Here is a 144,179-nt window from a genome sequence, read left to right on the forward strand (position 1 = left end):
GCATGTCCGAAGAGGCGGCACGCGTCTCCGGGGCGTGGCCCCCCCTAACGGACGGCGATGACACGGTAGTAGCCATTCTGCGGTAACGATGCGGCATGAATATTATTAAATACTCGGAGCGCGATAAAATCATGAGTTTTTTGCATGACGTGGGCACATGTGCTATAGGAACGATAATATTTTTTTCATAATTTTTGGTGATGGAGAAGTATCCGAAAAATCCCCTCTACGCGGATTGCCCTTCGCGCGTCTACGGCTGTGGCCGGCGGCCTCCGGGGGCTAGCATGCCGCCAAATCTTGCGTAGGCGGCCTCACACAAGTTTGGAAGTGTTGTGGTGGTTGCAAACGCCCGGCACGTGTGTCCGGGGTGTGCCCCCCTCACGGACGGCGCCGCCGCTGGCACCTGGAGGGAGGAAACGGATGCGTCGGGTCTACACGGAGGGGATCTTGTTGTGGGTCTGGCCGGGATGTTGCTCCAAAGTGTTTCTATGGGATGACCTAACACAACCGGGTGGGGAGGTCCGCTGGTCAAATCCCGTCCGTGCAAAGTCAAAGGGCTAGATCCCGTGGTCAAACGCTACAGGGCTAGGCGGGACGGGGGCCCTGGGGGTAGCAATGCCACCGGAGCGTCACACCGGGCCCTCATACATGCGGGGTGGTGTGGTGGCATGTCCGAAGAGGCGGCACGCGTCTCCGGGGTTTGGCCCCCCTCACGGACGGCGCCACCGCCGGCACCTGGAGGGGGGAAACGGACGCGTCGGGTCTACCCGCGCCGCCTGCCGCCGCTCCTCCCTCGCTCCAGCCGGCGCCGGCCTCGCTCCAGCCGCCCCCGCTCCAGCCGCCCCCGCCCCTCCCTCGCTCCAACCGCCCCTCCTTCCTCGACCCCGGCCCTCCCTGCGTGGACGCCGCCCCGGCCGGCCCACGGCCTAGCCTGGCCGGCCCCCTGCTGGTCCGACCGGCCGGCCCCTCCGGCGACCGCCCCCTGCCGCTCCGGTGGTCGTCCCCTGCCCTGACCGGCCGCCCCCCTGCTCCGGTGGTCGCCCCCTCATCCGTAGGTAAGAACTTTTTTAACTTTTTTTTGTGTAGTAATGTTGTAGATGAATGCATATATATATATATAGTAATAGATGATTAGATAGATGGATGTTAGATAGATGAATGAAATGAAAGAGAGTATAAATGTGAAAAAAATTAAGTGCACAATGTGAGATAGATAGATGGTAGATGAATGGATATTTGTGTAGTTTTACTATGTTTTTAGATACATACTCAATATTATAGATATATGTATTTGAAGATGAGATGAGAGGGAAGAGTAAATTTTTTGACACTTGACGAAACATGATTTTTTTCATAGTTAAAAGTATCAATGCTTAATGTGAGGTGATGACCTAAATATTTTTCACTCGGTGTAATTAACAGGATTTGTGGTGTTCCATCTTCGTGGAGTGATTGTCAACGTTGGAGGTGTTGGTCCACGATCGTCCGTCTCCTTTGATCGACTACATCGGAGGGTGAGCAACAATTCCATGACCTCGTCCACTTTTTTTTCCATGTCACTAGATTAAATTTTCACATCAAGTCGCGTAACCTAGGTCTCCCGTCCGAAAGGGTTGCATTGATAAATATGCATTCAATTGCATATTTATCACCGCAGCTCTTTCGGATTGTCCAGCGCTTTCCACGGACAGCCCGAGGATGTGTAGATTGGGTACGTTGTTCATGCTCTACCCCGTTCCGAGACAGGATTTCGGCGGCGCCTCCCTGTTGTTCTCCGGATGCACATTCTCTCGGCATTTTGCCGAGACGTGTATTTGGAGAACAGCGGGGAGGTGCTGCCGAAATTTTGTCTCGGAATGGGGTAGAGCATGGACAACGTACTCAATCTACACATTCTCGGGTGGGATTAGGACCCATCTTTACCTATTAGAGATGTAGGTGGATTAAATGTCGTTTCTCGTGAACCTTGTAAAAAATAAAATATTGATGTGAGTAATTTAAATGAATCCTTAATTTTGTTGTGTGGCTTCCAATAAAGCAGAGATGGCAGATAATCAGTGGATGTATAGTGGGTTTTTCCGTCGGAATCAAGTAACAACAGAGTGGGTCGAGAAAACTGATGTGTTTTTGAAAGAGATATTCCGTAGTCCAATGAGGATGGTGCCAGAATGCCCGTGTGCTAGATGTAAGAGGCGTATCCGCAGAGATAAGAGTGAGATGACTAAGCACCTTCGCACGCATGGATTTATGCCCAACTTTAATATGCCGATAAACTTTGCCCAGCGGGACCGTGGTAGAGAGGATGTGATACGATAACGCGTCGCTGGTTATGAGGACGATGGGGTTAGAGACATGCTAGATGATGTCTTTGCTGCACAGCCGACACCTCCGTCACATTCAGCGAATGAACCGAAGGAGCCGGAGGAAACCGCAAAGGCCTTCCTGGAAATCTTGGCCTCGTCAAAGAAACCTCTCTATGAGGGTGCCAAGCTGTCTGTGCTGGATGCCATCTCGCAACTAATGGCAGTCAAGGCTGAGTACGGCTGTAGCCGAGGTTGCTTCGAAGCATTTCTGGGAGTATGGGCTAACAGCCTGCCTGAGGGCCATGAACTGCCGAAAACCATGTACGGTACGAAGAAAATCATGAAGGCGCTCTCGATGGACTATGAGAAAATACATGTTTGTCCAAAGAATTGCCTTTTGTTTAGGCATGAGTATGCGGATGACAAGTACTGTAGGAAGTGTGGTTCCTCTCGGTATATTGAGGTGGTCGATAAGCATGGTCAGAAGCAGCAGCTAAAAATCCCTGTGAAGGTTCTTCAGTATCTTGATTTTATAAAAAGACTGCAGCGCCTTTTCATCACTGAGGAGTCTGCCAAAATGATGAAGTGGCACAAGGAAGGGAAAAGGTACAATCCAAAAAAAATTGTACATCCATCAGGAGGTGAAGCATGGAAGTCATTCGATATAGAGTACCCGGAGGAAGCAGCCGAGGCTGGGAATGTCAGAATTGCTATAACAGGTGATGGGTTCAATCCATATGGTATGTCGTCTAATCCATACAGCTGTTGGCCCGTATTTGTTATTCCGCTGAATCTCCCTCCCGGCGCCATAATGCAACGCAAGACCATGTTCCTGTCGCTTATAATTCCGGGGCCTGAATATCCGGGGAAGAATTTGAGTGTGTTTATGCAGCCGTTGGTGGATGATTTGCACCATTCTTGGTACTTCCCGAGGTTGACATACGACCGACATCTGCAGAAAAATTTCTTGATGAAAGTTTGGCTACAATATTGCATGCATGACTTTCCCGGTTATGCCTTGTTCCGCGGATGGTGTACAAGTGGAAAGATGCCTTGCCCAGTGTGCATGCAGGCCTTGATTTTCATTTGGCTGAAGAAGGGTGGCAAGTATGTTGCATTTGACCTGCATCGACAGTTCCTCCCTCCAGACCATCCTGATAGGGAAGACAAGAAGAACTTCACAAAAGGCAAAGTTGTCCATGAAGTAAACGAGATTCCAACGTTTTCTGGTGCGGATGTGCTTGCTCAGCTGAAAGCTCTTAAGCCTGCCGGTGAGGGGAAAGGCAAAGGCAAAGGCAAAGGCAAAGGGAAAGGGAAAGCCACAGGCAAAGACGAGGGCGAGGGCAAAGGAAAAAGTAAAGGGAAATTTTTGAAGGATATGGTGAGACGCACAACTGGACTCACATTACCCCCTTCACGCAGCTTCCCTATTTTAAGGACCTCAAACTTCCATACAACATAGACGTGATGCACACCGAAAAGAATGTCGCAGAGTCCCTTTTTCACACGATCCTCAACATTCCTGATAAGACAAAGGATAATGTTAATGCTAGAGTTGATCAACAGAATATTTGTGATAGACCACGTCTACACATGCAGCCTCCCACAGGCAGTCAAAAATCTTGGTTCAAGCCAGATGCTGACTTCGTACTTAAAAAGGATCATAAGATGGAGACATTCAAGTGGCTGAAACACGCCGTGAAGTTCACTGATGGTTATGCGTCGAATATAAGTAAGGGGGTCAATCTTTCAACGGGCAGAGTGACCGGGCTCAAGAGTCATGACTATCATGTATGGATTGAGCGGATTATGCCGGTGATGGTTCGGGGCTATGTTCCCGAGCGTGTCTGGCGTGTGCTTGCGGAGTTAAGCCATTTCTTCCGCACGCTTTGTGCTAAAGAAGTATGTCCCGAGAAGATAAAAGAAATGCATAAGAAGGCGCCGGAGTTGATATGCAAGCTAGAGAAGATCTTCCCGCCAGGCTTCTTTACTCCGATGACACATCTCCTTTTGCACCTCCCGAACGAGGTATTGTTGGGGGACCCTGTGCAGAATCGTTGGCAGTACGGCCCTGAGAGACAGAACAAGCATCTGAGACAGAAATGTGGAAACAAAGCTAAGATTGAAGCTTCCATAGCTGAGGCAGTTATCCTAGAGGAGGTGGCAGACCTCAGGACAGCCTACTATCCGGACCATGTTCCCACGTTGCACAATAAGGTGTCTCGATACAATACAGAAGAACCCAAGTATAAACCCAAGTTGCCTCTATTCATCGGGAAAGGTAGTAGGGCTGGATGCTCGAAATCTTATCTCATGCCACGAGATGAGTGGGAGGATGTCATGTTCTATATCTTGCACAACATCAAGGAAGTTGAGGATGAGTGGATGAGGTAATACCTTTGCACCATTCTTTTAGTCAATTCGTTATGTTCACTTTGCCTAGTTCTTATACCGCTTTTCTTATTGTAGTCGATTCGTTGAAGAAGAATGGACGGGAATGCTGCCTCCTTCTGAAGCGGAGGCACTTGCTCTTCTCCGAAAGGGTGCTGATGGAAGGAAAAATTTCGTTGCGTGGTTCATCGAGAAAGTAATTTTTCACACTTTCAATTAAACTCATGCACCCTATAATTTCAATTAAACTCATGCACCCTATAATTTCAATTAAACTTGTAGGGAAATGATCCGACCGAATCAATGGATGAAGAATTGAGATGGGTTTCCATGGGTTTTGATCCTGTCGTCATGACATGCGAAAAGTATGATGTGAATGGGTATCGCTTCCATACAGAGGAGCACCAGAACAGTCGGCCTGATCCCAAAACCATAAATACCGGAGTCTTCACTGAAGGAGATAATGAAGTAGATTACTACGGAAGGGTAGGAAAAATATACGAGCTTACATTCAAACGTGGCCGCGAACACCTAAGTCTCACTGTGTTCAAATGCCGATGGTTCGACCCCAATAAGGGTCTGAGACATACGCCTTCTGTTGGTTTAGTTGAAGTTAAACCATCAACCGTCTATGCCGGAGCTGATCTCTTTATCGCCGCTACCCAGGCCACAAAAGTATATTATCTGCCTTACCCATGCCAGAAAGAGTACCTAAAGGGTTGGGAAGTTGTGTTCAAGGTGTCGCCGCATGGTAAGCTACCGGACCCGAACGATGATGATTACTACAACATAAACCCCATGACATACGAGGGAGTGTTCTATCAAGAGGAACATGATGACGTGGTCCAAAACAACGAGGATGATGACTTGGGTTATGTTGACCTAGACCCAAACGACGACGACGCACGGATTGATGGTGAGGCAGTTGTGAATCAAAGAGACATAATTATGCTTGAAAAGTTAAATGAAGACGCTGACGATGAGGAAGAGCCTCCACCTCCGTCAGACAACGAAGAAGATATGCGTGATAGTGATGATGAGACCGGTCCAGAAATAGATTACAATAGTGATGATTCATATGGGTTCTAGAAAATGTAAGTTCTTTTAATGATCATTACAATAGTATGCTTAATGTGCTCTTCTGGTATTAATGTTTTTCCTGTATGCTTGTTTAATTGATATCCTTACTAATTGTTTATTCTATTCTCAATGCAGGTTTGCTAATCATGGGCAAGTCCAGCGGCGCTAGTTTCCTCAGTAAATTTAAAGGACTTACTTGGAGTGGACGAGCCCACAAGGTTCCCTGCCGACTACGCGAGGATGACACCTCACAGGGAGGTGGAGGGGTCGGGGGAGGAGACCCTAGAGGAGGAGGCGGTGGGGGGAGAGCCCCTAGAGGAGGAGGAGATGGGGGGAGAGGCAATCGGGGCAAAAAACTCCGGGCCGTGTCTGAAATAGGAGGGTCTTCTTCGATGCCCTCCTTTACAGAGGCACCTTCTGAGTCTGAGGAGGAGGAGTATGTTCCTGATGGCAAGGAGGAGGAGGCCGAGGAGGAGGGTGAGGAGGAGGAGGCCGAGGAGGAGGGTGAGGAGGAGGCCGAGGAGGGTGGAGGGGAGGTTGATCCCACGTTGTGGGGTGACTTGCCACCGGGTTCTTCGCAGGGGTGGCTGCGTGGTAATGCCGGACTACCTACACCACCTTCTATCGAGGAGCACAAGTGGCTCATTGAACCTGTGGGGACAGAGTAAGTGCCTCTCAATAATATTTTCAACACATGACAACATTTTCTTATTGTACACATGGCAATCATTTGATTCTTTTGCAGAAACTGGATCCTTCGCGGAAAGGGCCGTAAACCAAACGACCTTATCACTGTCCTGTTGAAGGAGTTTTGGCCTGGCCTATTCTGCCCGCGGCCAGACAGGGACCCGCAGCAGCGGGTTTTGGCCACGAGCTGGGCCCACTACGAGGCTTGCAGCAACGCGGAGTATGGGACGACCGCTAAGGCCGTGATCACCAAATTTTGGGTAAGTTCTCTTCTGAATCACTTGTCTTCAGTTTCGTTCATAGTTTATCATTGAATCACTCAACTCATGCCTTGTTTGCTTCTGGTTTATGCATGATTGCAGCAACTCTATAGAGTTCTTGACGAGCACAAGGCCAGAGCCGACGTGGTCTTGCTTGCGGCTGCGAAGAAGAAAGCTCGTCAGTTGCAGTACGAGGTGCGCTGGGTTGCCGTCTCGCAGTACTACCACTACTACCTGCACCAAAAGATGACCAAAACTCAAGCGCAGAAGCTACGACTTACCTTGGGCAAGGAGCAGTTCATGATGGTAACTATTACTAACTTTTCATTGTTTCAAGCAGTCAACTATATGTTTCGTGCTCACATGTCATGCTTCCAAAATTTGCATAGGTTGTTCCTCGTTGGTGCTATGGAAGGCATGACGGATGGGCGAGTTTGGTGGATAGGTGGCTCGGCGCCGATGCAGAGTTTGCTGCCAAGAGCATCAAGGCCCGGGCTAACCGTGGAGACGACGGGACACACGGCCAAGGAAACAGGAACCACTGGGGCTTCAAGGCCATGAAGGTATATCTATGTGCATGATGCATTTTTGTTCTTCTTTACGTCATGTTCTTATGTATGGCTGACTTCTATTTGACGTTGTAGGAGGACAAGTTGAAGAGGCCGCTCTCAGACATGGAGTCGTGGAAGCTGGCCCGCGAGCGGAGTCATCGCAAGGAGGGCGAGAGCCAGTACTACGACAAGACCGAGGAGCACCTGGGGTCTTACATTCATCACTATCAGGAGTTGCACCCGGATGTTCCTGTTGCTGAGGTCGCCCAGTCTTAGATTGACGACACGGCGGTGGTGGCCATCCAGGGGAAGAAGAATGGCCGGTATCCGTGTTTCGATGGCTTGATCACTCCTTCGATCTCGTACACACAGCTTCGGGCTAGCAACCCGAGCCAGTTAGAGAGTACGGGGCGTTCACAGACTCCCTTAGCCCGCCAGCATGCTGTAAGTACTTCCTCTTTATCTTTTTCTATCTTGCATTCTCAGTTTATTTTCAGCATTGCTCACTTAGAAACAACCTAAATTATGTAGGCATATAAGGAGTTTGTCGAGCATAGGAATCTCGAGGTGCGGGAGTACTTGAAACGAGTGAAGGCAAACGATGATTACAACCGTCAGATGATGACGGTTAGTTTTGCCCTCTTAAAACCAACCTAAATTTTTGCACTTTCATTCCTTCTGATCATCTAGTTTGCTTGTTTAACTAACATTCAGGCTATGTTGGCGTCTTGGACTAACCGCACGGATCCACCACAAATGGGACCCTCACCACCACCTGCGGGAGAACCCCCACACGTGCCCACGTTCGATGAATGGGTGGCACTAGGCAGTGATGGTCCGGTTAGTACATTTGCCTAACTACTAGCAAACTAGTTCTCGTTCATGAAACACTATCATATCATATTTACCGTTAGAATCTTTTCTGAAACATGTAGGGAACCGGTGGCTCGACTCCTGCTCCATCGACCCCAGTCACTCCGATCTGGCAGAGTGGTGGTGGTCGCGATGGCGGTTTTGGCGGAGGTGGTGGTGGTGGTTTTGGCGGAGGTGGTGCTTTTGGCGGAGGTGGTGGTGGTTATGGCGGAGGTGGTGGTTTTGGCGGAGGTGCTCTTGCTTGATGATTCCGTGCATGTGGCCATCGTGCCATGCCTTTCATATTCCTACTTTTATCATGTTTCATGTCTTGCACTACTTTTATGTTCATGAACTTCCGTCGGTGATGATCTTTAGATGATGTGATGAACTTGAGTATGTTTAGATGATGATGGTGAACTTGAGTATGTTTAGATGAACTTGAGTATGTTCACATGATGAATTGTCATATTTCTGCATAATTTCATATTGTTCTATTTTGAAATGCTGTCAAATGATTTGGAAAAGAGAAAACAGGGGAAATATAAAAAAACTATGCCTACGGCAAAGCCGTCGGCATATATACACCCAGGAGGTACCAGGGCTTGCCACGTGGCACATCTATGCCTACAGCAAAGCTGTAGGCATATATGAAAAACTATGCCGACGGCTTTGCCGTAGGCATAGCCCTGCTGCCAGGAGAAACCAGGAGCTGCCACATGGCAGAGATATGCCTACGGCAAAGCTGTCGGCATAGATTTCCATCTATGCCGACGGCTTTGCCGTAGGCATAGCCCTGCCGCCAGGAGAAGCCGGGGGACGACACGTGGCGCAGGTATGCCGACGGCTAGGTCGTCGGCACAGATTTCCATCTGTTGCCGTCCCCTGAATCGCCAGCGCTGTTGACGGCGCCGTCCGTTGCTGTCAGACGGAAAACAACACCGACGGCTATCCCACGGCCGTCGGCATATGCACCTATGCCGACGGCTATACTACGCCGACGGTCTGACACATCTACGCTGACGTGATCTACGCCGACGGGGCTATGCCGACGGCAGCCGTAGGCATAGATCTATGCCGACGGCAAAGGACCTATGCCGACGGCCCTGGGCCGTAGGCATAGCCCGCGAGTCCGGTAGTGTGGCTCCCCTCCACTAACGGCCTCTTGATCGTCAGTAGTGAGGGGGGTCGCCAGATGTCACGCCTGCGGACCAGGTAGCTTTAGGTTTTAGGGCACTAGCACTTTAGGTTTTGAGTCATTCGACGTCTTGGCTTCGGCGGCGGCAGCGGCGACGCTGAATAAAAAAATCTCAAATTCCTCCCTCGACAAGGCGATCAGCTCTATGGTCAGTGATGGATTTGGAACGGGGATGTCGTGGTGGCGGCAGCATCCTTGTGGCGGACTTGTGTCCTCGGGCTCCGATGTTGCGACGACGTTCATGCAGATTGCGGTATGCAAGAACGACATCTGAAAGACGAATCGTGTGTTGGGTTTGTGGTTGGTGATTTGCAGGTATGGTTTCCTGCTCCGACGTCTTAGTCGTGCTGGGGTGTTAGATCTAGAGTTTGATGGCGTGTTCGTGGTGTAATCTCGGTCTGATTCGTTCAACGACAATAGTTTCACCTTTGGTGAGCCACTTTAGAAGTCCACAAAGCTGCATATCAACGATGAAGCCGCGTCGAACTCGGGCGAGGAGGTGATCCGTCAATTTTTCCTTTGGTGGTACTAGAGGCAGGTGGAAGGCGTTAGTGTCAAGCTCGGGGATTCTTCGGTCTTGATTGTAATTTTCTTTCTTGGTTGGCGTTCCTTTGTCATATTATCTTGAGATTTATGAAGTCACCATAGACATCTCGTAGTCGACGAAAACGTCTACTCCAACTGAACGCATATCGCCGGAAAGCCAATAATAAATCCAAAAAAATGCAAGTACCATGACTTGAAACCTGTGGTTGAGTGTTTAGGAAAACAGTGGTATCCCCCAACTTTCAATTGGTGGTCTAGCCGACCCCGTGTCTAAATCCCTCTAAAATGCCCGTTGATTTTTTTAACCACCCCTCAGGCGTTATTAATCAAACTTGAATAGTTACAGGGATTATAACTTGAATAGTTAAAAGAAACTTGTATTCAAAATAAGTCTAATAATTGCTTGCATTATAGAGATTTCAACTACAAAATTGCTTAGAACGTATCTCTAATCCTAATGGAGCAGTTGGTAGTCTCCGCCGGTCAATTTTCGTCTCACCAGAGACGGTTAATTTTCGTCCTCGATCCCACCTCCAACAACCCAGCGATTCCCCCCTTCCGCCCTCGAGACCGACAAAAAAAGTCGGTATGATACGACAATGCCCGTTGTGAAACACTACGGTTCATCGACAGAAAATCGTCCTAAAAAAATCTACGACAGTTAACCTACGAAAATTAGCCAGACGTTGCCCGTGCGTTGCGAACGAGCGAGCGAAGTTTTTCCCTCGAGCGACGCCACACCAGATCCTTCGCCCTCGCAGCCGCCGCCGATCCCCTCCCTCAAACGCCGCCGCCCGTCGCTACCGCCCCCGCCACCTCCCATCGCGGGCAGGCGGGAGGAGCCCTGCCCGGCCTCCTCCTCCCCCCTCACCTTCTCTCCCTCTCCCAAGGGAGGGAAGGGAATGGAAGGGATCCGGCGGCAAGGGGAGGCAGCGCTCAGATCCGCAGCCACACCGACGGGCCGCCGTCCCTCGAGATCGTCGATGGAGGTCCGACCCGGCTGCAGCCAAGGACTGAGACGCCTGAAACCCTAGCTACCCGTGGAGGTCCGACGGCTCAATCTCCGGCAACCTCCGACCATGGTGTGCGCGCCTCCTTCCCTTGTCTTCGTCGGTTTCCTCACGCCACTCCTTGTGATTCCTTTCCTTTCCTTTCCTTTGCTTTCTGTGCAGGTTGCTCGGATCTGGACCAGCTACTGCTCCTACTGCTTCAGGTGGACGAGGACGAGCCCTCCCTCATGGCTGCTGCGGCTGCCTACTCCCTCCTCCTACCCCCTGGCCTGGTGTGGTGAGCTCCACCCCCTTCCCTGCACATCTCATCTTTTGATTGCAAATGGTCTGGACACAACTTGGTGGTGTTCGCTAATGTGCACGTATCCGTCCAGTTTGAACGTGTTTGCAATCAAATTGTTGTATATTGTGTTGTTTGATTCTTGCTTGCTTGAGCAGAGGAAAATCGTGTATAGATAGACACAATCATTGTTCTTTATTTTTAACAGAGTCATTCTTCTGCACCACATAATTCTAATTGCTCGCTTGTATGGATTTCAAGTAATCTCTCTAGCATCCTTATTCTAACAAGTGGTTTGGTGGCTTGTATGGATTTCAAGTAATCTCTCTAGCATCCTTATTCTAACAAGTGGTTTGGTGCATGTTATTTATCAGGGTTAATTATCCTTTTGCCCTCAGTGGTGTCCATGTGCTCAGTTTTACCCTCAGATGCGAATTGTCCTCAGTTTTGCCCCTAGTCCATGCGCAACAACTATGATGAGGCCAAATGGCCATATTTGAGTCCATTCCGTCCGCCGGCGTTAGTGGTTGTGGGTCCGGAGCTTACATGTGGGACCGTGTGGATGTGGGTCCGGAGCTGATATGTAGGCCCATGCAACTAAATCCCCAAATCATTCTAGCTCACTCTGCCCATCCGCCGGCCGGCTGTCCTGTGCCGCCGCCGCCTGCACCTGCCCCGCCACCAGCTGCACGGCCTGCTCCGCCGCTACCGTCCTGCGCATACGCTCCACGGATACCTACGACGCCCGCCACCTTCCTGCGACGCCACGGGTGGGGCGCCCGCCACCTGCTGGACCCGCGGCACGGCCTCCTTCCGTGCGCCCGGCCAGAGCGCTCAAAGGTGGGGGCTGCTGGAGCTATTTGAACTAGGAGGAAGAACCCTAGGGTGAAATGGCGAGCAGCGGCGACCCCAGAATATTCGGAGAGGCAGGCATCGGGCCGGAGATCCGCCACGTCCACAACTGGGTTCCCGAGGGGTAAGTCTCGCCTCTTGTTTAGATTGAGCTTAGTTGTGCATTTGAACACTCGATTCGAGTAGGTTTTCCCAATTAGTGTGCTGATTGTGTCTCTGTTTTTCGCCGGTTAGGATGGAGTTGCGGTTTGCTTTCATGGTGCACATTAGAAGGGACCGGTACATGTTCGATGCAAAGGATAATAAGAAATACCTAGGAGGTTTTGATTATTGATACGTCTCCAACGTATCTATAATTTTTGATTGCTCCATGCTATATTATCTACTGTTTTGGACATTATTGGGCTTTATTATCCACTTTTATATTATTTTTGGGACTAACCTATTAACCAGAGGCCCAGCCCAGAATTGCTTTTTTTGCCTGTTTTAGGGTTTCTAAGAAAAGGAATATCAAACGGAGTCCAAACGGAATGAAACCTTCGGGAACGTGATTTTCTCAACGAACAAGACCCGGGAGACTTGGACCCTACGTCAAGAAAGAAAAGAGGAGGCCACGAGGTAGGGGGCGCGCCTACCCCCCCCCAGGCGCGCCCTCCACCCTCGTGGGCCCCCTGTTGCTCCCCCGACGTACTCCTTCCTCCTATATATACCTACGTACCCCCAAACGATCAGATACGGAGCCAAAACCCTAATTCCACCGCCACAACTTTCTGTATCCACGAGATCCCATCTTGGGGCCTGTTCCAGAGCTCCGCCGGAGGGGGCATCGATCACGGAGGGCTTCTACATCAACACCATAGCCCCTCCGATGAAGTGTGAGTAGTTTACCTCAGACCTACGGGTCCATAGTTAGTATCTAGATGGCTTCTTCTCTCTTTTTGGATCTCAATACAATGTTCTCCCCCTCTCTTGTGGAGATCTATTCTATGTAATCTTCTTTTTGCGGTGTGTTTGTTGAGACCAATGAATTGTGGGTTTATGATCAAGTCTATCTATGAATGATATTTGAATCTTCTTTGAATTCTTTTATGTATGATTGGTTATCTTTGCAAGTCTCTTCGAATTATCAGTTTGATTTGGCCTACTAGATTGATCTTTCTTGCTATGGGAGAAGTGCTTAGCTTTGGGTTCAATCTTGCGGTGTCCTTTCCGAGTGACAGTAGGGGCAGCAAGGCACGTATTGTATTGTTGCCATCGAGGATAACAAGATGGGGTTTTCTTCATATTGCATGAGTCTATCCCTCTACATCATGTCATCTTGCTTAAGGCGTTACTCTGTTTTTAACTTAATACTCTAGATGCATGCTGGATAGCGGTCGATGAGTGGAGTAATAGTAGTAGATGCAGGCAGGAGTCGGTCTACTTGTCTCGGACGTGATGCCTATATACATGATCATAGCTAGATATTCTCATAACTATGCTCAATTATGTCAATTGCTCAACAGTAATTTGTTCACCCACCGTAGAATACTTATGCTCTCGAGAGAAGCCACTAGTGAAACCTATGGCCCCCGGGTCTATCTTCATCATATTAATCTCCTACTACTTAGTTATTTCCTTTGCTATTTACTTTGCCTTTATTTTACTTTGCATCTTTATCACAAAAATACCAAAAATATTATCTTATCATATCTATCAGATCTCACTCTCGCAAGTGGCCTTATAGGGATTGACAACCCCTATTTGCGTTGGTTGCGAGGATTTATTTGTTTTGTGCAGGTACGAGGGACTCGCGCGTAGCCTCCTACTGGATTGATACCTTGGTTCTCAAAAACTGAGGGGAAATACTTACGCTACTTTGCTGCATCATCCCTTCCTCTTTGGGGAAAACCAACGCAGTGCTCAAGAGGTAGCAAGAAGGATTTCTGGCACCGTTGCCGGGGAGGTCTACGCAAAAATCAACATACCAAGTACCCATCACATACCCTTATCTCCCGCATTACATTATTTGCCATTTGCCTCTCGTTTTCCTCTCCCCACTTCACCCTTGCCGTTTTATTCGCCCTCTCTCTCTATCCTCCCTCTCTCCCTTTATTTGCCTCTTTTTGCCCGCTTGCTTTTTGTTTGCTTGTGTGTTAGTTTGCTTGCTTGTCATGATGGCTCAAGATAATACTAAATTGTGTGACTTCACCAACACCAACAACAATGATTTTATTAGCACTTCGATTGCTCCTCTTACCGATGCTGAATCATGTGAAATTAATGCTGCTTTGCTGAATCTTGTCATGAAAGATCCGTTTTCCGGCCTTCCTAGTGAAGATGCCGCTACCCATCTAAATAGCTTCGTTGATTTGTGTGACATGCAAAATAAGAAAGATGTGGATAATGATATTGTTAAATTGAAGCTATTTCCTTTTTCGCTTAGACATCGTGCTAAAGCTTGGTTTTCGTCTTTGCCTAAAAATAGTATTAATTCATGGAGTAAGTGCAAAGATGCTTTTATCTGTAAGTATTTTCCTCCCGCTAAGATCATTTCACACAGGAAACAGCTATGACCATGATTACGCCAAGCTATTTAGGTGAGACTATAGAATACTCAAGCTTGGGAGAGAATGAAATTAATGATACATAATTGCCCTACTCATGATTTAAATTTGTGGATGATTATACAAAAATTTTATGCCGGATTGAATTTTGCTTCTAGGAATCTTTGAGATTCGGCCGCGGGAGGCACTTTTATGGAAATCACTTTAGGAGAAGCTAATAAACTCCTAGATAATATTATGGTTAATTATTCTCAATGGCATACTGAAAGATCTACTAATAAAAAGGTGCATGTGGTAGAATAAATTAATGTTTTGAGTGGAAAGATGGATGAACTTATGAAATTATTTGCTAATAAGAGTGTTTCTTCTAGTTCCCATGAAAATAAAGATGAAGATCTGAAATTTATTGATGTGTCCCCTATTAAATCTTTGTTTTTCAATATGAATCTTGATAATGATGGGACTGAATATGATCCATCTTTACCTAGAAGGCGTTCCAAGAATTCGGAATTTGTTGATCTTGATGCTAAATTTGATAAAAGTGGGATTGAAGAAATTAAAACCCTAGATGTTGCTAAACCCACTATTATGGATTTCAAGGAATTTAACTATGAAAATTGCTCTTTGATTAATTGTATTTGCTTGTTGCAATCCGTGCTAAATTCTCCTCACGCTTATAGTCAAAATAAAGCGTTTACTAAACATATCGTTGATGCCTTGATGCAATCTTATGAAGAAAAACTTGAATTGGAAGTTTCTATCCCTAGAAAACTTTATGATGAGTGGGAACCAACTATTAAAATTAAAATTAAATATCATGAATGCTATGCTTTATTTGATTTGGGTGCTAGTGTTTCCACGATTCCAAAGACTTTGTGTGATTTGTTAGGTTTCCGTGATTTCGATGATTGCTCTCTAAACTTGCACCTTGCAGATTTCACTATTAAGAAACCTATGGGAAGAATTAATGATGTTCTTATTGTTGCAAATAGGAATTATGTGCCCGTAGATTTTATTGTTCTTGACATAGATTTCAATCCTTCATGTCCTATTATTCTTGGTAGACCTTTCCTTAGAACGATTGGTGCAATTATTGATATGAAGGAAGGAAATATTAGATTCCAATTTCCATTAAGGAAAGGCATGGAGCACTTTCCTAGAAAGAAAATTAAATTACCTTATGAATCTATTATGAGAGCCACTTATGGATTGCCTACCAAAGATGGCAATACCTAGATCTATTCTTGCTTGTTATGCCTAGCTAGGGGCGTTAAACGATAGCGCTTGTTGGGAGGCAACCCAATTTTATTTTTATTCCTTGCTTTTTTCTCCTGTTTAGTAATAAATAATTTATCTAGCCTCTCTTTTGGTTGTGTTTTTTGTGTTTAATTAGTGTTTGTGCCAAGTAGAACCGTTGGGAAGACTTGGGGAAAGTCTTGTTCAACTTGCTGTAAAAAACAGAAACTTTAGCGCTCACGAGAACTGCTGTCATTTTTATTTGGAAAGTGATATTTAGTTAATTCTTTTTGAAGGTGATTAATATATAAATTCCTCACGTCCAGAAATTTATTTTATAATTTTGGGGGTTCCAGAGCTTGAGCTAGCTACAGATTACTACAGAATGTTCTGTTTTTGACAGATTCTGTTTTTCGTGTGTTGTTTGCTTATTTTGATGAATCTATGGCTAGTAAAATAGTTTATAAACCTTAGAGAAGTTGGAATACAGTAGGTATAACACCAATATAAATTAAGAATGATTTCATTACAGTACCTTGAAGTTGTCTTTTATTTTCTTTCGCTAACGGGGCTCACGAGATTTTCTACGTTAAGTTTTGTGTTGTGAAGTTTTCAAGTTTTGGTTAAAGATTTGATGGATTATGGAACAAGGAGTGGCAAGAGCCTAAGCTTGGGGGTGCCCATGGCACCCCCAAGATAATCTAAGGACACCTAAAATCCAAAGCTTGGGGATGCCCCGGAAGGCATCCCCTCTTTCGTCTACTTCTATTGGTAACTTTACTTGGAGCTATATTTTTATTCGCCACATGATATGTGTTTTAATTGGAGCGTCTTGTATGATTTGAGTATTTGCTTGTTAGTTTACCACAATCATCCTTGCTGTACACACCTTTTGAGAGAGCCATACGTGATTTGGAATTTGTTAGAATACTCTATGTGCTTCGCTTATATCTTTTGAGTTATATAGTTTTGCTCTAGTACTTCACTTATATCTTTTAGAGCACGGTGGTGGATTTGTTTTATAGAAACTATTGATCTCTCATGCTTCACTTAGATTATTTTGAGAGTCTTAATAGCATGGTAATTTGCTTAAAATCCTAATATGCTAGGTATTCAAAGTTAGTAAAATTTTCTTAAGAGTGTTTTGAATACTAAGAGAAGTTTGATGCTTGATGATTGTTTTGAGATATGGAGGTAATAATATCAAAGTCGTGCTAGTTGAGTAGTTGTGAAATTGAGAAATACTTGTGTTAAAGTTTACAAGTCCCATAGGATACACGTATGGTAAACGTTATGCAACAAATTTGAAACATGAGGTGTTATTTGATTGTCTTCCTTATGAGTGGCGGTCGGGGACGAGCGATGGTCTTTTCCTACCAATCTATCCCCCTAGGAGCATGCTCGTAGTACTGAGGTTTTTTGATGACTTGTAGATTTTTGCAATAAGTATGTGAGTTCTTTGTGACTAATGTTGAGTCCATGGATTATACGCACTCTCACCCTTCCATCCTTGCTAGCCTCTTTGGTACCGTGCATTGCCCTTTCTCACATTGAGAGTTGGCGCAAACTTCGCCGGTGCATCCAAACCCCGTGATATGATACACTCTTTCACACATAAACCTCCTTATATCTTCCTCAAAACAGCCACCATACCTACCTATTATGGCATTTCCATAGCCATTCCGAGATATATTGCCATGCAACTTCCCATCATTCCGTTCATCATGACACATTCATCATTGTCATATTGCTTAGCATGATCATGTAGTTGACATAGTATTTGTGGCAAAGCCACCATTCATAATTCTTTCATACATGTCACTCTTGGTCCATTGCATATCTCGGTACACTGCTGGAGGCATTCATATAGAGTCATCTTTTGTTCTAGTATCGAGTTGTAATCATTGAGTTGTAAATAAATAGAAGTGTGATGATCATCATTTTCTAGAGCATTGTCCCAAGTGAGGAATAAATAAAAAAAGGCCATAAAAAAGAGAAGGCCCAAAAAAGAGAAAGGCCATAAAAAAAGAGAAGGCCCAAAAAAAATGAGAGAAAAAGAGAGAAGGGACAATGTTACTATCCTTTGCCACACTTGTGCTTCAAAGTAGCACCTTAATCTTCATGTTAGAGAGTCTCTTGTTTTGTCACTTTCATATACTAGTGGTAATTTTTCATTATAGAACATGGCTTGTATATTCCAACGATGGGCCTCCTCAAGTGCCCTAGGTCTTCGTGAGCAAGCAAGTTGGATGCACACCCACTAGTTTCTTTTGTTGAGATTTCATACATTTATAGCTCTAGTGGATCCGTTGCATGGCAATCCCTACTCCTTGTATTAACATCAATCGGTGGGTGTCGGTGTCAAAACCGGTGGATCTCGGGTAGGGGGTCCCGAACTGTGCGTCTAAGGCGGATGGTAACAGGAGGAAGGGGACACGATGTTTTACCCAGGTTCGGACCCTCTTGATGGAGGTAAAACCCTACGTCCTGCTTGATTTATTCTTGATGATATGAGTATTACAAGAGTTGATCTACCACGAGATCGGAGAGGCTAAACCCTAAAAGCTAGCCTATGGTATGATTGTATGTTGTCCTATGGACTAAAACCCTCCGGTTTATATAGACACCGGAGGGGGCTAGGGTTACATACACTAGTGCAGAACCGGGCAATAGCACCGGTTCGTAAGGCCCTTTAGTGCCGGTTCGGTAACCGGCACTAAAGTGTGGGCACTAAAGGCCCCCCCCCTTTAGTACCGGTTCAGCACGAACCGGTGCTAAAGGGCAACCACGTGGCACGAGCCAGCTTCGGGGGCAGGGAGCCCTTTAGTACCGGTTGGTGACACCAACCGGTATTAAAAGGTTGGGGGGGTTGGGTTTATGATTTCTTTTTCATTTAATTTTGTGTTTTCCATTTAATTCTTTTTCGTTTGTTGGTATTTTATGATACTACATATTGTACACGTTATGCATATATATAAATAGAATTTCTAGTAGAACCAATCATAATATATATATATATATATATATATATATATATGCCAGTGGCATTAGCCTAATTGGTGCCTTCGGAGCACGATAACAATTGGAAGTGGTTCATGGGGGCAGTAGCGGGTAATAGTATTCCCCTTTGGGATCTATGACCTGGTCGAGCAAAAATCCCGCTATTTCCTCTTGAATTGCTTCTATGAGGTCCTCTGGTAGGAGCTTCTCCCGCACCTCTTTGAACTGTTAAGAAGGAGATCAATATGCATGTGTATTAGTTGTGTGACTAGATATCGATAATGGTGTAAAAAAAGTGAATAGTGTTCTAACAAACGTACCCACTCCTGTCTTTGAGATCTGCTCCTTTCGGACGCCATCATGCGAATATTCTCGCAAACGTAGTATGCACACAGATTATTCCCCGGTGCCTGCTTCAGGGCCTTTACGAGAATGGAATTTGATCAGATAATAATTAATCAAGCATGATAATTAAAGAGATGGCAGCTAGCTAGTACTACTTAATTACTTACCTAGGGTCGATACCATTTCAGATTTTGTTTCCATGGGCCAGGAGTGGCCCTGATGAACTTTGCCCAAGCCCTGCCCGTCGACAAAGAAAATGAATAAATGGGTTATTAAATAGTTGTTATCAGGAAATGACGAACTAATTAAATAGGCCGAGATATAGTTAATAATGATTGAAATTACCTCTTGGCTATCCCCTTCACGATGGTGTAGTCAGTTGGTTTCTTAAGTAGTGAGTCTAGTACTTCAACTGTTCCTTCATCAACTTTAATGATTAACAAGATCCAGTGAAATCTGCATGCACACACGTTTGCATGTCTTAATTAAGCGGGCATATGTAAGCAAAAACATGTAGCTAGCTAGTAGGCAAAAATAGAATTTGTAGTACAAGACGGTGTGACTCACTCGAAGTTGTAAGGAAGTAGTATATCTTCATTGTATTTGAGGCACTTGAAGAACTCTAGCATGCTTTCCTCTACACTTTTTTCGTAATATGGATCTAATTTCCATGTGTATTCATTAATGGTATTTGGGTCAACGAACCCAATGCCATAGCGTCCACCTTTTTTCATTTCATAAATCTTCATCCTGCATAATACCACAGAAAAGAATATAGTGAGGATAATTACAGGTAATGATTGATCAAAACGATCACTACAGCTAGCTTGAGACTTAAATTACAGAAAGAAATCACTTACAGACAATGGCAACTGACGATAGATTTGTCGAGTGCGTCTTGATTGTATAGCTGAAATAGTTCTGAATACTCAACGGACACAGCTTTCTCATGGTAGTAATGATCCTTCTTGACATTCACCATGAGGGACTCTCGATTGGAAATCTTGGTAATGTCCATGTACCATTGATGCAATTCATACATTCTCGTTGGGAGCTTCTTGACCTCGTCTGGCTCGACCAAAGGTTGGCCCCAGACATATTTCCATTTTATTTCCTCCTCTCTAGTCGGAGACATGGGCTCAATATCGACGAGTTGTCCAACAGTGATCATGAGCAGGCCAGGTGCTATGGTTGCTGCTCTGCTCCCCAAAAGGATTAATGCCATCTACGCTTAGACCAAACCATACGTTCCTTGCGTCATCTGCAAACTCCTTCCCGTACTTTCTTTCGATTTTTCTCCACTGCGACCCGTCAGCGGGTACTCTCAACTTTCCGTCTTTCTTACGGTCTTCTCTGTGCCATCGCATCGCCTTGGCATGCTCTTTGTTTTGGAACAAACGTTTCAACCATGGTATTATAGGAGCATACCACATCACCTTGGCAGGAATCTTCTTCCTGGGGCGCTCGCCCTCGACATCACCAGGGTCATCGCGGCTGATCTTATAGCGCAATGCACCGCATACTGGGCAAGCGTTCAAATCCTCGTACTCACCGCGGTAGAGGATGCAATCATTAGGGAATGCATGTATCTTCTGCACCTCTAACCCTAGAGGGCAGACAACCTTCTTTGCTTTGTGCGTACTCTCGTGTAATTCGTTGTCCTTTGGAAGCATATTCTTTATCATTACCAACAACTTTCCAAATCCCTTGTCAGATACACCATTCTCTGCCTTCCATTGTAGCAATTCCAGTGTGGTGCCCAGCTTTTTCTTGTCACCTACGCAATTAGGGTACAACAATTTTTTGTGATCCTCTAACATGCGCTGCAACTTCTTCTTCTCAAAATCACTTGCGTAGTTTCTCTTTGCATCGGCAATGGCCCGACCTAGATCATCAACGGGCTCATCCGATGCCTCTTCTTCAGCTTCTTCCCGCATTGCCGGCTCAGCTTCTTCCCGCATTACCGGCTTAGCTTCTTCCCTCATTGTTGTATCATCATATTCAGGGAACCCATGGCCAGGATAGCTGTCGTCGTCCTCTTCTTCTTCATTGTCTTCCATCATAACCCCTCTTTCTCCATGCTTGGTCCAAACATTATAGTGGGGCATGAAACCGGACTCAAACAGGTGGACGTGAATGGTTCTTGACGTAGAGTAATTGTGACCATTCTTACAGCCAGCACATGGACAAGGCATAAAACCATCCGCCCGCTTGTTTGCCTCAGTCGCAAGTAGAAAAGTACGCACGCCATTAATGAACTCGGGAGAGCATCGGTCATCGTACATCCATTGCCGGCTCATCTTCAATACACAGCACCGAAAACACCAAATTAATACAATACATAAATTTCATACATAAAGATCATACAACACTTAAATGCAACAAACAAATAACTCTCTAGCTAAAGAATTTAAATGCAACAACAAATGCGATCAAGATCGCAACTAAGGTAACAATTGATCCAACAGCATAATGATACCAAGCCTCACTATGAATGGCATATTTTCTAATATTTCTAATCTTCAAGCGCATTTTCTCCATCTTAATCTTGTGATCATCGATGACATCGGCAACATGCAACTCCAATTCCATCTTCTCCCCCTCAATTCTTTTCAATTTTTCCTTCAAATCCTCGTTTTCTCTTTCAACTAAATTTAACCTCTCGACAATAGGGTCGGTTGGAATTTCCGGTTCAACTACCTCCTACATACAAATATCTATGTCAACTTGATGGGCATAATTTGTCATAAACACGAAATGCAATGAATAGTTTTAAAAGAGAATATACCACATCCGAATCATAACCCGGACGAGGGCCGACGGGGACGGATATCAAAACCATGGCACTATGTATAACAAACAACGTATGGGTAAGATAATTATATGAGTAACTATATATCCAAATCACACAAACATCAATTTTTTATATAAAACTTCATGAACAAGAGGCTCACCACAAGGTGGTGCCGGCGACGGGACGTTGCGAGCGATCGATGGTGGTTACGACGGAGATTTAGAAGGTACTAAGTAAACCACACCTACATATGCAAACTAAGTCTTATTTTTGACCTCAAATTGCATATAAATCAAATACTAGCACATATATATAATTCCTCCCAAATTACTAAACTCAAAAATCAATCACTATATAAAGCATTGCACGAGCTAATCTAGCAATGAGAGACGAAAGGACAAAGTTGCTAACCTTTGTGATCATTTGAATGGATGGGGGCCTTCAAATCTTGACAAATTTTGGGCAAAATGTGTGACGAGCTTGAGAGGAAGAGGGAAAAGAATAGAGAGGAGAGGGGAAATGGGAAGAACAGAGCGAGCTCGGGTGGACGAAGGGTCTATGTAGGACGACGTTTAGTACCGGTTCGTGATACGACCCGGTACTAAAGGTGCTGGAGGGGCCCCGGACTGACAACATCCTGCCACCACTCACTTTAGTACCAGTTCGTGGCACGAACCGGTGCTAAAGGTTCGCCACGAACCGGTACTAATGAGAGTGGCCGGCTAGCCGTTGGAACCGGCACTAATGCACACATTAGTACCGGCTCAAATTCAAACTGGCACTAATGTGCTTCACATTTGACCCTTTTTCTACTAGTGATAAGGTCGGTTACAAAGGAGGAGATATACATATCCGTATCGCCTAGCTTGCCTTCCACGCCAAGTAGAGTCCCATCCAGACACGAGACGAAGTCTTCAATCTTGTATCTATTGGGGAATGTTGCAGAAAACAAAAAAAATTCTACGTTTCACCAAGATCAATCTATGGAATCAACTAGCAACGAGAGGAGAGTGCACCTACATACCCTTGTAGATCGCGAGCGGAAGCGTTCAAGAGAACGGGGATGATGGAGTCGTACTCGCCGTGATCCAAATCACCGATGACCAAGTGCCGAACGGACGGCACCTCCGCGTTCAACACACGTACGGAGCGGATGACGTCTCCTCCTTCTTGATCCATCAAGGGGTAAGGAGAGGTTGATGAAGATCCAGCAGCACGACGGCGTGGTGGTGGATGCAGCAGTGATCGCAGTAGGGCTTCGCCGAGCTTCTGCGAGAGGGAGAGGTGTAGCAAGGGAGAGGGAGGCGCCAAGACTTGAGGTGTTGCTGCCCTCCCTCCCCCCTTTATATAGGCCCCCTAGGGGGGTGCGCCGGCCCTAGGAGATGGGATCTCCTAGGGGGGGGGGGCGGCGGCCAAGGGGGTGGAGTACCCCCCAAGGCAAGTGGAGGCGCCCCCTCCCTTAGGGTTCCCAACCCTAGGCGCATGGGGGGGCCCAAGGGGGGGCGCACCAGCCCACCAGGGGCTGGTTCCCCTCCCCACTTCAGCCCATGGGGCCCTCCGGGATGGGTGGCCCCACCCGGTGGACCCCCGGGACCCTTCCGGTGGTCCCGGTACAATACCAGTAACCCCCGAAACTCTCCCGATGGCCGAAACTGCACTTCCTATATATAATTCTTCACCTCCGAACCATTCCGGAACTCCTCGTGACGTCCGGGATCTCATCCGGGACTCCAAACAACTTTCGGGTTACTGCATACTCATATCTCTACAACCCTAGCGTCACCGAACCTTAAGTGTGTAGACCCTACGGGTTCGGGAGACATGCAGACATGACCAAGAAGCCTCTCCGGTCAATAACCAACAGTGGGATCTGGATACCCATGTTGGCTCCCACATGCTCCACGATGATCTGATCATATGAACCACGATGTCGAGGATTCAATCAATCCGTATACAATTCCCTTTGTCAATCGGTACGTTACTTGCCCGAGACTCGATCGTCGGTATCCCAATACCTCGTTCAGTCTCGTTACCGGCAAGTTACTTTACTCGTACCGTAATGCATGATCCCGTGATCAACCACTTGATCACTTTGAGCTCATTGTGATGATGCATTACCGAGTGGGCCCAGAGATACCTCTCCGTCATACGGAGTGAAAAATCCCAGTCTTGATTCGTGCCAACCCAACAGACACTTTCGGATATACCTGTAATGTACCTTTATAGTCACCCAGTTACGTTGTGACGTTTGGCACACCCAAGGCACTCCTACGGTATCCGGGAGTTGCACAATCTCATGGTCTAAGGAAATGATACTTGACACTCAGAAAAGCTACAGCAAACGAACTACACGATCTTTGAGCTAAGCTTAGGATTGGGTCTTGTCCATCACATCATTCTCCTAATGATGTGATCCCGTTATCAGTGACATCCCCATGTCTATAGCCAGGAAACCATGACTATCTGTTGATCAACGAGCTGGTCAACTAGAGGCTCACTAGGGACACATTGTGGTCTATGTGTTCACACATGTATTACGATTTCCGGATAATACAATTATAGCATGAATAATAGACAATTATCATGAACAAGGAAATATAATAATCATTTTATTATTGCCTCTAGGGCATATTTCCAATAGTCTCCCACTTGCACTAGAGTCAATCATCTAGTTACATTGTGATGAATCGAACACCCATGGAATTCTGGTGTTGATCATGTTTTGCTCTAGGGAGAGGTTTAGTCAACGGATCTGCTACATTCAGGTCCGTATGTACTTTACAAATTTCTATGTCTCCATTTTGAACACTTTCACAAATGGAGTTGAAGCGACGCTTGATATGCCTGGTCTTCCTGTGAAACCTGGGCTCCTTGGCAAGGGCAATAGCTCCAGTGTTGTCACAGAAGAGAGTCATCGGGCCCGACGCATTGGGTATGACTCCTAGGTCGGTAATGAACTCCTTCACCCAGAGTCCCAGACTGCTTCTTGTGCTGCCTCCGAGGCTGCCATGTACTCCGCTTCACATGTAGATCCCGCCACAACGCTTTGCTTGCAACTGCACCAGCTTACTGCCCCACCATTCAAAATATACACGTATCCGGTTTGTGACTTAGAGTCATCCAGATCTGTGTCGAAGCTAGCATCGACGTAACCCTTTACGACGAGCTCTTCGTCACCTCCATAAACGAGGAACATGTCCTTAGTCCTTTTCAGGTACTTCAGGATATTCTTGACCGCTGTCCAGTGTTCCATGCCGGGATTACTTTGGTACCTTCCTACCAAACTTACGGCAAGGTTTACATCAGGTCTGGTACACAGCATAGCATACATGATAGACACTATGGCTGAGGCATAGGGGACGACACTCATCTTTTCTCTATCTTCTGCCGTGGTCGGGCTTTGAGCCGTGCTCAATCTCGTACCTTGCAATACAGGCAAGAACCCCTTCTTTGACTGATCCATTTTGAACTTCTTCAATATCCTGTCAAGGTATGTGCTCTGTGAAAGACCAATGAGGCGTCTTGATCTATCTCTATAGATCTTGATGCCTAATATATAAGCAGCTTCTCCAAGGTCCTTCATTGAAAAACACTTGTTCAAGTAGGCCTTTATGCTTTCCAAGAATTCTATATCATTTCCCATCAACAGTATGTCATCCATATACAATATGAGAAATGCTACAGAGCTCCCACTCACTTTCTTGTAAATGCAGGCTTCTCCATAAGTCTGCATAAACCCAAACGCTTTGATTATCTCATCAAAGCGAATGTTCCAACTCCGAGATGCTTGCACCAGCCCATAAATCGAGCGTTGGAGCTTGCACACCTTGTCAGCATTCTTAGGATCGACAAAACCTTCTGGCTGCATCATATACAATTCTTCCTTAAGGAAACCATTAAGGAATGCCGTTTTGACATCCATTTGCCATATCTCATAATCATAGAATGCGGCAATTGCTAACATGATTCGGACAGACTTCAGCTTCGCTACAGGTGAGAAAGTCTCATCGTAGTCAACCCCTTGAACTTGTCGATAACCCTTAGCGACAAGACGAGCTTTATAGATGGTCACATTACCATCCGCGTCTATCTTCTTTTTAAAGATCCATTTATTTTCTATGGCTCGCCGATCAACGGGCAAGTCAGTCAAAGTCCATACTTCGTTTTCATACATGGATCCTATCTCGGATTTCATGGCTTCCAGCCATTTGTCAGAATCCGGGCCCGCCATTGCTTCTTCATAGTTCGAAGGTTCACCGTTGTCTAACAACATGATTTCCAAGACAGGGTTGCCTTACCACTCCGGTGCGGAACGTGTCCTTGTGGACCTACGAAGTTCAGTAGCAACTTGATCTGAAGTTTCATGATCATCATCTTTAACTTCCTCTCTAGTCGGTGTAGGCACCTCAGGAACATTTTCCTGTGTTGCGCCTATTTCCGGTTCAAGAGGTAATACTTCATCGAGTTCTACTTTCCTCCCACTTACTTCCTTCGAGAGAAACTCTTTCTCTAGAAAGGATCCATTCTTGGCAACAAAGATCTTGCCTTCGGATCTGAGGTAGAAGGTATACCCAATAGTTTCTTTAGGGTATCCTATGAAGACGCATTTTTCCGACTTGGGTTCGAGCTTTTCAGGTTGAAGTTTCTTGTCATAAGCATCGCATCCCCAAACTTTTAGAAACGACAGCTTAGGTTTCTTTCCAAACCATAATTCATACGGTGTCGTCTCAACGGATTTTGACGGAGCCCTATTTAAAGTGAATGCGGCAGTCTCTAAAGCATAGCCCCAAAATGATAGCGGTAAATCGGTAAGAGACATCATAGATCGCACCATATCTAATAGAGTGCGATTACAACGTTCAGACACACCATTACGCTGAGGTGTTCCAGGCGGCGTGAGTTGTGAAACTATTCCACATTTTCTTAAGTGTGTGCCAAATTCGTGACTCAAGTATTCTCCCCCACGATCTGATCGCAAGAACTTGATTTTCCTGTCACGTTGATTCTCAACCTCACTCTGAAATTCCTTGAACTTTTCAAAGGTCTCAGACTTGTGTTTCATTAAATAGACATACCCATATCTACTCAAGTCATCAGTGAGGGTGAGAACATAACGATAGCCACTGCGAGCCTCGACACTCATTGGACCGCACACATCAGTATGTATGATTTCCAATAAGTTGGTTGCTCGCTCCATTGTTCCTGAGAACGGAGTCTTGGTCATTTTACCCATGAGGCATAGTTCGCACGTGTCAAATGATTCGTAATCAAGAGACTCTAAAAGTCCATCTGCATGGAGCTTCTTCATGCGTTTGACACCTATGTGACCAAGGCGGCAGTGCCACAAGTATGTGGGACTATCATTATCAACCTTACATCTTTTGGTATTCACACTATGAATATGTGTAGCATTACGCTCGAGATTCATTAAGAATAAACCATTCACCATCGGAGCATGACCATAAAACATATCTCTTATATAAATAGAACAACCATTATTCTCAGATTTAAATGAGTAGCCATCTCGAATTAAACGAGATCCTGATACAATGTTCATGCTCAAAGCTGGCACTAAATAACAATTATTGAGGTTTAAAACTAATCCCGTAGGTAAATGTAGAGGTAGCGTGCCGACGGCAATCACATCGACCTTGGAACCATTCCCGACGCGCATCGTCACCTCGTCCTTCGCCAGTCTCCGCTTATTCTGCAGCTCTTGCTTTGAGTTACAAATGTGAGCAACTGCACTGGTATCAAATACCCAGGAGCTACTAGGAGTACTGGTAAGGTACAGATCAATTACATGTATATCACATATACCTTTTGTGATGCCAGCCTTCTTGTCCGCTAAGTATTTGGGGCAGTTCCGCTTCCAGCGACCACTTCCCTTGCAATAAAAGCACTCAGTCTCGGGCTTGGGTCCATTCTTTGGCTTCTTCCCGGCATCTTGCTTACCGGGCGCGGCAACTCCCTTGCCGTCCTTCTTGAAGTCCTTCTTACCCTTGCCTTTCTTGAACTTAGTGGTTTTATTCACCATCAACACTTGATGTTCCTTTTTGACTTCTACTCTGCTGATTTCAGCATTGCAAATACTTCAGGAATGGCCTTTTCCATCCCCTGCATATTGAAGTTCATCACAAAGCTCTTGTAGCTCGGTGGAAGCGACTGAAGGATTCTGTCAATGACCGCGTCATCCGGGAGATTAACTCCCAGCTGAGTCAAGCGGTTATGCAACCCAGACATTTTGAGTATGTGCTCGCTGACAGAACTATTTTCCTCCATCTTACAGCTGAAGAACTTATCGGAGACTTCATATCTCTCGACCCGGGCATGAGCTTGAAAAACCATTTTTCAGCTCTTCGAACATCTCATATGCTCTGTGTCTCTCAAAACGCTTTTGGAGTCCCGGTTCTAAGCTGTAAAGCATGCCGCACTGAACGAGGGAGTAATCATCAGCACGTGTCTGCCAAGCGTTCATAACGTCTTGTTCTGCAGGGAAAGCAGGTGCTTCACCTAGCGGTGCTCGTAGGACATAATCTTTCTTGGCAGCTATGAGGATGATCCTCAGGTTCCGGACCCAGTCCGTATAGTTGCTGCCATCGTCTTTCAGCTTGGTTTTCTCTAGGAACGCGTTGAAGTTGAGGACAACGTTGGCCATTTGATCTACAAGACATATTGTAAAGATTTTAGACTAAGTTCATGATAATTAAGTTCATCTAATCAAATTATTCAATGAACTCCCACTCAGATAGACATCCCTCCAGTCATCTAAGTATAACATGATCCGAGTCAACTAGGCCGTGTCCGATCATCATGTGAGACGGACTAGTCAACATCGGTGAACATCTTCATGTTGATCGTATCTTCTATACGACTCATGCTCGACCTTTCGGTCTTCTGTGTTCCGAGGCCATGTCTGTACATGCTAGGCTCGTCAAGTCAACCTAAGTGTTTGCATGTGTAAATCTGTCTTACACCCGTTGTATGTGAACGTTGGAATCTATCACACCCGATCATCACGTGGTGCTTCGAAACAATGAACTGTCGCAACGGCGCACAGTTAGGGGGAACACTTTCTTGAAATTATTATGAGGGATCATCTTATTTACTACCGTCGTTCTAAGTAAACAAGATGCAAAAACATGATAAACATCACATGCAATCAAATAATAGTGACATGATATGGCCAGTATCATATAGCTCCTTTGATCTCCATCTTGGGGCTCCATGATCATCTTGTCACCGACATGACACCATGATCTCCATCATCACGATCTCCATCATCGTGTCTCCATGAAGTTGCTCGCCAACTATTACTTGTACTACTATGGCTAACACGTTTAGCAATAAAGTAAAGTAATTTACATGGCGTTTCTCAATGACACGCAGGTCATACAAAAAATAAAGACAACTCCTATGGCTCCTGCCGGTTGTCACACTCATCGACATGCAAGTCGTGATTCCTATTACAAGAACATGATCTCATACATCACATATATATCATTCATCATTCATCACAACTTTGGCCATATCACATCACATGACACTTGCTACAAAAAACAAGTTAGACGTCCTCTAATTGTTGTTGCAAGTTTTACGTGGCTGCAATAGGGCTCTAGCAAGAACGTTTTCTTACCTACGCCAAAACCACAACGTGAATTGCCAATTTCTATTTACCCTTCATAAGGACCCTGTTCATCGAATCCGATCCGACTAAAGTGGGAGAGACAGAGACCCGCCAGCCACCTTATGCAACTAGTGCATGTCAGTCGGTGGAACCGGTCTCACGTAAGCGTACGTGTAAGGTTGGTCCGGGCCGCTTCATCCCACGATGCCACCGAATCAAGATAAGACTAGTAACGGCAAGCAAATTGACAATATCGACGCCCACAACTACTTTGTGTTCTACTCGTGCATAGTAACTACGCATAAACCTGGCTCTGATACCACTGTTGGGGAACGTTGCAGAAAAAAATTCTACGTTTCACCAAGATCAATCTATGGAGTCAACTAGCAACGAGAGGAGAGTGCATCTACATACCCTTGTAGATCGCGAGCGGAAGCGTTCAAGAGAACGGGGATGATGGAGTCGTACTCGCCATGATCCAAATCACCGATGACCAAGTGCCGAACGGACGGCACCTCCGCGTTCAACACACGTACGGAGCGGATGACGTCTCCTCCTTCTTGATCCAGCATGGGGGAAGGAGAGGTTGATGAAGATCCAGCAGCACGACGGCGTGGTGTTGGATGCAGCAGTGATCGCAGCAGGGCTTCGCCGAGCTTCTGCGAGAGGGAGAGGTGTAGCAGGGGAGAGGGAGGCGCCAAGACTTGAGGTGTTGCTGCCCTCCCTCCCCCCTTTATATAGGCCCCCTAGGGGGGTGCGCCGGCCCTAGGAGATGGGATCTCCTAGGGGGCGGCGGCCAAGGGGGTGGAGTACCCCCCAAGGAAAGTGGAGGCGCCCCCTCCCCTAGGGTTCCCAACCCTAGGCGCATGGGGGGGCCAAGGGGGGGGGGCGCACCAGCCCACCAGGGGCTGGTTCCCCTCCCCACTTCAGCCCATGGGGCCCTCCGGGATGGGTGGCCCCACCCGGTGGACCCCCGGGACCCTTCCGGTGGTCCCGGTACAATACCGGTGACCCCCGAAACTCTCCCGATGGCCGAAACTGCACTTCCTATATATATAATTCTTCACCTCCGGACCATTCTGGAACTCCTTGTGACGTCCGGGATCTCATCCGGGACTCCGAACAACTTTTGGGTTACTGCATACTCATATCTCTACAACCCTAGCGTCACCGAACCTTAAGTGTGTAGACCCTACGGGTTCGGGAGACATGCAGACATGACCGAGAAGCCTCTCCGGTCAATAACCAACAACGGGATCTGGATACCCATGTTGGCTCCCACATGCTCCACGATGATCTCATCGGACGAACCACGATGTGGAGGATTCAATCAATCCGTATACAATTCCCTTTGTCAATCGGTACGTTACTTGCCCGAGACTCGATCGTCGGTATCCCAATACCTCGTTCAATCTCGTTACCGGCAAGTCACTTTACTCGTACCGTAATGCATGATCCCGTGATCAACCACTTGATCACTTTGAGCTCATTGTGATGATGCATTACCGAGTGGGCCCAGAGATACCTCTCCGTCATACGGAGTGACAAATCCCAGTCTCGATTCGTGCCAACCCAACAGACACTTTCGGAGATACCTGTAATGTACCTTTATAGTCACCCAGTTATGTTGTGACGTTTGGCACACCCAAGGCACTCCTACGGTATCCGGGAGTTGCACAATCTCATTGTCTAAGGAAATGATACTTGACACTCAGAAAAGCTACAGCAAACGAACTACACGATCTTTGAGCTAAGCTTAGGATTGGGTCTTGTCCATCACATCAGTCTCCTAATGATGTGATCCCGTTATCAATGACATCCCCATGTCTATAGCCAGGAAACCATGACTATCTATTGATCAACGAGCTAGTCAACTAGAGGCTCACTAGGGACACATTGTGGTCTATGTGTTCACACATGTATTACCATTTCCGGATAATACAATTATAGCATGAATAATAGACAATTATCATGAATAAGGAAATATAATGATCATTTTATTATTGCCTCTAGGGCATATTTCCAACCGTATCTTCATAGTCCAACAGTCCGGCCAAAGGATATAATCCGGCTGTCCGGATACCCCCGAACCAGGCTTCAATGTCGATGGGTCCGGCGTGCAGTGTTGTCTTTGGCATTGCAAGGCGGGTTCTTCTCCATATTTCGAACGTTTGTAAAGCAATGCCCGGTCCCATAAATGTTTGGACGTCTTGGCGTGTGTGCCCATTAAGGGCTATCTCCCACGCGTCGAATGAATACGAGGCGCCAGGGCGTTTTTACATTCGCCCCCCTAGCCAGATAAATAAATTGTCTATTAAAAGGATGGGGATTCTCAGATCCGATCCATACCATCCTCCCCTAGCGAGAACCCATCAGATCGCGCTTCGAAAAGATCCATTCCAGCATGGCCGACCGCCGCAGCTCCTCCTCCCGCCCCCGTAGCCCTAAGCCCGGTGATTGGGAGAGGTGTTCAGTCCCACACAGTCGATTAATCGAACTGCAGACTAAGGGATTTCTCCCTCCAGCATACATGGTGCCCATTCGAGCCGGGCTTGCCACCTACAATGGCAGGGAGCAAGCGGAGAGCTTTCCCAGTCCCTCTATGGGGGAGCGGGTCTGCCTTGTTCCTTATTTATTAAGGGGACTCGGATTTCCAATTCATCCATTCCTCCGCGGGCTCCTGGAGTTCTACGGCCTCCAATTACACAATTTCACCCCTGCCTCCATTCTACACATCACCGACTATGTTGCTCTCTACGAGTTGTTCCTGGGCTGCGAGGCTCACTTTGAGCTATGGAAAAGGCTATTTTGCCTCGTCCCTCGCACACAGAGGGGGTCACTTTATCAAGTGGGTGGAGCCGAAATATGGCGCATCGCCGGAACCGGATACCTGTCCGGTACCCCGAAGAAGTCGTCCGAAGACTGGCCTTCGGAATGGTTTTATATGGAGGACGTTCCCCTTCCGGGCCCTGTTTGGCGGGGTCTTCCTGAATTCAGCAATGCTCCTCTGAAGAAACGCCGAAGTTGGCGCCCACGGAGCCCCCAGGAGGAACACAATGGAGAAGTCCTTTACCTGATGAACTGGATTAAAGCACTGGCTCAATCAGGATTGACAGTAATCGAAGTTATGTCGATTTGCATAATGCGGGGAGTGCAGCCACTTCAATATCGTGGGCACCCCTTGTGGTGTTTTAACGGGGAGGATGATGCCACCCGCTGCGGGTGTAAGGGTCCGGACAATGCTGCCGCTTTAGAAAAAATTCTGTCCGAATTGTTCAAGGGAGAGGAAGAGGAGTTCATCCGCATGAAGCCACGGGATGGATTCTCCATGTACAATCCTCCAAGATGGGTAAGTTATATCTCCTTACTCCCATTCTTCCCGCATTCTTTGTCGTAAGTATTCACCTTGCCACTTTGCGGCAAGAACTACGAAAAGCCATAAAGGAGGTCAGCAGCCCCTCTCCACAACCATAGGACCCTGACCGGGCCCTCGACTCCGGACTCAAAGAAGATCCGGTTATATTCATGGAGCTGATAGACCAGCAGTTCTATCAGTTAAGCTGTGATGATGCCATGGTGGCTATTACATCTGACTATCCCGGAGTGCTTCCTGCATCGCACATAATAAAAACCAAAAATCCCAACTCCAAAAACTAGGATCCCCTTTTAGATACTTCACCTACCATATACATATGGTGTTTTACAGGGAAGGCATTCGGGACGCCCTGCCGAACCCGCAGCAACTCGCCAACAAGAGGCACCGAGGCCGGGCAGGCCAAAAAGGAAGGCGGTCAGGACGGAGACGCCGGCGCAAAGGTATAATAGAAACCCCGCTCTGTGGTTGTCGTCTTTCTCGAAATGTAACGACGCCCGTGTTTCTTTAACAGAAAAAACGCTCACAGGAATCTGTCCGACGATGTTGCTGATCACGCTTCCACCAGTCGGGCGCCAGGACCGGACATAGAGGCGGAAGCCGATATGGGGTGGGCGCCGGATAATCCCCCTACAGAGGATGCGGATAGATTATCCGCTACAAATTTAGAAGTGGAAAGCGCCATGAATCACAGGCGCCGCCGGGCCGTACTCCGCGACGCTTGTTTCTCACCAGAGGCATTTGATGCCTTTAATTCTAGAGAGGCGTACCTCCGTGCTGCTCAAGATGGTCTAGCCAGAGCCACGGATCAGTATGTAAAGGATGTACGGGTAAGTAAATCTGACGATTTATATGTATCAGTAGCCCCTGAGACTTGAAACAGTTAGCATAACTGATTTAAGGATCATCTTTATTGTGCAGGTTCTTACAGAGAAGAATACGAGGCTGTCATAGGAGCTGGAGGAATGCAAATCCCAACTGTGGGCTTCTGTTGCCGCATTGAAGGAACCGAAAAAGTCCCCCGCTGGTAACATTTACTTTAAAGAATGATGGTTACCATATAGTGTGCGGCGTGGCTACAGATCTAACAATAGATGTTGCAGATGAATCCGGAGAAAATCCGGAGGACCAGCATGTCGTGCGACAGCTAGAGGCTGGCGAACGCGTGCTGACTGAGGTCAGGCGGGAGAAAAACAATCTCCAAGACGCCAATACCAAGCTGAGTGTTGAACTGAAAGACGTTCGAGCCCAGCTTGCAGACTCCGAGAAGGAGAATAAGCGGCTTCGACGAGGCATTTTCAGTAAGTGCTTGAACGAATCCTTTTGAAGGAGTTCGGCGAAGAAGCTGACTAACAGCGTTATGTCTGTAGGTATGCTGACGGGTCATCCCGCGGAGGAAATGCCCGGGTCTGCGGGTGATCTTCTATCCGAGCTCTCACAACTGCACGAACAAGTTCGACAGGTGATGCAAGGTGTTGCCCAGGCCTTGTGGCCATCCGTCTCCCTGCCAGAAGGCGTTGCAGAGCTTACGGAGAAACTCAAGGGAGCGCGGCGGCGCTTCCGATTATGGAAGATATCGGCCTGCCGTCAAGGTGCCAGGGAATCCTGGGCCATGGTGAAGACGCGGTATACCAAGGCTGACCCAAATCACATGGCCGAGGTCGGACCTGTGGGGCCTGACGGAAAAGAGATCCCCGTTAGCTTAGTTTATGGGCAAGTAGAATTAGCCGCAAAGTATTCCCAACAGGATTGTAGGCTAGACCGCCTATTGGATGGTATAGAAGAGGAATTTTGTCAGTCCGCATGACTATGTAATTAAAGTGACATGTATAATGCCTTCTAGCCGGATTGTAGATCATTTGTCATGGCGGACCTTTTCGCTTCAACCTCGGGACCCGATAGTTCGGAGTGTATCCGAATACCCGCTCAGTTATATAAGAACCGGGGTATGCGTGGAGACCAGGCGTAGGGGTCATTAGTGCTTGAACAGACAAGTGCCCAACTAGTTATGTTATATTACATGGGTAGTAAGAAACATCTTCCAGGGATAATAGTTCCGTTAAGGGTTCCTTTCCCTAGTACGCATGCCCTAAAGTGCATGTCCGGACTGCGATAGGAAACGCAGGAAAAAACATCTGGGGGCACATAAGGAAAATAAATAAAAATCATCTTTTGTTCACTGACCGAATATTCCCTTAAGAACGCTAGCTTTCGGCTTCACCCAGTCTGAGGTACACATCCGGCTGACCCGGCAGTAACAATCGCAGAGGTGCTCCCCTTATGCCCTAGCCGAATTAACGGGAACATAGGGCATAAATACAAGAGCCAGGCAACCCATCTTGGCCAAAACTTAAGTCATATCGATGCATATAATGGCGAAAAAAGGTACATGGGGAAGCATAACACATGTGCGGGGCACGAGGCCCAGATAAATAATTAAGCTTCTGTGAAAGAAGCCGCCAGGTATGATGAGCGCGGCTAGCTCATCTATAATGTGCAAGCAAGGCACAAGTTGGCCCTTGAAGGCCTAGAGAAGGAATAAAAGAAAGAGAGAAAGAAAAACAAGGCAGATAATGTATATGCAAAAAATGGACAGAGGAAGGAGACGAACATAGAGTCCGGCGCTAGGCGTAGAATCTTCGGAGCCTGGCCGCGTTCCATGGGTTCGGCTCGAGTCGATTATTCGATGCATCTCGCAGACGGTACGCTCCACCAATCAGAACTTGGTCAATAATGAAGGGACCTTCCCATTTGGGCTCGAGCTTGTTCTTTTTCTTATCCGGCAGGCGTAGAACTAATTCGCCAACGTTATAAGTTTTGGCCCGTACTTCTCTGCTTTGGTATCTACGAGCCTGTTGCTGATAAAATACGGAAGGGGCTTTTGCCACGTCGCGCTCCTCCTCCAGGGTGTCTAGACTGTGGTTTAGTATTTTATTAAATCCAGACTGTGATAAAGTGGTTTAGTATTTTACTAAATCCAAAAAACACAAAGACAGAAAATAGAAAATGGAAATAAAAGGAGGGAGAGAGGTTACCTGTGCAACTTACCTAGCAGCCCACTAGCGGCCCATTAGACAGCCGGCATGCTAGGCCCAGCCCAGCCCCTCGCGTGTCGTCTTCCTCGCGCCTACTGGCGTTGCGCGTGGCGCGCGCACAGCTGAGCCACGGCCACCTCCTGCTAACCACGCAGCTGCTCCCCCTCGCCCTGGACGTTGCCACGCGACCCCCTCGATCCCATCTGCACCTCTCCCCTCTCTCGCTGGACCTCCCCCTCCTCTTCACCTTCCCGCGACGCCACCGAATGCTGCCGTCGCCGCCGCTTGCTGCTGCCGCGGCCACCGCCTCCCCCTAGACCCCTCGCCGTGCCTGCGAGCTCCGTCTCAACGTCCCCGACCTCCTCGACGACCCACGAGGCCCCGGACGCGCCGCAACGCCGCCACCGTCGCCATTTCCCTCGTCGGCCACCGAAGATCGTCGTCGTCGATTCGCCGCCTCCCGAGCGTCCCCGAGCCCACTAACGATCCCTACGGATCCGCTGTGAGCTCCTGCTGCTTCTCCTTTGCTCTCCCCCCTCTGTTTCCGTCCCCTAGCTCCATCTTCCACCACGGCCGGAGCTCACCGCCGCCGTGCCTCATCGCCATCGTGGCCTGAGGCACAGTGGCTCAAAGCCGAGCACACTGCCGTGCTCAGCGCATCTCCAGGAGCCCGAAGCGCCCGCCAGTTCCTCCTCCCATGCACCATAGTGCCAAACCCGTCGTTGCCCGAACTCTGGCCGTCGCAAAAGTTGCCGCCGCCGTTGATTTAGTCCACTCTGGCGCGAGCTGTTGCCTCCGTTGGATGCGCGAGACTCTCAGCTTTCCGTAGCCACAAACCGCGTCCAAAACCGAGCCCTGTGGGCGTTTTCTGAAGCCCTCCGCCGCGTCTGGACTTGCCGGCAGCTAAACGCCGGCGACCGCTGACCCGTTGACCGGCGTGGGTTGACCCCACTGCCCGGTTTGACCTCCCCCTCTCTCTCACTGACTTACGGGCCCCGCCCGACTAATTACTCTAGTTAGCACTAATTAACTAGTTAGGTTAGTTACTATAGTCGCTGACCAGTGGGCCCAGGCTAGTTAGTTAGGGCTAACTAACTTAGTTAGTTGATCGGGTCACTGGCCAGTGGGTCCCACTAGTCAGGTTTGACCTGGTCGACGCCTTTAACCTGCTGACATCACCCTGATGTCAGGCTGATGCAATAATTACTTTCTGGAATTTTGATATAAATCAGAAATGATTTATTATTTTTAGAAAATATCCAAAATTTCTAAAAATCATAGAAAATTAACCATAACTCCAAATGAAACAAATTATATATGAAAAATGATCAGAAAAATCCAAAGAATATGTTTATGGCATTTTCATGCATGTTAGAGCAACTTGTATCCTCTGTTTAGGACAATTCAATTAAATAACATTTAAGAAAGCACATATGGAGTTTGAATTTGAACCTAGTGTTCAAACCAACTCCATTTAACTTGTTGCTAGTTGCATTAGGCTAATCAACAGCATATTGCCATGTCTCATTCATGCATCATATTGTTGCATTGCATTGATTGTGTCCTTCTCTGTTTGCCGGTAACCGAACCCTCTCGGTCGACGATGTTTCCGACGACGTGATCGATGACACCGATGAAGAACTATATTATCTTCAGAAGTGCCAGGCAAGCAAAACCCCCTGGTTCATTCCGATACAATCCCACTCTCTCGCTCCTGCTCTCTTTTACCGCATTAGGACAACAACGATTCATCTGTTACTTGTTGCGGTAGTTGAACCCCTTATCCTCTGCATGACCTGTCATTGCCACAGTAAATAGATGAAACCCACTAGCATGAGTAGGAGTTGTTTGAGCCCTGATGTGCCTACTCATTCATGCTTGTTTGTCATGCCTGCTAATGCTTAGAGTTGTGCCAGGTCTGATTCATCGGGGATGAATTGGAAAGTTGTGAACATGTCCTACTGTGTGCGAGCTAAGTGTTTTGAACACGATTTGGTAAAGGTATCGATGAGAGGCCATGTAGGAGTACATGGTGGGTTGTTTCATTGGAACTGTCCTTAAGCACCGAGATCTGTATATGTGATTTAAGAACCAGCTACTACCATGCATTGGGCCCGAAACCAATGGACCCTCTCGGCTTCTTAATCACCCTAGTACTCTGTCCAGGAGTTGCAACTAGTTTCTGGTGTTTATAGGATATGTGTTTGCGGCCGTGCGTAGCGCCGACCCTAGGGGTGGGCTATGATGCGGTAGATACACCGTGGTCGGGCATGCCGGGCGCCCGCTTGGTGTCTTGGAACCCTGTACACATCGTTCGGGGCCGTATGTGGAAACCTCGGCCGGACTCCCTGCGGATGGAACCTGGATAGGCGATAAACCTGGACTAGAGACTTGCGTGTTTAGGTAGGCCGTGGCCGACACCCTCGTTGGGCTTCCGCTTGAAGGTTGCCAAGTACATGTCGTGTAAACGACGGTAAGTGCTGAGAGCGTGTATGACGAAGTACACCCCTGCAGGGTTAACATCATCTATTCGAATAGCCGCGTCCGCGGTAAAGGACTGCTTGGTTGCCTATACAGTTCATAGATAACTTGAAGTGGATACTCTAAAACTCGCAAGATAAGCATGAGGGCTATGGATGGCCTTCTCGTAGGGAGACGGGAGCGTATCCATAGTGGTGTATTGATATGGTGAATATGTGGACTCATGTGCGCCACCTCAAAAGAGTTGCTTGTAGTCGTAGTTCAGGTTAGCCACTGAGTCAAAGCTGGCTTGCTGTAGTTAAACTCCACTACCCCTTTGTTGATACCGATGCATATGTAGTTAGTTCTGATGTAAGTCTTGCTGGGTACATTTGTACTCATGTTTGCTTAATTTATGTTTTGCAGAGAGACTTCAGTCTCGCTAGTAGTTCCGCGTGGACTTCGACGTTTAGCTTGATACCTCAGCTACGATCTTGTGCCCTCGGCAGGATCTGGTAGATAGTCAGGCTTCTTAGCCTTTTTCATTTGTAGATGTCTGTACTCAGACATGTTGAGCTTCCGCATGTGCTTTGATTTGTATGCTATGATTGTTGGGTCATGAGACCCATGTTTGTAATTTCTCGCTCCTCGGAGCCTAATGAATAAATACTTGAGTCATAGAGTTATGTTGTGATGCCATATTGTATTTACACATATCGAGCATATTGCGTGTATGATTGAAATGCTTGGTATGTGTGGGATCCGACAATCTAGTTGTTTATCCTTGGCAGCCTCTCTTATGGGGAAATGTAGTCTAGTGCTTCCATGAGCCATAGTAGTCCGCTAGAGCCCGGTTCACCGGAGTCCTGCTAGCCCAGCACTACTGCTCAGGACACTTGACTGGCCGGCATGTGTTTCACTTTGTTCCTATGTCTGTCCCTTCGGGGAAATGTCACGCGGTGACATCCAGAGTCCTGCCTAGCCTGCTACAGCCCGGGTTCCCCGGAGTCCTGTTAGCCTAGTGCTACAGCCCGGATTCACACGCTGTTGACCGACATGCTCGATGTGATTCATGTATGCCTGTCCCCATAGGTCTGTGCCGCTTTGGGTCCATGACTAGCCATGTCGGCCCGGGTTCTCTGTCATATGGATGCTAGCGACACTATCATATACGTGAGCCAAAAGGCGCAAATGGTCCCGGGCCATGGTAAGGCGACACGCGTGGGAATACCGTGCGTGAGGCCGCAAAGTGATATGAGGTCTTACCGGCTACATCGATGTGACATGGAATCGGGGTCCCGACAGTCGGCCAATACAATCCTGTACGGAAGGCCTTGCTTACAAGAGCCCGGGCTGCGGCGTGGTGACCGCCGAGTCTGGCGTGAATTTCTGCCAAAAGGTTGCGCCCTTCCTCTTCAGAGATGCACCTTTTAAGGACTCCGGTAGTGCTTTTTTTATACAGTTCTCCCTCATGGACCCTGTAGGCCTTAGATCGCCACACTATGCAGCGTGTCTCATTTTGGTCCTCCGGAAGTTCCTGCCTAGTTAGGTAGGCCAAGAATGGTTCTGTCCACGGGGCTATGATGGCCATTATTACGTGGGCTGAAGGTGTTGTTTCGGTGGCAGAGCCTCCGATTATGTCAGAGTGTTCGGTATCGAGTGTTGTGGCCTGGTCCGGACTAATATTGCCGGTGTCCCCCTCCCATACCATGGATGGCTTAAACAACCTCTCTAAAAAGATGTTGGGGGGACCGCATCGCGTTTTGCACCGATGCGGGCGAGGATATCCGCCACCTGATTGTTTTCCCGAGCCACATGGTGAAATTCGAGCCCCTCGAACCGAGCTGGGCGTTACGATAGGCTGCCATCTTCGGATCCTTGGCATCAAAGTCTCCATTTATTTGGGATATTGCAAGGTTCGAATCCCCACGCACCTCCAGGCGCTAGATGCCCATGGAAACTGTCATCCGAAGACCATGTAACAGGGCTTCATATTCGGCTGCATTGTTGGAGTCTATATACAGTATCTGTAGTACGTATTGAACTGTATCTCCGGTTGGGGACGTCAGGACGATGCCAACCCCCAGTCCAGCCAGCATTTTGGAGCCGTCGAAGTGCATAATCCAATTGGAGTATGCGCCGTACTCTTTAAGGAGTTCGGCTTCCGTCCATTCAGCGACAAAGTCGGCCAATACTTGCGATTTAATGGCTCACCGAGGTTTGTATGTTATGTCGAACGGGAGGAGCTCAATGGCCCATTTGGCAATCCGGCCCGTGGCATCGCGGTTGTTTATAATATCATTGAGTGGCACCTCCGAGGCTACTGTAATCAAACACTCTTGAAAGTAGTGTCACAGTTTCCGGGATGCCATGAATACCGCATAGGCTATCTTTTGATAATGTGGGTACCGTGATTTGCATGGAGTGAGGACAGTGGATACATAATATACTGGCTTTTGAAGAGGGAATTTATGTCCGTCCGCTTCTCGTTCGACGACGAGCACAGCGCTTACAACTTGATGAGTTGCCACAATGTATAATAGCATTGGTTCGCCGATGTTTGGCGCGGCCAGGATTGGGTTGGTTGCCAGTATGGCTTTTATTTCTTCCAATCCGGCTGTGGCAGCGTCCGTCCACTCGAAGTGTTCGGTGCGCCGAAGGAGGCGATAAAGGGGTAATGCCTTTTCTCCTAAGAGGGAGATAAAGCGGCATAGAGCCACCACACATCCAGTTAACTTCTGGATTTGTTTGAGGTCTGTTGGGGTAGCCAACTGTGGCAAAGCTCGGATTTTGGCCGGATTAGCTTCAATACCTCTACTGGAGACAATGAAACCCATGAGCTTTCTGGCTGGTACGCCGGAAACGCATTTTTCTGGATTGAGCTTGATGCCGTATGTTTGGAGGTTGTCGAATGTGAGCCTCAAGTCGTCTATCAGAGAGTCAACGTGTTTGGTTTTGACGACCACATCGTCTACGTATGCCTCTATGGTTTTGCCGATTTGTTTCTCCAGACATGTCTGAATCATGCACTGATATGTTACGCCGGCGTTTTTGAGCCCAAAAGGCATTGTGTTGAAACAGAAGGGACCGTATGGTGTGATGAATGCCGTTGCGGCTTGGTCAGACTCCGCCATCTTGATTTGGTGGTAACCGGAGTATGCGTCGAGGAAACACAATGACTCGTGTCCTGCGGTAGCATCAATAATTTGATTGATGCGGGGGAGGGGGAAGGGATCCTTTGGGCAAGCTTTATTGAGGTCCTTGAAATCGACACAAAGACGCTTGGATTTATCCTTCTTTGGTACCATCACCAGGTTTGCTAGCCAGTCCGGGTGTTTTATTTCTCTGATGAATCCGGCCTCCAATAACTTGGCTAGTTCCTCTCCCATGGCATGTCTCTTAGGTTCGGAGAAATGTCGAAGAGCTTGCTTGACCGGCTTGAATCCCTTTAGGATATTGAGGCTATGCTCGGCCAGCCTACGTGGGATTCCTGGCATGTCTGAGGGATGCCAGGCGGATATGTCCCAATTCTCGCGCAGGAACTCTCATAGTGCGGCTTCCACGGCGGGGTTTAACTGTGCCCCGATGGAGGCTGTTTTTGTAGGGTCCGTTGGGTGGACTTGGAATTTGACTATTTCATCCACTGGTTTAAAAGAGGTGGACTTGGATCTCTTGTCGAGTATCACGTCGTCCCTGTCCACTCTGGAGCGTAGCGTGGTTAATTCCTTGACTGAGAGGGCTTCAGATAATGCCTCAAGGGCCAGTGCGGCTGTTTTATTTTCGGCGCAGAGTGCTGTGTCCGGATCACTGGCGAGAGTGATGATTCCGTTGGGCCCGGGCATTTTGAGCTTCATGTACCCATAATGGGGTACGTCTTGGAAGATCGTGAACGCCTCACGTCCTAAAAGGGCGTGGTATCCACTGCTGAACGGGGCCACTTGAAATGTAATTTCTTCGGACCTATAGTTCTTTGGCGTATCGAATACCACATCTAGTGTGATTTTCCCAGCGCATAGTGCTTCCCGACTGGGTATGATTCCTCTGAAGGTTGTGCTACTTTGCTCAATGCGGTTCCAGTCTATTTCCATTTTTTGAAGAGTTTCCTCATAGATGAGGTTTAATCCGCTGCCGCTGTCCATGAGTACTTTGGCGAGTCGAAAGCCGTCCACGATTGGACTGAGGACCAGTGTGGCTGGTGCTCGGGTTGTTCAGGATTTAGGTTCATCACTGGCATTGAAGGTAATAGCCGTGTCACTCCATGGATTTATTGCTGCTACGTGGTAGATTTCGGCCATGCTGCGGAGTGTTCGCTTGCGCCTATTATTTGACGCGAAGGTCTCAAAGACTGTTAACACCGTATTATTATCCACGGGATGGTGCTCTATGGCATTTGGGATAAGAAGATCCTCACCACTTTTGGCCACCTGCCGGAGTATCCAACATGCTCTAAGGCTGTGCGTTGGTATTGTATCCGCTGTTCTATGAATTTTGCAGGGTCCGTTAAGCCATCCCTCCAATACGGTTCCATGCCCTGTAGAGGGTTTTTGCTTCTTTGTAATGAACTCGGGTGTCTTATGATAGTGCACCCTTTTACCTCGGACTGGGTGCATATACGGAGCCGGATTATCCCAAAATTTCGTTTCGGTTTTCCATGCACTTTCCATCGCATAGTACTTTTGTACTATGGACGCCAAGTCGGCGAAGCGTGATATGTCACAGCGACTTATGGCGTTAAGGATTCCCTTGTCCGTGCAGTTATTGCAGAAAAGTGAGACTGCGTCTTCCTCGCGACAGTCCTTAACCTTGTTCATCACAAGGAGGAATCTGGCCCAATAATGATGTACTGTTTCATGGGGCTCTTGCCTGATGCGGGAAAGATCATTTATGTCTGGGTGGGTGGGTGTATTTGAGTCCGGACCCCTACCCGATCTGAGACCCAGGGGCCGAGGGGTTTCCGATCTTGGAAGTTCGGATTCCGGTATGTTGCCCGATGAGTCCGGCCCGCTGCCTGACTCTAGGTTTAGGGTTTGGGTGATGTCCTCCCGTAAACGTGAATCCGGCTCAGAGGGCTCAGGAATTCGGACATAGTTAGTCTTCAAGATAGAGGGAGAATCACCACATTGTTCCTCCACCACCGCAACATGATGGGTGACCGGTGGAGAGTTAATCTCCCTTCGATCGGGTTTAAGCCAAATCCGATCATAGTCCTAGCGACTCCCAAGGCGGCGATGCGATCCAAGAGTTCGTTTAGGGAGGAGAGCTTCATTGGATCCATCTGCTCGGCGAATTCCGAGCCAACATGGAGGCTATTTTTGATGACCCGAGAAGTCATCGTCGGTGCAGCGGCCGAACAGGCGGTCATGACGAAACTGCCTAGCCAGAGAGTTTGGCCGACAGCCAGAGCTCCCCCGGCGGTAATGTTGTTTCTAACAACGAGATGAGGCATCCTTCCTTACAGCGACGTCACAGAGGAACTCTCAATGAAAGCACCAATGTCGGTGTCAAAACCGGCGGATCTCGGGTAGGGGGTCCCGAACTGTGCGTCTAAGGCGGATGGTAACAGGAGGCAGGGGACATGATGTTTTACCCAGGTTCGTGCCCTCTTGATGGAGGTAAAAGCCTACGTCCTGCTTGATTTATTCTTGATGATATGAGTATTACAAGAGTTGATCTACCACGAGATCGGAGAGGCTAAACCCTAAAAGCTAGCCTATGGTATGATTGTATGTTGTCCTATGGACTAAAACCCTCTGGTTTATATAGACACCGGAGGGGGCTAGGGTTACATAAGGTCGGTTACAAGGGAGGAGATATACATATCTGTATCACCTAGCTTGCCTTCCACGCCAAGTAGAGTCCCATCCGGACACGAGATGAAGTCTTCAATCTTGTATCTTCATAGTCCAACAGTCCGGCCAGAGGATATAATCCGGCTATCCAGATACCCCCTAATCCAGGACTCCCTCAGTGGGCATCTCCATAGCCCATTGATTAGCCTCATTGATGTGAGACTTTCTCCTTTTTTGTCTTCTCCACATAACCCCCCTCATTATATTCTATTCCACCCATAGTGCTATGTCCATGGCTCGTGCTCATATATTGCGTGAAAGTTTATAGGTTTGAGATTACTAAAGTATGAAACAATTGCTTGGCTTGTCATCGGGGTTGTGCATGATGAGAGCATTCTTGTGTGACGAAAATGAAACATGACTAAACCATATGATTTTGTAGGGATGAACTTTCTTTGGCCATGTTATTTTGAGAAGGCATAATTGCTTAGTTAGTATGCTTGAAGTATTATTATTTTTATGTCAATATGAACTTTTGTCTTGAATCTTTCGGATCTGAATATTCATACCACAATTAATAAGAATTACATTCAAATTATGCCAAGTAGCACTCCGCATCAAAAATTCTGTTTTTATCATTTACCTACTCGAGGACGAGCAGGAATTAAGCTTGGGGATGCTTGATACGTCTCCAACGTATCTATAATTTTTTATTGCTCCATGCTGTATTATCTACTGTTTTGGACATTCTTGGGCTTTATTATCCACTTTTATATTATTTTTGGGACTAACCTATTAACCGGAGGCCCACCCCAGAATTGTTGTTTTTTGCCTGTTTTAGGGTTTCGAAGAAAAGGAATATCAAACGAAGGTCAAACGGAATGAAACCTTCGGGAACGTGATTTTCTCAACGAACAAGACCCGGGAGACTTGGACCCTACATCAAGAAAGAAAAGAGGAGGCCACGAGGTAGGGGGGCGCGCCTACCCCCCCCCCAGGCACGCCCTCCACCCTCGTGGGCCCCCTGTTGCTCCACCGACGTACTCCTTCCTCCTATATATACCTACGTACCCCCAAACGATCATATACGGAGCCAAAACCCTAATTCCACCACCGCAACTTTCTGTATCCACAAGATCCCATCTTGGGGCCTGTTCCGGAGCTCCGCCGGAGGGGGCATCGATCACGGAGGGCTTCTACATCAACACCATAGCCCCTCCGATGAAGTGTGAGTAGTTTACCTCAGACCTATGGGTCCATAGTTACTAGCTAGATGGCTTCTTCTCTCTTTTTGGATCTCAATACAATGTTCTCCCCCTCTCTTGTGGAGATCTATTCGATGTAATCTTCTTTTTGCGGTGTGTTTGTTGAGACCGATGAATTGTGGGTTTATGATCAAGTCTATCTATGAATGATATTTGAATCTTCTCTGAATTATTTTATGTATGATTGGTTATCTTTGCAAGTCTCTTCGAATTATCAGTTTGGTTTGGCCTACTAGATTGATCTTTCTTGCAATGGGAGAAGTGCTTAGCTTTGGGTTCAATCTTGCGGTGTCCTTTCCCAATGACAGTAGGGGCAGCAAGGCACGTATTGTATTGTTGCCATCGAGGATAACAAGATGGGTTTTTCTTCATATTGCATGAGTCTATCCCTCTATATCATGTCATCTTCCTTAAGGCGTTACTCTGTTTTTAACTTAATACTCTAGATGCATGCTGGACAGCGGTCATGAGTGGAGTAATAGTAGTAGATGCAGGTAGGAGTCGGTCTACTTGTCTCGGACGTGATGCCTATATACATGATCATACCTAGATATTCTCATAACTATGCTCAATTCTGTCAATTGCTCAACAGTAATTTGTTCACCCACCGTAGAATACTTATGCTCTCGAGAGAAGACACTAGTGAAACATATGGCCCCCGGGTCTATCTTCATCATATTAATCTCCTACTACTTAGTTATTTCCTTTGCTATTTACTTTGCCTTTATTTTACTTTGCATCTTTATCACAAAAATACCAAAAATATTATCTTATCATATCTATCAGATCTCACTCTCGTAAGTGGCCTTATAGGGATTGACAACCCCTATTTGCGTTGGTTGCGAGGATTTATTTGTTTTGTGCAGGTACGAGGGACTCGCGCGTAGCCTCCTACTGGATTGATACCTTGGTTCTCAAAAACTGAGGGAAATACTTATGCTACTTTGCTGCATCATCCCTTCCTCTTCGGGGAAAACCAACGCAGTGCTCAAGAGGTAGCAATTATCGGTTGCCAATTGGCTAGTAATTGGAGTTTCAGACAATTTGGGGAGGTAATTTGTAACCAATATCCTTGGGGTTTACTTGATGAAGTGGTATACAAATACTATGATGGGGAAAAGAAATGGGTGACAGTTAGTAATGATGAAGAGCTAGCTACCATGTTTGTTAGGCATAAAGAGAAAGATAATTTTCATGTGAGGCTGCAAGTTGATGTGCTTGAGCAGGCATTTGGACCTAGGATGACAGGTGCAACATCTCGGGGAGAACCAAGTCATCGTAGTGGCATCTCTAGCCAGAACAGTTCTGTTGGTGCACGGCGACATGTTGGCTCGACAAGTGTGGGCAACAGCAGTAGGGTCCCCCTTGAAGTGGAGCCTGATGATTACAATTCTGGGGTTGATGAAGAGAAGCTATATTCTGATGTTATTCGGAATTTATGACGGGCACCTCGGACTGAAAACCAAGATGAGGCTCACAATGCAGTCCGTGTGGATGATGACGTGGTGGGTGAGGACGAAGACCTTGCAGCTGTTGAATTGGACCCTTTGAACCCTCATATGGAAGAAGGTACAGTTTTTGCATCCATGAATGAGTGTAGAAATGCACTTGTGACATACCACATCAAGGTAGAACGTACTTTCAAAGTTGACAAGAGCGATCAAGTACGTTACAGAGTGCACTGTCCGACTGAGGGTTGTCCATGGAGGCTGCTCGCATCTAAAATGCGAAATAGCACTAATGTTCAGGTCAAAGTGAACCCTTTTAAGCACACATGCCAGGAATCAACCCTTAGGAAGGATACAATCAGTAGAGCCAAGTCAAGATGGGTGGCAGAAGAAGTAAAGAAGTGGGTGAAAGAAAACCAGCAAGTGGGTCCAAAGGAATTGCAGAAGAACATCAAAGATAAGTTCAAGGTAGATTTACCATACATGAGGTTGTTCAATGGTAAATAACATGCTATGGATTCTATTTATGGTAACTGGCAGGAAAGTTTTCAATTGTTGTATTCATTCAAAGGTGCAGCGGAGAGGACAAGCCCAGGTAGTATTGTAGATATTGATCACCACACCGTGGAGTACACATTCAGGGGAGTGACAAAGACCAAGGAATGCTTTAGGAGGGTTTTTGTCTGCTTTGAGGCTTGTCACCGGGGTTTTTTGGTAGGCTGCAGGCCTTATTTGGCTATTGATGCCACTTTTCTCACAGGGAGGTTTAAAGGACAGTTAGTAGCAGCTTGTGTAGTTGATGCACACAGTTTTGTATTTCCAGTTGCCTACGGTGTGCTGGAGACAGAGTCTGAGGAGAGCTGGACTTGGTTTTTGCATAATCTGCGCCGGGCTATTGCACATCCCAATGGGTTGGTCATTCATACAGATGCCTGCAAAGGTTTAGAAGTGGTCGTGGACAATGTGTTCCCTGGAGTAGAGCATAGGGAATGCATGCGTCACCTTGCTGCAAATTTCATGAAGAAATTGAAAGGAAAGGTGTATACCGACAATTTATGGCCAGCATCTTTGACTTGCAGTGTGAAGAAGCACAACTACTACTTGAGGCAGTTATACATCAATCCCAAAGTGAAAGAATACTTGGAAACACACCACTCCAAGTTATGGGCCAGAAGCCAATTCAGTGAAGTGAGCAAAGTTGACTATGTGCACAATAATCTAGCAGAGTCTTTCAACTCAACGATCCGGAAACTAAAGGGTCATTATGTGGTGGATTTGCTTGACAGGATAAGGATAGAATACATGCAGAAATTTCATTATCATGCAGGAATAGCCGAGGCAAAATTCATGGGCCACATTATCATCCCTACCATGATGAATGAACTGAAGCAGAAGACAACAGGCATGGAAATGAACATGACTCTTTGCTCGGGTACCATAGCAAAGATATCATATTTGGATAAAGAGAAGAGGGAATGGAGATATCCATTGGATTTAGAAGCTAGAACTTGCAGTTGTAGGCAATGGCAGATAACTGGGCTGCCATGCATTCATGCCTTGTTTTTCATCACTTCTCTCCCAGGTCCGGCAGGGAACATACAACAGTATGTGCATGATTACTACTCTGTTGCAAGGTTCAAAGCCACATATGCTTATGCCTTGCCTGCTATGGAGGGAAAACAACAATGGGACATGGTGGACCCTGGATTCAAGCTTTGCGCTCCAGTTATGAAGAGAGCAACAGGTAAACCAAGGAAGAGTCGAATCAGACCTCACAGCGAAGGAGCTGGACTTGGAGCGAGGAAGCGTAAGTGCACAAGGTGTGGTGGGTCTGGTCATTTCGGTAAGTATTGTGATAACACAGTAGATCCAGCGTTCGGAGAGAGTTTCGATGAAGGCTTCGATGAAAATGTTGGCCAGCAGCCGGTTGCCTCAACGGATGATGAAAACGATGGTCAACGGCCGGTTGCATCACATGATGATTTTGACGAGGTTCCAAATGATGATGGTCAATAGCCGCATGATTTTGATGATGATCCAAAATATCCTCCAAATAATGATTCAAGTGAGACTCCAAATGGTGATCCAAGTAAGGCTCCAAATAGTGATCATGGTGATCCAAGTGAGGCTCTAAATGATGATCCAAGTGAGGCTCCAAATGGTGACCAACCTTATGTTGTTGTGAGTTCTGCTAGGTATGTAAATCTTGCAAGGGTCAAATACTACTGTACATTTATCACTTGACATGATCTCATTACCCTTTATGTTTTGCACAGCTCTATGATAGGTTTGACAAAGACGCGCAAGGTATCGACAACCAAGAGGAGAAGAGAAGAAGCAATGAGCACAAGGTGCACGAGGAGCAAAGTGATGTCAAGAAGCTCAAGGAATAGAAAGAAGCCCCAACGCTATATATGAATAATTATGAAACATTATGAATAAGGGATGATGTTGTATTATGAAACATTATGAAACATTTATCACTTGACATGTTGTATTTGTTGGGGAACGTAGTAATTTCAAAAAATTTACTACGCACACGCAAGATCATGGTGATGCATAGCAACGAGAGGGGAGAGTGTTGTCTACATACCCTCGTAGACCGTTCGCGGAAGCGTTATATCAACGTGGTTGATGTAGTCGTACGTCTTCACGATCCGACCGATCCAAGTACCGAAAGCACGGCACCTCTGAGTTTTGCACACGTTCGGCTCGGTGACGTCCTCGCCTTCTCGATCCAGCAAGAGGGGCAAAGTATTAGATGAGTTCCGGTAGCACGACGGCGTGGTGATGGTGTTGGTGAAGAACAATCTCCGCAGGGCTTCGCCTAAGCACTACGAAAATTAGGACGGAGGATAAACTAGAGGGGACAGGGTTGCCGGCACACGGCTTGGTGTTTCTTGATGTGTCTTTGGTGCTAGCCCTGTCCCTCTATTTATATGTTGAGCCCTGGGGTCGAAACTTGGAGCAAAAGCCTCCTCAAAGTCGGTTTTGCCCGAAAGGCAAGAGTCCCACTCAGACTCCAGGACCAAACACCACAATCCTTGGCATCTGGCCTAGACGCCATGGGCCTTGGCTTCTGGCCCACGGCCAGACGCCATGGGCCTTGGCTTCTGGCCCACGGCCAGACGCCAGGGTCTCCGGCGTTTGGTCCCCTGGCCTCCACAAAACTCCTTTTGCACGGACTTATAGCCCCATGGGCCTGACCCCTTGGCCAAACCATATCATCCAATATATGAATCTTTTCCTCCGGACCATTCCGGAGCTCCTCGTCATGTCCGTGATCTCATATGGGACTCCGAACAACATTCGGTCACCAACATACATAACTCATAGTACTATATCGTCAACGAACGTTAAGCGTGCAGACCCTACGGGTTCGAGAACTATGTAGACATGACCGAGACACCTCTCTGGTCAATAACCAATAGCAGGACCTGGATGCCCATATTGGCTCCTACATATTCTACGAAGATCTTTATCGGTCAGACCGCATAACAACATACGTTGTTCCCTTTGTCATCGGTATGTTACTTGCCCGAGATTCGATCGTCGGTATCTCAATACCTAGTTCAATCTCATTACCGGCAAGTCTCTTTACTCATTCCGTAATACATCATCCCGCAACTAACTCATTAGTTGCAATGCTTGCAAGGCTTATAGTGATGTGCATTACCGAGTGGGCCTAGAGATACCTCTCCGACAATCGGAGTGACAAATCCTAATCTCGAAATACGTCAACCCAACAAGTACCTTCGGAGACACCTGTAGAGCACCTTTATAATCACCCAATTACGTTGTGACATTTGGTGGCACACAAAGTGTTTCTCCGATAAACGGGAGTTGCATAATCTCATAGTCAAAGGAACATGTATAAGTCATGAAGAAAGCAATAGCAACAAACTAAACGATCAAGTGCTAAGCTAACGGAATGGGTCAAGTCAATCACATCATTCTCCTAATGATGTGATCCCGTTAATGAAATGACAACTCATGTATATGGTTAGGAAACTTAACCATCTTTGATCAACGAGTCACTACTAGGAAAAGGCCTACTAATGGCGCACCTAATTTGGCCATTAATGGCGCATTAGTGGTGCGCCGTTAGTGCCACGCCATTAGTATATTTTACTAATGGCGCACCACTGGTGCGCCATTAGTATCTGGTATACTAATGGCAGACCTCAGATGCGCCATTAGTATATACAACAGTGCGCCATTAGTATGCCTCCCAGGGGGCCATGTATACCCAGGTGCTTTGGCATACTAATGGCGCACAACAACAAGATACGCCATTAGTAACTTCGGCATACTAATGGCGCACTATTTAATGATGCGCCATTAGTATCCTTTGGCATACTAATGGCGCACTGTGATGTGATGCGCCATTAGTATGAATATTAGGTTTTTTTATTTTTTTTATTTTCTGTTTTTTGCACAGGTTACAAAATGTATAATTGGACAAAATGTAGACAGCACACATCAACAACAGATTCATCGAATACAATAGAAGTTTAGTATCTGAATACAATTCATCATATTAGTCTCCGAATACAATTCATCATATTAGTCTCCGAATTGAAAAGACCGAACAAAGATAGAACATTATATTACAAGTCTCGAGACCGCGAGTAGCAAGTTTGTCTTCACATTACAAGTCGATATCGATCATCTAAACTACCATCACATAGAAGAGAGCTGCGGTCATCACGATGAGCATCATCACGATGAAACTCGTCTTCATCCGGTTCCTCCAACGCTCCCTCCCCTCTCCCGCTAGATAGCGGGCGTATCTAGATTCGGCCTCAGCCCTAGTGGTGTACCCTTTGTAACTGTTACCGTTGAATCGGTGAACCTGTCTCCGACACTCCTCCCAGTCGTCGTAGACTCCGGGAACCTTACCCTTGTACACGACATACGACGGCATCGCTATGCACTAGCCAAACGAAACGTTAGTACCAATTCACAGACAATACATAAGCAATATATAAGTATGCAACAGAACGATCGGAAGAGAAAAGCAAGACATTAATAGCATCGATTACATCTAAGTTGAACGACTCTCGAAACCAAAGAGACATACTGCAAGTTCATTAAAGTTTAATTACAACATGAGCCGATCGATGTTTCAGAACTAGACACAGCATCACTGCTTTCGACTCGACTCAAGGGACCGGAGCGTGGATGAAGCCGCCGTCTATCGTGGGAGTCATGAAATAACGGGCGTTGTCAGCCTGCATTTGTAGCATTGTGTCGATGTCACTGTTGGATGGTTGATTTCTGAGGTAGAACTGCCCCAAGGTACGAAGGACATCTTGATGGATGATTTCCGCAAACTCCGACTGGATGCGAAAGAATTCTTGTCTGATGTCCGCGTCCTGGATTGCCGACACGCTCGCGGCCCAATCTTTGAGTTTACTCGGTAGCAGAAGTTGATGATGGTCCCGTACGATCGCCCGCATGTGATGGATGGCGTAGTAGGCACCCTTCTGACCGCCAGGCAGCTGCTTGACGCAGCAGAACGTCGTATTGTGGGAGAACACGTGCTTGCCGTACTTACGAATAGGCCTGGTGAAGGTGCCTCCAGATTTGACGTAGCCAGGGAGAACATCATCAAGAACCTTCTTGACATTTGTGTAGTCTACGTTCGACTGATGGTCCGGGTCGAAATACGTGGCCATGGAATATTTGGGGCTTAGGAGGATGAGCGTACAATGTGTGTCACTGCAGAAAACACGGAATGTTAAAAGAAAAACGATCGAAATCTAAGAATTCATATGTTACGGGGCGGTTGAGGGGAGGACTTACTCGGGAAAGTAAGGCACGAGGAAGTTATCCTTATCTTGGTTTGCCAGAATGACGCCTTCGAGGTAAAAACTCGTGACTTGCCGGTCCCTAGCGCTGCCCAAGATCTTGGCACGCATGTAGAAGGGGTCACTATCACGATGTCCGGGGTCTTGTCGCGAATGATCCGCATCTCCATACTCAGCGAAAATAGCCGAACGAAGGTGTAGTGCAGCGGATGAAGGTTCAACATAGCGTGGATGTCATCAAACCGCAGGACGATCGTACCCCCGATGGAGTTATCCACAAAGCCCTTGCCCTCTGGCACCTTGGCCGCGAAAACCGGGTATGCCACATCCTTCTCTCTGAGACGCCGCTTCTCCAAAGAAAGAACACTGTCATGCAGACTCCGCATAGCACCGGTTGCAGCATCGAGCTTATTTCTCGGTAGCATCGGCCTACCCGCCACATGCAGCCTCCTCATTAAATCCTCAGGTGAAGGTGGCCCGTCCTGAGCACGGATCGTACTCGGTGCCGGCTGGCCCGCACCCTTGTTAGTCTTTCTTTTGCGTGCCTTCTTCTTCTCCTGTAATGGGACCGAGTTCTTCTCACAGACCGCCTTCTTGAGTGTGTTGGGGCTGATAATATTTCGCACCTCGCCTATTTGAGGCTCGGTGAAGTCGGCAGCTGGAGGCGTCTCCTGAGAGCTGAACGGCAGACGACGCCTGTTGTAACTTGGCTTCTCCGCGGTACCAGCTAGATCGCGCACGTCTTTTGTTGGGTTGGGTTCTTGAGAAGGAGGCCCCATGAAGTCGCCACCGTACCCATGATCGGCAAAGTACTGATCGACGTTGCCAAATGTATCGTCGTCGTCGTCGTTCTGATCCTGTGCCATATGCATGTTTGGATCCAGTGGCATAGGGATGTCCGGCACCGTTGCGGCGGTCTTGCCATGGGGCCGACTTGGCGCCGGCACGACTGGCGGTGTTGTCTTTGGGGTGGTGTCCCCCGCCCCCAAACGAATCTGGCTCTTCCGCCAAAGCAGGGGCCAGCTCAAGCAGGCGCTGAGGGTCATCACGTCATCATTGTCGGCCCCGACGGGTCGAATCGGAGGTAACAACTCGTCGCAGCCTGGCAGCACCTGAACTAGTTGAACCCTAAACAAGTTGGGTGGCATCTGGGTACCGTGGAACAAGGGGTTGCCCGGTTGAACGATTTTGCCCTTGGCGACATCGACCAACTCGTTCTTCACGAAGTGCAGGAGAGTGCACGGAACGTCGGCGACGCCCTGCGAAAACATGTAGGGCGTCAGGGATGCCCAGTCAAAGGCAAGGAGATGAAGTCCTCGGCGGAGAGAGGCTTAATTAGTTACCGTGATGATGGCGTCGAGCTCGGCTAATGTCGATGCACCGCCAACGGCGGGCGTGCAGTTGACGGAGGGGCCGCTTGCTGCAGAGGTGCCGGCCGGCGTACACCCGGGTGCATTAAGCTCTCGTGCCGGCGTCGGAGACACCAATGCCGCCTCCGCCGGAGACACCAATGGCCCCGCCATCGCGTTCTGCGAGTTGCTGGCTTTGAAGCTAGGAATCGGGGGCGGCCCCTGTTGGCCGCCCGCAATCCACGCGATCAAGGTAGGCACAATGGCGGTGATCGTTGCTCCGAGTTGTTGTTGCACTTGCTCTTGGACAATCTCCGGAATCTGCGCCACCTGTGCCTTGAGTTCTTGAACCTCGCGTGCCTGGCTTTCTGAGCTGGTCTTTTTCTCCTTTCGCCCACCAGTGTTATAGTATGACGACCATTTTGTCGACAAGCCTTTGCCGGCCACACGACCAGCTGACGTTGGCTTACTGAGCTTATCCTTGTTCTTCATTACATTCAACGCCCTATTTAGAGTGGTGTCCCAAGGGTTGCTCTTAGTCGACCCCGCGCTACTGCTTTCAGTCGCCTGCGGAAGGAATGTGAACCATTTAGAAATTTGGCTTCATTAATTAGAATGCAACCATATGGAGCTAATTACGCGGGGGTGTATTCCTTACCAGAACAAGCTCAAGCGCCCTGGTCTTCGGATCCGTGGTAAGCTCCTTGTGGTGCTCTCTGTGCTATTAACATTTCAAGTCAAAACCTTTTCTGGTTAGTAAGTGTTTCTTGAGCATATGTATGTAGTAAGTGTTTCTGCTCTCAGTGTTTCAGAACACATATTTTAGCTACCTAGTACCAGTGCTATTACCCAGCAGTTAATTAGCTTTTGCTTTTGCTTTTCAGTGCCAAATTCTAGCTAGTACCAGCAAATTAACATCTAGCAGCAATCATTTTCAAATATATATATATACACTGGACATTTTAATATTAACCTAAGGAAAAAAGAATAGTTAGGTTAATATTAACCCAAGATACATCAACTACTGCACTGTCCTGCCTAATAAAAACAGTCATGCCAGCATATAGTATATAAATCTGAATTTGTGTTTACAAGAAGAGTGCCCATTGCAATGTAAACCTGAGAACACAACTCACCTCAAGTGCAGGATATAGCAGACACCTACTTCTTCAGTCAAGTGCAGTAAAAGACCGTTTGCAGAACCTGTTTAGTCAGAGTTGAACATTACATAAGATGAGAACTCTACATAACTAATATTGGTATGACAGATAGAAAACTGAGAATGGATAAAAAAACTAAGCATGGTAGCAAGACGCTGATGCATCTTCTGTGTCGCCAACTTTCAAAACAGAACCGGAATTCTGTTGATAAATGGAAGCATTTTTGTAGTCCCTCGAAACAAAATAATCACAATACAGAAGCACCTAGGTAAGAAGCTGGAAAATAATACCATGGGTGCATTATGAGTGTTAGTTAGGAGCATGAAACTTCAATAACAGAATCTGTGCCAATTGTGGACCCATGTTGTACTAAAAAAGCTTTAAAACAGTTGTGATTAAACATTGTCAAATCTGGTTAATTCCCTTGCATAGTTGGTTGATGATTTAAGTTACGACGATCAACTGGTCAGCAGTAGTTGACTGACAGATGCACCAAATACAACAATTCCAATTGCAATCTCCAAACAAAAACTACCCCAAAGAAAAGGTGGCAACATATGAGAACAATAATGGAGCTAAACTACACAGCACATGGCAAGTCCAACACGTAATGGCGAGAATTCAACACTCTAGACATAATAGAAGGTTCAGATAACCACAAAAACACAGCACCAAACACATATCACAGTTGTTGGAAATATGCCCTAGAGGCAATAATAAAAGCATTATTATTATATTTCCTTGTTCATGATAATTGTCTTTATTCATGCTATAATTGTATTATCCGGAAATCGTAATACATGTGTGAATAACAGACACCAACATGTCCCTAGTAAGCCTCTAGTTGACTAGCTCGTTGATCAACAGATAGTCATGGTTTCCTGACTATGGACATTGGATGTCATTGATAACGAGATCACATCATTAGGAGAATGATGTGATGGACAAGACCCAATCCTAAACATAGCACAAGATCGTATAGTTCGTTTTCTAGAGTTTTCCAATGTCAAAGTATCTTTTCCTTAGACCATGAGATCGTGTAACTCCCGGATACCGTAGGAGTGCTTTGGGTATACCAAAAGTCACAACGTAACTGGGTGACTATAAAGGTCTACTACGGGTATCTCCGAAAGTGTCTGTTGGGTTGACATGGATCAAGACTGGGATTTGTCACTCCGTATGACGGAGAGGTATCACTGGGCCCACTCGGTAATGCATCATCATAATGAGCTCAAAGTGACCAAGTGTCTGATCACGGGATCATGCATTACGTTACGAGTAAAGTGACTTGCCGGTAATGAGATTGAACGAGGTATTGGGATACCGACGATCGAATCTCGGGCAAGTAACATATCGATTGACAAAGGGAATTGCATACGGGGTTGATTGAATCCTCGACATCGTGGTTCATCCGATGAGATCATCGTGGAGCATGTGGGAGCCAACATGGGTATCCAGATCCCGCTGTTGGTTATTGGCCGGAGAGTCGTCTCGGTCATGTCTGCTTGTCTCCCGAACCCGTAGGGTCTACACACTTAAGGTTCGGTGACGCTAGGGTTATGAAGATATGTATATGCAGAAACCCGAATGCTGTTCGGAGTCCCGGATGAGATCCCGGACGTCACGAGGAGTTCCGGAATGGTCCGGAGGTAAAGAATTATATATAGGAAGTGCTGTTTCGGCCATCGGGACAAGTTTCGGGGTTATCGGTATTGTACCGGGACCACCGGAGGGGTCCCGTGGGCCCACCGGGTGGGGCCACCTGTCCCGGGGGGCCACATGGGCTATAGGGGGTGCGCCTTGGCCTATATGGGCCAAGGGCACCAGCCCCTATAGGCCCATGCGCCTAGGGTTTCCACCAAGGAGGAGTCCAAGTGGTGGAAGGCACCCCGAGGTGCCTTGGGGGGGAGGGAAACCCTCCCCTGGCCGCCGCACCTAGGAGATCAGATCTCCTAGGCTGCGCACCACCCCCCCTTGGCCCTCCTATATATAGTGGGGGATAGGAGGGATTTCATACACCAGCCCCTGGCGCCTTCCTCTCTCCCCGTTACGTCTCTCTCTCGCAGTATAGGCGAAGCCCTGCTACTGTGACGCCCTGCATCCACCACCACGCCGTCGTGCTGCTGGATCTTCATCAACCTCTCCTTCCCCCTTGCTGGTCAAGAAGGAGGAGACGTCTCCCGTCCCGTACGTGTGTTGAACACGGAGGTGCCGTCCGTTCGGCGCTGGTCATCGGTGATTTGGATCACGTCGTGTTCGACTACATCATCACCGTTCTTTTGAACGCTTCCGTGCGCGATCTACAAAGGTATGTAGATGCATCCAATGACTCGTTGCTAGATGAACTCCTAGATGATCTTGGTGAAACGAGTAGGAAAAATTTTGTTTTCTGCAACGTTCCCCAACAGTGGTATCAGAGCTAGGTCTATGCGTAGTTCTTCTTGCGCGAGTAGAACACAATGAGTTGTGGGCGTGGATTTGTCAACTTTCTTGCCGTTACTAGTCTTTTCTTGCTTCAGCGGTATTGTGGGATGAAGCGGCCCGGACCAACCTTACACGTACGCTTACGTGAGACCGGTTCCACCGACTAACATGCACTAGTTGCATAAGGTGGCTGGCGGGTGTCTGTCTCTCCCACTTTAGTTGGAGCGGATTCGATGAACAGGGTCCTTATGAAGGGTAAATAGAAGTTGACAAATCACGTTGTGGCTTTAACGTAGGTAAGAAGACGTTCTTGCTAGAACCCTAAATCAGCCACGTAAAACTTGCAACAACAATTAGAGGACGTCTAACTTGTTTTTGCAGCAAGTGGTTTGTGATATGATATGGCCAAAGTTGTGATGAATGATGAATGATCTATATGTGATGTATGAGATGTTCATGCTATTGTAATAGGAATCAAGACTTGCATGTCGATGAGTATGACAACCGGCAGGAGCCATAGGAGTTGTCTTTATTCTTTTATATGACCTGCGTGTCATCGAGAAACGCCATGTAAAATTACTTTACTTTATTGCTAAACGCGTTAGCCATAGTAGTAGAAGTAATGGTTGGCGAGCAACTTCATGGAGACACGATGATGGAGATCATGGTGTCAAGCCGGTGATAAGATGATCATGGAGCCCCAAGATGGAGATCAAAGGAGCTATGTGATATTGGCCATATCATGTCACGTTAATTATTTGATTACATGTGATGTTTATCATGTTTTGCATCTTGTTTACTTAGAACGACGGTAGTAAATAAGATGATCCCTCATAACAATTTCAAGAAGTGTTCTCCCCTAACTGTGCACCGTTCCTAAAGTTCGTCGTTTCTAAGCACGCCGTGATGATCGGGTGTGATGGATCCTTACGTTCACATACAACGGGTGTTGACGAGCCTAGCATGTACATACATGGCCTCGGAACACATGCAAAACACTTAGGGTTAATTTGACGAGCCTAGCATGTACAGACATGGCCTCGGAACACAGAAGACCGAAAGGTCGAGCATGAGTCGTATAGAAGATACGATCAACATGAAGATGTTCACCGACGTTGACTAGTCCGTCTCACGTGATGATCGGACATGGCCTAGTTAACTCGGATCATGTAATACTTAGATGACTAGAGGGATGTCTAATCTAAGTGGGAGTTCATTAATAATTTGATTAGATGAACTTAATTATCATGACTTAGTCCAAAATATTTTACACTATGTCTTGTAGATCAAATGGCCCACGTAGTCCTCAACTTCAACGCGTTCCTAGAGAAAACCAAGCTGAAAGACGATGGCAGTAACTATACGGACTGGGTCCGGAACCTGAGGATCATCCTCATAGCTGCCCGGAAAGATTATGTCCTACAAGCACCGCTAGGTGATCCACCCGTCCCACAGAACCAAGACGTTATGAACGCTTGGCAGACACGTGTTGACGACTACTCCCTTGTTCAGTGCGGCATGCTTTACAGCTTAGAGCCGGGGCTCCAAAAGCGTTTTGAGAGACATGGAGCATATGAGATGTTCGAAGAGCTGAAAATGGTTTTTCAAGCTCATGCCCGGATCGAGAGATATGAAGTCTCCGATAAGTTCTTCAGCTGTAAGATGGAGGAAAATAGTTCTGTCAGTGAACACATACTCACTATGTCTGGGTTACATAACCGCTTGTCTCAGCTGGGGGTTAATCTCCCGGATGATGCGGTCATTGACAGAATCCTCCAGTCGCTTCCACCAAGCTACAAGAGCTTTGTGATGAACTTCAACATGCAGGGGATGCAAAAGACCATTCCTGAGTTGTTCTCTATGCTGAAATCAGCGGAGGTAGAAGTCAAGAAGGAACATCAAGTGTTGATGGTCAATAAAACCACTAAGTTCAAGAAAGGCAAGGGTAAAAAGAACTTCAAGAAGGACGGCAAGGAGGTTGCCGCGCCCGGCAAGCAAGCTGCCGGGAAGAAGCCAAAGAATGGACCCAAGCCTGAGACGGAGTGCTTTTATTGCAAAGGGAAGGGTCACTGGAAACGGAACTGCCCCAAATACTTAGCGGACAAGAAGGCCGGCAACACCAAAGGTATATTTGATATACATGTAATTGATGTGTACCTTACCAGTACTCGTAGTGACTCCTGGGTATTTGATACCGGTGCCGTTGCTCATATTTGTAACTCACAGCAGGAGCTGCGGAATAAACGGAGACTGGCGAAGGACGAGGTGATGATGCGCGTCGGGAATGGTTCCAAGGTCGATGTGATCGCCGTCGGCACGCTGCCTCTACATTTACCTACGGGATTAGTTTTAAACCTCAATAATTGTTATTTAGTGCCAGCTTTGAGCATGAACATTGTATCGGGATCTCGTTTAATTCGAGATGGCTACTCATTTAAATCTGAGAATAATGGTTGTTCCATTTATATGAGAGATATGTTTTATGGTCATGCTCCTATGGTGAATGGTTTATTCTTAATGAGTCTCGAACGTAATGCTACACATGTTCATAATGTGAGTGCCAAAAGATGTAAGGTTGATAATGATAGTTCCACATACTTGTGGCACTGCCGCCTTGGTCACATAGGTGTCAAACGCATGAAGAAGCTCCATGCAGATGGAATTTTAGATTCTCTTGATTATGAATCATTTGACACGTGCGAACCATGCCTTATGGGTAAAATGACCAAGACTCTGTTCTCAGGAACAATGGAGCGAGCAACCGACTTATTGGAAATCATACATACTGATGTGTGCGGTCCAATGAGTGTTGAGGCTCGCGATGGCTATCGTTATGTTCTCACCCTCACTGATGACTTGAGTAGATATGGGTATGTCTACTTAATGAAACACAAGTCTGAAACCTTTGAAAAGTTCAAGGAATTTCAAAGTGAGATTGAGAATCAACGTGACAGGAAAATCAAGTTTCTACGATCAGATCGTGGAGGAGAATACTTGAGTCACGAATTTGGCACACACTTAAGAAAATGTGGAATAGTTTCACAACTCACGCCGCCTGGAACACCTCAGCGTAACGGTGTGTCCGAACGTCGTAATCGCACTCTATTAGATATGGTGCGATCTATGATGTCTCTTACCGATTTACCGCTATCTTTTTGGGGCTATGCTTTAGAGACTGCCGCATTCACTTTAAATAGGGCTCCGTCGAAATCTGTTGAGACGACACCGTATGAATTATGGTTTGGGAAGAAACCTAAGCTGTCGTTTCTAAAATTTTGGGGATGCGATGCTTATGTCAAGAAACTTCAACCTGAGAAGCTCGAACCCAAGTCGGAAAAATGCGTCTTCATAGGATACCCTAAAGAAACTATTGGGTATACCTTCTACCTAAGATCCGAAGGCATGATCTTTGTTGCCAAGAACGGAATCTTTCTAGAGAAAGAGTTTCTCTCGAAAGAAGTAAGTGGGAGGAAAGTAGAGCTTGATGAAGTATTACCTCTTGAACCGGCAAATGGCACAACTCAAGAAAATGTTCCTAAGGTGCCTGCACCAACTAGAGAGGAAGTTAATGATAATGATCAAGATACTTCTGATCAAGCTCCTACTGAAATTCGAAGGTCCACAAGGACACGTTCCGCACCAGAGTGGTACGGCAACCCTGTCTTGGAAATCATGTTGTTAGACAACGGTGAACCTTCGAACTATGAAGAAGCGATGGCGGGCCCGGATTCCAAAAAATGGCTAGAAGCCATGAAATCCGAGATAGGATCCATGTATGAAAACGAAGTATGGACTTTGACTGACTTGCCCATTGAACGGCGAGCCATAGAGAATAAATGGATCTTTAAGAAGAAGACAGACGCGGATGGTAATGTGACCATCTATAAAGCTCGACTTGTCGCTAAGGGTTATCGACAAGTTCAAGGGGTTGACTACGATGAGACTTTCTCACCGGTAGCGAAGCTAAAGTCCGTCCGAATCATGTTAGCAATTGCCGCATTCTACGATTATGAAATATGGCAAATGGACGTCAAAACGGCATTCCTTAATGGTTTCCTTAAGGAATAATTGTATATGATGCAGCCGGAAGGTTTTGTCGATCCTAAGAATGCTGACAAGGTGTGCAAGCTCCAACGCTCGATTTATGGGCTGGTGCAAGCATCTCGGAGTTGGAACATTCGCTTTGATGAGATGATCAAAGCGTTTGGGTTTACGCAGACTTATGGAGAAGCCTGCGTTTACAAGAAAGTGAGTGGGAGCTCTGTAGCATTTCTCATATTATATGTAGATGACATACTGTTGATGGGAAATGATATAGAACTCTTGGACAGCATCAAGGCCTACTTGACTAAGAGTTTTTCAATGAAGGACCTTGGAGAAGCTGCTTATATATTAGGCATCAAAATCTATAGAGATAGATCAAGACGCCTCATAGGTATTTCACAAAGCACATACCTTGATAAGATATTGAAGAAGTTCAATATGGATCATTCTAAGAAGGGGTTCTTACCTGTGTTACAAGGTGTGAAATTGAGCTCAGCTCAATGTCCGACCACGGCAGAAGATATAGAAGAGATGAGCGTCATCCCCTATGCCTCGGCCATAGGTTCTATTATGTATGCCATGCTGTGTACCAGACCTGATGTAAACCTTGCCGTAAGTTTGGTAGGAAGGTACCAAAGTAATCCCGGCAAGGAACACTGGACAGCGGTCAAGAATATCCTGAAGTACCTGAAAAGGACTAAGGAAATGTTTCTCGTTTATGGAGGTGACGAAGAGCTCGTCGTAAAGGGTTACGTCGACGCTAGCTTCGACACAGATCTGGATGACTCTAAGTCACAAACCGGATACGTGTATATGTTGAATGGTGGAGCAGTAAGCTGGTGCAGCTGCAAGCAGAGCGTCGTGGCGGGATCTACATGTGAAGCGGAGTACATGGCAGCCTCGGAGGCAGCACATGAAGCAATATGGGTGAAGGAGTTCATCACTGACCTAGGAGTCATACCCAATGCGTCGGGGCCAATCAAACTCTTTTGTGACAACACTGGAGCTATTGCACTTGCCAAGGAGCCCAGGTTTCACAAGAAGACAAGGCACATCAAGCGTCGCTTCAACTCCATTCGTGAAAATGTTCAAAATGGAGACATAGAGATTTGTAAAGTACATACGGACCTGAATGTAGCAGATCCGTTGACTAAACCTCTCCCTAGAGCAAAACATGATCAACACCAGAATTCCATGGGTGTTCGATTAATCACAATGTAACTAGATTATTGACTCTAGTGCAAGTGGGAGACTGTTGGAAATATGCCCTAGAGGCAATAATAAAAGCATTATTATTATATTTCCTTGTTCATGATAATTCTCTTTATTCATGCTATAATTGTGTTATCCGGAAATCGTAATACATGTGTGAATAACAGACACCAACATGTCCCTAGTAAGCCTCTAGTTGACTAGCTCGTTGATCAACAGATAGTCATGGTTTCCTGACTATGGACATTGGATGTCATTGATAACGAGATCACATCATTAGGAGAATGATGTGATGGACAAGACCCAATCCTAAACATAGCACAAGATCGTATAGTTCGTTTTCTAGAGTTTTCCAATGTCAAAGTATCTTTTCCTTAGACCATGAGATCGTGTAACTCCCGGATACCGTAGGAGTGCTTTGGGTATACCAAAAGTCACAACGTAACTGGGTGACTATAAAGGTCTACTACGGGTATCTCCGAAAGTGTCTGTTGGGTTGACATGGATCAAGACTGGGATTTGTCACTCCGTATGACGGAGAGGTATCACTGGGCCCACTCGGTAATGCATCATCATAATGAGCTCAAAGTGACCAAGTGTCTGATCACGGGATCATGCATTACGTTACGAGTAAAGTGACTTGCCGGTAACGAGATTGAACGAGGTATTGGGATACCGACGATCGAATCTCGGGCAAGTAACATATCGATTGACAAAGGGAATTGCATACGGGGTTGATTGAATCCTCGACATCGTGGTTCATCCGATGAGATCATCGTGGAGCATGTGGGAGCCAACATGGGTATCCAGATCCCGCTGTTGGTTATTGGCCGGAGAGTCGTCTCGGTCATGTCTGCTTGTCTCCCGAACCCGTAGGGTCTACACACTTAAGGTTCAGTGACGCTAGGGTTATGAAGATATGTATATGCAGAAACCCGAATGCTGTTCGGAGTCCCGGATGAGATCCCGGACGTCACGAGGAGTTCCGGAATGGTCCGGAGGTAAAGAATTATATATAGGAAGTGCTGTTTCGGCCATCGGGACAAGTTTCGGGGTTATCGGTATTGTACCGGGACCACCGGAGGGGTCCCGTGGGCCCACCGGGTGGGGCCACCTGTCCCGGGGGGCCACATGGGCTATAGGGGGTGCGCCTTGGCCTATATGGGCCAAGGGCACCAGCCCCTATAGGCCCATGCGCCTAGGGTTTCCACCAAGGAGGAGTCCAAATGGTGGAAGGCACCCCGAGGTGCCTTGGGGGGGAGGGAAACCCTCCCCTGGCCGCCGCACCTAGGAGATCAGATCTCCTAGGCTGCGCACCACCCCCCCTTGGCCCTCCTATATATAGTGGGGGATAGGAGGGATTTCATACACCAGCCCCTGGCGCCTCCCTCTCTCCCCGTTACGTCTCTCTCTCGCAGTATAGGCGAAGCCCTGCTACTGTGACGCCCTGCATCCACCACCACGCCGTCGTGCTGCTGGATCTTCATCAACCTCTCCTTCCCCCTTGCTGGATCAAGAAGGAGGAGACGTCTCCCGTCCCGTACGTGTGTTGAACGCGGAGGTGCCGTCCGTTCGGCGCTGGTCATCGGTGATTTGGATCACGTCGTGTTCGACTACATCATCACCGTTCTTTTGAACGCTTCCGTGAGCGATCTACAAAGGTATGTAGATGCATCCAATGACTCGTTGCTAGATGAACTCCTAGATGATCTTGGTGAAACGAGTAGGAAAAATTGTGTTTTCTGCAACGTTCCCCAACAACAGTGCCTATCAGTAGTCAGTCCTACTGACAGCATTTGCAATCCTATCTGTATATCCAAATATCAATCCCCAATTCCAAGAAAACTAAAACCCCATATCACAGCAGCCACCCAACTGAAGCTCCAATAGTACAAAAGCATGATGAACAAATAAAAATCAGTTCAGAGGCAGGTTTTTGCCAAAGATCCCAAAATCACCCACTACACCATTAGAACAACTATTGTGTCGATAGCATAACTTAGGAAACAACCTACATTAGAAGGTTCACATGATCACAGAAGGCCAACACTAACACATTTTTTCCAGTGCCTACTGATATTTTTTCCAATTCCACACAAACTAAAAGCCCCATATCACAGCAACCATCCAACCAAAGCTCCAATAGAAAGAAAAAAATAGAAGCATGATGAGCAAATATAATCAGTTGAGAGGCAGGTTTGCAGACATCCCCAATTCCCCCACTACACAAGCAGAACAGCTATCATGTCAATGGGCATAACTAAGCAACTACCTGCATCAGAAGATTCACATAATAATCACAAAAGGCCAGCATTCAGCGATTGTTGCCAGTGCATACTAGTAAAACTTGCACTTGCTCAAATCAACCCCCAAATAGCAAACCGCCTAAAAATTCACACCGGAGCAACCATCCAATTTGATGAACGCATGAAAGTAGGTCCAGTGCGCAAAGATCCCCCCAAATCTGGACGAACATAAGAGCTACACCGCGTCAACGGACACAGCCGAGCAACCACTCATGAATCCGGGACATGACCGAGAATGTGCTAAACGACGTAAGCGCGTGCGCGCGAGGGGGAGAGGGGGAGAGGAGGAGGGGGAGCTCACGGGGGCCGTAGGGATAGGGCAGTGGGGCGCGGGGAGGATGTCGGGGACGACGACGACGCAGGGGAGGAGGCGACGAGGTCCGGGTGGTGGTGGTGCTCCGGCGACGGTGGTGTGGACGGGGCGGCGTCCGGCCGCCGGCGACGAGGGCGGCGGGGCGATGGCGTCCAACGAGGTGGGGCGACGGGGAGAGCGGCGCCGACGTCGGGGCCTCAGGCGGCGTGGTTGGAGACGGGCGGAAGGGACGACGGGGCGCCGGCGATGGGCGCAGGGGCAAGGCGCCCCGATCCAGATCGCGTTTGGGAGGAGATGAGGACGACGGGGCGGCGTCGAGGCGGCGGGGCAGCGGCGTCGAGAGGGGAGAGGGGAAGGGGATCGAGGGCGAGGGCGAGGGAGAGAGAGGGGATAGGTTTGGGCCGGGGAGGAAATATGGATGGGCGCGGCACAATACTAATGGCGCACCACGCCTCGGTGCGCCATAAGTACATCCATACTAGTGGCGCACCTCACCCTGGTGCGCTATTAGTATTTTTTTTTTTGATTTCTGCTTGAGCCAACAGGTTATCTTCCACCTGACCTGATCCACACCAAGTTCCCTCTACTAGCTCGACTGGTCAGCAGCCAGTTCTCACACCAGGAGGTCCTGGGTTCGATTCCCAGGCTCCACAATTTTTTTATGCATTTAAAATGTTGTTTGATACTTATTTGTGTTTAAATATGTTCAAACTTGTTTAAATCATAACAGTAATATTTTTTTATAAGACAGTAATAATTTTTTAAAAATATCATCAAACAGTAATGCCGGTGGAGCGGGGGAGGGTGCGGGGGTCGGCGGCGGCGGTTGAGTAGGGGAGGGGTGCGGGGGGTCGGCGGCGGCGGTTGAGTAGGGGAATCGAGGGTGCGGGGGGTCGGCGGCGGCGGCCGGTGGACCGGGGGGTGCTCGGCGGCGAGGGGGACCGGATCTGGCCGAGGTGGGATAGCGATCGAGATGGAGGGGGATCGAGATCGAGTGTCCATGAAATTTAAAAATATTCATGATAGTTCAAAAAGTGCCCATGAAATACAATCGAGAAATGAAGGCTATGATTTAAATACAATCGATCTTAGCTAGCTATCTGTTCACAATCTTCTTGCCCTTCTTTTTCGCAAATGGAGTTCTTCTGTGGAACGGACGTCCTTTAGGTAGGGTGGTCCTGCTTCTTCTTGTGGTGTATGCTGCTACTTCATCATCGTCGTCATGTTCGATCCTCGGGTCGCCGTACTTGTCAAAGTCTTCCTCATTGGCTACTCCATCCATTCCGATGATCTTCCTTTTGCCTCTCCTCACGACAACACGACTGGGCTTTGACGGGTCGGTAATGAAGAAGCATTGGTCCACTTGGGAAGCCAGTACCCATGGCTCATTTTTCGCGGTGATGTTTGCGCCCGCGGTCTTGGATTTGGCTTCGGGTATAACCATGGTGGTGAAATACCGGTCTTCTTTTAGGACGCTCTTCGCCCATCTGACACGGAACATCGGGACCTTCTCTCCAGCATAGCTCAGCTCCCAGATCTCCTCGATCCTTCCGTAGTATCTGTCCTTGTCGTTACCGGTGTAGGATTCCATCGTTACCCCGGAGTTCTGATAACCATCGCTCTTCATGTCCTTGGCCTCGGTGTAGAATGTGTAGATGTTGATATCGTACGCCTCATAGGTCATTAGGTTGTGCTCGGCGCCCTGTGACAAGGCGAATATGAGTTGTTCTTCCGCGAAAGAATCCTCATGTAAAGGGTACGACAGAAGCTTCTGCTTGAACCAACGCGTGAAACATGAGTTGTGCTCTTTGAGTATATCTCCGTCCGTCCTCTGTTGGCCTCGGTCATTGTACGTCTTCTTAATAAAGGTTTTGTGCTCTACCACCCAAGGATCGACCACGTCTATGTGTTGTAGCGCGACTAGGTTTGCTCTTTCAAAGTCGGCGAGTCGACCCTCGAAGTCGACATGCATTTCGCAGCGACCCTCACGGTGACCCCATCTAGCGAGCCTGCCGAGGTGCCTGTTGACGGGCAGACCAACGGGGTTCTCGATGCCTAGATAATTCGTGCAGTAGGAGATGCACTCTTTGGTCAGAAAGCCCCTGGCTATGATTCCCTCTGGACGTGACATGTTGCGAATGTATCCTTTGATGACACCATTCATCCTTTCGAATGGCATCATGTTGTGCAGGAACGTCGGCCCGAGTTGGATGATATCGTCCACGATATGGACCAGCAGATGCACCATAACGTCGAAGAATGCGGGCGGGAAGTACATCTCAAGCTCGCATAGTATCACCACGATCTCTTCCTGTAGCCTTCTGAGTTGCCTCACGCCAATCGACTTCCGAGAGATGACGTCGAAAAAGTTGCATAGGCCAAATAGCGTTTCACGGACGTGCGCATCCATGATCCCACGGATTGCAACTGGAAGTATCTGCGTCATCAGCACGTGACAGTCGTGAGACTTCATCCCGCTGAACTTCTGCTTCGCTGGGTCTAGGTATCTGCTTATCTTCCCCGCGTAACCGTAAGGAAGTTTTACTCCTAGGAGGCAGGTGAAAAACTGCTCAATCTCCTCCTGACTTAGAGTGAAGCACGCGGGAGGGTAGTCATTTCCGGTCTTCTTGGCCTTTTTGCCTTTGCGACGACTTTCTGTGTCCTGCTTCGCCTCATCATCATCATCATCATATATAGCATGAAGCTCCTGCCTGATGCCCATTGATTTCAAGTCTGCCCTTGCTTTCGGCCCATCTTTGGTCCTCTCTGGCATGTTGAGCAGGGTACCAAGCAGACTCTCGCACACGTTCTTCGTGATATGCATGACATCAAGGCTGTGAGGCACACGGTGGATCTTCCAGTACGGCAAGTCCCAGAAAACTGACCTCGTTTTCCATACCTTCAGCAGCGGCTCTGGCGCCTTTCGCTTCTTTCCCGGCTCTGGCGCCTTTTGCTTCTTTCCCGGCAGTGGGCAGTCTTTCCAATTTTTCAACAGCTTGTCTATTTCCTCGCCGCTCCTCGTACACGGGCGTTTTCGGGGTTCGGTTTCACCATCGAACAGATCCTTGCGTTTCCTCCACGGGTCATCGTCGCGAAGCCACCTTCGATGTCCCATGAACACGGTTTTCGAAGACCCGGGATCTCTATCTAGCTGGCGATACATTGTGTCATCCATGCACCTTACGCATCCAGAAAATCCGTGGACTACCTGCCCCGCGAGATATCCGTAACCGAGATAGTCGTGCACCGTCGTGAGCAGTGCGGCTCTCATAGGGAAATATTCTTTCTCTGCGGCGTCCCACGTATTGGCTGGCATTTTCCACATTGTGTCTAGCTCCTCCTTCAGCAGCCCCAGATACAGATTGATGTCGTTCCCTGGTTATTTCGGCCCTTCAATTAGCATACTCATGTGAATGTACTTCCTCTTCATGCACAACCAGGGGGAAGGTTGTACATCCACACAAACACAGGCCAGGTGCTATGTGTGCTTCTCTGGCTGCCAAACGGATTGACTCCATGGGTGCTCGCGCCCAGCACGATGTTCCTTGGATCCTTCCCAAATTCTGGATATTCAAAGTTCAACGATTGCCACTGGCTCGCATCCTTAGGGTCACTCAGCTTCTTGTCTTTTTTATCTATCTCCGGATCATTTGCATCATCTTCTCGCTTCTTCTCCTCCCTATCCGCGTGCCAACGCAGGAGCTTTGCTACCTTAGGGTTCGTGAAATACCGCTGCAGACGAGGAGTGATCGGAAAGTACCACACCACTTTTCGAGGAGCTTTCTTCCTCTTCTTGTATCGAGTGAGGCCGCACACCGGACATATGGTAGACTCCACGTGCTCGTCCTGATAAATGATGCAATTGTTCATGCACACATGGTATTTCACGTGCGGTAAATCCAGAGGACACACGATTTTCTTCGCCTCCTCCAAACTGGTCGGGCACTTGTTCCCCTTGGGAAGACGTTCGTGCCAGAATGACATGTTCTCGTCGAAGCATGCGTCGGTCATTTTGTGTTTTACCTTCATCTCCAGAGCCATGAGCGTTACTTTCAGGCGGGTATCCTCGGGCCTGCATCCTTCATACAATGGAGTAACCGTGTCTAACTCAAGTTGATCCATCTTGGCTTTCTCTCGGGCGGCAGCTCTTGCGTTATCCGTCTGCTTGAGAAGCAGCTCTTGAATATGAGGGTCCTGCACCCAGCCCATCGATGGTCCAGCGTCGTCTGCTCCGCCGGCATCATCATCTTCATGATCATGCCCGTCGTCTGCTCTGGCATCTTCCTCATCATCATGTCCTGCATCTTCTACATGATGACTGTGTACAGCATCACCGTCGTGATCATCTCCTGGGGATTCTTCGTCTTCTCGCCCGCCCGAGCCGCGGTGGTTGTCTTGCTGCCCTTCCTCATTTCTTGCCCGGCCCCCATGGATGACTTCGTAGTCATCTTCATCACCTTGCCACCGATAGCCATCCATGAAACCACGCAAGAGCAGGTGGTCCCGCACCTGCCCGGATTCCGGGTCCGCAATAAGGCAATTCAGCTTGCATCTTTGACACGGACATCTTATCTCCGTCTCATTCTTTTGAAGCATCTCGGCCTTCGCGGACCTCAAAAACCTATTCACGATGCCTTCGGTCATCATGCGGACCATGGTCGCCTGCGGGGTAGAGCAAAACGATATTTTAGAACCAAGAAAAAATTTGGCATGACTTTCCCTAAAAATAGGACCAAAAAGAATGCTTAATGCCAAAATTCTCGCCGAAACGGAAATGAATCAACATTCCGGCAAAATATTGGCAACTATCGCATTTCAAATACCGGTACACCTCCAAACACAAACACATATGCAACACCACAAACATATGCAACACCACGAACATACATAGATCTAGCTAGGCCATAAAAAGTGCATGTGCACATTGTTGTAGGGAGAACAACATAAATATAGCTTCCCCCCTTACTTACCTATCAAAACAAGGTAATTTAACAACTTAAATTGAATGAATCTATGGTGGAAATGAGGTAAAAAAGAGGAGGCACCCGAGACAAGGAGGAGGTGGAGAGAATGAAGTGGGGAGAAAGTGAGTGTGGGTAGGAGAGGCTGTCCAAAATATCTTGTTGCTGCCCACTTACTAATGGCGCACCAACTCTAAATGCGCCATTAGTACGCCATTAGTAGTTTTGTAAAAAAACATACTAATGGCGCACTGTCCCACAGTGCGCCATTACTAGTTTAAACTAGTAATGGCGCACTGTAGGACAGTGCGCCATTAGTAGTTTTGCAAAAAAAGGAATAAAAAATATAATTAAAAAAACAACATTAGTGGCGCACTTTCCGACAGGTGCGCCATTACTAGTTACAACTAGTAATGGCGCACTGTGTCTGGATGCGCCATTAGTATGTTTGGACAGGCGCACTAGTTCAAAAAAAATTGATACTAATGGCTCACCCTGGGTCAAGTGCGCCATTAGTAGTTTCAACTCTAATGACGTATCAGAAGGTGGTGCGCCATTAGTATATACTAATGGCGCACCGCTTGTCTGGTGCACCATTAGTGTCAATCCCATCTATAGCCCTTTTTGTAGTAGTGAGCTAGTCAAGTAGAGGCATACTAGTGACACTCTGTTTGTCTATGTATTCACACATGTATTATATTTCCGGTTAATACAATTCTAGCATGAATAATAAACATTTATCATGATATAAGGAAATAAATAATAACTTTATTATTGCCTCTAGGGCATATTTCCTTCAGTCTCCCACTTGCACTAGAGTCAATAATCTAGTTCACATCGCCATGTGATTTAACATCAATAGTTCACATCACCATGTGATTAACACCCATAGTTCACATCATCATGTGACCAACACCCAACGGGTTTACTAGAGTAAATAATCTAGTTCACATCGCTATGTGATTAACACCCAAAGAGTACTAAGGTGTGATCATGTTTTGCTTGTGAGAGAAGTTTAGTCAACGGGTCTGCAACATTCAGATCCGTATGTATTTTGCAAATTTCTATGTCAACAATGCTCTGCACGGAGCTACTCTAGCTAATTGCTCCCACTTTCAATATGTATCCAGATTGAGACTTAGAGTCATCTGGATCAGTGTCAAAACTTGCATCGACGTAACCCTTTACGACAAACCTTTTGTCACCTCCATAATCGAGAAACATATCCTTATTCCACTAAGGATAATTTTGAGCAATGTCCAGTGATCTACTCCTAGATCACTATTGTACTCCCTTGCCAAACTCAGGGCATGGTATACAATAGGTCTGGTACACAGCATGGCATACTTTATAGAACCTATGGCTGAGGCATAGGGAATGACTTTCATTCTCTTTATATCTTCTACCGTGGTTGGGCTTTGAGTCTTACTCAATTTCACACCTTGTAACACGGGCAAGAACTCTTTCTTTGACTGTTCCATTTTGAACTATTTCAAAATCTTGTCAAGGTATCTACTCATTGAAAAAACTTATAAAGCATCTTGATCTATCTCTATAGATCTTGATGCTCAATACGTAAGCAGCTTCACCGAGGTCTTTCTTTGAAAAACTCCTTTCAAATATTCCTTTATGCTTTGCAGAATAATTCTACATTATCTCCGATCAACAATATGTCTTTCACATATACTTATCAGAAATGCTGTAGTGCTCCCACTCACTTTCTTGTAAATACAGGCTTCACCGCAAGTCTGTATAAAACTATATGCTTTGATCAACTTATCAAAGCATATATTCCAACTCCGAGATGCTTGTACCAGTCCATAGATGGATCACTGGAGCTTGCATATTTTGTTAGCACCTTTAGGATTGACAAAACTTTGTTGTTGCATCATATACAACTCTTCTTTAATAAATCCATTAAGGAATGTAGTTTTGTTTATCCATTTGCCAGATTTCATAAAATGTGGCAATTGCTAACATGATTCGGACAGACTTAAGCATAGATACAAGTGAGAAACTCTCATCGTAGTCAACACTTTGAACTTGTCGAAAACCTTTTGCGACAATTCTAGCTTTGTAGATAGTAACACTACTATCAGCGTCCGTCTTCCTCTTGAAGATCCATTTAAGCTCATTGGCTCGCCGATCTTTGGGCAAGTCAATCAAAGTCCATACTTTGTTCTTATATATGGATCTTATCTCATATTTCATGGCCTCAAGCCATTTCATGGAATCTGGGCTCATCATCGCTTCCTCATAGTTCGTAGGCTCATCATGGTCAAGTAACATGACCTCCAGAAGAGGATTACCGTACCACTCTGGTGCGGATCTCACTCTGGTTTACCTACGAGGTTTGGTAGTAACTTGATCTGAAGTTACATGATCATCATCATTAGCTTCCTCACTAATCGGTGTAGTAGTCACATGAACAGATTTCTGTGATGAACTACTTTCCAATAAGGGAGCAGGTACAGTTACCTCATCAAGTTCTACTTTCCTCCCACTCACTTCTTTCAAGAGAAACTCCTTCTCTAGAAAGGATCCATTCTCAGCAATGAATAACTTGCCTTCGGATCTGTGATAGAAGGTGTACCCAATATTTTCTTTTGGGTATCCTATGAAGACACACTTCTCCGATTTGGGTTCGAGCTTATCATGTTGAAATTTTTTTACATAAGCATCGCAGTCCCAAATTTTGAGAAACTACAGCTTAGATTTCTTGCTAAACCATAGTTCATACGGTGTCGTCTCAACGGATTTAGATGGTGCCCTTTTTTTTAATATGAATGCAGCTGTCTCTAATGCATAACCCCAAAAGGGTAGTGGTAAATCGGTAAGAGACATCATAGATTGCACTAAATCAAATAAAGTACGGTTATGATGTTCGGACACACCATTACACTGTGGTGTTCCAGGTGGCGTGAGTAGTGAAACTATTTCACATTGTTTTAACTGAAGGCCAAACTCGTAACTCAAATATTTTACTTCTGCGATCATATCGTAGAAACTTTTATTTTTTGTTACGATGATTCTCCACTTCACTCTGAAATTCTTTGAACTTTTCAAATGTTTCAGACTTGTGTTTCATCAAGTAGATATAGTCATATCTGCTCAAATCATCTGTGAAGATCAGAAAATAATGATACCTGCCGTGAACCTCAATATTCATCGGACCACATACATCAGTATGTATGATTTCCAACAAATCTGTTGCTCGCTCCATTGTTCCAGAGAACGGAGTCTTAGTCATCTTGCCCATGAGGCATGGTTCGCAAGCATCAACTGATTCATAATCAAGTGATTCCAAAAGCCCATCAGCATGGATTTTCTTCATGCGCTTTACACCAATATGACCTAAATGGCAGTGCCATAAATAAGTTGCACTATCATTATTAACTTTGCATCTTTTGGCTTCAATATTATGAAAATGTGTATCACCACGATCGATATCCAACAAACCATTTTCATTGGGTGTATGACCATAGAAGGTTTTATTCATGTAAACAGAACAACAATTATTCTCTAACTTACATGAATAACCGTATTGCAATAAACATGATCCAATCATATTCATGCTCAACGCAAACACTAAATAACATTTATTTTAGGTTCAACACTAATCCCAAAAGTATAGGGAGTGTGCGATGATGATCATATCAATCTTGGAGCCATTTCCAATACACATCGTCACTTCACCCTTAACTAGTCTCTGTTCATTTTGCAACTCCCGTTTCGAGTTACTATTCTTAGCAACTGAACTAGTATCAAATACTAAGGGTTTGCTATAAACACTAGTAAAGTACACATCAATAACATGTATATCAAATATACCTATGTTCACTTTGCCATCCTTCTTATCCGCCAATTACTTGGGGTAGTTCCGCTTCTAGTGACCAGTCCCTTTGCAGTAGAAGCACTCAGTTTCAGGCTTAGGTCTAGACTTGGGTTTTTTCACTTGAGCAGCAACTTGCTTGCCGTTCTTTTTGAAGTTCCCCTTTCTTCCCTTTGTCCCTTTACTTGAAACTAGTGGTTTTGTTTACCATCAACACTTTATGCTTTTCTTGATTTCTACCTTCGTCGATTTCAGCATCACGAAGAGCTTGGGAATCGTTTCCGTTGTCCCTTGCATATTATAGTTCATCACGAAGTTCTACTAACTTGGTGATGGTGACTAGAGAATTCTGTCAATCACTATTTTATCTGGAAGATTAACTCCCACTTGATTCAAGCGATTGTAGTACCCAGACAATCTAGGCACATGCTCACTACTTGAGCTATTCTCCTCCATCTTTTAGCTATAGAACTAGTTGGAGACTTCATATCTCTCAACTCGGGTATTTGCTTGAAATATTAACTTCAATTTCTGAAACATCTCATATGGTCCATGATGTTCAAAACGTCTTTGAAGTCCCGATTCTAAGCCGTTTAAGCATGGTGCACTAAACTATCAAGTAGTCATCATATTGAGCTAGCCAAACGTTCATAACATCTGCATCTGCTCCTGCAATAGGTTTGTCACTTAGCGGTGAATCAAGGACATAATTCTTCTGTGCAGCAATGAGTATAAACCTCAGATCACGGATCCAATCCGCATCATTGCTACTAACATCTTTCAACTTAGTTTCTCTAGGAACATATCAAAAATAAAACAGGGGAGCTAACGCGAGCTATTGATCTACAACATAGATATGCTAATACTACCAGGACTAAGTTCATGATAAATTTAAGTTCAATTAATCATATTACTTAAGAACTCCCACTTAGATAGACATCCCTCTAATCCCCTAAGTGATCACGTGATCCATATCAACTAAACCATGTCCGATCATCACGTGAGATGGAGAAGTATCAATGGTGAACATCACTATGTTGATCATATCTACTATATGATTCACGCTCGACTTTACGGTCTCCGTGTTCCGAGGCCATATCTGTTATATGCTAGCCTCGTCAAGTTTAACCTGAGTATTCCGCGTGTGCAACTGTTTTGCACCCGTTGTATTTGAACGTAGAGCCTATCACACCCGATCATCACGTGATGTCTCAGCATGAAGAACTTTCGCAACGGTGCATACTCAGGGAGAGCACTTATACTTTGATAATTTAGTGAGGGATCATCTTATAATGCTACCGTCAATCAAAGCAAGATAAGATGCATAAAAGATAAAAATCACATGCAATCAATATAAGTGATATGATATGGCCATCATCTTCTTGTGCTTGTGATCTCCATCTCCGAAGCACCGTCATGATTACCATCGTTACCGGCGCGACACCTTGATCTCCATCGTAGCATCGTTGTCGTCTCGCCAATCTTATGCTTCTACGACTATCACTACCACTTAGTGATAAAGTAAAGCATTACAGGGCGATTGCATTGCATACAATAAAGCGACAACCATATGGCTCCTGCCAGTTGCCGATAACTCGGTTACAAAATATGATCATCTCATACAATAAAATTTAGCATCATGTCTTGACCATATCACATCACAACATGCCCTGCAAAACAAGTTAGACGTCCTCTACTTTGTTGTTGCAAGTTTTAGTGGCTGCTACTGGGCTTAGCAAGAACCGTTCTTACCTACGCATCAAAACCACAACGATAGTTCGTCAAGTTGGTGATGTTTTAACCTTCGCAAGGACCGGGCGTAGCCACACTCGTTTCAACTAAAGTTGGAGAAACTGACACCCGCCAGCCACCTGTGTGCAAAGCACGTCGATAGAACCACTCTCGCGTAAGCGTACGCGTAATGTCGGTCCGGGCCGCTTCATCCAACAATACCGCCGAACCAAAGTATGACATGCTGGTAAGCAGTATGACTTATATCGCCCACAACTCACTTGTGTTCTACTCGTGCACAACATCAACGCATAAAACCTAGGCTCGGATGCCACTGTTGGGGAACGTAGTAATTTCAAAAAAATTCCTACGCACACGCAAGATCATGGTGATGCATAGCAACGAGAGGGGAGAGTGTTGTCTACATACCCTCGTAGACCGTTCGCGGAAGCGTTATATCAACGCGGTTGATGTAGTCGTACATCTTCACGATCCGACCGATCCAAGTACCGAAAGCACGGCACCTCCGATTTCTGCACACGTTCGGCTCAGTGACGTCCTCGCCTTCTCGATCCAGCAAGAGGGGCGAAATAGTAGATGAGTTCTGGCAGCACGACGGCGTGGTGACGGTGTTGGTGAAGAACAATCTCCGCAGGGCTTTGCCTAAGCACTACGAAAACTAGGACGGAGGATAAACTAGAGGGGACGGGGTTGCCGGCACACGGCTTGGTGTTTCTTGATGTGTCTTTGGTGCTAACCCTGCCCCTCTATTTATATGTTGAGCCCTGGGGTCGAAACTTGGAGCAAAAGCCTCCTCAAAGTCGGTTTTGCCTGAAAGGCAAGAGTCCCACTCGGACTCCAGGACCAAACGCCACAATCCTTGGCATCTGGCCTAGACGCCATGGGCCTTGGCGTCTGGCCCAGGGTCTCCGGCGTTTGGCCCCCTGGCCTCCGCAAAACACCTTTTGCACCGACTTATAGCCCCATGGGCCTGACCCCTTGGCCAAACCATATCATCCAATATATGAATCTTTACCTCCGGACCATTCCGGAGCTCCTCGTCATGTCCGTGATCTCATATGGGACTCCAAACAACATTCGGTCACCAACATACATAACTCATAGTACTATATCGTCAAAGAACGTTAAGCGTGCGGACCCTACGGGTTCGAGAACTATGTAGACATGACCGAGACACCTCTCTGGTCAATAACCAATAGCAGGACCTGGATGCCCATATTGGCTCCTACATATTCTACGAAGATCTTTATCGGTCAGACCGCATAACAACATACGTTGTTCCCTTTGTCATCGGTATGTTACTTGACCGAGATTCGATCGTCGGTATCTCAATACCTAGTTCAATCTCATTACCGGCAAGTCTCTTTACTCATTATGTAATACATCATCCCGCAACTAACTCATTAGTTGCAATGCTTGCAAGGCTTATAGTGATGTGCATTACCGAGTGGGCCTAGAGATACCTCTCCGACAATCGGAGTGACAAATCCTAATCTCGAAATACGCCAACCCAACAAGTACCTTCGGAGACACCTGTAGAGCACCTTTATAATCACCCAGTTACGTTGTGACGTTTGGTGGCACACAAAGTGTTCCTCCGATAAACGGGAGTTGCATAATCTCATAGTCATAGGAACATGTATAAGTCATGAAGAAAGCAATAGCAACAAACTAAAGGATCAAGTGCTAAGCTAACGGAATGGGTCAAGTCAATCACATCATTCTCCTAATGATGTGATCTCGTTAATCAAATGACAACTCATGTCTATGGTTAGGAAACTTAACCAGCTTTGATCAACGAGCTAGTCAAGTAGAGGCATACTAGTGACACTCTGTTTGTCTATGTATTCACACATGTATTATGTTTCCGGTTAATACAATTCTAGCATGAATAATAAACATTTATCATGATATAACGAAATAAATAATAACTTTATTATTGCCTCTAGGGCATATTTCCTTCAGTATTTCTGTTGGATGATGTTGGACCTATGTTAGAAGTATGTTTGACATGATATTTAAATCTGTTGGATGATGTTTGAATGAGCACGTGGTTTTTCCTTTTTTTGATGTTTTTGAATTTTGTTTTCCCCATTTGAATTCTGGTCAAACCAAACTTTGACCAAGATTTAAACAAGTCTAAAACATCAAAATGAAAAACTAAGCATGGATTCTTCTTAGTCAATCCAAAATGAAGCTGCGGTGAGGTTTTTGAAATTTTCATGAAAAATGTGTTAAAAAGAGGGGTCCAAAGGTAGGGTACACAGCCTCATTTGTAAGCAAGGTTTTTTTCGACCTTGTCTAAATCATCCAAATAACTTCCCTACACATATATTCTATATATACAGACTATGTGCGCTGGTTTTTCCATTTTTTGATTTTTTTAATTTTGTTTTGCTCATTTGAATTCTGGTCAAACTTAACTTTGACCAAGATTTAAACAAGTGTAAAACATCAAAATGAAAAACTAAGCCTGGATCCTTCTTAATCACTCCAAAATGAAGCTGTGGTGAGTTTTTTGAATTTTTCATGTTCATTTCCCCAAAACACTTCTCTTCACTTCATACAAGAGAGTTTGAGATACTTGAGATATCACACAATACACATGAACTTACCGTTTAAATGTATGTAAACCTTGTTTTTTAACTTAAATCGTTAGTATATGACATAAGAAGACTATGTGCGCAGGTTTTTAATTTTTCTGATTTTTATTTAATTTATTATGCTCATTTGAAATCTGGTCAAACATAGCTTTGACTGCTCCAAACCCCTCCCAAACCCCGCTAACCCTAGCGCTGAACAAGGACCGTTCATCTAACCCTAGCGGCGATCAAGGGCCGTCGATCTCACCCTTCTAGAATGAATTTGCGGGGAGGAGGGGGGCGATCCGCGAGATGCAATCTGATTGGCTGGGAGATTGTTTTTTTAAACAAATATCGGGCGCGCTGGATGGACCGTTGGGCCGTCTCGTTGTCTGGGCCTGAGACCACAGTAAATATCCCGTCTCAGCCTTTCCAGGCCTTGCATGCATGGGAGGCGGCGACATGGGTTTGCATGTGCGGGAGGCGGCGACGTGCATGCATGCGAGCGAGGCGAGCGAGGCGCGCTAGGCGAGCTAGGTGGTTCAGGGCAGTGGTTCAGGGCAGCGAGTCAGATGCACCGCTTGGTCAAAGAGTTATGCGGTGAGTCAGATGCACGCACGCGCCCCACGCATCATTTTTGTGCAAAAATTTAAGAGTGCAAAACGTAACGGATACACATACGCGTTCGGATACACACACGCATCCGGATTCACACACGCACCGTTCTCATCCTTTCTCTCTTCCTCTTCCACCCATAGGACTATAAATGGGGTGCCTCTCTTCCTCTCCCACCCACAAGCCAGATCCGGTCCATTCTCGCGACCGAGCCCTCCCCAAGCGAGACCAAGTGAAGATGCAGTTCAACGGGCCGACCTTCAACCGTCCGCCTGTCGTGCCGGAGGTGCGCTACCCACCGGGCGTGCTCGTGGACAGGGAGATCCGTGTGTGGGCTATATCAAGGTGGAGGGGTTCCGTCGAACTCACCTGCGCCTTCCTCAGAGCCGGCTATGCCCACCTCCCACGGGGCTCGGCGAGGATGTTCACCCTCAACGAGGTTCGTGACCGCGGCGGCAACCTCCTACTGCTCACGGTCACCTTCACCAACCCATTTGACGCGCGCAAGCTCCTCGGCCAAGTCTTTTGGTGCGGCTGCGAGGCCATCTTCTTCACCGTCTACAACATCTACACCAACTACGAGAGCATCTTCCCCACTCCAGGCCAGATGCACTCCCTTCCCTACGACGAGGAGGAGGAGGTGTGAAGATGAAGATCGTGTTGAAGGGGCGCGCGAGGCCAAGGTGGAGAAGGAGTTCAAGAAGAATATGTTCAAGCCCGGAGTCAAGCTCGTCATGTTTCGTTTTTTTATTTTGTTGCTTTTCTATGTCGTGTCGTGCCGTGTCATGTTTCGTCATGTGTCCGTGAACTTTTTATAGTAATGGTACGGTGTGTTGCATCTTATCTAAGTTATTAGGGTTTATTATGTGTGTTAAAAAATGTCCGTGCTCAAACATATCATTTCTTCCCTAAACCAAGTCATGAAGTTCGAGAACTTGTGGTTTTCATTAATGAAAACCCTAATGAAAATCGGAGGGGGTGAGAAGCCCTCTGTTTCATTCAAAAAAATAAGTCATGAACTAACATGCAAATTTATTCCCTTTAAATCCTAAACCAAGTGCCACTCTAACCAAAATCATGTGTTAGTGCAAACATACGTTTTCAACCTTCCAACCCTCCAAAATTTCAGTGCAAAACAAAGAAAAACCACTCTCACACGTGTGCAAACATTCACGGTCTCACTATTTTTTTGACAAATTTCACAGTCTCACTATGTATACCTTCCTTCCCTACCCATGTAAAAGTCCTGCCATCTGTCCTAGAGGTTACCAACGCAGTCCTAAACACCATAAACCCATGTGGTCTTGGGTTCGAGTCCCCAGCCGCACCATTTTTTTGTGCATTTTCCACCCTTCATTTTTTTAGACAAATTATTTTTTTCTCAATGCAATGCCCTTAAAAAATGTTCATTTATTTTGGCACCAGGTGTAAACCTTTACCAAAGCTGAGGCACATTTTTCATGACATTTTGGTCTTTGATTTAAATCATGGTGTATTTGAATTGGATTAATTAACAGCTCCAAAAAATTTCTAACCTTAATTGTTTGGCTCTAGAATAATTCAATTAGCTTCCACAAAAAGTTTCAGCACTATGATTTACTGCCTAAATTAAATCAGAACGGAAAACAGAAAAATACGCAAGAGAACCCCCGAATTGGCCTAATTGGATGCAGTTGGCCCATTAGTCTAGCCTGCACTTGGCTCTACGCTCTGAATTTGGCCCAAGAGCAACCTTTTTTTTGACAGAAAGGCAGAGCAGAGAGCTGCATTTCATTGATCAAAAGTTTCTGAATTCCTCATATCTTCTCCTTTTTTCAACATATTTAAATGTCGGTCACTTCTTCTCTTTTTTTCAACATTTAAACAACTTTGACCAACATTTAAACTAGGTGAATTTCTCATACAATTTCAAGATTACAAATTCGTCCATAATTCATGTCTTTCCATACATTTTCAACATTACAACCAGTGCGATTACCATACCTACAAATGCACAAAAGTATTTGCAAATGGGTATTGGTAGTGCTTGATCTTCAAGCTTCCTAACCTTCTTCTTCAACATCCTAAGCTCAACAGCTAGCTCTCTGTCAGTGCGTGCTTCGCCCTCCATCTCTTCTTCCGGAGCTCGTGCTGCGGCCACTGCCATTCGTGGCAGCATGCGCAACCATTCTTCATGCTCTTCTTGCAGTTCATTCATCAGAGTCTTGGCCAGAGCATCGACCCAAAGAAAGAAGCATGTCACCTGCATGAACACCAAACAGATCAACCCATTGCTCAAAGATCCCGACCACGAAAATGGTGCAATTGCCCGAATTCTTACCCCATTCTCGCTGCACACGTAGAACAGACGATTCTGGTTCCTCGGTGTGTGAGAAACCCTCCGATCAATGCCCGCCCGGCACCGGGACAGACGAAGACAGGCATGTCCACACGCGCCCGACTCTGCATCCGCGAGGTGGCGTGGGAGCTTGAGGAAGACATGGAGCTCGGAGCCAAAGGGGATCTCAACGCCACCGCGCCCTCCACAGCTAGTTTCCCACCGCCGCGCCCTCCATAGCTAGCTTCCCACCACCGTGCTCTCTCTCTCTCGCCGTGGTCACCGTCGTGCTCTCTGTCGCCGTGGTCACTGCCACTGTCGCCCGTTTATATAGCACACCCGCCAACGACTCTCTGCTGGGTCCCACAAGCCACGCGTGTAACGGTCTGAATAAAATTGGCCGTCTCTGCCGCCTGGTCCCACCTGTAAGGGCCGAGTCAAAAGGTTGACCTGACGGAGACGGCAGAGTTCACGGAACGAGTCGGTGCGCATGGACTAGGGGCAAAACTGAGCACAATTCGCATATGAGGACAAAACTGAGTACATGAACACCACTGAGGGAAAAAGGATAATTAACCCTATTTATTAATGAACTTGATCAAAACTTCTTTATTTTAAGTACATTTGTACTTCCAGTTTATTCATCCAATTAGATTTGCAAACAACTTGCTTTTCTAGCATGGTCATCCCGGCTTCAGAAAGTACATCAACTTATGCAACATCTGTACCTACTACAGATCTTACGAGTATTGATCAGCTTCTCGAAACAGTGTGCCATTTTTGTTCTTTGTTCTATAGAGCATAATCAATATTTTGTGTGTGCGCTAGAGTGGTGGAGTTAATGAGCCGGGATGAAGTTCGAGAAGTTGCATTACACCGTGTAAATATAATGAGCCGTGGAAGACAAGTGCACCGGTAAGTGTTTGAAATTCTAAGTGTGTTGGTGGAGGTGGAAGGGGGGATTGTGAGTTGGATATGTCATTATCAGAGGTGGTGAACTTGGATTGGTCATGCAGATATAGCTGTTAGAGAAATAAGAAGATAATGAAGAGTGATTTATGGGTAAATAATATAGCGAATAGATTTGCACGGGAAGTCAAGTATATGCCTAGACTCGAGCAGGTTCATTGTTATTGTTGTTCTTGCGTGTCAAAGCTTTTGGCTAGACTTGCATGTATACATATGAGTCGATGCTTAATTTTTGTCACGTTTCTTACTTACCACTGTTATTTCTAGCAGACCTAACCTGATATAGTAGTTAATTTTGGCACTAGACACAACAACTTTGACATTGATAATTTCCTCATATTTTTAGTAGGACAATAAACTTGTCTAGCATTTCATAGTTGCAGGCTCTGAAAACAAATGTATCTGCCCCCTAAATGATTAAACGTGTGGTTTCTGAATTATGCATGCTGACATGCATTGGTAATCATTATTCAACGGTATTCCTTTTCACTAAAATAAGAACCATGTAATGCTTATGATTTAATCTGGTTATCTAGACAACTAAATGGGTTAATGTTATGCTTAGTATCTTTTGGCATATGTAATGCAGGGAAGGAAACCAGTGTCTTTTGATAGGGATTTCTGGAGGTAACATGCCTCTGATTGTATGCACTGAATTTCAGATGCTATCTTGCGTACGACTGAGCAGTCTCGGATATACTTCAACCCAGACATCAACGCAACAAATAACTTGATTATAAGGTACAATCATGATTACCAATGCCTAGCTATTTTTTGATCTTGGCTAATACAAAGGGTATAATGTGTAGTTTCAGGGAGCCGTGTAGTTTCATGGAGCCCCGTCGCTTTCTCATAGAATTTGTTCAGATATAAATTTGCCTATTACCAACAATACATGATATTATAATTATAATATTGCAGGAACAAATGTTATGTGAAGCAAATAATTTCCTTAGAAAAAAGTAAGCTCCGTTTGCACTATTAATTAGCTTCCTGAGTTATTTTGCTTGACAAGAGAAATGGACTTGTTTTTTCTATAGCCTAATTGAACAATAAGAGTCTCTCCTACTTTCATTGCTAAGAAAACAAATAAACCTACATACGGACATGCATCTCAATCTCTTGTTTCGAAGTTAAACTGTTTGTAGATACTTTTTGATGTACCTTTCGAACCCATAAACTTAATGTTGTGCTTGTAGTGTTGGTTCCGGGTTTAGAATCAATTTAATATGTGGATTGATATCCCACCAACCAAAAACCAGAATTTCTTCTTTGATATTCTGCTGGTTTAGAAAATGTACATTCTGGTTGGGGATTTCCATCGAGAGTGAATGTATAATCCAGCCAACCAACCCAAGATGTGTTTACCAGCACCATCACGATGATCTTTCTCAGCCTTCTCGGCCCAATCAGTCTTCTAATATTCATCTCATGGTAGGCATGCTCTGCAAAAATGCAGCGACGGCATTTTTTTTGTCATGTATGTTAAACTTGTGCTATGAACTGTTAGCATATTGGCTCTCCTTTGCTTCGACTTTACTTAGGATATTCACTCCAAGGATAGGAAAATCACATACAATTTTCCGCATTTACCCCGCTGAATTAATTGCCTAACTGTTTAATGATTTTTTCCGGAGGGCCAAGAAAAAGACGCAAAAGCATAGCTTGCTCCTTGATTCCAGTTTCTGCAGCCACCATTGATAAGCATGGGACTGAGCAAATGAGTATCAAAAGGAAGTCAAGGAAGCTTCTCCTCTGGGTTGCTTGCGATGTAGTTCTCCAGCAGCTTCAGCGCCAAGGTAAAACTTCATCAATTTCGCAAACTGGGATAACACCCATTATTTTCACTTATTTTGAATTGATAGATCCTATAATGGCATGGATAATTCTGATGATGCCATACACAGAAATATACTGCATTTCTGGACATCTAGAAATCTTGTTGCTGGTAGATACCATTGCTGTCTGAAATTAAAAATTCCTAGAACATGTGACCATGAGGCTCCAAGATAAAAATAAAATGAAAGTGAATGTTATTATATTATTCAAGGTGGATGATATTAGAAATTTTATTAGTTGTCGAAGGTGAAGCCGCATGGGTGATGTAGCTGGTTGACCGTAGTGCGGAGTTATAATATATGTTGTATATTACTTTTCTTCTTCTAGGATTACTGGTCTATTTCGACAAATGAAATAAGTTATTATAAATCTATTTTGATCAATGAAATAAATATATGTTTGTGATCTTGTTCCCAAGCACGACTTGTAGTTGTAAACTTATGCATTAGGGGCTATTAAAGGGAGGGCTATTAAAGGGAGGCAATTGACGTGCATGTCAAGAGGAGTTATTCTGTGGCAACCCACATGTATTTAGCTAGATCATCTTACTCGGATACTAATATATATTATTGTTGTCTTCACCCAGTTCTTATTTTGGTGCCTTAAAAAATCATCTTAATCGGATACTGATATCACTTATGCAAGAGTCATGTTTGATTATTAAAAGAATTGGCCACGGATCCCCACGGCCGCCGCCGCTGCTGCGGATCCCCACCGATGACGCAGACGCCGCCGAACAGAGCAGGGTGTGGTCGCGTTGCACTGATTGGAGGAGACCGTGCCGGCCGTGCCCTGTTTGGAGGATGAACACAGGTATCAATCTGTTCGAGTATGCATGGGCCTCGAAGAACCGAGAAAAGCATCCCATTCATTTCAGTCATTGCATGTGTTTGCTCTGCAGGTTCACCGCCATGGCTCGCATTTGTGGAATCCCCTGCATACAACGGACGGATCGATTGTTTGAACGGGCGCAAGGAAAGAGATCTGGGCCTGCTTGAGGGGGTGAGCTGACATGGGAGACCCGAGCTGCTGTTCATGTAATATTTTCTCCTTTCCCTCCCTCCCTTTCTAGCATGCCATGGCCTCTGAGTTTTCAACATTTGTTCAGTTGTTCGGGCAGAGGAGACACTTTTTTGAAGCATCAAGTCAATTGAAATGAGCAAATGCTCTTGGTGCCCATTGGTTCTGTGTGTGGGTAAGAAATCGTTTTCTTCTCCGTAGCTGAGAAACCAGTAAAGAAATTATGTGTCAGGAGCAAGAATCTTTTTCGATGAAAGCCGCTACCTTTCATATATAAATTGTCTTCCTTTTCAAGAAAGAAATCCGTAGCCTTGAATCAATAGATATACATAAGTTTTATGCTGATGTTATCTATAATAAGAGTACTTGAAATTGATAGAGTTGCCATTAGATTTTCCGAGAAGAGGCAGACATTATATCACCTGTCCGTTTAATCTTTCTATGTTTATTATGTTGCTTCTCTTTTTTGTCTTATTCTTATTCCAATCATTGCATTAGGATTCATTGCCAATTTATTCGGTCCTTATTTAATTTGGATGGTGCTGAACTATTTTTGTGGTACCTGGTACGGCTGGTACCTTTCATGATCAAGAAGAGCTCACATGTGACTAAATAGACATGGTGTATTGTTTAAGCATGCATACTTAGCCTCTTTGGACTATCAATAGAAGCTTGTGTCCCCTTTGGACTAGGGAAGGTATGTTAAATTGTACCAACCATGTCATTAGACCGTAACAGAAGAAAAAAATGTATCAAATTATATGTTTTTATTTACTGCGATCAGTACGAAGGGCAGGTGACATTCATACTAAATCTTTGGCTATAATCTATTCAACCTGGATGTAAATCATTGCATGGTAATGTTTCTATGTGCATATTCTGGATTGCTCTATGCAAATGCATATGACAGGGAAGGACCATGCCGTGAGCTTATTGATAAACCTGAGCAGCTAGCTAGGCTCTGTAGTAACATCTTAATTGTCTGCCTAGATTGCTTATCTGTTCAGTCATTCCTTCTTTTTGCCTGCTTAGTATAAATTGTATGTTCTATTATGCAGCTCCTACTGCTGCTATATTGACCTCTACTTGAAGTCAGGAGCCAAATTGAAGATCAAATTTAGGTTAGTAAAAAAGGGCAGTCTTTTTGTTATTGGTGTACCATTTTGTATATTGTCAACTGTACGCTCCTTGCGATACTAAAAACTATATGTAATGTAGGGATTTGTTTCACCATCATCAGAAAAACTCCTAGATATGCCTCCTAAAAGACATGTTTTTTATGATATTTCTGGATCTGAATGAGACCCTTTTATACTCAGATTGGAAGGTGATCTTGTGTTTTCTGTGAAGTTTAGAATCTCCTTTTTTTGCTATGCCTGCCGGCTGCCGCTCATGTACTGCATATGCAGTGTGAGTAAATCTCTTAATATATCACACATTTGCACTTCGAATTTACTAAAACAACCTGTATAACTGAAACTCAAAAGTGCTCGTGCTTAAAATATGTACATCCAATGGGGATAGATGCTTGATTTTGTGTCCATATGAGCCCTTCCTATTCGTTTTGTAGCATGTAGGCTTTATTTATTGGCCCAGCTCCCCAGGTGCTAAATATTGGTTGATCAAGAATTTATAATAAAAAATTCCATATATCTCTACTATTAAAGGGGAGTACATTGTCGTTTCATGTCGTTAGCCTCCCTCACCCCATCGATCGACAGGGCATCGCATGCCCAACACGGCATCTCCCATAAATCAGGGAAGTCAGGAGCCACCGCGCGCATCCGTGCCAGATCCGGCAGGCGGCGCGTGCATCCATGCTCGATCCGGGCGCCACAGTTGACGCTTGGTGGACGAGCATGTGGCAGTTGCTTGGTTGTGGAGGAGGGAAAGGGAGTACAGGATGGCCCCGTTTTTTTGTATGCCCGTTCTGGATGGTAGGGGGATGGATCACGGGCGGATGGAGGTCTAGGGAGCACGGGGCGGCAACTTCACCCTTGCCACGGTCAGGGAAGAGGAAGGGAGCCTGAGCTCTCTATGCGGCTTCATAAGTGTGGCTGGAGCACGGGCGTTGCGACGAGGGTGCGGGTGGAGCACGGCCATCCGTTGATAGGTGGGAGCTGGGGGAGGGGTGACGCAAGCCACTTGTGGGAGATGGATGTAGAAGAGGAGGAGCAGCGCTGGATGGCAGTGGCGGAGCGTGGCAAGCAATCAAGGAGGAAGGGGGCAAATTTTCAACTCAAAGCAAATTTTTAATTCAAAATAGCCTAGAAGTAAAATTACACTGTAATCGAACATATACTCCTTCCATCCTTTGGCAGCTTGGCTCATCAACGGTCGTCAGCTCATCGTCTTGCCGATTGCGCGCATAGCATGAGATGGTCCGTGTAGGCGCAGCAGCAAGCAGGGGGCGAATCGACCTAATGCCAACATATGCAGCAGGCAGCCACCAGCCGGGTGAATCCATCTAATGTAGCAGTAAGCAAGCATTATGTGCACATGCAGCAGGAAGCTGCTCGTACAACATTCAATCAAGTTGCATGGAGTAGCTAGCTAGCTTCACACACGAATATGCATGTGTGTATCCATCGAGGGTATTCATCTACTACCTCCGTCTCGGTGAATAAGTCATTCGCGTAGTTCTAGGTCAATGATTTAACTATCTAAATATGTATTATACGTGACAAAAAATATATATCTAAAAACTACATCCGTGTAGAAATCTAGTGATATATTTTTCATGACATATAACACATATTTAATTGCTCAAATCGATGACCTAGAACTACGCAAATGACTTATTCACCTAGACGGAGGTAGTACTAATAATGGGGTTGGGAGGAGTATTATTCACTAATGGGTTGGATCAAACACTTAGTATGCATAGTAGTAATTTTTTGTTTGCAGTTTTGGAAGGCAGGGTCATGATCTGTTTGGCCTCTATGAGGCTCCGCCGGTGCTGGATGGTGAGGAGTGGTGATGTGTACAGAAGAGAAGGGGCACCTTGCTTGAGATATCTCCATGGGGATTGGGTGCTGTTGCTACTGCTTTTTTTTCTGAACGAGATGTGGCGGCACCAATATGGTCTGAGCAGGGGAGCACGACAAAAATGCTAATTGCTCCCTGACTCTCTTTCATTTGATTGCAGGATATTGTGCTTACTCCCATCTCTCGCGCTCTTGCAGGCTTTCAAAAGTGAGGCTGGGGCGCGGAGGTGAGGCCAAATTGGCGTGTGAATGTAAGGATTGAAATGAGATGGTTATCTTTTTTCAGTTGTTTGCTTCTGCTTATTGATAGAGATAATTATTCCCTATTTAGTAGAGATGCTGTCACATATTAATATTGGGAATTATCTATGTTTCATTTGGTGTTCATATCTCCATCCTAGCGACCGCTTTGTCCATGGCGTTTTTATCACATCCACCCAGGTTAGTATGAAACGAGAACGCACATCTATGTTGTATTTGCTGCCGTATGTTGTTTGCATCAAAAACGTTCTTTGCATGGTGAACACGGCAGCAATTCATTCTTCAAAGAAGTGAAGCGATGTATAAAATGTGCATCGGCGGCCGTCGAGTGATCACCCGTCATTTTTCGTAGTCCTCTTAGTTATGTACTAGCATAGATGTTGCGTACGAAAGTAGGAGCAATCAAGTTGTTTTTTCTCTGACATGGAGGCAAGCTGGCCTTGTTGTGCTATGCTCATCTCAAATTTTATGCTACGTCTACTTATTTTAGCTAAACGTAGGTTTTGGCGTCGTCAAAAGTCATGTTGTCGGCGTCAAAAGCCCTCATAGTCGGAGGCTGCGTCAACATCTTCATACACGTTTTATCAGCAACCGTCCTACAGAAATAAATACACGAGAAACGATTTACAACCAACCAAGTAACCAGGAGCATTGTGTTAGTTGTACTAATTAACGTCAGAGTGTCAAAGAATGGCATTACCGTCCAAATATATCTTACCTTTCCTTTCTTAGCTTCCATCTGCAAAAGAGGGTGAAACACATGTATAGTTAACAGCAAAGCAACAAGAATGGTACAAGGCTCAGCAAAAAAATTAAAGATGGTATCGTTCATACATTTTCGTCGTCTGAGTCGCTGCTGCAGCCTTCATAACAATAATATCCCGCCTTCACCTGACCGGCAAGGTATGCATCGGCACTGATGGGGTGCTTCATATTGACATCCCTATGCATGGTACAACCATAGCAGTATCCTTTATATTAACAAAAAACACAAGAAAAGAGTTAACTGCAAGGTAACCAACCAGGCACCAATACTACATCATAATTGCTGACTATTTTAAGTACTGAAAGTAAAAGATTTTCTTTGTACACATCAGTCATGGCCATGCATGAACCAGTTTGAAAATGTTCACAAATCTAAAGCTCACGGATCTAAGCAAGGGGCAAACTAACAACTCACGAAACTAAAGATCAAGTGCTGTGGTCAGAAACACATTTATGGCTATATGTAACAGATAATCTCAAGTTGGTGCCAACCACAAAATGCATTTCATCAATACTCAAAATCTAAGAAAAGGGTAGAATGTACCATTATCGGTAGATTCAACCGGGCAGAAACAGGTGACCGAAAATTCCTCTTCTTTTCCTTGTAGCACACATTTGACTTCCGCAAAGAAAAGGTTTTCAATGCCAGTGTTAGAATCACCAGCTCCTTTAGTCACCGTGAAATTGAGATGATAGTAGCATGTAGTACGCCCCTCAGAAATTGTTGTGGCGTGCAAAACATCTTTGAGTTCATATGCAAGATCCTATCGTAAGAAGCATGGGTCTGATCAACAACTATTGCATGGATAAAACAATGAGAGAAAGAGAGAGAGATAGAGAGGAGAGAGAGCAAACCCCCGAAAGGCTGTGATCCTCATTATGCTTGTCCACCAAAGCTTGAAGTAATCGGCGCATTTGATTATGGAATTGCTTGATGATATAGGATCTGGAAAGCTTCTTCCTTCTGCCATCAGGCCAATAACGAGCTTTTTCTATAGAAATCTCTCGTGACGGAACCCCACCTTTATTCATTAGCCTAATTTAGATCAGAGCATTGTATATGGTTAGTAGCTTGTACTTTCTCAGAAGTGGACAATAGTAAGTTATACTGTACAAAAGTTAATGTTATCAGTAGGACTACGATGCACTAGTTTGGACAGAAGGTTGCAGACTGGTGAGCAACAAGAACAAGACCTGAAAAGAAAACCAGGATTGTTCACATGTGTATAAGTTCTCGGTGCGTTACTCCTAGAGAAAAAGCTATCCCTTTTTTGATTTCAAGGTTGCAAACTGTTTGGCCTAGTTAACTAACAGAGACGAACTTTCTGGCTATCACCATTAATTGACAGAAATAGAGGTGTGTGATACTCCCTCCGTCCGGAAATACCTGTCGTGGAAATGGATACAAATGGATGTATTTAAAACTAAAATACATCTAGATACATCCATTCCTCAGACAAGTATTTCCAGAGAGAGGGAGTACTATATTAGTTTCAGCTATTTCTATGATTTATACATACATACATACATGCACTATTTAAACAACTGTCTCGCAAATACATTTACAAAAGTATACCACTAACTTTTGGTGCCATCGAAACAGGGATATACTACAAATCATCATTGTATACTAGTTGTGTTTCCTACAATCAAATTGTTAGGTTATCAGAGGAATCCAGCTTGAAAAGTCATTTGTTATTAAATTCGACATAACGAGTCAATAGCAGATATGCACTATGGTAAGAGCGATGAACATTCATCCAGAATTGAGTTGAGGAGATTTACAGCTTTGGATCCCGATGTTGATGAAAATAGCGATCCATAGCCTTATCGACTTCCTCTAAGCTCTTAAACGGCCCGCCTGCATTCGGATATGTGTGGAAAGATCCCTTAAGATCAAGCCTGATGTAATATCCGAAACACCAGTCCTGTCGTTCTCGTTGCCAAATGCCTGGTCCAGAAGGTGAGGCAAGGCAGTTCGCTGATGGTGGTGAGGCCATAACCGTGTCCTGATCCGGCTGCTGCCCAGAGGAAGACGATTTGTCCTCCAATGTTGTAGCCTTGAGCGAGTCCTTGAGGGAAGACACCTCTGCAGGCTTCTCATCAGGAACCTTGTCGGAACCGGACGATTTCTCCTCCAATGATGTACTAGCCTTGAGGGACGACACATCTGCTGCAGGTTCCACCACGAACTTGAACTGGAATACCTCGTCGCTGGCAGGAAAAGCAATCAAAATAAATTGGAATTTCCATTGATCGATCAGTGAAACGAAATAAAGTAGTACAGTAATAAACTGGAATAAGTAGAAGATAAGATTCGAGAGGGAGAGGGAGAGGTACACACGTCGGAGACGGCGGCGGAGCCAGAGGCCTCTTTAGGAGGTGACGGGCGATGTAGAGGCTGGTGTAGAATGTACGGACTGCTTGTTTAAGATCCTGGAGATCTCGGAACACTCGCCCAACTTTGGCGGAGATGTACCTCGGGTGATAGTTCCCCTCCTCGTCGACGCGGACGTAGACTGTAATCGGCTCCAAGCCGCCGCGGGGACTGCGCCGGGGGAGGCACTCCCGAGGAAGAAGCGCCTTGGACGCCATGAGAGCCGCCGCCGGAGGAAGACGATTGGGGTTTGCAGATTTCAATTACGGGATAATCCTCTCAGATTGAGGAGAATCGGACGGCTATTTCGACGGGAGGCGCGCGTCTCCCGGCGCTTCGTGAAGGCGCCGCCCAGCCCTTTCCCTCGGACGTTCGTGGGCCGCAGCCAAAATTAATAGCAGTCCGTCGCTGGCACGAACTTTTTTCTCACCACTCGATCTTTTTTTTTCTAGATTAGAAGAAACCGATACTGTTTATTTACGCATTTGAAACAATCATGAATTTCAAAAGATACTGTTTAAAAAAGTTTGAGAACTCATGTTTTTTTAATTGAAAAAATGTTAATGGATTTAGAAAACGTTTGCGTATTTGAAAAATTCACACATTTGATACTATAACATTCACAGTTTTAAATATTTTATTAAGAATTTTACAAGTTCATGGATTTAATAAATCATGAATGCGAAAATACATTCAATGAATTTTAAAAATATTTTTCAACTTGTTCACGGATTTGAAAAGGTCATGAATTATACAATGAAAAAAATTAAAATATAAATTTAAAGAAAACCCAAAAATAAAAGAAAAATAAAACAGAACAAAAACCTAGCAGAAAAAAAATAGCAAAGGAAAGAATAACCAAAAAAAACCATCGAAAGCTTCCTAAAACGGTGCAAAAGGATTGCCAGCTAATCTACCTTAATGAAGCTTTATGTTTTTAAGACATACTTAACGAAGCTTTATATGTTTGCGCTCGCTACCAGGAGAGTAATTTTTTTTAGAAACTATAGACCTTTATTAATCAATGGTCATAGGCATACATATGATATCGGGCAAGACAGTAAGCCACACATGGCGTCCGGAAGAAAATGAAGTAGCAGCCTTAGCCGAAGAATGAGCTTCTACATTGTGCTCCCGCTTTTCATGAATAACCCTGGTTGCTCGAAACGATCCCTGTCAATGATTTATTTCACGAAGTATAGCAACATATCAACACAGAGCAAAGGTCTGAGTGTTTGCCACCACTTCAGATGAGTCAGATGCAATGCATACTAGATGACCCGTTGCGCCAATGGCGCAAAGGCCAAGTGTAGGCCAAGTATTGTAAGAATGTGCATTAAAATATTTCGTGATGATACATGTTTTCTAAGACGAAAAAAACTGATCCAAACCAAGAGTTATCTGCAAACAAATTTTTAAAATAGTTTGACACGTCTAAGTCATACTCCATGCTATATCTCCGAGTCATGTGTTATTTACAAACTCTTGTGAAAGATTAATGAATTTCAGAATTTCATATCACCGGCTTACAGTTCAAACCCAAACTCAGGGCATATTTGAAACCAAATCTGGAAAAGGGCAGTCAAATACTCCTGAAAAGTCATTTTCACAAAGTTTTATTATATAAGTAGTAGTATATGTGAAAATTTCCAAGATATTTCTGACAAGTTTTGAGCAATGAAATTAATCCTGACCAGTTGCGCCAATGGCGCAAAGGGCGAGAGCAAACCGAGCTTTCAAACCATGCAAGTAAGAATATTTAGAGACCAACCATAAAATACTTGAAGCATAAGAAGATAAATATCTAGGTATGATGTTCATACACAGTCACTGTTCATACATAATATTATATACTACAATGCATGGTCGGTTTATAGGCCAAAAGAAAGGCATGAGATCAGTTCATGATAAGCAAAGCTACATAGGCAGAAATGCATCATATAGATAGCTCTGGTCATTCAGCTTATGTTAACTAAGTTATGCAGTCATTTACATCAGGTAGAGTCATCGCTACATGTTCCATTGGTATGAAAAATGACCTCAACATCTAAGCAACTCTTCGTGATGGGTGTATTTGGTGGGTTGTCATTGACAAAAGCAGAAATGCCTTCCATATCATAGTTGAGTACCCGATAATTCTTCTTTGTTTTTTGTCTATTATCTCTGTTACATAACTATTATCTCCAAAAGGCACCACCAAAAGACTCACACCTGTTGAAATGATGCAACGTGAGACAAGAAACAGGACATCATAAATAAAGTGAGTAATAACCTTTCTTCATAAGAGATAAAAAAAGGAAGTCAGCAAAGAATAAGTAGACAACAAGTGATGTTTGATGGACCAAGCCGTACCAATATCATAATATCATAGAACCATAACGGTTGCATTTAACTAACATGATGTTGCCTATTTCTATTGTTGGCTGAACTATAACAAAAGGAAAAGCATAATTATTTTCCCAATGCGAGCCAATAGATAAATCATGGTAACCAGTTCTGGCTAGATCCAACAAACCACATGCTGAAAAACAAACGCAAAAGAATTTCTTAGAAAGGTGAGTAGAAGATGGAATCTATATACATGAGGTTACTGATTTAATTCCTGCCCTTCTTGCCTGTCAACTGTGGGAGTGTGCAGGCAAGGACGACTCGTTGCTAATTTTTCTACATGATGAGAAAAAAGATGCAAATTTTTAGCTACATGAGACATGCTTATGGAAAAGTACTATTGATTCAACTATACCTCTTCTTTTTTTTTCACTATGTCAGTTAGCAACAAATCACTATTTTCTTCAGTGCCAGTTGACAGCATACACAATGAAACAAAAGGTGAGACGTTGGTTAGTAGCCGAGCAGTCACTTCGATATTACCCAGAGAAAGGCAAATGACCTTTATCATGTTTTGTTCCATCTGGCTTCTCCTTAAAGAGACCCCAGACATTTGGGTCAGCAAGGCAGCACCACATAATCTTAAGAGTAGTAGATGTAGTGCCAAGCATGTACTCTAAAAATTCTGGTACATACAATCGAATGCATAAATCTATTAATTTGGTCACTGACAATATTTATATCATTAACAATGTGCACTACTCACTTCTTTAAATGAAAATAGATGAAATGGCACTCTGATGTGCAGCTGAAAATATATTACTCCCTCTGATCCATAATAAGCATCGTAGTTTTGAACTAAGGTTAGTTCAACTTATTTCAAACCCGCGACACTTATTACGGATCGGAGGGAGTATGAAATTATGAATATGTAGCAGGTCTCTGGAACTACAAATGAAAGATCATGCATATTATTAAAAGCGAACCTAGAAATATGGATTCCATGGTCACATTTGCAGAAAAACTTCATATGAATGTTAAACATTAAAAACATAGATCTGGTTCCCTTTTCAACATACCATAAATGTGTGTGGTGTCCTAAAAACCTCTATATCTCCAAGTAGGCGATACCTTACTACAGATATACCAAGGAAATATTACACACTCTATTATAATGATTTGAAGAAATCGACAAGCTCGTAAAACTTAAATGCCAACAGACATTCCTTTAATTAATATTCAAAGAGAGAATTATTACATATAGAGAGAGAATTATTAATCTGAGAGCTACCATTTATTGGTTTGTAAGAAACAATATACAACATCGGAATCCTCTCCATGTAGGAATCATCAACTAACTCCGTTGGCAAACATAGGGGTCAATGGAAGAACTTCTATAAAGCTCCTATAAACAATCGATGTGAACTGTATGTAGTGAACGCAAGCTTGCTGCAGGGTGCCACTTCAGGTGATGCATAACCCTAGCTGATTCTCCTAGGCTCCCTACAATATATAATTTGGTAAAGAGTAGTGCAGAACGAGAGACACGAAAAAAAACATTTTTCTTGATGAAACATTACGGATCAAGCCGGTCTATTTGAGGCTTTCTGTTAAATTCATCAGACCATGGAACAAAGGGATTTAGCGTCGCAGGGTTATTTGTCGGCGGTGTGCAGTAGGGTTGACGGGAGATGAACTCGAAATGGGTTGGAGTGTGAACTGCGTGCCACCAGTACTACATAATTCCTCCACTCATCAGCCTCAACTAAGGATGGTGGCTTCCTGAATAATTTGCTAAAAACAGAATTGAACATCAGACAACCGTAATCACCATATTCTCAAGACATTTATAAAAAATGATTCAAATGTTGATGCAAAAACGCTGGACCAGAAAGAGGCCAAAGTATGCGTTCAAATTCAGTAGTTCCATGAAGATTCCAAACTGGCCCTTCCATATCTCCTCGCAGCTAGTGCATCTCTTGTCTGAGGCAGAGAGAGGATGCCAGACACTCAAACAGAGCACAGCAAAAATGGTACAACCATGGAATAGGAGGAACACATTGTAGGACTGGATGAGCAGAAAATTTGGCGCGGATAGTGATGAAAACATGCTTCCAAAATATAAGTTGGAGGAGACAGGGCTCATACCACACACACTGTCTTCACCGTCCGCAATGCAGGGACATGGCCATCTCAAGATCAATCGATGGGCGACTTCCTTGTCTACTGCCACCACAAGGCAACTCAACATCCACTCTAGATCAAGCAAAAGTCACCTTCCACATCTTGAAGACCATGACAGCATGGCAGTACTCTCCGAAGCAACAAACATAAGTTACATATCATGGTGCCTACAGAAGTCAATGAAATTCAAATTCTGTCATAACAGTAGATTCAGGACTTCACTGTGTAACATATATATTGGTAGGCTTGAAATTACTACACAAACCAGAGAAAAAATAGGAAGATCTACATCACTTATTTTAGCATGTCAAGATTATAAGCTGCAAACGTATGTTCTTGAGCATCAGTTGTCTACTGAGCATACCCGGCCTAAAGAACACATATAGACAAAAATCAATTGCCTTTAGAGGAGAACTCTCCTTGTTGTTCGCATATAAGTTCTCTGGTTTAAGGTCCCGATGGATGACACCTTTTCTATGGCACATCTGTCACACTTTAATGGCAAGAATACATGTCTGATGTCACAAAATAATTCCATAATGCAAGAAACTAAGATGTGAACACATGATGAAATGACTAAAGGAAAACAAAAAAACTTGCTTCCACCATGAATCGCTGAATTTCCAAGTAGCTGTGCTCACAAATTTATACATAGAAAGAAATAGTGGTACCTTGTAAATTTGTACAACCTATCAACAGCAGAGTTGTGAATTAATATCTTTGTCTTGATGTCCTCATCACCAGGCTCAGTATCACGGATATCTTCTCTTGAACCATCATAAGTAGTGTGGCCATTGTTGAAGTATGACCAGTTATATTCTCCTTGTGTCTCCCTATATTTTTTATTCGGCTGCCCATTGTCGTGGCTGCACTTCTCACGTCAGATTTTAGCTATGGCGCCCCTGCGAAACAAGAGCAAATTTGAATCAAAAGAAAATGATATTAAGAGAAACAGAGTGGTAATTTTGCAAATCCAAGGATTTCGTCACGCATCAGACCTTTATAACAACTATTCCGTTAATTAGCAGAGGCATGAAAAGTAGTATCACACTGGTGCAACTGAGGAAAATTAAAACAACAACAATGTAGGTATATGGATTTAACTCTTAGCCAAAACAATATGCATTTAGATTTAACTACACATGTATTCATTGTAGCTATCCTTTAATCAGATTGTTTAAGAGACTTTATTCAAACTATTAACAAAGAATCCGGCGAAGTATCACAAAACACAGGAGATGATATACAAATGAAGATACATACCAGCATGTTTAGCAAAAATATAAAACAAAGGCAGAGAAGACACCTTTGTATCATTCAGTGTAAGCTAGAAGAGCACTTTGGATAACACTCAGTGAGCTAGATAGGTAGTAGCCCCAATATAAAGGGATATTCAAAGATAAATGACAAATTGGGGAACAACATCCTGCACTATGATTGTTTTCATGAGGAGATCATAGAGATAAAATGAAGTGTCAGTGCATAATCACCTGGCAAATTCTTGAGTTAACTTCACATTTGCCTTAAAGGTTATATAAAGAGTCATACTAAGGGAATTTAAGGGTGGTGGAAATCGACTCCAACATAAGGAGATTTCAGTTGTATGCCCAATATATGCTTTCAAATAAATAATCTGAAAATCATATTCTATGACTATTTCGAAACAAAGGCACCTCAGGAAGCATGTAGTCAACTAAATAGTAAATAAGGTACCATTTCCCCCCTGAAAAAAGACCATGGCACAACAAATTTCTGTGGCAGCACCTGCGACACAGATGGCGAGGATGGCGTCAGGGAGGGAGGTGTTCCTCCCCTCCGCCTCGACCGGCGGCCCCCAACCTGTTGGCGCCGCCTCATCCTCGCAGCGCCGCTCTTCTTCTTCCTCTCAACTCTCTCTTCTCTCGTATATGGTTTCTCACAAGAACACAAGAACACTCTCATGAACACACACGTACACACATGCCCAAGGAAGAAACCAGCACCGGCTTTGCCGAGAGCTCTCCTCCTTGGTTACACACATGCCCAAGGAAGAAACCAGCACCGGCTTTGCCGAGAGCTCTCCTCCTTGGTGACACAAACCTATATTTTTCCACAGCCCTCCCGGCCTGCTTATTCTATTACGCAATGCAAACTATATATACACAGGGCCAGCACCAGTGCCGTCTAAACTCACGCCACTACTTTGACCCACTAACTACCTAGCTAGCATGCACACACGCGCACCACTCCTGCCATGCATGCACACACCACGGCCAGCCACACACATTGGCTTGATCCGGTTATTCCTACGCTAGCTAACTGCACGTATATGCTTGAGTCCAACCCAAGTATCTGCAGATAACTAACTGGAAGCTCACGCGGCGCTGCCACAACTAAGTACGCATGCTTCCACTGCGTATTTATCTGCTACGCTACCTGGCTAACTCAAAAAGAAGAAATAATCTAAACCTAGCACTAATAACAAAATTAGTTCCAACACGACCCATCAGCTCAATCGTGTTTGAACTTGTGGCGGATCTGAAACTAAGCTCAATCGTGTTGGAGGAAGCAATAGATGAGCTACTTATACTTGATAAACAATTAGTGCTGCTTAACTACAGAAAGCAGAAGTAACAATATTAGATGGACTGACATAGTACTGAACGTCAACAACTGAAAAAAGAAAAAATGGAGAGAGAATCTTACATCCTCAACAGCAATTCCAAAATGACCAAAACCAGATCCAATATCGTCACTTCTGCTAGTAAAAGAATTCACGTGTTAATTCAATAGAAAAAACATACAGTCTCTGGAAGACAAAGAGATGTCATGGGTGTTTTGACATTTGAAGCTTACACTAAGTGAGCTCTAAACAAAATGTGAGTCCTCTGGTCCGTACCCAAAAAAGGCGTTGGTGTACCTCTCCTCGGGATGTCCCTTTTCTGCAGCTGCTTCATTTCTAAGAACTCTGTACATAAAACCTAGAGGACAGCAAGCTCAGCCAAATTGACAAAACCGCAGTGCTCAAGGCAAATTCATCGTCAACAAGGGACGGGATCAGCGTACTATTTCGTCAGCTGCTTTATCCAGAACATGAAGGAGGCTCTCAAGATGCTCTGCATATTGTCAACCATCAAATCGAATATTGTGCAACTGAATCCGTTGGATTGACAGGTTCTTCAACAATTTCATAGAGGCGAACAAGCAGATATAGATCATACCTTCTTAGAAATGAGACTGTTTTCTCTGAATTTGGTCCTAAAATTACATGATGGCGGACACTACAGGCCAGCAAGAAAATTGATGAACTACTTGGTATACGCTGTCTAGTCAAGTGCCTCAAATATTCTAACGGCAAATGGTCAAAACAAAAGGTTTACCTGATTGAGCAGAATTTCATTAAATTCCAAAAACTCAAATAGTCAGCAACGTGTCATTGGAACAAAATCCTGCGAGATAGAAATAGAAGTGGAACCACAATAAGAACAAATTAGCTCATGAACAAATCATCAAACAGGATAGGGCAAATACTGTAAAAACAAAGTACAGAGGAAAAAGAAGACGCAAAGAGAGAGGAGCATCTCGGCAAGATTCTGGAGGAGGACTTCTTCACTCATGCTCCTTTAGCTGACGCACGCACTGGCCTGCAGCTGCCGCTGCCAGATTGGGTATGGGGACAACGACGACGTGCAGCGGACGACCACTCCTCCACTCCAGCAGCACGCCATCGCCTGGTCCTCCTCCTCCTCACGCATCTTCCCCCTCCCTCTCCTCGCTCACATCACGCCACACGACCAGCGCGCTGGCGCCGACGGGGAGAGGGGAGGAGACGACGAGGAGAGGAGAGGAGCCGATGGCCGTGGCCTCCTCCTCCTCACGCGTCTGCCCTCTCCCTCTCCTCGCTCTCCGCACGCCGCGACCCACGCACTCGCACCGATGGGGAGAGGAGAGGACCCGATGGCGGCAAGAGGGGATGAGGGTAGCGGGAGGAGGAGGTAGGATACGGCACGGGGCAGAGGAGAGCGGTGGCGGCGGCGGCAGGCAGATCCGGCATGGGGCAGAGGGGAGGGGTGGCGGCGGCAAGGGGCTCACGGGGGGACGCCGGTTAGGTCGCTCTCGCGCGGGGGCGGGTGACGGCTAGGGTTTCTCCATTGCAGCGGGTGAGTTTTATACACCTGTACTTGCCTGTACGTGAAATTACTAAAATGCCTTTGGCGGGGCACGAAATTACAAGCGATGGCAGCAGCGATTTAGAGGCGACGTGGCTAGCTCGGTCCTGCCTAGGAGTTCTTCAGGGTTTATATGTTCAATGGAGTAGTCTTGAAGATCCATGGCGAGGACTAGTGCCTCGCTGCATGCAAGAGCTTCAAGCGTTGCCGGGTCGACGAAGCCATCATAGAAAATTCCGCGTGAAAGCCCACGAAGGTGACCAGCCAACACAAATTAAACTAACCCTACTATAATTCATAATCTTTCATAGTTATTGCTTCTACAAATATTATCACACTCTCCATAGTAAACCCCTTCTCGTTGTACTGAGATGGAGGTTAGCTTTGAACGGCATTTTTCTTTTTTGTCTTTTTTTCCATCCTAGGTATTTTAATATGTGAGAAAACTTCCGATTTATCCATCTTTGATCATGGAAGTATAACGAACACCAGAAATAATAAAAATTACATCCATATCTGTAAACCACCTAGCGACGACTACAAGAGCTGAAGCGAGCCAAAAGCATGTTGCCGTCATCACCCCTTCCTCGCCGAAGTCGAACACAACTTGTTGTAGTAGACAGTCGAAAAGTCGTTGTGCTAAGGACCCATCGGACCAGCGCACAGTAGCAACCGTCGCCAATGACGAATAATGTAGATCGAAAGGATTCAACCCAAAGACACACCTCCACACGCCTACCAACGATGCTAGACGCACCACCAAAACATAGGCGTGCAACAAACAGATATGAGCAAATCCACCGAGGATAGATTGCAGGAGACACACCTCCACACGCCTACCAACGATGCTAGATGCACCACCGGAATGGGGGCTAGGCGGTAGACCTTTATTCCATCTTTAGTGAGCCGCTGCCCTCTCGCCTTCATAAACAGGACACAAATCATAACAAATCTTAAAGTAATGACTAACAACGTAGTCCTCACGCCGGCCCCATGGCCCTAGGGCCACGCTGCGGCGGCGCCGACAAGAGGCCCGAAAACCTAGATTTCTTTTTGGAGGAGGAGGCAGCGGCTGCGTGCAGCCTTTTTTTTTTACCTGGACTCCATATTGGGTAATTGCTCGTGCATTTTGCTACGGGGCATAGCCTTTGGGAAGGAAGCATGGAATATCCCCAAATGGCTAACAAACTACCTAAGGAATATCCCCAAGCGGCAGAAGGATGAATTCAGAAGAAACCTGGCTGAAATCCAGCATATCTTTGAGTACAAAAACAGTCACCATAGTAGCAAGGGCTCTGCCCCAGAAGATGGTGATGTGAACTACATATGAAAGAAGATTCATCAGAAGTTGCCGATGATTGAAGAAGCGGTCATCCGGGAGAAGCGGAAACCTAAGGGCGCATTGATCACACTTCCGGTGTCATTGTACTTGCCCGTCTTTCTTAGTTGCCGATCATCCACGAAAAGCTCAGCTGACTGCAAGGCCAATGTTTCAAATATGAGGTTGTAACAGTAGGCCAATGTTTCATCCTTTTTGTACTATTTAGGAATAATTCCCTTATTGCTCGATGTGTTATTGTATGGGGTTTGTCTGCTCACCGAAGAAATTGTACATTCGAAACAAATTGAGAAGGCTGAGTACGGATTGATGTATGTTGGTGTAAATGTTGAAAATAAATGTGTATCTAGAGTTCTAGACACGGGTGTCCTGATACCTCTTTTTTGCTTCAAAGGGGAAAGTGGATATTAGAAAACCTTTTGGTGCCAGTACAGGAGGAGCTCAAAACATTTGTTCGTATATAAAAGTTGCAGTGTGGCCAAACAACAGAAATGCTACCAACATGGTGGCCAAAGGAACATATATACTGTCATCTAGAACTTCAGTTACAGGAATACACTCCACCGCAGTTGCTGCTAGTGTAACAAGAGCCAGTTTACCAACGGGCACTAATCTGCGCCGGCGCACCGGCCCAACCGTTCGACCGGTTGGGTCAGGGCCGTTGGATTTGAGCCGCGTGGGCCATTGGATCTGGCGGAAAAAAAGGGTTTGCCCTGCAGCTTCTTCTTCCTCTTGCTGGAAATCACATCTCCCACTCGGTGCACGCATCCTCTCCCCTCCGGTGGCTGACCTCGTCGCCAGTCCCCACTCCCGCCGGCCGTTCTCGTCGCCGGTCCCCATCCTCGCCGGCCGTCCTCGTCGCCAGTCCCCACCTTCGCCGTATGTCCTCGTCGCCGCCTTGACCCATGAAACAGCTGCGCCTGCGGTTGTAGCTCTCAGCAGCGACAGGTGAAGCTCAGGTTGCAGCTCCGCCGCTGTCCCTCGCTGCAGCCCTGTCGCCATGGCCACGCCCAACCAATCTTTTTTCCTTCATCATCCACGTGCAGATGTATTTTGCTTCAACCATGGTTCATTTTTGCTACGACCGGTGACATGAATCGCTACAACCATTCATGTCGACAGTCACGGCGCCGACCACAATTTTATTCAACCTTCGTCGGGTTTTGCCGGGAGTAGCAAGACGTGGCACCGGTTGTAGCTTTTCCCATTGTCGATTGCAGCAAAAAATCGCGTGCAGGTCCTCGCCGTCAACCCGTCGTAGCCTCGCCGTCATAACCATTGCTGGCTCTAGCTTGAAGTTTTTTTCATGGTCGGTTGAAGCTTTTTCCGTAGCTGTTTCCAGCTTTTCCATAAGGATTGAAGCTTTTCTGTCATGCCTGTTGAAGCTTTTTTCCTCCATCGGTTGTAACTTATACTAGGCCGGTTGAAGCTTTTTTCCATGTCCGTTTGCACCAATTCGTCGTCGTTGCCGTCGCAGGTCGCGGTCTCCCCCACATATGATGGATGTAGCAAAAATCCCGCCGGTAGTAGCAAAATCTTAGGACGGTTGCAACAAAAAAGCTACCGCGCTAGTAGGTCGCAGACCTGCCGTGATGAATGTAGCAAAATCCGTCGCGGGTAGTAGCAAAAAAAAGACGACGGTTGCAGCTTCTGTCTCAGCTGGTTGTAGCTTTCAGGGGGGAGGTCGTCGTTGGAGTGGAGCTAGATGGATGGACGGAGTGCGCCGTGAGGACAAGGGAGGGGGGGGGGGGGGGGGGGGGGGTAGGAGCACCACCCCGGCGAGTGGGATCTGGTCTAGCCGGTTGCCTTTCATCGGCATGGCGTGTGCTCTGGTCTAGCTGGGGAGGAAGAAGAGCGGTTGGCAGATGGATAAGGCCGTAGATGCGTGGCTAGGAAAGAGAGAAAGAGGGTGTTGCATGTGGGCCTGGATGCGTGGACGAGCGACTTAGCGCAACAAGGAAAAACGGATCGCACGCCCCGTGCGCCGGGTATAAACATTTCCCTTTACCAAACGCCTGATCCCAGCTGACATTGATGTAACCAAGCCATGGGCAGTATAACAACATCCTGCAACAACGGAACAAATCGAATAAGTCAACAGCGCGTGCGAAAACCTGTCAAGGTGACAGGATTGCGTCCCAAGAACCCTACAGAGTGGATAGCAGGAACCCAGAGATGAACATCGCGGCACTCCTGACCCAGCTCTTCTTGTTGTTGAATGGCAGCTTCAGTGAGCCGAATCTTCTCCCAACAATGTCAGCAAAGCCTGTGAAGCCAAGATGCAAGCAGGTGCCGATGCTCAGCGAAAACAGAGCATGTAACCCATTTCCATCTTACCATCGCCACCGCGCATCATCGATAAGGATACGAACCCGATAGTGGAATCACGCCAAAAGACTAGGCAATAATCATTCGCACAATGACATAGTTGAGTGTGCCTCTCAGCAATTCCCTGCAAGCAACCATAATCACCACCAGCATTCACCAAAAGACTAGGACAATAATCATTAACCCATTTCCATCTAATTTGCATGCTGCACGTAAAAGAAAATTCACGGAGGGAGTAGATTGTATCAGCAACGTGCTGTGAGAAAGAAGAATGGAGGACAAGAGCTTAATATCATCGCTGGCACATTGGGGTTACTCTCTTTTTCCTTCACGGGGTCACTGATTTGATAAGTGCTTCGTCAGAGCAGAACTCAAGTCCGTAGGTTAGAAGCCTTAGAGCATCTCCAACAGGCGCGCGATATTAGCGCCATGTTAAAAAAAAATCGGGTTTTTGCGCGCGCGCAGCTGTTCCGGACGCTCCAGTGCAGGCGCAAAAAACACGCTCGCAGCATAAGTGGTTCAGCGCGCAGAGCCAAATGGCATTGCGCGCCGCTTATTTCGTGCACCCGCTCCCGCGCGCTGCACAGTCGAGCGCCTGCGCCGTGACTTTCACGTACCACCATATCCTAACGCTGGCGCCACCGCCCGCACCACCCCATTTCCTCCGGCGACCCGACGGCGCTTCCCTGGCCTATCGCCGCTGCTCCTCTACCTCCCTCTAGTCACCACCGCCCGTCGAGCGCGCCATTCCTCCGATGAACAGCGCCCGGCCGCCTAATGCCGCTCGGCGCCCACAAGATGTTTGACAAAACACTTACAAGGTATGTATTGCTTCAAGTTCACATTTTGTAGATGAATTTGATGCATGTTATTTGTAGTTTTTATAGACTGGTTTAAATTCAATATTGTAGATGAGTTCGTCATATGATTCTTCCGACGAAGAATTTGATATTGAAGAGGAGGAGGACCTTGCAATAATCCTAGCTATGCACATCAATAAAAAGCCGAAGCATGTTGGTTCGGTTATGGATCGGCAGAAAATTTGGAGGGATAAGATCGATGCCGACAACAGATTGATGATGCACTATTTTGCGGATAATCCCATATACCCTGAGTCGTATTTCCGGCGCCGTTTTAGGATCAGCACCGAGTTGTTCAGACGCATTGTAGAGAAACTGGCTAGCCATGATCGGGTTTTTCAGCAAAGGGGGAATGCCGCCGGAGAACTCGGTCCTAGCACCTTTCAAAAGGTGACATCCGCTTTGTGTATGTTGGCATACGGTATTCCGGCTGATCTAGTTGATGACCACTTGGCCATGGGTGAGAGTCAAGTCATCATGTGTGTCAAGCGCTTTGCAGCCGGAATTGTGCAAGTGTTTGGTCCGGAGTATTAGATAGCTCCTAATGCTGAAGACGCGGCAAGACTTTTGGAGATGAACAAAGCTCGTGGGTTCCCAAGTATACTTGCCTCAATAGATTGCATGCATTGGATATGTAAGAACTGTCCTAAGGCATGGCATGGACAATTGCCAGGAAAAGGGTTCAACTATAATCCTTAAAGCGGTGGCCGATCAAGAGACTTGGATTTGGCATGCTTTTTTTGGAATGCCTGGATTTTTGAATGACATCAACGTTGTTAATCGGTCACCACTTATGAATAAGATTACAAATGGTGAACTGCCACCGGTGCAGTTTGTAGAAATGACCATACTTACAACTATGGCTACTATCTTGCGGATTGCATCTACCATAAGTGGCAAACATTTGTGAGCCGTTGAAAAAACCGAAAGGTAAGAAAAATCTTGATTACCACAATGCTCAGGCGGCGGCTAGGAAAGATGTGGAGAGAGCTTTTGGGATTTTGCAAGCCCAATTTGCTATTGTGAGAGGACCGGCTAGATTTTGGGATTAAAAGATCCTTTGATACATTATGCACGCTTGTGTGACCATGCATAACATGATCATCGAGAATGAGCATGGCCAAGATTTAGACTACTTTGAGTATGAGCTGTTGGGACATTCCGTGCGAGTGTGGCGGAGGGCTGCGAGGGTGACCCGATTTTTTGCTTCCTATCATGCCATTCGACGTGCCGAAACACATGATAATCTTCAGAAGTATCTAATCGAGGAGTGGGTGGGCATGGAATGGCCGACAAAATGCATGATGATTTGTATGTTTGATGTTGTACGTTTGATGTTGACTATTGAACTATTTGTTGTATTGAAAGATAAACTATTTGTTTGAGTTGTAATAAAATCGAACTATTTATTGTTGATTTATTTTATGTGTTTGATTTTCTTGGTTTTGCTTGTAAATGTGGTTTGTGCAGGGCGCACGCGCCGTTTTTTTCAGCGCCTGTTGGAGTGGCGCGCACAATTTTTCGCTAGCTATTTTGGCGCCGTAAACGTCTTTTTAGCGCGCCGCGCGTTGCACCTGTTGGAGATGCTCTGACGCAGTTCAAGAATGGGACTACTGCCGTAAAGAACTGCGCTTGTGTCGAACCGCTGCAAAACAGAGCATGTCTATCTTAGGATCTCTTGTCTGATTGTAGTGGCAAGCATTTTGAGCCTAGGAAGAGGGGGTAACTATAGCCGGATACAACAAATCGGACTCCCCAAACGCCCGTGAAGGCGATCAAACGCGTCCACGTACAATGGTCGGTGAGTCCTCAAATAATATGTCCCACAACCCGATCAAATCCATACAATTAGATGCACGTGAAACCTAATCTAAAGCGGAGCCCGTTCGGTTTCGTCGTGCCAATGTCCGGTGGCCGGTTACGCCCGCCCAAATGTTGGCCCCATCACCGCAGAGTAGGACATGGAATACGGACCGGCTCACAGAAGTCTAGGCGCCGCCGTCTCCCATAGCCTACTTTTTCTCGTCGGAGTATGTCGACTAATAGCAAATGACAGACGGTGAAAGACTCACATACACTGTGGCAGGGATGCAAGCGTGCGTGTCCGCGAAGCAAAAACTAAGCTAATCATTGCTAGACTTAATAACCATGCCAATGCAATATTGATTGATGCAGACCCTGGCAGGCTTCACGGGCCCGTCCGCCTGCATGCCTACGGTGCGGTGACCGGACTCGCTTCTCATGGCGGCGGCAAAAGAAGCTCCAATGGCGAACAGAGGATAGACACGAGAGATATAAAGGGCACAGGATGGATCGATCCTAATCCTCATGAAGCCCACCTGCCTTTGCTTGCCCATCCATCAAAATAATTGTTCACTACACCGGCCATAATATTCCTCCGTCTTTTTTAATTTTAGAGTGCAGATCCGAATGACACGACACGCCTGACCTAACTAACTTTCCAGCCATTTAACTTTAGAGTACAAGCTAACTAACTTTCCAGCGTGTTGTAACTTTAAGGTACAGATCAACTTTCCAGCGCTTTTTTCTTTTTTTTATGACTCTCAGATTGCTCTCATGGGTGGTCTATAAATTCCTTCTGATCTAGTCATGCAATTCATAGTGAACAAGGCGTATGCCAAGAAGCGACCGCGGTACCCCAACGAGTGGTTCGCCATGCTCGCCTTTCTCACCACCGGCCACCAGCGTGCCTAGCTGGGACGCCGGCCGCGGCAGTAGGAAGGCCACCGTGAGCGTCGCGGAGCACTACGACAGCGTAGTGGCCACCTACGTCAGCGATGCCCAGCTTGGGCACGCCTCCGCGCACCCCAAGGTGCGGTACCTCCACAAACCGGAGGGTCTCTCCGAGGACAACCTCATTGCTCTTGCCGACGATGAGGGTTAACTGGACCTCGTCGTGGCGGCAACCATGATCTACTGGTTTGACGTCCCGCCCTTCTACACCATGGTCAAACCCGTCCTGAAGAAGCCCGGTGGCGTCCTCACAGTGTGGGGTACAACCTCGACATCCACCCGTTTGGAAGGAGGCTCCAGGAGTGGCTCGACGCAGCCATTGGCCCGTACATTGACCCAAGGGCTCGGATGGCCCTGGACATGTACCGCGAGCTGCCATTCCCATTCGAACCCATCGGCGTGGGCTGAGACGGGAAGCCAGCCGACATGGACAGACGACCGACATGAGCTCGCGGTGCTGATCAAAGGCCAGCTTACCCCTTTGGTCGATGTACGGGCGAATGACCACATTGGGTTGCTCCTGAAGTTTGCTCCCAAACTGGTCGATGTCCAGGTTGTACCCCCACACTGCAAAGACACAGCCGGGCTTCCTGAGGACGCCCTTGACCACGGCGTAGAACATTGGGACGTCCAACCAGTGGACCGCAGTCGCCGCTGCAATGAGGTCCAGCAAACCCTCACCGCTGACAAGGGTGACGACCTCGTCCTCGGAGAGATCCTCCGACATGTGAAAGTACCGCACCTTGGAGTGCACGGGGGCGTGCCGAAGCTGGGCCCCGCTCACGTTTGGGGCCAACACGCTGTAGTGCTCAGCGACGCTCACGGAGGCCTGCCCACTGGAGGATTTTACAGCACAATTTACTACTTCCAGGAGGGAGTAGTACTGAACAAGATCAACCATTGATTCACCGGGTATTTTAGACAGAGTATTTTGTATCCTTTTCCAGATTCTATCATAGCAAATGCTGTTTTTAAAACTGAATCTGTCCAAATGTTGGCTGTGTGTACAGGTGCCCGGCCTAGGCCTAGGCCATGGTTCTCTTGCCGAGGATGGAGACGAGAAAAGAGGACAGGGCATTGGGGATCCACAAAACATTAACCGTCAAGCCTGGAAAGCAAGGGGTTCTTCTGTTTAGGAAGGACAACAAGGGATTTTCTCAAAGAAAAATTCGGGATCTCTTTTGTGTGCCTTCCTGTTCTACCCCTTCACAAAATAATTCCACTATTCACGTTGAGATGTAGTCAAGCTTTTAAATTGCGTCCGCTACCTCGCTATTGCGACCACAACAGCGACAGCATCACCCTGCCACTACCGCTATTAGTCTAAGGTTGCGCTAGAAAATAACGTGTAGTCATGATGCGAATGCAATATCAATTGTCAGACCGCTATATCATCCGCTATCCACAACATCTCTTGCTATAAAGTGTTTATTATTCTGTTGTGTAATCTATTTGTGTAAATGTGTCTTGCTTACATGGTTGCACCTTGGACGACCAAATATTGTTCAGTTATAGTTTATATTCTTATATAAATGATGAATGCTCAAAAGTAACTGTCATATTTCTTGTCCATGATCTAGAAATATTGACAACAATCTCAAATTTATGATTTTTTTCTAAATCCGCAATGAGAGCATAGCCCGCAGTATTGCCTGCAATTCGCATTCCGCTGCATGGACCTGAATCTGTATCTAGTCTGCTATCTTCTATTTAAAATCTTGGATGTAGGAGTATGGATCGATCTAGTCCGCGGGGTGACCTGGAATAAATGGTTAATATCGTGGAAGGTACCGTAGAAGACCTCCAGAGATAACCATTTAAAAATTCTATAAATCTATAATAAAATCAATATACAAAAAAAAGAGGAACATGCTTACTGTCTAGAGCAACTACCTTCTTTTTGCAGGGATGCATGATATGCTTTCTGTGTCATGGTTGAAGTGTTTGCGAGAGCCTCAGAAGCAAGCAACTATGGTGGAGATAGAAGTTCAGCCAGATTTGAGATACAATAAGTAGCTAGTGAAAATCCTTGGAGTGTCTATACCGATTATGAGGATGAAAGTGGGTTGTTTCTGTCAGGTTCAATGAACTGGGTCATTGCTCTGAAGTAGAATATCTTTAAGGAGTCATCGCTCTGGACGAAGAATGCCTAGGACAGAAGAAAATTTTAGGGCAAAATTTCCTATAAGCCTTGGTGCTGGACCAAAGTTTCCTAGGGGGCTCTTCGGTTGGCCTAGGACATGTCTCCACTAATGGGTCTCATTTCCTGTTAGTGGTGATGACCTACATCGAATCATCTGGCTAATTATGTTACTAGACCTCTTCCAACTAAAAACCTTGTTATCTTACACATGATCAAAAGTAATTTTGTTAAATATAAGTACTTTTGTCAATGTAAAACATCATTGATATTGAGCGTGCCACTTGATTAAACTACTCGTCCTCTTTGTGAGGATAAAATATACTTGAATGCCCTAAATATGTAGGTTTGACAAAATGCCAAGTAGGGATCACAAGGACAAGAGTGGTGCAAGATGGTCGTTCAGGGTTTAGGGTTTAGGGTACAGTATATATGGGTAAAACGGGACGATCAAAGTTTCAACCTTTGGATCTTTCCGTGGTTTAGAAGTAATAGTGCTAGAGATTCTGGATAAACTCGAGAAAGTTGCAGATCATAAAGGGGAGAGCTAGAATCAGAAGTTGTCACAAACTCAAGAAGAACAAGCAATGGCACAGTGAGTCAGTGACGTTTACTAGAATTTGAATATTTGGCAATATATGAGTGCTCTGCTGTGAGATGATATCAAAAAAGGTAGAAAGCACACAAGAAATGGTTGGTGTGATGGTGTAAACTTTCCAGAGATTATCCATGGAGAATCATAAATCGTTTATGAAACATATAAGCTTCTACATGAAATCAAGCATGTAAATTCTCTGTGAAATGGATGAGGAGTTTGTGCAATTGTTTTCAATGTTTTAGAATTATTCAAATTACAACCAATTTGCTTAAGAAAAGGGTAGCCACAATTTTTGAAACAAAGAGGAAAGGGTATCTACTAATGCAACTTTAAGTACATTTGGCCCAGAAAGAAAGAAAAATTTATGTTTACCTTTGCACTCCCGGTTCAGATAAACGTGATACGACATCATCTATGTGAGTGGGCCATTTATATCCAGAACAACTTAAATTTTTATCAAATCTATTGTTGGCATAATTGTAAGTGCATCTAGTGCCCCTTAGTGATTTTGGTGTATTGAAGACTTATAGGTTAAGGGACTAATGCGTTTATGAGTGTACACAGGTCTATAAGTCTATGAGGAGTTTGATATTTACAGAGAAAGTCAACCCCTAAAAATGAAGTTCTTCGACTGAAGACTTTGGTATTCTAAAGACTTTCTGAAGACTTTGAAAGTGAAGAAATTGGTATGACCTTGAAGACTTGGTATTCATTCGAGGAATATGAAGCATAAAGACTTTTGTTTTCGTAGTTTCTTTTTCTCTTTCTTGAGTCATAGGAAACACCGTATTGTTAAAGGGGGTCGAGGAAATACTAAGAAAAAATTTCCATGTGATGCTCAACTCAAATCCTACACCTATCAATCCCTTCGAGTGAAGCCATTGAAAATCTCATACAGTTCAGTCAATTTCTTTAGTGACAGAGACGGAGTTCTTCTGGTCTCTGAGGAATTTGTCCTGACTGAGGAGTTAGGAATTCGTCAGTGCGGATTGCCTACACAGTGAGGAACATGATAGGCCTGAGGAATTTGAGCCTCAAATTTCCGACCGTTGCTGTGCTGCGCGCCAGCTGTCCCAAAATATCTTATCCACCTAACGGTCATATCATTGAAGGGCATTTATGTCTTATCATGTCGGGCTGCTCCCTAGGCTATAAATAGCTGCCCCCTACAACCACTAACTGGTTGGCTGCTCTAAAAGAAACTGACACTTGTCATTTGAGAGTATCCCATCCTCCGGACTTCGAGTGAAAATCATCGAGTGAGGAAAACCCAAACCCAAACACCTACAAACCCAAAGTGATTGAGCATCACTGAAGAGATTGATCCTGCGTGGATCCGACGCTTGTTACCTTTGAAGACTGTGCTTCTTTCAGACGGTTAGGCGTCATGGTCTAGAGCGTCCAAGAGGAATTGTGAATCGCCGAGTGACCGAGTTTGTGAAGGTTCGGAAGTCACCTGAAGACTTATCACGAGTGATTGGGCGAGGTCTGTGTGACCCTAGCTCAAGGAGAATACGGAGAGGACTGTGTGTCCTCAGGTTTAAATACCTAGCCGCTCCAACCAGATGTACAACTGAGACAACAGTTGGAACTGGTCTACTAAATCATTGTCTTCACCAAGCCAACTGGTTCTATTTCCTCAACTCTTTCATTTCCTCATTACTGTGGTGTGTGCTTGTCATATCTGTGTTTGAAGACTTTGACTGAAGACTTTCTCAATTTCCTCAGTTCAATTTCTTCAGTCTATTTGTCTTCATCCTGTGTTATCCTGTGATTACGCTTTCTGTACTCTACGATTGTCTTCATTTCATCATGATGACTATGCTTGTCTTCTGTTATGTTTACTACTGAGTACTTATTGCGCTGCAAGTAGTTCTTCGCTAAGGAATTTCCTCACCGGCAAATTCCTTAGTGAAGAATTCATAAAAATCGCCTATTCACCCCCGCCCCCCTCTAGTCGATATAACGCACTTTCAGTAATTTTATCAAATATTTGTATAACTTCTTTCTCAAGATGGATGGGCGTGGCAACGCGCGCCTTTATGTTCTACTAATGCAACTTGTGGTGACTGCTAAAAAAGCCATCGGGAAAGACACAACTATCAATACTTGGATCAATATTAGGCTAGTCATAGCGGGAGTAACTTAGCTAGTAACATAGCGCATTTCGAGAAAAATCTGCTTATGTGGCAAGTAATTAATGAGAGGTGGTAACATAATATGTTACTGTAACATAGCGCTTTTCAAGACAAGATGAGTCTACGAGCTAATAAATGAAGTCGTCTATGATACTACTATTATGTTACTTTGCATTATGAAGATACTAACTTAGACTATATATGACACTAGTCTAAATTACTCCCCACTATGACCAGCCTTAAGCATAGTTAGCTGAGAATTAGCTAGTTAATTCAGGGTATCTCTGTTTGTAAACGAGTGTCATTTCCAAACCGGGTGGGCCCGATCGAGTGGCACTTACTGAGCAAAAGTCGGATGCAGTTTGGTGGAAATTAAGAAAGAACCAATCTGTGTAGGTTGCGCGTCTCCATGGAGGTCGTGTAGCCGTTCTGGATCCTTTTATACTCAGTCCTCGCGTACTACGGTCCATTGCTTCCGGCAGTGCATTTCATCTATCAGCCATGAAAGCGATCCAACCATTTGCTTGCATCCTCCCAACTACTATTTGCTTGCATCATTCCTCGATCGTATTCCTGATGTACCCAAACACCTCATCTTTGACCCATCTTCATCTTCCCCCCCCCCCCCCCCCCCCCCCCCCCTACCCAACCCAACGTCTCCAGTTATATTATATGACGATGAGCTCCACTCCGTGTGGACAATCGCAAAAAACAAGAGAAAAGAGGCCACGCAACGGCGACGGTGACGGCGACGGCCGGTTAATTTGATAGTAGAAAGTAAACAAGTGAAATTTCGATGGTGATGCCATGGCGGGAAGTCGTCGAGGGGTTTCACGCGGATACGATTACGCGGTAGGCCCTTGGCCGGAGGAGGGAAGAGGAATCACACAGCGACGACCGACGATCATGGCCGGGATCGTTTCCTCCTCCACCGCTTTTCTTCTCCTCCTCGTCCTCGTGCCCAAGAACGGGAGCGAGGCCTTGGAGGCGGAGATGTGCTACTGCTATCAGAGGAGCGCCGTCGACGGTGAAACTAACAAGCTGACCAAGACGATCGCGTTGCTCGCCGTCGGCCCCATTGAGCTGCAGATAAAAAAGACGGTCTCGCCGTCGCCGGTGAGCGGCTGCTCGGGCGCAGTGCCGACGCCGTCAAAGCCACCGCCAATCCCGGCGGACACGCGCGCGCATACATCTCCAGCACCGCCTGCTGCAGATAAAAGTGGCTTCAGCTGGCCGGCCAAAGCATGGTGCTGCTGGGGACTCGCCGTGGCAACGGTGATCGTCGCGCTCGCGGTGAGGTGAGTCCTGTTTACTTTCTCGCGCTTTGCCGGCGATACCGGCGTGTGTGTGTTATGAAAAAAAGAGTAGTTACTGATGCTAAACACCTCCAAAGTATTGAAAACCGTGTTGTTGTTTTTTTCAAAACCACGGTATTCTTGCAAAACATCAAAATTACTGAGCTGCCAAACGCAGCCCAGAACTTTCAAACTCTAAAACATCTAAGATTCAACCGTAAACTATCAAAACCTGCTAAGATTCAACGCCTTTCCCCTCTGAACCTGGTTTTCGCTGAGTAGGACTGATTATGACCTGTTGATTGGCCGGTAAGCATCCCAGTCAGCAGCCATGTGCGATTTTCAGCGCTTCTCGGGTCAAACTTTGACAAACAAAAGGAAACATCCAAAAAGATGAAAGAATTCTCTAAAACCAAGATTAGTATACTTATCGTTCTGTGAAAGCTGCTGCCACCATTTTCCAAAACAGCTTTAAAAATAACCTTAAATTTCATTGTCATCCCTTCTTTGTCAACCAAACAATGGAAGTTTCAATTTTTTATTAAATCAATACTAGTATAATTCTGGGAATTTTTCAGTTATTTTTGCCAAACAGATTTCAAAATACCGTTACATCTCACTTTCAACCCCTTTTTGGCCAGACTTACAAAAATACCCATTTAAAAAAGTAAACTCAAGACTAATATACTAATCATCCTAGAAAATTTCCAGTCATTTTTGCCAACGATATTAAAAAATACCTTTAAGTTTCATTTTCAGCCCCTTTTTGTCAATTTTGACCAAAAGATGAGAACGCATCCAGAAATTTTTTTAAAAAGTGAAAAATGATGAGCATTATGGGAAAGTTTTGGTCCTTTTGCCGACCAAATTGCAAAAATACCCTCTTTTTAAGGGAATTGCAAAAATACCCTTAAAAATCTATTTCTGGCCAAGCTCACGCGGCGATCAATAACAAGTGGATCAAAGCCTGGCCTACTCGGCGGAGGGAAGGTTGATTCTAGCCGGTTTTGATAATTCAGGGTTGAATCTTAAGATGATTTGAGAGTCCGGTGTTGAATCTTAGGCAGATGGAATGGTTCATGGTTATAATATGGATTTTTCTCATCTACCCTCTCTGTTCCTAAATGTATGTCTTTTAAGAGATTTCAGTAAAGACTACATACAAATGCATATAGACATGTTTTAGAGTATGATTCATTTATTTTGCTCAGTATGTAGTCAGCATTGAAATCTCTAAAAATGACTTTTTAGGAACGGATGGAGTATGAACCAAGTGCTACTCAGGCCTGAAATGTTTCTAGTACCATCGCGCAACGGCGGACCGGTTGACGGCAACGAACATACTACTCAGGTCCCGACTGGCTCGCGTGAAACTAGGCGAGAAACGTTGATCATGGATAGCAATGGGAATTCACGGTTGGGCGGCAACAGTGAGCTCTTCTACTGCCCCATGTGCATAACGACGGCGCCCATCGTCCACAAATCCAGCTTCGGCTCGTGCGACCACCACGCCTTCTGCTCCAACTGTGTCGCCAAGTACGTCGCTATGAGGCAGCGCGAGGGCGTTGCTCTTCCCGTCGAATGCCCCGACTGTGAGGACGAAGACGGCCTCCTCCCCATGCCCATGGTGCGGTGAGTTCTACTCCCTAGTCTCTACTCGATCTCTTGTAGTATTTGCTTGCCGGCCCAAAGGAACTCAAATTAACCCCCCTTGTACCCAGGCATGAAACGCCGCGCATCAACCACGCCACAGTCGCCGATGGCAATGAAGATTCGCCGGCGGACGGCGACGACGGTAGGCACTTCTACTGCGCCAAGTGCATGCATGTGGTGCCATGCGCATGTGTACGGCGCAGCTTCACCTCGTGCGCCCACGACTTCTGCTCGCGCTGTGTTTCTCGTCGACTGCAAGGACGGCTCGGCGACGGGAAGCACTTCTACTGCACCAAGTGCATGCATGTCGTGCCATGTGCATGTATACGGCCCAGCTTCACCTCGTGCGCCCATGATTTCTGCTCGAGCTGTGTTTCTCGTCAACTGCAAGGACTGCGCCGCCGAGCCGGAAAGATGCCGCAACATCAGCCCCCCGTGGACATGGTTCTGTTCACCGAGGGCAATGGAGATTCGCCGGTCGACGGCGACGGCGAGCTCTTCGACTGCGCCATCTGCATGGAGACGGTGCCCGGCGCCCTCAAGTTCATCATCAACTCGTGCGGCCACGCCTTCTGCTCCAGCTGCGTCGCCCAGTACGTGGCCGCGAAGCTGGACGACAATGTATGTCCCATCGAATGCCCGCAGCCAGGTTGCCAGGACGGCACCATCGAGCCGGAGAGATGCCATAGCATCATCCCCACGGACCTCCTCGACAAGTGGGGTTTGCTGCTGTGCGAGCTCGCGATCGGCGCGAAGAGGATGTACTGCCCGTACCCGGAATGCTCGGCGCTCTTGCTCGCCGACGACGAGGCCGGGGCGGCGGCCATCGCGGAGGCGGAGTGCCCGCACTGCCACCGGCTTTTCTGCGCCCGGTGCGCCGTGCCGTGGCACGTCGGCTTCGGGTGCCTGGAGTTCCAGAAGCTCGGGCAGGACGAGCGCGGCCGGGAGGACCTCTTGCTCCGGCGTCTCGTCGGCAGGGAGGGGTGGCAGAGGTGCCCCGAGTGCCAGATGTTCGTGGAGAAATCCGAAGGGTGCAATTACATCAAATGCAGGTACGTCAAATCCATCATCCTAGCTACGTTCTCCTTGTAGATTACTACGATCTCATCCATCATGCATGCATGATTTGAGCTCATCTCCCCGGCCGGCTTGTTTGACAATTTGATTTTCTCCGGCCGATTGTAGGTGTGGATACAGCTTCTGCTACCGATGTGCATCCGAGTTGTCCGCGCAAAACCATCACTGCAACAACTGCAAGCCCTAATAACGATTTGGTTGGCTATGGAGGGACGGTTCTTCAACTGCCACATGAGTTCATCTCGGCCATGCATGTTTCCTCAAGCCTTTATCGAAAAAAATAAGAGTTTGCTCAAGCCAAAATGGAAATCTAGTCACGAAAAGAACCTCAATTAATTAATTGGGTTGTACAGCTTGTTTGGTGTTACTAATTTGATTCTCCACTTGTAGGTGTGGATTGGTGAAAATAATCTTACCACTTTCAGTTTGTAATTAGGGTATAGTCAACCATGTCTTTGAGCTAGCAATCACCGTGCCAGTTTTACAATGTCCGGCTAGCAGGAACTATATATGCACACTAGTACTACAAATCAAATTACTACTGATCACTCCTCACTGACCGACACCTAGCCAGGCGTCAGTGATGAGCCTGTCACGGTCGACAAAGATAGTTAACATTGACCGGTCAAAAAATAACCCATCAATGATAAGGTGTTCTATCCCACAACAAAAATGATAAGGTGTTCTTCCACCTACGTCGGGTTGTGCGGATGAAATTTTATCACCGATGAGCTGTCATATTTGTCCGGTCTATGATTGTAGTCCATCACTGACCTCGGAGCTATTGGACGATCGTTGGTGTCTGATCTTCGTCGTCTTTCCGTGTGATCAATGAGAATGTAAAAAGGAGTATGAACACATTGATCACGCGTCCCTGATTACGAGTGCGTGGGGGTTCCCAATGATCATGCATCGAAATGGCCATAATTCCCACGGCGGCGCCCATTCGGCTAATAATATGCCTCAAACAAATCTATAACTTTTAAAGTTTCATCCTATATTCACATAATTGGTACATAAGTTCGGCATATTTTTCTTTGATTTTCATTGGACTAACATATTAATCTAATGCATAGAGTCGGTTGTTGTTTGTTGGACTTTTCAGCATATAAAATTTACGAAGCCCAAAAATTAAATAAAAATAGGACGCCAATTTTCAAGCCAAGGGCCAGAAGGTCACCTAGAGGGGGAGGGGCACAACCTCCACCCCCACCCCCCACCCCCTTGGTGTGACCTAGGGGCATGGGCATTGCCTCCACCGCCTTTCGACGCCCGTAGCTCCATATGTACTAAAAAACATCCGACATAATTTGAGCCTAATTTTTCGGCCGTTGCCACTTCCCGGTCCACTGCGATCTTGGTTTTGTCCTTGTTCCGGCACTATATCATAGTGGAAATTTCATCTTCGTGAACATCTCCGTCATCCATTGCTGCTCCTATGATGATCTACGAGTACTTAACCCTCGAGGTTGACGGTTTATACCAGTAGCTATGGGTTCTATATCTCTCATTTGATCATGTAAGTTTCCATTCTTGATTGCAATCAGCTTTGTTAATGGAGTTGAAGTATGTATGTATCCCCTCATATTATCTTTGTAGTGAATTGAATCTTGCTCTTGCTATGAGTTTCTTTATGTTGCATTGAAACTTTTTGGAACTAATGAGATCATGATGCAGGTCTAGTACAATTTCCGGAGGTGCCCGTAGTGGCATTGGGGTAACTCTACGGATAATAAGTTAAAACGATAAAGATCGTAAGGTGATTGTTTAGTATAACTTCCGAAGTTGTCTGAGGTAACATTGGGGTTGTCATGTGGATCAAGAGTCGAAAGAAAAACTTAGATGTGTGCCTAACCATACCTACATTATCTCATCCCACTTTGATCTAATAAAATGGGAAACTTTGGAAAATGTTCATGACATTTTTGAAAAATGCTCAACATTTGTTTAAAAATATAAATTGTGTATTAAGGAAGTGTTCAATGCGCATTTTATAAATGTTCAACATGTATATTCGAATAAATGTTCAATGAGAATTTGAAAAACATTGACATGTATTGTAAAATATTCAACCTATATAAAAAAGGGTGTGTCTAGGGCACATCTAAATGTGCTCTAGTTATTGCACATCTAAGTGAGTGAATGAAGCATAAAGTGAAAAAGAAAAAAGAAAAAGAAAATATTGACATGAATCTCAAGTAAGATCAATGACATATGACTTAGATGTGCAATACTTATGGCACATCTAGATGTGCTTTAGCAAAACTGATAAAAAAATAGGGCGTATCACAACATTGGCATGTATCTGAGATAGAAAAGGAGAAAAATAAAAAAAAGAAAAAGGAAACAAAAAGTTAAGCAAACTGAGATAAAAAATACCAAAACAAAAAGGACGTGACTAGGGAGCACCTGTTGGCTAGTTAGTATTATAGGGCACACACCCAAAAAAGGAAAGTGAAAACCCCTGAACAGTTGGCACGACAGAAAAGGAAATGGGTATAACCGCTCCCGCACATGGCCGACAAGGAATCTCGTGTGATTGTAACCGCTTCCGCACACCTGCCCAGCATGCGTCCCACGCGAACCCCTCTCCCTACCTCCCGTTCCCCTCCTTCTTCCTCCCCCTTTTTCCTCCATGGTTCTAAATCCATGGATCTAACTCTTCAAAGTTCCTACAAGGCCTAAATCCAGCAGCAGCAACGTCGCCACTCCTGCATCAACCACCTCTGCCCCATCTTCTCCAGTCGACGGGTTAGTTCTTCCTCCTCCTCTGGCCTACAAAACACTGATGAGATTTAGGCAACTTGTGGTAAATGAATAGGCAACTTAAGAAGGAGCTTTTCTTCCATAAAACAGTGGACATAAACGGGATTTGTGTCTCTTGCTAGGCAAATTGTCACATTTGGTGGAAGCGAGCGTGTGAATGTCTGTTGGCAACCCGTGGGTCTGTGTTTCTATTCCTTGGAGCATATTTGTTAAGGCAACTTGTCGCAAGAGTTGCGGGCAAGTATATGAATGTCTGTACGCAACATGTGGCTTTGTGTTCATGTTTACCCTAAACCATAATTGTTACGCCATCTAGGCAACTTGGCACATAAACTGCGGGCAAGTATGTGTGCATCTGTAGGCAAAACTGGTGATAAGTTAACCTGAAGACATCCGCCGCTCCCCCTGTGTTTTTAGGCAACTTGTGGTGATGCAGGAGGCAACTAAGTGGATTTTGCAGGCAACTAAGTGGTGATGCAGAAAGTAAAGTGTGTGAATATGTGCAGAGCATGGTTACTAGTTGACATAAACACCCCCAAAAAACCACCAGTACCTAAAACAACAAAAGGAGGAGAACAAATACAGGAAAAACTCCCAAGAATAGCATGCATGTATCTTCCAGCCTGCCTACAAAACTGGTAAAAAAACAGAAAATTTTGCCCAGAAGGAAAGTCATATTCCTGTGCAGGTGATCCCGCACCATGAAGAACACCCGAGTCTCCTATGCTTTGTGACATGCAATCTTTGTTGTAAAACATGCAAATACATACATGCTGGTTATTAAAAACTGCACAGAAAATTCAAAAACATGCTTGAGAAAAGGAAATAAATCTGAACACAGTTGTCTGAGATGATGTAGTAACCTGTAAAAAAGATAATTCTTGAAGAGAAAGAAGTGATCATGCTTGCTTCTTTGCAAAACGCAATAAACAGGAACTCAAAGTTTCATTAAAAGAGATAGGCTGGATATCACACACAAATACATAGTTTAAGAGGAACAAAAGGTTTTCCAAATGTCAAGCAAGTCACATACTTAACACTAGCAAGTGAGGCCCAAACGTCAAGCAAGTCCTACTCATCACTAGTTGCAATGCACTATGTAATGCACTCTGACTTGCCTGGTCTAGTAGTGTGGACTTGCCTAATCCCTCATTTTTAGTCCAGGTTGATGTTTAAACGACAACCATTGGGCAAGTCGAAAAGCAAAAACAAGCAACTACTTATCAATTGTTATGCAAGTTTTGTGAAAAGGGGGGAACCACACTAGTGCCAAGTTCAAAAAACCATTGATCTTGCAACTCGTACTGCACATATGGCAACTCACGCCCTCAGATCTGGCAACTCGTAGCCTCTGCTTCACAACTTCCCACCCGTGCCCCTCTCAAACATCGCCAAGATAAATGTCTAACTTCGAGGTAGAGCAATGGTTTGTCGCACCCAGAAAAAATTATCGATCGCCATCAACTCACCAGACACAAAAAGGATCAAGTTGTGCTTGCATTATGCAAATTTTGTGAGTCAAAACTTATTTTTGCAGCCAGCTTATTAGTTTGTCACCAAAAAAAGGAGAACGGGAAATCAAAAGCAAGTCTTCTTGTAATGTAGGCAATTTGCATATAAGTTTTAGACAATTCCTCTTTTTGTTGAAAAAAAATTGCAACCACCTACTGGCGATGCATAAAAACACATGTTGGAAAGCTCTGGGGTTTGTGTGAAGTTTACCTGGAAGTTGTGAGTGAAACATTTTTTGCTTGCGAATAAATGGGGGCCAGAGAGCAAGTCCTGTTGTGATGTAGGCAGTTTGCATATAAGTTTCAAACAACTCACTTTATTTGCTGGAACAAAAAAGGCTAACATCCAGCTACTGGGGAGGCAGAAAAAACTAGTTGGAAAGGTATTGGGGATTTATGAGGTTTACCTGAAAGTGGTTGGCAAAGCTTCTTGCTTGCAAATAGGGAAAATAAATAGCAAGTCCTGCTGGGATGTAGGCAAAATGCAAATAATTTTCAAGCAAGTGGGTTGATAGCATTTTGCGCCTGAACCACTATGAGTTTCCTCTCGCTTCTCTTCACTGCAATAAGCAAAGGATTTAGTTATGTGAGAATATTAACTGGGCTCTTGGACAGAAATAGCATGTACTTTGAATAGTTATTATTGTGAATACACTTTGAAATAGTTAAGGGAGACTTACAGACAAGCCAAATCCAACCGGACCCCAACAATGACAATGCCGAGCGCATGAACTCCTCCCTAAAATTAAAGGAGCCGAAATCCTTCTCGATCTGCTGCAGCGCACCTGCCTCGGGAGAGCCACCGCCTTCCGGCTGCTTCGATTCCTAGAAGACGTGATGGTTCCAGACCAACACACCACATGATACAAATAATTGCGGCAATCAAAATACAGCAGGATCCCCCTGTTTCATCTCCCTGCAACAGTCAATGAAGCTGGAGCTACCAGAAGATGAAATCTCAGTGTGCGCAAATAGGAAGCTGAAACTACCTCGGCCGCATCGTTGCTCTCGGATAGTGGGTTGTTGTTGTTGTAAGCCTCCTTGATGAGGTCCTCGAGGGTGTGGCCATACAGCGGGCTGATGGCGAGCTGCTTGATGAGCCCGTCCATGTAGTCCTGCTGGTGCTTGCCCCAGTGCAGCTCCACCGCCTTCCTGCTCATGTAAGGGTCCAGGGCGTCCTACAACCACGTGAAGTTGAAGCTAAAGGTGGCATCTTCTAATGGCAGTATAAACAAGCAGAATTTGGTTCAAAAAACAAAAACAAAATAAACATAACGGTTGGCAAATAGCAGTATTATATTCAGCTTAGCTGATGACAACACCATGTCGTTAAGTACCAGCAAAAAGATGCTTATTAGTGTCACCATCAATATTGTATTCTCACGCAGTTTGTTCCGAAGTACCCATTTCTAAACAATAATGCTATGTGATAATCCTTTGTAAAATTAATGTGATTCTGGTAGCATTATTCAGCAAGCACCGATGTGCTTCTACTTGCACACATATCTTGTACTAACATTAGAACGGTTGGAGTTCTGATTGTATAAAGCAGGCCTTTCTGATTATTAAACTGATGTGTTCCTATACAAGTTTCAGTTTAGCTGAAATGGATACAATAATAAACATAAATGTTTAACTAGGCAGACGGACATATCAGGCAACCAACTAACAAAAATCATTGGGTTGATATATGGATACAATAATTAACAGAAATGTTTGACCATCCAAGCAGACAGTGTTTCTGTATGTTACTTGCTAGTTCAGACATATCAGGCAACCTACTAACAAAATCATTAATTAAGCTTTCGGCATATATAAAAAACATTAGGCAAGTTGTGGCCAGAAATGTAACTAGGCTAGTTTCATATCTCCATGCGTTCGTTGGTGTGCACCAAAATTTCTAGGTTCTGGGTAATCAAAATTTCCATCAAGTTTGTGTAGCACCTCGATGAGATGGCAAAATTGACGAACATTTGAGGCAACTACAAATCAATAGTTAGGCAAGTTTTTGTGTACAACAAAAAAAAAGACACACTATGTGGGAAAGGGATCTGGCAACTACTCATACTATAAACTCTGGCAACACACCACATCTCCGAGCAACTCGTGCTCACGCTCGCGGCAACACAAAGCATGTGCTTTGGCAAATCCACAATTGGTTCAGAACGCCTCACCTTGTGGACGAATAGCAGGAGGGGAATCTATAGTGACGTATTGCGCCTTATCCACCCGCCCCCTGCAGGCAAGCTCTGGACGGGAGTGTTTGAGGCAAGGTTGTGAGAGGATCCTCCATGTATTGTTGGTTGGAATCTGCAAGGGGCGGCCAGAGAAGCCGCTGCCTTCTTTTGTTGTCGTGTTGGACGAGAAGGGCCTGAATCCGACATGAATCGAATGCCCGAGCTACAAGATACATTAACCCGGCGAGGGATTGACGCGGCGGGGGACGACGCCGGGACGGAGAAGCAGGGTGCAGGGCCGCGTCGCCACCAGTCAGGAACAAGGGAGCATGTCCGCTCGCGCGGGATGCTCCACTGCCGGTCGGGGTGGGTGGTTCGCCGGTGGAGAAGAAGGCTGAGGAAGGAGGAGCTCCGGCTCAGGATTTGGTTAGAAGCGGGCCAGCGCGAGGGCTAGGTCGATGGAGGCCGGGTGTGGAGGAAGGTGTGCACCGGTGGAGGGAGAAGGTGATTCGTGTGGGGTGAGAGAGAGGAGTGGATAACAAGGATTCGTTTGTTTCTGCCCGACCGCCCAACACCTGGAGACCGCGATCTCTATGGGACGGCGCGAAGGGGTGTATGCTCGGGAGCTCTACAAAACAAAGCTTTGCTTTTAAGAATTCAGGAAACAAAAAACCCAGCAAACTGACAAAGAAAACAAAACAAAACCGTGTGGAACCTTTCTTAAAACCGGATGAGCGATCACTTGAGACGAGGTGCCACCATCTCGCAGTAATAGATTTCTAGTATGTGCTTGGGCCCAAATACGTGGCTTTGGAGATTGAAAGATACCGGCCAGGAAGGGAAAAGGAAAGTGTAATAAACTGTTCAAAAGGGAAAAAAAGAAGAGGAAAGTGTAATTGTAATGATAAACCAACCAAATGTTCCATTGATCGATCACGAAAACAACAACAAATCGATCTCGTCGCGTGTATATATATACCAGTTTGTCTAATTCACATCTAGATGTTTTTTAAGGATGTCACATCTAACCTTCCACAAGTATATAATGCATCAACAAGAAATAAAAAAAAACTAGGACAAAAAAAATAAACCACAAACAGAATGAAAATCAGCTTTGATGTGTCCTAGACAGATCCTATATATACAACTCCAATTGATCGAATCATCGAACTCCAATTGACCACAGCCAGCCGTCTCTTCCTGTCTGCCTGGTCGTCGTCGAGCCGCTAAGCTGATGGCGTCCCGATTCACCTCCGGCGGCTCTCGTAGTCGTAGGGGCCTCATCTCGTGCCTACACAGCAGCTGCTCCAGAGCCGGTGATGCGCCCCAAGAAGACTCGCAGTCGCAGCAGGCCGTCCACAGCCTCATCGCCGGCTTCTACGAGGAGGCGTTCGACCGGCTGCCCTGCGCGACCATGCCGGGCCTCGCCTGCTCCCTCGCCACCGCCGGCTTCTGCCTCGGCCTCCTCGACCCCGTCTCCAACATCGTCCTCAACGCCGTCTCCCTCCTCCCGGACGACGACGTCGGAGCAATCGTCCGACCTTCTCCACGAAAAAAGATGAGAAAAAACAAGGACGCCTGGCACAAGGTCGCATGGGCATCCTTGCATGGTCTGATCGATTTCATGATGAGCTACTTCGGATGCCTCACGAAAGAACAGGCCATCCGCTACCTCCGCTGCGCCGGCGCCGACCTCGTGCTCGCCGTCATGCTCGTCGAGCACGACATGTACGCTGCTGATGATGAGCAGGTTGACCTTGGGTCCGCGAGGACGCAGGTCGCCCTCATGTCCGCGGCGCTACTAGCAGGTCACCCCGCGCCCGACACGCTGGTGCAGCTCATGACGTCCCCGCTCCCCACCTCCACCGCCCCCTCTCTGCAGCTGCTGGTTGGAGGTGACCGGCAGAGCCGTCTCACCTCCGACGATGTCGGCGCCATCCACTGTCTGTTGCGTCGCCAGAGCAGCCGCCCCTGTGATGCCCAAGTGACCCACGGCCACGGAGTCGTTGTCGTCCGTGTTCGTCGGGAGGTCAGCGATGACGTTGTCGAGACGACTTCTGTCGACGTCTCGGACGACGGCCACACGACCACCACCACGACCACGTTCCGGCGAGCCGGCGAGCGCATCACGTCGCTGCGGCGACCTGGGGACATGGCTGCCATGATATCGGCCTGTCTGACCAAGGCAGAGGTGGAGGCCCAAAAATACGGCCTGAACATGACGAGCCCGTGCGCGCGCGGCGACGCCTGCGAGTACCTGCAGTCCCTAAAGATGCGCCTCCATGATGCCATACACGCCTCCTACGTCAAGGCGCTCGCCCTTCTGGTGCCCTGCACTAGCGCTGGCACCACCGGAGGAGGCTCGCTCATGCGCAGCATCCTCGTCGCCGGCCACTGCTACAGCTCCATAGACCCTGTCTCCAACATCATCGTCAACTCCATCTGGTACCTCACGCGCAGCCCTCTCCCTGAGCCGGACCGCAGCATGATCGAGCCGTACACCGACATCCTGGACACTGCTCCGCACGGAGGTCCGCTCACTCAAAGGCCTCACAGAGCTCGTCTATGCCACTGCGGACCGAAAATATATAATAGAGCACCTGCACCCAGGCCCTCCCTATCTAGCCATCCATTCTGCGCTTCACGATTTGTGCAAACATATTTCTCTATTTTATTTCTCTCGCATAAAACATGTTTTGAAGTTCAAACCTTTGCAGCGTGGCAAAGCTTTCTAAAATCATTTTTTGTATATTTATTTTTGACCAAAAATCTGAAAGATTTATCCTAGATTCATTTTTTGTATATTTATTTTTGACCAAAAATCTGAAAGATTTATCCTAGATTCTAGATAGAAAGCTTTGCCACGCTGCAAAGGTTTGAACTTCAAAACATGTTTTATGCAAAAAAACAAAAAAAAGAAAATTTCAGATAGAACGTTAGTTGTGTTGCACAGATCTTAAAGCATTATTGGACAGTTAGGATAGCAGGGCCCGGGTGCAGATGTTCTAAAAATCCTGGCCCCGGATCCTCGACGGCGTGGGCTCTAGAGACCCTCTGCCGTGCACAATGCGACCTCTTTGACCGAATATGGCGAATCCTATATGTTTGTGCGCGCAACGCGAATCCTCCCCGTCGATGAATCATGTGGATCAGCGCGCCCAGGCCCACCGGGTCCCAACCAACGATTCCCTAGTTCTTTTTTCCCACGGTTATACGACCGGATACAGTCACATCGTATCTGTCCAGGCGACCAGGCCCCTACACCATTGAGCTGCGCGCCTACACCATCACTCGGTTGCCCCATCCACCCCAGCGATTTATAACTTGCCAAATTTCGATTCCCAGACTCCAGATCTAGCCTCATGTGAGTTCTTTCCCCAATTTTCTCTGTTGGATTTTTTCTAGTTGTTACTTAGGCTGCATGCGTATCATTGTTCCACTCATCTGTGTGTTTGAGATCTGCTTATTTATGTGCTTCTTTGTTTCCTTCCGCAAGATTGTTTAACATGTGAACTCCATGGGCAGGGTTTGTTCTGCTGCTCCTGAAATCGATGGCGGCCCGCCTCTCCGACGTCCTCCTCCACGGCGAGCCGCCCAAGCACCGTAATGCATTTTCTTCCCCCATCAGCGCTTCACCAAGCAGCAACACATGGAGTTGGAGGCAAGAAGAGGAGGAGCAAGAAGGGGAGGACGCGGGCGACTAGTTCCTCCCCTGAGCTCGAAGGCCGAGGGCCCAGATCCGCGGTTGTTCTTCCCAAATCTTGATGCCATTTGCTTTCCTGCGATTCTTCATGTGTCGCTGTTAGTTTTTGTTGGGTTGCTAAGAAGAATCAGGAGGAGCTGTCCTCTGCTCCTTCTCAAAATTTCCCTCCCAGATCTGTATTCTTGGGCATCGATTTTTTATCTTTTGCTTGACCATCAATCGCGGATCCGGCTTGCCCGCTCCCTTCCCGTGCTCCCATCCGTGCTCCCACCTCATCCAACGGCTGTCTTTTTTTCTTTTTTCTTTCTAATCTAATCATCTCCCCCCTGATTTTAAGGGGGTGGGGCCAGGCCTTATTTTGTTCCAATCAAATCAAGCCACGTATGCGGGAGCACGGATGGGCACACGGGAGGGGAGCAGGCAAGTCTCGTCCATCAATCGCACGTACTTATTACTTAAGATTTTTTGTGCTGCTGTGTTGGATTTGGGGGTGAGGCTTTTTTTTCTGGTGCGGTCAGCACTGATGGTGTATGAATTACGATGTGGTGTGTGTGCTGCCTTGCTAATCTCCTCAAATTCTGGATCTCATGTCTCACATACAACATTTTAGAAAAATGCATTTAATTTTATGACCAGCCTGACATGGATTGAGTGTACTCGTATCATGCATATACCATATGTGATGTAGTGTTTAGTGATGACAATATCACAATAAGTGTGAGACAGAACCAAAGGTAGGAAACCATACCGAATGTGCCATATAACCGCCGATGCGCACTTTATATCCTCGGTTATGGTCCTGTTATGGTTGACCGTGAAGAACTTTAAAGATAACAACCATATATACTCGAAGGCGGGTCTCTTTCACCCGACCATGAAGAACTTTAATGTTATATCGATTGGTAAGTTTTTTCACTAGGGATTGGGAAAAAAACCTCATAATTATTGTGATATTTTCATCACTGGACACTACGTCCCATATAACCTTCGATGTGCACTTTATATCATCGGTTCCGGTCTCCTTATGGTCGACCACGAAGAACTTTAGAGATAGCAGCCATATGTACTCGAAGTCGGGTCTCTTTCATCCGACCATGAAGAACTTTAATGTTATATCGATTGGTAAGTTTTTTCACTAGGGATTTGGGAAACAACCTTATAATTATTGTGATATTTTCATCACTGGACACTACGTCCCATATAACCTTCTATGCACATTTTATATCCTCGGTTCCAGTCATTTTATGGTCGAATGCGAAGAACTTTAGAGATAGCAAACATACGTACTCAAAGGGGGGCCTCTTTCACCCGACCATGAAGAACTTTAATGTTATATCGATTGGTAAGTTTTTTCACTAGGGATCTTGGAAAACGACTGTTGGGTTTCGTAGTAATTTCAAAAAATTTCCTACGCACACGCAAGATCATGTGATGCATAGCAACGAGAGGGGAGAGTGTTGTCTATGTACCCAACGCAGACCGACTGCGGAAGCGCTGACACGACGTAGAGGAAGTAGTCATACGTCTTCACGATCCAACCGATCAAGCACCGAAACTACGGCACCTCCGAGTTCGAGCACACGTTCAGCTCGATGACGATCCCCGGACTCCGGTCCAGCAAAGTGTCGGGGAAGAGTTCCGTCAGCACGACGGCGTGGTGACGATCTTGATGTACTACTGCAGCAGGGCTTCGCCTAAACTCTACTACAGTATTATCGAGGTATATGATGGCAGGGGGCACCGCACACGGCTAAGGAATAGATCACGTGGATCAACTTGTGTGTTCTAGGGTGCTTCTACCTCAGTATATAAAGGAGCCAAGGGGGGAGAGGGGCGCCGGCCAGGGAGAGAGGCGCAGGAGGAGTCCTACTCCTTCCGGGAGTAGGACTCCCCTCCAATCCTATTCCAACTAGGATTCCCCGAGGGGGAAAGAGGGAGAGGGGTGGCCGGCCACCTCTCCTAGTCCTAATAGGACTAGGGGAAGGGGGGAGGCGCGCAGCCCTTGTGGGCAGCCCTTTCATCTTTCCACTAAGGCCCATGAAGGCCCATATGGCTCCCGGGGGGTTCCGGTAACCTCCCGGTAACCCGGTAAAATCCCGATTTCACCCGGAACACTTCCGATGTCCAAACATAGGCTTCCAATATATCAATCTTTACATCTCGACCATTTCGAGACTCCTCGTCATGTCCGTGATCACATCCGGGACTCCGAACAACCTTTGGTACATCAAAATGCATAAACTCATAATATAACTGTCATCGTAACCTTAAGCGTGCGGACCCTACGGGTTCGAGAACAATGTAGACATGACCGAGACATGTCTCCGGTCAATAACCAATAGCGGGACCTGGATGCCCATATTGGCTCCTACATATTCTACGAAGATCTTTATCGGTCAGACCGCATAACAACATACGTTGTTCCCTTTGTCATCGGTATGTTACTTGCCCGAGATTCGATCGTCGGTATCCAATACCTAGTTCAATCTCGTTACCGGCAAGTCTCTTTACTCGTTCCGTAATACATCATCTCACAACTAACATATTAGTTGTAATGCTTGCAAGGCTTATGTGATGTGTATTACCGAGAGGGCCCAGAGATACCTCTCCGACAATCGGAGTGACAAATCCTAATCTCGAAATACGCCAACCCAACATGTACCATTGGAGACACCTGTAGTACTCCTTTATAATCACCCAGTTACGTTGTGACGTTTGGTAGTACCCAAAGTGTTCCTCCGGTAAACGGGAGTTGCATAATCTCATAGTTATAGGAACATGTATAAGTCATGAAGAAAGCAATAGCAACATACTAAACGATCGGGTGCTAAGCTAATGGAATGGGTCATGTCAATCAGATCATTCAACTAATGATGTGACCTCGTTAATCAAATAACAACTCATTGTTCATGGTCAGGAAACATAACCATCTTTGATTAACGAACTAGTCAAGTAGAGGCATACTAGTGACACTTTGTTTGTCTATATATTCACACATGTATTATGTTTCCGGTTAATACAATTCTAGCATGAATAATAAACATTTATCATGATTATAAGGAAATAAATAATAACTTTATTATTGCCTCTAGGGCATATTTCCTTCAACGACCCCATAACTAAATTAAAAAATTTATATTTACAGAATATATTAAAAATATATTAAGACATTTCTATTTGTAGTGCAATGTTGTGTTGAGGAGGTGAGCATCTGCCAGCCGTAGCATACTGGTGACGTGCTAGCTGTGCCCCGCCGATGAATTAGTTAATTTTTTAAACTGTAGTCTCAGAGATTCTTAAGTCATTATGTAGTGTACACTTTTGTTTCCCTGTGTAAACGTTTTTTGGCAACTTCAAAGAACTTTTTATAGTGCAACGGACGACTCCTTGCAATCGAATCTCCACGCTGTAAAGGCTCATGAGGTCCTTTTTTACCAACAGTCCCGGTACGTTACTTGCTCACCACAAAGAACTTTTTTGCATCGGATATTTAATCCTTGTGAATAAATAAATTAATATACACGTGTAAAAATTAGTACAGTACTATTACTTAAACTTACAACTAGTACTCACGTCAAGGGATGCTATTTAGCATGTAATCTTCGCGCTAGATAATACTAATAGGAGAAGCAGACGGAATGGTGCATGCTGTACAGTAGGGTAGGATCGAATCTTATAACTTGGCCCCACAGTACGACGCGTCAGGTGGAATACTGCTCATATACACCAGCATCAATCTATTCGGGAGTCTTACACACCGGAGATACCTTGCAGATCTGACAGCATAGTGGACCTAGTGATGTGACATGCATGGCTGATGTGCGGCCGAGATATAAGATGTGCGGGCAACGAGTTAGACAAAATCCACGTCCCACTTTGACATGTTATCATCATCAAGAAATCTTGCGAAGAGCCATTTCCAGGAAGCGGCCATGGCCGCCGGACACCCTCTGCCTACCGACCTAGCATTGCTCCACCAGCAACTCCTGCTGAGGCCTCGTGTTCTGGGCGAGCTGCGTGCCCTGACGAGCACCGTCGTGTCCATTGATCACATAGCCTCCATTCTGGACAAGGCGCTCAGATCCAGCACTCCAAGACAAGTGCAGGTGGATCCTCCGGCTCCTGAAATGCACGCCAAGGCTCTCAGCGTGGTGTCGAGGAAGAGATCAAAGTATGATGCCCGGAGGAGCTTCCTTCGCTCAAAGGCTTGAGCAACTGCTGGAGAACTATGCGTCGCAGCATTTCTGGGTACGTACATTATTTGTTTTGATTTGATCATTAGTTCGGTTGCTCTGCCAGCTGCTTCACTTGATGACCCTGCTTGCTGCATGTTGTAGGAACCAAGATATAGGGTGAACTTCATCTGTGGCGTGGAGGCACTCGGCGGCGGCTGGACAGCATACGGCAAGCGTTACACTGTCAATTTCATGGCTGCTTCTGAATCACCGCTTCAAATCAACACCCTCTTCTTCGCTGAATTCGGGGAATCGGAGCCTGGTCATTGGTTTGGGAACCGTGGTCCGAATGCTGCTGAGCCAAAGCCAGATTTCTGCTGCCCTTTGCCCCCTCCATATATAGGCAAGTCCCCTCATTCCAGCAAACTATGCAATTCCCCTTAGCTTTTGGCCTTTTACTGAACTTTTTCAAGCATGTGCTCCAAATTTCATCTAAACGCTCTTATATTTCTTTACGAAGGGAGTACATTATAGAAGTGTACCGTCTCTTTTACTGAATCAACAATCATCAATGACAATTCTGATTTTTGGTAACAGGTCGTTGCTACTATGGCCCGCATTCCGCGAGGAAGCTCGTCTATCCGAATCTCGCCGACTATCTCAAGGGCGATATGACCGCACATGGAACCGAAAATGTGGATGGCATGATAGAGACAGATCTTGTCTATTTCAGTTCTCACGGAGACGTGGAGTTTGCAGCAAAACTCAACAGCTACTATGAATCAGACTCTTCAACGTGGAGCCGGCCATTCATACTTGATGACGAAGAGAACGCTCGGAGACCACTTTTCTCCTCCATCTTGCCATTCTGCAAACAGCCGGAGCTGGCGTAAATCTTTGGGCTGCCGTTAATGTTGTAAACGATATACTCCGGGGCTAGTTTTCGTTCTTTTGTCAAATGTGAAGTGATCGACCCTGTCCCTTGCCGTGTTAGTTTGCTATTTGATGTGTAGGCAAGCTAAGCTTTCACCTTTCGAGAATAGGTCAATTCTGAAATATCAATTGTGGGATTGCTGCAACTTTCGCACGTTGAATCCTATTTTAAGTGCTTTGAGAACGAGTTTTTGTTATGATGATGATCATTTATTAGTTGCGGGACAAGAGCGTGCATTTAGCCAAACATACTCATAGCCATATCCCTCACGTTGACAACACCAGGGCAATTCGTTGTCGATACCTTCGACCTCCATCGTTGTGGTGGCGGGCCCAGCTGCCAAACACGACGGGGGATCTCTGTCCTGGTGGATGTCTTCTGCTGGCGGCCACAGTTGTGTGTTCTGGCATGTGTGCTCTGCGGGAGGCGGTCGGCAGCTTGAGCCACGGGGGTGAGCTTCGGGTGAAAGCCTAACTCGACCTCGGTCTGCCGGTGTCGACAACATCCTAGGACATCGTTCCTTTTTTGGCGGCGTCATTGTAGATCCATTTCACCTCCATCGTGATTTCAATCTCGGGTTGTCAAGGTGAAAATTCAAGTTTCGACGTCGGTCGAAGCAGGCATCGGTGTCGTTCCCTAACCCTTCCTCCTTGAGGTGATGCCTTGCGGATACGGTCTTTCATTGGATGTCGGTGGCTTACATGGATTTCTAGTTGGTCGCAACTGCACGGCCTCAAAACCAATGTGAAAATCAGAACGGTGGCTCTGAAATCTCATGTGTGTAAGGCATCGTCTTTGTTCACTTGAGTGGGGGAGTCATAGGCTCGGGTTTTGCAAATGTAGTAATTTCCAATGTTCTTTATTAACTAACCAATTCTTTTCTTTTACTTAAATAAAATTAAAGAGGAGTGAATTCCATTTTTTACCTTGTAGTTGTACATTTGTGACACATATTACCCTATTTAGCGGAACTTTTATCGAAATGTCAGATTTTGGAGACTTTTAACACGGTTTTACCCCAGTTTTACATTTTGTTTGTTTATAATCGATAGGATCGGCATGTTGCGTCATTGATTCGTAAAAAAAACTGTAAGGATCGGAGGGCATCATTGGTGATCTTGTCCAAACTTCTTTTGTCTATCTGTTCCACTCCTTGTGGCCGTCCATATGTTTTTGGATACAGGGCGTCACCTCACACCTTACCTGATGGACACGCATCAAAAAACAAGGGTCCAAAGATTTCAAAAGGGGTATTCTAGACCAATTTTCACTCGAAGGGGTAATTAGTGTCACAAATGTATAAATATGGGGTAAAAAGTGGAATTCACTCATTAAAGAGCTCTTGTCGGTTCCTAAAGGAAAGAGTGTATATTATTTTGTAGTGCTTCCTAGCCTTGTGCTAACGGCGGTCTCTAAAGACACAAAAAATGAATAAAGCCCAGAAATAGTGTGCTAAATGGACTAGAAAGATTTAATTTCATTTCAAGTTTCCGTGCTAGAGGAAGGCTAATGGAGAAGACAGTCAAACGGTCAAAGCCGCAAAGAAAACAATTAGGACTCGCACAATGCAAAGTAGGAGTATACTCAGGAAGGCCTAGTAAAATAAATTATATTTTCTAACACACTAGAGTACTATTCTCAATACGAAGGTGTCTAATTATGCGTCTCCTATTTGATTATAGACAGGGCAGGCTTAAAAGACCAATTTATTTTTTGAAGCATCTCTCCTAATCACCTTGTATTGTACAAGGCGAGAGGAGGTGCTCATGTGTTCTTGTAGTCGGCCGTGGCAGCTTGCACCAGCTGCACCTGTAGCCGGTGTGTGGTACTCAGCGACGGAGCACTACGTGTGAGCAGCGCCGCGAATGTCAAACTCAGCGACAGCGATCTCAAACAAGAATACCTTGGTTGGTTGTGCATGAGTCCCATGCCCATAATTTAGTAGTGGATTGTGTAATCCGATGAAGGCTCTCCACAATAAAGGAGGCATGTGCGGCGCCTTACAGAAATATAACAATTCAGAATCTCTGTCATGAAGAAGACAGTCAAACGGTTAAAGTTTATAAAGCAGCGTCCAACCGATACAACTAGTTTATTGGTGCCGCAGCACAAACAAGCCCAAAAGAAAAAGGAGAAAAGAAAAGAAACAAATGCCGATTCCGGCAGCTCAACTAAGCAAAGATGACCGACACCCGCTGCACCAATCGGAGAAGAACCACCACCCGCCAAGCACTCCGAAGCCTCGTGTACCAAGCAACATCTTCAAGAAGAAATGCGACGACGACGCCGCTGCTGCCCAGACAACTCCTACGGTTTCCCCCGATATGCGGATGGCAGTGGGGAAGGGGGTATCACCGACGCCCCTCAGGAGGGTCCGGCAACGCCCACGGGCGCAGTCGCGCCGGTGGCGAATGAGCCATCAGAGATTTCTCCCGCGCCGAAACCACCACCGCCACCTCAGAGAATCAAAAGTGTACCGTCCAACATGCCGCCCACCAGCCTGTGCCACCACGGATACCGCACCATTTTCACCGTTTCACTGAGGCCACCAACACGAGACCTGGAGCTAGGACGAGAAGACACCGGGCTCGGAGGCAACCGCAAGGCAGCTGACAGGAGGGAACAACCTCCACCGCCGCGTGGAGCCGACCGGACATGGCGACAGGGACTTGCCAGGCCACCACCGGCTCGGCCGGACCCCAACGGGGCTGGACAGTCCCTGCAGCCACGCTGCAGCACGCCGGCCGCCGGAGCCACCACCACCGCAGCGACGCCCCCCTCATCTCACCACCAGGGAGCCACGCCATCGCGCCTCGAACCGTAGGCCCGCCCCAGCCCAGATGCGGCCCGAAAGGGCCCAGATCTGCGCCGAGCGGGCGCCGCTGGCCAGCCGCCCACCGCGCCGCCTCGTGGCCAACGGCCACGCCGCCGCGTCGAGGGCACCCGAGGCCCGCAGAACTCCGTCGCCGGGCCTCACCGCCGCCGAACAGGAAAAGAGCCCCGACTCCCCCTCCAGGCGTGCGGGGAAGGGACGTCCGCCGCCGCCGACGGCGGCGAAGGAAGAGGAAGGAGGGGGCCGAGACGGGGAGGAGGGCAGGGGGGCGCTCCGCCGCCTCGGGGGGCGACAGGAGCGTCGAGGGAGGGGAGGAGGAGGGGCAGAGGGAGATGGACCGGGGGGTGCGCGCGACGGCGGCCGGCGGCGGCGGGAGGGGGCGAGGGCGGCCGGCGGCGGCGGGGAGGATCCCTAGCGCGGGTCGCGGGAGGGGGCGGGGAGTCCAGCTAGGGCCAATCTTGTGACATTTTAATATGTCATGCAATTTATTTTCATTAAGTGTACAAAGAATATACTAATTTGTAAACGTTTGTGGTCATAATTTGGGGTGGCCAAGCAAGGGTTGCCCTATTCTCCCTGCCCTATTTTGATTTTGTTTGTATTTTTCGACCGCAGAGGGCATGTGAACTGTGTCTCCGATAGGTCTTTCGGGAATCGGTTGGTCTAGGTTTTTGGTGGATCTGTTTGTATTCCGCCGGTTCTCGTGGTCTTTTTTTTTTGCGGGGGAAAAAGGATTTGTATTAATCAACCTGAATCAAGCTGATCCAGTACACAAAGATTTACAATCCCTTCAAAGCCAGAACCCAGCCAAACTGCAGTGGTCTTGACAACTTCCATAGGCCTTTCTCGACGTTCTTAGACAGGTGACGTGCTTCGCAGATTGCGGCTGTCAGCATCTCCTGGTCTCGTAGATTTTAAAAAGTTTGCTTTGCGGAGGCGGAGGTCGAAAGGCGGCATTGAGATTTGCTCAAGACACGTCGCGGATGGATGCATGAGTAAAAAGATTTCAGCACCCTGGAATTTTGAATATATTTATATTTTTCTATGAAGTTGTGTCTATGATACTCCCTTCGTTTAGAAGCAAATGGCGATGTTTTAGTTTGAATACATAATAGTGTATGAGGCCTTTTAAAAAAAAATCTCCAAAACTTAGCTTTGACTACTAGCTTCGAGTACTATTTAGTCTCCTGTGCCGCACGCCGAACTGCACAAAGAAGCAATGGCGGCCGTGGTTGCGCTTGTGCCTTGGCTAGCATGGTTTGCCGTCGCTTTCCTCTCCTTCTATCTTCTCAACCTCCTCGCGCACGCGCGCTCCGGCCTCCCGCCGGGCCCCCGCCCACTGCCTCTCATCGGCAGCCTCCACCTCCTCGGCGACAAGCCGCACCGCTCGCTCGCCCGCCTAGCCAAGATCCACGGCCCGCTCATGTCCATCCGCCTGGGTGCGGTCACCACGGTGGTCGTCTCCTCCCCCGCCATGGCCCGCGAGTTCCTGCAGAGGCATGACTCCGTGCTCGCCACCCGGTCCGTGCCCGACGCCACCGGCAAGCACGCGGCGGGCTCCGTCCCCTGGCTGCCCCCGGCGCCCAAGTGGCGCGCGCTCCGCAAGATGATGGCCACGGAGCTCTTCGCGCCGCACCGGCTCGACGCGCTCCACCACCTCCGGAGCGACAAGGTGGGGGAGCTCACGGACCACGTCGCGCGACTGGCGCGCGAGGGCACGGCGGTGAACATTGGCCGCGTGGCCTTCACGACGAGCCTGAACCTTATCTCGCGCACCGTCTTCTCCATCGACCTGACGAGACTCGACGACCACGGCCGCTCTGAGGAGTTCCAGGAGGTGATCACGGCCATCATGGAAGGCTTGGGGACTCCGAACATGTCCGACTTCTTCCCGGTGCTCGCGCCGGCCGACCTGCAGGGCATGCGCCGGCGGCTGGCGCGGCTGTTCGCGCGGCTGCACGCGGTCTTCGACGCCGAGGTGGACCAGAGGCTGCGCGGCCGCGACGCCGGCCAGCCCAGGAAGAACGACTTCCTCGACGTGCTGCTCGATGTGGCGGCGCGTGAGGATGGCAAGGACTTGCTCGACCGTGAGACGCTACGCTCACATTTCACGGTAAACATACAACTTTTTTTTCTGCGATTATAATAGAAAAAAAATTACTCTTTGATTCCATAGACCGCACATGAGCCTGCCGGGGATCAAAGCACATGGCCAGCCTAGTCCACTGACCCTCCCGGGGATCAAACAGATGGTGCCAGAATTTGGCATCGAGATCAGGAAATGAAAAATATAACTTTGATAGTACATGGAGTTACTATATACTTGCTTCTATTGATAGTCGATTTTTTCTATCCCTTATTTCCCTATGCCTAGACCAAATTCTAATGTGGATTCTCGTGGCACGTTAATCGCCTACTCTTATCAATAAGACCAAATGTTTAAGAGTTTGTTTGAGCACGGCAGGACTACATGCCAAATAACTATACTATCACCACTCAGTTGACACACCACTATCCTTTGAGGCCCTGATTATACAGACTTAGAAACACAACGTGGAAATAAAAATAATCGTGGTGTCATCCACCGCAGTATGCAACCAGAAACATGGACACATATAACTTCAAAATTACCATTTGGATACCCATAAATATATCTCTAAAATTCCTGTAGAATAGTGTCGTCATGGGAATTTCATAGGAAGCATGACATGTCATGTTTTCTATTTTGTGGATCATGACACGACATTGTTATTCATGTGTGGCAAAGAACTGAATTGTCTAAAACTCAATAGGAATTTTCCTCTACAAGAAAACACAAATTCTTATGGTTTTCCCGTTGTTTCAAACCAATCATATTGTATTTTGCCGCATTTTCAAAATTTCCACCATAGCTCTCATATAGATTGCACTTCACCATCGGTCTACGGAAGGAAATACTGGATCAAGAACAATGGCTTCTACTATAATGCAATGAGATGAATACGAAATCTCATGTTATATATGAACGAATTATTGCATATGTGATTCCTCCATACAGTATTGCAATGTGCAATTTAGAGCAATTTAAATTTTTCTATAACACATTTAGCAAATAATTCATTGTACTTTGTGTGACTCTTGTTTAGTTTATCCAAATATCTGCATTTACTAGACTATATTCATGTAATATTATATTTGCATGTTAGGACTTGTTTGCTGCCGGTAGTGACACAAGCTCTAGCACAGTGGAATGGGCAATGACTGAGCTTCTCCAAAACCCATCATCAATGGCTAAGGTTTGCGACGAGCTTGCACAAATTATCGGCTCAAGAAGAAACATTGAAGAAGCTGATATTGTTCGGTTGCCCTATCTCCAAGCTGTCATAAAAGAGACTTTTCGACTCCACCCTCCTGCTCCACTCTTGTTGCCACGCCAACCAGAGATGACGGTAAAAATAGCAGGTTGCACAATACCTAAAGGTTCACGCGTGTTCATAAACGTATGGGCGATAGGTCGAGATAAAGATGTATGGACAGAACCTGAGAAGTTTATGCCGGAGAGGTTCTTGGGTTCAGTGATTGACTTTAGGGGTGTGGATTTTGAGCTCCTTCCATTTGGTGCTGGGCGTCGGATCTGCCCTGGAATGGCCTTGGCAATTAGGATGGTGCACGTGATGCTTGCTTCATTATTAAATCAGTTTAAGTGGAGTCTCCCCGTTAATCTGGAACGGGATGGGATTGATATGGAAGATCAGTTTGGCCTGACACTAGCGAAGGTCGTGCCCCTTTGTATTATAGCAACACCCATTTGAGCCAATGACAAAATGCAACATTGTTAACAATGGTTTAGATGTTTTTGATGTGTAATAATTTAAATGTATCAGCCTTGTAATTTATACTATTATTTATGTGAAAATTTTCATATTCTCTCAGAGTATAAACCTTTCATACCTTCATTAGTCAATGCGTTTTTGCCAAAAACATGAGCAAGCACAAATTTCAAAATTTTGATATTCAAATCTAATATGAAAAAACCACGATGGCAAACTAGAACCATTGACAAGCCAATTTTGGATCTTTACAATATAAAACCAAATTTCCACATTTTAGTGTACACGGAACAAACAAATCATATTAAAAAAAATCTAGATCTTTGACCAGGAAATATATGAAAATACAAATTTTGATCCACATCATAATAAATTAGGTGGTCAACTAGGCTATAGTGCTTTTGGATTGCGACTATGATGTCAGGCTAATATATTAGGTGGTCAACTAGGCTATATTGCTTTCAGATGGTGACAATGATGTCTAGAGATGAAAACAGAGCAGAAACTTTCTGGATTTCCCCCAAATAAGGGAAACAAAGAGAAAAATAGGGAAACAAAGAAGGAATATTGCAAAACTAAAATTGAATTTCTTATGCAGAAAACGATAAAGAAATGGCATTTTCCGGTGAGGCAAGCACTGAAATGCAATATACATTTCCATGAGTATGAAATGTTTCATTTTTACCATGGCTATATATTAACCCAATCCAACACTCAACAAAACTCACACCATGGCCAAAAGGACAACACTAATACCTAACATAATCCCCAAGTCGAGGAGCCTCCATGTGGCGCAGCTGGTTTATGAGTTATGACATCGGCTTAGGAGTCATCAAAAGATGTTCTAGTCATATTGTTTGAAAGAGTTTGCTAGTTTTCTTGTGATTTTCTTGTTCAACAATTTTTTTGTTCCCACGAACATTTGATTTTGTATCCGCTCTGCACCATTTTCTCTTTGTATTTTTTGGTAGTATTTGTTTCCGTATTCACTTTCGGAGATTTCACATTCATTCCCATTTGTGAGAAAAATATGAAAACAAATGTCACGGACTTAGTTTCCTTTGTTTCCGCTCCATTTTATTAGGCGGTCCACTAGGCAACAATGCTTTTGCATTGTGTTGGTGACGTCAAGATAATATATTAGGGTGTGAGCTCCACTAGAGTGCTTTTGGTATGATGGACAGAGAAACGTAATGTTAAAGTGCTTCTTGAAATAATAGAATGAATCAATTAACCACACCTGAGGAAAAAGAAGAAGAAGAATAAGGTGAATATTGGCATGAACTGACCACATATTGCCAAAGGCCAATACCTCGGCCACTTAAGATTCTCTAAGTTTCATCAATGCAAGTCTCGATCGCCATGTCTTTTCGTTCTCCTTGTAACTATGAACGGCACAAAGATGATATGAAATAAAAAACATGGTTTAACGTTTAATCCTTTTTAGGACTCCATAGCAACGCACAGACATTGTGATAGGATCCAAATAAAAACTAAAGTTATGGTTTCAAACTCAATCTTGACCATCAGTACGCTTGTGTTTTATAGAAGTTGAGTTTATTGTTGGAACCATGTTAGTTGCGATGAAAATTATTCCGTGATTGATGTGTGATATTTTTGAACTCATTTTCACCATTGTTTAAACAAGATAATCCCGGAATATCCGAGAGAATCACTTCGATATTGCCAATAATGACTAATGAATGCAAGAAATTTCGAAATCCTTTGTTTAATATATCTGCACGGGAAATGGACCCAAAAATGAAAGAAAATCATCACATGGAAGGGACACACCAAGTGTGGGAGCCAAGCCAAGCCAAGCCAAGCAAAATAGGGTCACCAGGAAGGCAACAGAGCAAAGGACGATGCCTTGTAAGAGCGTGACCGCTCGTACCAGTAGTCGTACTCACCTCCAGGAGCTCTGTGATGCCCAACCAAGTATACTTTATAAAAGGGCTCGGGTCTAATATAGCATCAGAGGCATCCGGAAACATCGCAAAACACCACTAGTAGACATTCACAAACCTAAGTCGTCTCCATTTCCCACTCATCTCCATATCCCTCGCCACCTTCACTACCGTAGCCATTCTCTTGAGTTAGCCATAATTTTAATCGATGCATCAAAATTGGAAAAGATTGTAAGACTATTCATCAATCGATCATCTTTATGTCGTCTTCAATGATTTCTTCTTGTGATCCAATCGCCATGTGTGAGTAATTCACTAGGGGAGGATGGGTGAATGCTATTTTGAAAATTAGTGGTAGAATTGATTACATCGGCCCACGGATCCATGCCGCAACGAGGTTTGCCGCGTCGGCGCATCCCACATCCTTGACATGTCATCGCTGCCAACGGAGCCAAATTATATTGGCGTGCGGCAGTGACACTGGGGGGGGGGGCATGGATGGCCAAGATATATGGCCGCAACACTGGGAAGTGCTATTGGCTTTGCTCCTTCCACTCCACGCAGCAGGCCGTGCACAGACGACATCAAGTCGGTGCATGTCTACAGCACCGCCCGCAAGCGCAACTTCCCCGCTGGCCTACCGCCATTGGAGCCAGTCAACCCCCGGGTTGCCACCTCGCGTGAGAGGCCGGAAGACTAGGAGGCCCGCGAGCGCATCATGACGGAGCAATCCTACGCGGCCGACAAGGAGGGACTCTGTTGCCGCTACCTAAAGCGCGTCGAGGCGGAGCTACCTAAAGCCGACAAGGAGTACGCGGCTCGGAGGACCGTGGTTATCAATCTCTCCAGCGACAACCATGAGGATGACTACTCTGGCCCCTATCCTATGATTGGAGGACTGGGTAGAGCGGATTGGAGGAGGCTCGAGAACAAGTTGGATAGCGAGTAGTTTTAGTGAGTTCTAGTCTAAACTCGGCAAAATTATCTAAAATATTTATGTAAAATATCTACACTAAATTTCGTTTTTGTAAGTTTTATGTAGTAGCTTAAACCAAATTTGTGTTTATGTGCATCGAATTTGTATTTTTGACACTCATTTTTTACCCCGCTAGGCATTGGGGGTTGCTTAGAAACAACCATTTGCTAGAGGAGCAAATGTATTCCTCTAAAAGATACTTGGCCGTGTCCTCCCCTATATTTGAAGGGGTCGGTTAGAGATGCTCTAACCACACATAGAACACAGGGTCCATGGAAGCCCTTGCAATTCGAGATGGCATCCGTCTAGCACTCAGTTTGCGGCTCCACAAGATTGCTATTGAGAATGATTCTCTAGAGTTTGTTCGGAAGATCACATCGGTGACTTTGAACGGGGTGACATCTCATACATATGTTATGAGATTCAAGACATGGAAGCTGCGTTTGAATCCTTCTCTCTTATACATATATCAACCAAAAAGCAAAGAGGCTGCACATAGATATGCAAAACAGGCTAATGATGATCGTAGAAGATGTGTTTGGGTAAATATACTCCCTCCTTTCTTCTCGGATGTATTCAGATTCATTGTCGTCCTCCAGAGTACTCCCTCTGTAAAGAATTATAAAATCATTTAGATCACTTCTCTATCTTTACAGAAGGAGTAATTGATAACGCATCTGTTGGTTCGAAGAAAAAAATGGTTTGCGAGAGAAGGGGCACTTGTCTTCTTCTAATGGGCCGCGGCGCACGTGTGAATCGCACCACCCAAATGTCAAACTCCGCGACGGCGCCCCACCAAGCATGCTCTCAAACAAGAAAAGCTTGGTTGGTTGCGTACGAGTCTCATGCCTATTCTTTAATAGTGGATTTGATGGAGACTCTCCATAATAAAAGGAGGCAAGTGCAGCGCCTGACCAGTGGCCAGAAAAATAACAAATTCGGTTCCTATCATGCCACCAGGAAAAGATCTCACCTTGCTTTTTTTTAGGTAAAACTTCCGCCACTTTATTATTTAAAAAAGTATCGGAATCTTTGTTGGCGCAGCCCTATAACTACCTCTCTCTCACACTCGCTCGGACGTAGGTGGAAGCAGAGGGACACAGATATTTCCGGGAGAAAATTCCTTATTTGACACTACCTTAAAATGTGGTTCCCTATTTGGCCCTGAAGAAAATTTTCTTCCTTGTTTGACACATGCACTAATTTTTTTTCCAATATGACACTCTAATGCATTTTGTTCACTAACGGTGTTAAAGACAGATGTGAAAATACCTTTTTACCCCTGGTGCATAAAGTGAGCAAAAATCTGTACATTACAATATATACACTTATGTTACATATTTGGTCATGTTAAATGACCAATTGAGACCCCATAACTTGGACAATGATCTGATTTCAATCCAAAAAATTGTCCTCTCATTTTAATTCAAAAAATGAAAATTTGGCAAAACTTCCCCTGTAATTTGATCCCATATCTCACACAATTCACATATATATGTACATATATACACACAATATGCATCACAACATGAACAACAAACAGAAGCAACCATGTTCACACATACATCACATTTAGGTTCACATTCACCACATACATCAGTACTAGTTGGCATGCATCACATACTGTTTCACATATGAGGTCAGGTCCACAAGTACATCACATGAGCAGCACAAAAGGACATCCAAAAGTAACCATGACATTAAGGAAAACATGAGAATCACAAACTGAGCCGCCTTTTGCTTCTTGTGCTCATTGAAGGGCTTGCAGAGTTAAATTTTTTGCTTGTGCACATTGCTGGGCTGTCTTGTGGCACCATAGGAATCTTTTCAGTGCACTCCTTACTCTTGCCCCTAACCTTCACAGGAACATTTGTTTCATCGTCGTGCATAGGAAACTCGATGGAAATTGGCTCCGGCTGTTTTGAGCCGGTTCTTGATCTGCACTTAGGCATGTAAGGCAGCAGTAGTTTTTAGCAATTGAAACCAAACAAATATTCATAACATGTCAACTACAAAGAGAAACAATACCTCTTGGATCGAACCGATTCAGATTTCCCCCCTTTTCCCTTTTTGTTTGTATTCTTCAAGCTTTTGCTATGGTGAGAAGAAAGCAATAAGAATACAGAACAAGTTTTAATTTAACTAAAACTCAAAATTTGAACTAGTTGTAATCACCTTTTTGATGCTCCAGCACTAGAGTTAGCATGTTTCCCCCTTTTTTTGGTTGTAGTTTCCAAGCTTTTGCTATCATGGTGAGAAGAAAGGTACTTACAATTCAAACATTGTTTTCATGTATTTATGAGCACAAGTGTAAAATTACGAACCTTGGGGGAAAACACATTCTTGTTGGTACTCCATCTTCGCAAGGCACAATGGATAACTCAGCTGTTTTGGTTGTCTTTGTCCTTTTCTTTGGTGGTTCTCTACACACAAGAGATAAGAAAGTATTGAACATGTATAGTTGGAAGAATAATGCAAAAATGAGTAAATCTATACTACTCCCTCCGTTCCAAATTACTCGTTGCAAAAATGGATGTATCTAGAACTAAAATACATCTAGATACATCCATACCTGCGACAAGTAATTCGGAATGGAGGGAGTACCTCACAGCCATCATTGCAGCAATGTCCTCTGGATTTCCCTTCTTACATTTGTGCCAATGATGCCCATATTCCTTACAAATAGGGCATAAGTGTTGACCACTTTTCCTTTTCTTCTC

General features: G+C 46.0%; 5 protein-coding genes, 3 long non-coding RNA genes and 2 pseudogenes across 21 annotated transcripts; 5 read left to right on the forward strand and 5 right to left on the reverse strand.

Annotated features, from left to right (window-relative positions):
- The first annotated feature begins 4,604 nt into the window (after window positions 1–4,604).
- On the forward strand, window positions 4,605–5,783 carry LOC125538326. The gene is made up of 2 exons (XM_048701587.1): window positions 4,605–4,890; window positions 4,977–5,783. The coding sequence occupies exons 1-2, from the start codon at window positions 4,801–4,803 to the stop codon at window positions 5,781–5,783; spliced, it is 897 nt and encodes a 298-aa protein (XP_048557544.1). The 5' UTR covers window positions 4,605–4,800.
- A 1,809-nt stretch (window positions 5,784–7,592) lies between these two features.
- Window positions 7,593–8,033, forward strand: LOC125534465. Its single transcript, XR_007294494.1, has 3 exons — window positions 7,593–7,716; window positions 7,804–7,899; window positions 7,987–8,033. It is a non-coding gene; the product is annotated as an uncharacterized LOC125534465 (long non-coding RNA).
- A 2,895-nt stretch (window positions 8,034–10,928) lies between these two features.
- LOC125534466 lies at window positions 10,929–83,242 on the forward strand. The gene is made up of 4 exons (XR_007294495.1): window positions 10,929–10,950; window positions 11,041–11,155; window positions 82,437–82,523; window positions 83,193–83,242. It is a non-coding gene; the product is annotated as an uncharacterized LOC125534466 (long non-coding RNA).
- A 5,808-nt stretch (window positions 83,243–89,050) lies between these two features.
- On the reverse strand, window positions 89,051–92,201 carry LOC125534467. 2 transcript variants are annotated; one of them, XM_048697684.1, is made up of 7 exons: window positions 91,794–92,201; window positions 91,235–91,663; window positions 90,305–90,485; window positions 89,994–90,213; window positions 89,519–89,655; window positions 89,385–89,423; window positions 89,051–89,280 (listed from the first exon to the last, which is right to left on the reverse strand). In XM_048697684.1, exons 1-7 carry the CDS (start codon window positions 92,042–92,044, stop codon window positions 89,269–89,271), a joined length of 1,269 nt encoding a protein of 422 aa, XP_048553641.1. In that variant the 5' UTR covers window positions 92,045–92,201; the 3' UTR covers window positions 89,051–89,268. The 2 variants fall into 2 exon arrangements, with proteins under 2 accessions (XP_048553641.1, XP_048553642.1); XM_048697685.1 differs by having other exon boundaries at window positions 89,403–89,423; window positions 91,794–92,200.
- Window positions 92,202–93,604: 1,403 nt separating this feature from the next.
- On the reverse strand, window positions 93,605–100,470 carry LOC125540252. 13 transcript variants are annotated; one of them, XR_007297258.1, is made up of 12 exons: window positions 99,698–100,470; window positions 99,539–99,598; window positions 99,384–99,433; window positions 99,174–99,298; window positions 99,024–99,075; window positions 97,010–97,240; window positions 96,303–96,505; window positions 95,735–96,137; window positions 95,446–95,657; window positions 94,570–94,747; window positions 94,408–94,490; window positions 93,605–94,037 (listed from the first exon to the last, which is right to left on the reverse strand). It is a non-coding gene; the product is annotated as an uncharacterized LOC125540252 (long non-coding RNA). The 13 variants fall into 13 exon arrangements; XR_007297254.1 differs by having other exon boundaries at window positions 95,735–95,948; window positions 99,698–100,469; XR_007297262.1 differs by lacking the exons at window positions 95,446–95,657; window positions 95,735–96,137 and adding an exon at window positions 95,234–95,289 and having other exon boundaries at window positions 94,570–94,744; window positions 99,698–100,469.
- A 1,357-nt stretch (window positions 100,471–101,827) lies between these two features.
- Window positions 101,828–104,901, reverse strand: LOC125538327 (annotated as a pseudogene).
- Window positions 104,902–107,650: 2,749 nt separating this feature from the next.
- On the reverse strand, window positions 107,651–108,675 carry LOC125534468. Its single transcript, XM_048697686.1, has one exon. It carries the CDS (start codon window positions 108,666–108,668, stop codon window positions 107,703–107,705), a length of 966 nt encoding a protein of 321 aa, XP_048553643.1. The 5' UTR covers window positions 108,669–108,675; the 3' UTR covers window positions 107,651–107,702.
- Window positions 108,676–113,374: 4,699 nt separating this feature from the next.
- On the forward strand, window positions 113,375–117,137 carry LOC125534469. Its single transcript, XM_048697687.1, has 4 exons — window positions 113,375–113,941; window positions 115,190–115,570; window positions 115,660–116,643; window positions 116,777–117,137. Exons 1-4 carry the CDS (start codon window positions 113,451–113,453, stop codon window positions 116,853–116,855), a joined length of 1,935 nt encoding a protein of 644 aa, XP_048553644.1. The 5' UTR covers window positions 113,375–113,450; the 3' UTR covers window positions 116,856–117,137.
- A 4,303-nt stretch (window positions 117,138–121,440) lies between these two features.
- Window positions 121,441–122,117, reverse strand: LOC125534470 (annotated as a pseudogene).
- Window positions 122,118–135,950: 13,833 nt separating this feature from the next.
- Window positions 135,951–138,678, forward strand: LOC125540253 (geraniol 8-hydroxylase-like). The gene is made up of 2 exons (XM_048703836.1): window positions 135,951–136,880; window positions 137,953–138,678. The coding sequence occupies exons 1-2, from the start codon at window positions 135,987–135,989 to the stop codon at window positions 138,556–138,558; spliced, it is 1,500 nt and encodes a 499-aa protein (XP_048559793.1). The 5' UTR covers window positions 135,951–135,986; the 3' UTR covers window positions 138,559–138,678.
- The last annotated feature ends 5,501 nt before the right edge of the window (window positions 138,679–144,179 follow it).

This window comes from Triticum urartu, chromosome 2 (assembly GCF_003073215.2).
Source record: "Triticum urartu cultivar G1812 chromosome 2, Tu2.1, whole genome shotgun sequence".
In the NCBI taxonomy this organism is placed as follows: Eukaryota; Viridiplantae; Streptophyta; class Magnoliopsida; order Poales; family Poaceae; genus Triticum; species Triticum urartu.

Bases quoted from the DNA above. Each gene is read 5' to 3' on its own strand.
- LOC125538326 (XM_048701587.1), top strand. From the start codon at position 4,801: ATGCTGCCTCCTTCTGAAGCGGAGGCACTTGCTCTTCTCCGAAAGGGT. The intron at 4,891-4,976 runs GTAATTTTTCAC...TTAAACTTGTAG, and splicing joins TTGCGTGGTTCATCGAGAAA to GGAAATGATCCGACCGAATC.
- LOC125534467 (XM_048697684.1), bottom strand. From the start codon at position 92,044: ATGGCGTCCAAGGCGCTTCTTCCTCGGGAGTGCCTCCCCCGGCGCAGT. The intron at 91,664-91,793 runs GTGTGTACCTCT...TTTTCCTGCCAG, and splicing joins GCTCCGCCGCCGTCTCCGAC to CGACGAGGTATTCCAGTTCA. The intron at 90,214-90,304 runs GTTTGCTCTCTC...TTCTTACGATAG, and splicing joins AGGATCACAGCCTTTCGGGG to GATCTTGCATATGAACTCAA.
- LOC125534468 (XM_048697686.1), bottom strand. From the start codon at position 108,668: ATGGTTGATCTTGTTCAGTACTACTCCCTCCTGGAAGTAGTAAATTGT.
- LOC125534469 (XM_048697687.1), top strand. From the start codon at position 113,451: ATGGCGGGAAGTCGTCGAGGGGTTTCACGCGGATACGATTACGCGGTA. The intron at 113,942-115,189 runs GTGAGTCCTGTT...ATGACTTTTTAG, and splicing joins ATCGTCGCGCTCGCGGTGAG to GAACGGATGGAGTATGAACC. The intron at 115,571-115,659 runs GTGAGTTCTACT...CCTTGTACCCAG, and splicing joins CTCCCCATGCCCATGGTGCG to GCATGAAACGCCGCGCATCA.
- LOC125540253 (XM_048703836.1), top strand. From the start codon at position 135,987: ATGGCGGCCGTGGTTGCGCTTGTGCCTTGGCTAGCATGGTTTGCCGTC. The intron at 136,881-137,952 runs GTAAACATACAA...TTTGCATGTTAG, and splicing joins CGCTACGCTCACATTTCACG to GACTTGTTTGCTGCCGGTAG.